The 138,071-nt window shown below is 56.2% G+C and overlaps 6 protein-coding genes and 1 long non-coding RNA gene across 11 annotated transcripts; 2 read left to right on the forward strand and 5 right to left on the reverse strand.

The window, feature by feature from the left end:
* Positions 1-322: 322 nt before the first annotated feature.
* LOC309445068 lies at positions 323-7,638 on the reverse strand. Its single transcript, XR_014185221.1, has 3 exons — positions 7,524-7,638; positions 5,620-5,938; positions 323-447 (listed from the first exon to the last, which is right to left on the reverse strand). It is a non-coding gene; the product is annotated as an uncharacterized lncRNA (long non-coding RNA).
* A 7,014-nt stretch (positions 7,639-14,652) lies between these two features.
* HDAC3 (histone deacetylase 3) lies at positions 14,653-31,570 on the reverse strand. The gene is made up of 15 exons (XM_082064058.1): positions 31,452-31,570; positions 31,152-31,234; positions 24,662-24,804; positions 23,562-23,643; positions 22,231-22,287; positions 22,085-22,140; positions 19,803-19,936; positions 19,454-19,534; positions 19,290-19,363; positions 18,231-18,295; positions 17,309-17,398; positions 17,134-17,192; positions 16,667-16,746; positions 16,130-16,287; positions 14,653-15,867 (listed from the first exon to the last, which is right to left on the reverse strand). Exons 1-15 carry the CDS (start codon positions 31,504-31,506, stop codon positions 15,798-15,800), a joined length of 1,287 nt encoding a protein of 428 aa, XP_081920184.1. The 5' UTR covers positions 31,507-31,570; the 3' UTR covers positions 14,653-15,797.
* Positions 31,571-33,665: 2,095 nt separating this feature from the next.
* Positions 33,666-47,486, forward strand: RELL2 (RELT like 2). Its single transcript, XM_082063686.1, has 8 exons — positions 33,666-34,051; positions 36,978-37,191; positions 38,867-38,932; positions 39,008-39,074; positions 39,397-39,585; positions 43,838-44,399; positions 46,409-46,451; positions 46,856-47,486. The coding sequence occupies exons 1-7, from the start codon at positions 33,779-33,781 to the stop codon at positions 46,448-46,450; spliced, it is 1,413 nt and encodes a 470-aa protein (XP_081919812.1). The 5' UTR covers positions 33,666-33,778; the 3' UTR covers position 46,451; positions 46,856-47,486.
* A 44-nt stretch (positions 47,487-47,530) lies between these two features.
* Positions 47,531-53,529, reverse strand: FCHSD1 (FCH and double SH3 domains 1). The gene is made up of 19 exons (XM_082063554.1): positions 53,404-53,529; positions 53,036-53,133; positions 52,548-52,593; positions 51,682-51,755; positions 51,284-51,428; positions 51,070-51,206; positions 50,934-50,997; positions 50,698-50,826; positions 50,377-50,499; positions 50,199-50,294; positions 50,009-50,116; positions 49,802-49,906; positions 49,338-49,568; positions 49,178-49,261; positions 48,702-48,858; positions 48,391-48,596; positions 48,189-48,285; positions 48,045-48,112; positions 47,531-47,893 (listed from the first exon to the last, which is right to left on the reverse strand). Exons 1-19 carry the CDS (start codon positions 53,422-53,424, stop codon positions 47,828-47,830), a joined length of 2,055 nt encoding a protein of 684 aa, XP_081919680.1. The 5' UTR covers positions 53,425-53,529; the 3' UTR covers positions 47,531-47,827.
* A 1,387-nt stretch (positions 53,530-54,916) lies between these two features.
* Positions 54,917-57,744, forward strand: LOC309445019 (proteinase-activated receptor 3-like). The gene is made up of 2 exons (XM_082063439.1): positions 54,917-55,073; positions 56,103-57,744. Exons 1-2 carry the CDS (start codon positions 54,980-54,982, stop codon positions 57,125-57,127), a joined length of 1,119 nt encoding a protein of 372 aa, XP_081919565.1. The 5' UTR covers positions 54,917-54,979; the 3' UTR covers positions 57,128-57,744.
* A 351-nt stretch (positions 57,745-58,095) lies between these two features.
* Positions 58,096-80,768, reverse strand: ARAP3 (ArfGAP with RhoGAP domain, ankyrin repeat and PH domain 3). 5 transcript variants are annotated; one of them, XM_082063435.1, is made up of 34 exons: positions 80,633-80,768; positions 77,756-78,880; positions 77,068-77,129; positions 76,716-76,789; positions 76,461-76,531; positions 71,321-71,590; positions 71,013-71,082; positions 70,084-70,204; positions 69,679-69,863; positions 68,757-68,863; positions 68,451-68,650; positions 68,213-68,298; positions 67,858-68,040; positions 67,493-67,655; positions 67,042-67,173; positions 66,815-66,968; positions 66,587-66,689; positions 66,151-66,349; positions 65,999-66,062; positions 65,033-65,196; positions 64,664-64,876; positions 64,396-64,501; positions 63,812-63,959; positions 63,571-63,639; positions 63,212-63,286; positions 62,987-63,101; positions 62,698-62,826; positions 62,385-62,518; positions 62,145-62,227; positions 61,446-61,481; positions 60,591-60,654; positions 60,351-60,488; positions 59,982-60,020; positions 58,096-59,257 (listed from the first exon to the last, which is right to left on the reverse strand). In XM_082063435.1, exons 2-34 carry the CDS (start codon positions 78,838-78,840, stop codon positions 58,691-58,693), a joined length of 5,409 nt encoding a protein of 1,802 aa, XP_081919561.1. In that variant the 5' UTR covers positions 78,841-78,880; positions 80,633-80,768; the 3' UTR covers positions 58,096-58,690. The 5 variants fall into 5 exon arrangements, with proteins under 5 accessions (XP_081919561.1, XP_081919562.1, XP_081919560.1 ...); XM_082063436.1 differs by lacking the exon at positions 80,633-80,768 and adding an exon at positions 79,029-79,264 and having other exon boundaries at positions 77,068-77,126; XM_082063434.1 differs by lacking the exon at positions 80,633-80,768 and adding an exon at positions 79,029-79,264.
* Positions 80,769-86,620: 5,852 nt separating this feature from the next.
* LOC309444949 (START domain-containing protein 10-like) lies at positions 86,621-91,575 on the reverse strand (the record flags this gene model as incomplete). The annotated part of the gene is made up of 6 exons (XM_082063293.1): positions 86,621-86,833; positions 87,181-87,233; positions 87,518-87,635; positions 87,752-87,855; positions 87,975-88,122; positions 91,411-91,575. 6 exons carry the CDS (start codon positions 91,573-91,575, stop codon positions 86,621-86,623), a joined length of 801 nt encoding a protein of 266 aa, XP_081919419.1.
* Between the last annotated feature and the right edge of the window lie 46,496 nt (positions 91,576-138,071).

Raw genomic sequence — 138,071 nt, forward strand, 5'->3', positions numbered from 1 at the left:
AACGCTGCTCCCCGAACCCTGTCACAGCACACAGGTGCTGTCACTGTGTCCCCAACACTGCTCTGGGAGAAACAAGGAGGTGAGAGAACGGAGAAGGTTAAGAGGTAACAGCCACCAGCTCCAACAAGGGACATTCTGACTTGACATAAGGAGAATCTTTTCACAAACACCGGAGAAGGGAGCCCAGTTATGTCTAGTGGGCTGGGGCAATTTCTGTCCTTAAAAATACTCAAATCTGGCTGCAAAAGGCCCTGAACAACCTCTAATTGGGGTCAGCCTTACCTGGAGCAGGACGGATGGACCTGAGGCCTCCAGAGGAACTTCTGAACCAAACTGTTCTGCGATGACATCTGGTGAACTCTTCCCATCTGTTCTGCTCAGCAAACAGTAGGATTTACCAGCTCGCAGATTTGGGGACAAACTTCTCCATTTTGTCCGAGAATATTCCTGAGCAAGAGAAAAGAAGAGACATTTCTGACCCTGTTCACTGCCGCTTCTCAGCCGACGTCGGCACAACGCTCATGGGTGCTCGAGGAAGAAAGAAGCTACAGGTGCAGAATCTTGAAGGCCTCTGTGTCACCAGAGAGGGGATGGAGCTGGGGACACCGGCATGGAAAAGGAACAAGGGAAGGAGGTGTTGGCTTGAGGAGACGCTTGTGCCAGGGATCCCTGCAGCACAGCTTCTGGGAGCGAAGGGAGCAAAGCCTCCCCACAGCCTGGAAACCTGAGGGCACAAGAAAGGAAGCTTTAAATACATTTGGGAGCACCTAAAGGGCCCAGAGAACCAGCAACAGACATTTTGCAAGCTCATCCACAGCACTGGGCAGCATTTTCTTTAAAGAAAAATAAAAAATGTAGTTTCATTCTCAACAAACTTTGGTTTGTGTCTGCACAAGGTATCCAGGGTCTGAACCTTAGGCAGGTGTATGAAGCCCCACTGTCTGCAATGGTATCTCACATTTCCATAGGTTAGGAGCTAAACACCTTCCTGCATGTGGCCTTGTGGAGCTCAGGAGCTGCTGATCTCTAGAAAAGCTCTGGATCTTATTAGATGGATAAGAAATCGGCTGCATGGCTGCATCAAAAGGGTTAGAGTCAATGGCTCAGCATGCAAGTGGAAACCAGTAATGAGTGGTATCACATATGGGTCTAGTTTAGGACCAATAATATTTAATATTGTACATGATGACATAGACAGTGGGATCGAGTGCGCCCTCAGCAAGTTTGTGGGTGACACCAAGCTGAGTGGTGCAGGTGACACACCTGAGGGACAGGATCCATCCAGAGGGACATGGACAAGCTGGAGAAGTGGGGCCACGTGAACCTCATCAGGTTCAACAAGGCCAAGTGCAAAGTCCTGCACCTGGGTCAGGGCAACCCCCAGTTTCACCACAGGAGAGATGGAGATCAGCCCTGAGGAGAAGGACTTGGGGTGCTGGTGGGTGAAAAACAGGACATGAATTGTGCACTGGCAGCCCTGAAAGGCAAGTGTGTCCTGGGCTGTGTCACCAGCAGTGTGGCCAGCCTGGAGAAGGCTCCAGGGAGACTTGACTGCAGCCTTTCTGAATTTAAAAGGGGCCTGTAAGAAAGATGGGGACAGACTTTATCAGGGCCTGTTGTGATAGGACAAGGGGTAATGGTTTTAAACTAAAGGAGGGAGATTCAGGCTGGACATGAGGAAGGAATTGTTGGCCCTGAGGGTGGTGAGAGCCTGGCCCAGGGTGCCCAGAGAGGTGGTGGATGAACCATCCCTGGAGACATCCCAGGCCAGGCTGGACGGGGCTCTGAGCAACCTGAGCTGGTGAAGATGTCCCTGCCATGGCAGGGGGGGCACTGGGGGAGCTGGGAAGGGCCCTTCAACCCAAACTATTCTGTGATTCTATGATTTGCGTGGAGGAAGGGGATGCTCCCCATCTGCTCTGCTTTTGTGAGTTCCCCTCAGGGCATGGCGTCCAGCTCTGGGCTCCCCAGCACAAGACAGAGCTGTGACAGAGGGGCCGGAGGAGCCACAGAAACGGTCTGAGGGCTGAAGGAGCTCTGCTCTGGAAACAGGCTGAGAGAGCTGGGGTTCTTTAGCCCAGAGAAGGCTCTAGGGAGACCTAATTGCACCTTTCAGTACATAAAGGGGCTTGTAAGAAAGATGGAGAAAGATGGAGAGAGGCTTTCTACCAGGGTCTGTCACGACAGGACAAGCGGCAAAGGTTTTAAATGGAAAGAAGGCAGATTTAGGCTAGTCATAAGGAATAAATGTTTTACAATCAGTGTGGTGCAACACTGGCACAGGCTGCCCAGAGCAGCTGTGGATGCCCAGTGCATGGAAGTATTCAGGGTCAGGAAGGACGGGGCTTTGAGCAACCTGATCTGGGTGAAGATGTCCCTGCCCATGGCAGAGGGGTGAAGTGGATGATCTGCAAAGGTCCCTCCAACCCAGACCCCTCACTATTACCAACTCCTGCCTCTCTAGATTACACCTACCAGAAAATAAAACAGATAAATACAGAAGGAACTTGATCCACAGGCTATGTAAGGTGGTAAACAACCCAATGCAGAAAATGACTGCATGCTCCTGAATGAAATATTTGGAGCAGCGCACCTGAGGCTGAAGCCCCGTGGTGTACCGTGTCACCAGGGACAGCATTGCCCCAGGGACAGCGTCGCTCCGTGGGGCTGGAGAGCACCGAGAATCACAGAAAACAAGACATAAAATAATTTTATGTGATTCTTTACAAGGAATTAAGAAAGAAAATTAATTACTCCCAAGGAGGGCATGTCTGGGTGTCGGGGCTGTTCTGTCGCTGGAGTCAGTGCGGAGAAAGGGCAGAGCCACCGTGGCCACAGCTCCAGTGACCCAGCTGCCACACGCGTGGTGGCAGAGTGTTTGCTGGGCACGTGTGACGCTGCCAAAAGAGGCACCAATGTGCAGCAGGAGCAAACTCTGCTCCGCTGCAGTCTGGGGACAGTGGGGCCACAAGCAGGCTCTGTGGGGGCTACACTGCAGCGGCACCCCCAGAACTCCCCGAGAGCACAGCCAGGAACATACTCCCCCGAAAACCCCACAGCCAGGGCTCTGCTACCCCAAAAACCTACAGCTAGGGCCCTGCACCCCCAAAACCCACACTCAGAACCCTGCTCCCCCAAAACCCCAAACCCTGGGCCTTGCACCCCCAAAAAACCTACAGCCAGGACCTGTTCCCCTAAAAACCCACAGCCAGGGCCCTGCGCCCCCAAAACACCCACAGCCACCAGGGTCTGCTCCCCCAAAAACCTACAGTCAAGACCCTGCTCCCCCAAACCCCACAGCCAGGGCCCTGCTCCCCCAAAAACCCCATAGCCAGGACCTGCTCTCCCCTAAAAGCCCACACCCAGGATCTGCTCCCGCAAAAACCCATACCCAGGGCCCTGCTACCCCAAAAGCCCCACAGTCAGGACCTGCTCCCTCAAACCCCACAGCCAGGACCCTGCTCCCCTAAAACACCATACCCAGGACCCTGCTCCCCCGAAAACCCACAGCGAGGGCCCTGCTCCCCCAAAACCCCAAACCCTGGAACCCTGGGCCTCACACCCTCAAAAACCCCACAGCCAGGGCCCTGCTCCCCAAAACACCCACAGCCAGGGCTGCGTTTCCCTCTGCCAGGCTCTGTAACAGCAGCTGCAGCAGAGCCACAAGACCTCCCTGCAAAACCAAGAGATCCATGTGCCACCTGGTGCCCAAAAGCAGAGCTGCACCGGGACCCGAATTGCCCAGAAACGAAGATTGAAACCTCTCTAAAATGTCAATAATATCAGAATTGGGACACACAGCACCCTGCTCTGCTGCAGAACCATCGAGTGCCACCTCCTGTCCTGAACACTGGCAGGTCAGAGCACAGCAACACAGACCTGCAGAAAACACCTGATGTTTTCCTTCACGCAGGTTAATTCTGTCCTGGTAGGAAACTGTTGGCCACGCTCCCAAGTCCTACAGACACCTCAAACTATGAAACGTGGTTAAAAGGAACAAAATGAAAAAACAGGGCATACAGAAAATAGCCATCAACTTGGAAATCAAAAGAAGAGGGGAAACAAAAAGCAGATGCTTCCATACCAGCAACTGCTGGGATACAGCTCAGCAGTAGAGCAAGGAGCTACTGACAAAGCAGCAGTGGAAAATGGCCTTAAAGCAAAATCTGGTTGTCCCCGCAGCTGGTGCCATCACTGAGGCAGGTCCTGGGCTGTGTCCTCCAGCAGCCAGAAGAGTCATGGCTGGCCCTGGGGCAAAGCACCAAACCACCTCCATACGCTTTGGGCAGAACAGATTCCTGCGATGAACACACTGTTTTCTTCTGCTGACCGAGAAGAAAAGCTCAAAGGGATGAGACTTTTCTCCCTTTCCACCTTTTTAAGGAACATAAGGTTGGGGACGTCTGTTTACATCACCTTCCAAACCTTCCTGTTCACATATCCCTTCTATGTCACAGTCACAGCTTGTCCTAAACTCTGGGACATAACACAGTCCCAAACCCTGTCCTCAGGACAGGGACAAGTCCCCTCCAAGGGGCTTGGCCTGGAGCAGTGGGCAGGAGTGCTCCCTCCCCCTCTCCCCAGGTGATGAACCCACGCAGTGCCCGGATCCTGATGCTCTCCTGCCTCTGTGCAAAGGTGGGGAAACAGCTCCAGAAATGTTTAACAGAGAGGGATGTTACAGAGAGTGCTCAGAGATGGGGGACAAGAGTCCCAACATCTATTTGGTAACGCAGGAGGAAGGAGAAGGGAGAAAACCAGTGAGACAAGTTGTAACTGGCTGTACGTGGTGCCAATCAGGTATCTCTGCCCAGCAGCTGCTCGTAACACAACTGTTGGGAATCACGCAAAAGAGAAGGCTCCGGGGAGACCTTATTGTGGCCTTTCTCTACTTAAAAGGGGCCAATAAGAAAGATGGGGACAGACTTTTTAGCAGGGCCTGTTGCCATAGGACAAGGGGTGATGGTTTTAAACCAAAGGAGGGAGATTCAGGCTGGACATGAGGAAGAAATTGTTGCCCCTGTGGGTGGTGAGAGCCTGGCCCAGGTACCCAGAGAGGTGGTGGATGAACCATCCCTGGAGACATCCCAGGCCAGGCTGGACGGGGCTCTGAGCAACCTGAGCTGGTGAAGATGTCCCTGCTCATGGCGGGGGTGGCACTGGGTGAATTTTGAATGTCCTTTCAACCCAAATCTTCTACGATTCTATGATCTAGAAGGGTCTCTGGGTCTTTACGAGATCTTACTAAGGATAGCCAGCTTATTAAGCCAGTTTACACAGAAGAGACACCTCAGGTCAAGTCAATGATGAAGACCTTCCAGTCCACCAGAGCCTCCAGAGGAAAGCACGTGCCAGCACGCTGCCAGCCGGGCCTCACAAACAGTGTCTGAAGGATCAAGCACTTCAGGTCCCTGCGTCCTCTGTCCTGCCCTCTTTGCACACAAAGGTGAGGATAAAATCACCTTCTACAGAACATCAGCTTTTCTATAGCCTAATAGAACCCAGGGCCATGAAACCCCTCAGCCAGGGGGACGTGAGGAGATGAGACACAAGGGAAGAGAGGAGCTTGCTGGGGTGAAAGCACAAGGTGTAAGGTGGCCTTTAAAATGTGGGTCCTACCTTAATCCAACGTGGTCTTCACAGTTGTACAGCTGGATGAGAATTTTCTTTGGAGACGAGGCCCACAGAACCAGTTGAGCTGCACAGACTCTCCTGAACCCAAGGGCAGGAGGGGGAATGTCCATTCCTGGTGGAGATGATGGGATGTCAGGACACCCTGGGAGCAGAGGAGCTGCTGGGAGGTCTCGTCGCTGGTAGTGGATGGTGGTGGTGGTGGATGTTCCCTGCAGTGTCTGGCAGTGAAGCTGCAGGCAGGGAACACGACCCTGAAGCCATTTCCTTCTCAGTGCCTTCGAGCTCCTCTTTCAGCCAACTCCATCTGAAGCAGAAACAAGAACATGCCGGTGCTCAGCCCATGTAAACCAGGTACCACCACGTCCCAAATGCTCAGGCCTATCTCAGATCCCCATCCTGCCCCTCACATGATGCTGCCAACTTCCCTTGTCAATGAAAAACGAGAAGGCAGCACCAAAACAGGTGACCTGGATGATCACTTGAAGACTTAAAGTCCTCCTCCCAAGAGAGCTCTGGCAAGAAAACTACAGCATGAAGCACCATAGCAAAGTGGAGTCTGCTCTCAACCCCAAGAGTCAGTGGTTCAACATCAAACAGGGTGCTAGAGACACACTGAGTAGCACAGAAACAAGCCCAGATCCTCTGTTTGTACTATTTGCTGCTCCTTGTGTCGGTGAGGGGGAGAAGGGAAGAAAATCTGGGGCTCTGCAGGGCTTGTGCTCTTGTGGTGGGGCATCCACACCACAGTCAGCCCAAAGCTCTCACTGTTGGACACCTCAGAGACCCCGACAGAGCTTTTCATGTGCTGTGCGACCCTTTTTCCCCATGTGCCCTCCTGTCCTCTCTTCTCTCAGCTTTAGACCAGACCCTGGCACCAGGCAGGTGGGACAAAACCTCTTGCCCACAGTATCCAGTGGTTTGGAAATTAAGTGTTCCCTGGTCAGGTCAGCCCTGCCTTGTGCTGGGGGAGAGGGACAGGGCTGGAGCTGCCACAACCCTCACCAGCAAAATAAATGCTGCACAATTTACTGCAGCAAAACTAAAGGAATGTTTCCCTCCCTCCAATCGGTGCTTTCTCATCCCGTCAAGGGTAACCAGCCAGAGAGAAGGCTCAAGAACTGAGATGTTTTTTCATCATCATCATCAGAGGATGTTGTCACCAAAAAGGTATTTCATAGAATTTTGATTTCAGGGCTATTTGTTTTGTATAAACAACTGCAAGAAGCTTTATCTTGCTCTCTATGATTTTTCTCAGGGGTAAATTCCTCAATACATTTCAAAAAAACCCAAACAACCCAACCAGTGTGCATTTTCTATTTATCAGACTTAGGAGCAGAAATGTGTCCACATTCAAATCCGAAAGTTTCCTTAACTGTTCAGTGTTGCTCTCCATAGTGCAAAGCCAAATACGCACAGACTGCTCGGGCTCCAGGCGGAGCAACAGGAACCTGCACGAACCGAGGACACCCACAAGCACTGGGCATCCTGAACACCATGGATGGCAACATTTCTGCTTTTTCCTGCCCCACGTTTCTGTTAATATAAGAAAAAGTAACTCTAAGAATATGTTTAGTAATTTCTAGGGGGAGTCTCTGTGTCCAGGGAAAAGCCAAGACACTCCAGGGTCAGTCCCACCTGAGCCAGGTCACTGCCGCACAGAGCTGGGTGACAGGCTCGTCACCTGTCTCCTGTCCCCATCTGTTGAAGCAGAGGGGGCTCAGAGCCTGCTGAGGGCACTCCCCAAATCTCTGCCCAACAGAGCCCCTCATCATTGCTTCTCTGCCCAATGTCACCTCTCCACAGAGAGGGACAAAGTACTCTGAGGAGGACAGTGTCTGATCTGCTGTACCCCAGCCCATGTCCCAGCCAGAGAACCTCAGTTTGCTCACCAGATCCTGCTTCTCCAGTCACCTGCTGCTTCTCCACCTCCAGCGTCTCCACCTGCATCCAGTAGTTTCTCCGCAAAGTCCCTTTTCATCTTCTTTGTTTCTATCTACAGCTCTTCTGTGCCGTCTGTTCTGAGTCCAGCTGCAGAGAAAACAGACACATGGGCTGAGCATGGATGTACATGGGGTATATGTACATATAGGGATGGGAGGATTCCTTGCTTCTCCTAAAAACCTCTCAGAACCACAGCCAGCCAGCCCTCCTGCAGTACTCCAGGGACACAACCACAGACAAAGGTTCATTCCTCTGCCTGACCCTAGGAAAGGGCTGTGGGGCATTGGAACAGGCTGCCCAGGGCAGTGCTGGAGTCACCATCCCTGGAGGGTTGGACAGATGGAGATGAGGTTCTCAGGACATGGGGCAGTGCCGGGGGTAGGTTATGGTTGGACTCAATGATCCTGAGGGTCTTTTCAAACAGAAGTGATTCTATGATTCTAACTGATATGTTGGCAGAGATCAAACTAAAGCCTGTTCTACCTAGTGCTGGGCTAGAAGTGCTGCCACTCATGCCTAATTAATTCTCCATGTACACATTGTGCTTGATCTTTTATAGAATCACAGAAGAGTTTGAGTTGAAGGGACATTCAAAATTCATCCAGTGCCCCCCCTGCCATGACAGGGACATCTTCACCAGCTCAGGTTGCTCAGAGCCCCGTCCAGCCTGGCCTGGGATGTCTCCAGGGATGGTTCATCCACCACCTCTCTGGCCAACCTGGGCCAGGCTCTCACCACCCTCAGGGCCAACAATTTCTTCCTCATGTCCAGCCTGAATCTCCCTCTTTTAGTTTAAAACCATCACCCCTTGTCCTATGGCAACAGGCCCTGCTAAAAAGTCTGTCCCCATCTTTCTTATTGGTCCCTTTTAAGTACAGAAAAGCTGCAATAAGGTCTCCCTGGAGCCTTCTCCAGACTTTCTGGCAGAGGAAGAGTGTGTGTTTACATCCAAATAAAAAAAAAAATAAAAAGTTACAGCTGTCACAATGAGGGAAAACAACATCTGAGCTGTGGGCACAGGGCTCTGCTGCTTCCTGAACTTGCAAGCAGTTTCTGTCTGGTAGGAAATAAGCGAAACTGATGGGGTGGGATTGCACAGTGCTGTTCACGTCACCGTGGTGTGAGCAGCTGCCTCCAGACTATGCCCGATGTGCAGTGAATCCTCCCCAGCAGGAAAGGTGTCACCACCCGTGTCTGTGCGAACATGTGCAGTGGGGAACTTGGGGCCATCACTGCTGGGCTGGAGATGGATATTAGAAGTTTTTTGCCACTTAGCATTGTAGAATCACAGAATCATTTTGGTTGGAAAAGACCCTCAAGATTGAGTCCAACCGTTTCCCCACCCCCAGCACTGCCTGATGTCCCTGAGAACCTCATCTCTGTCTGTCCAACCCTCCAGGGATGGTGACTCCAGCACTGCCCTGGGCAGCCTGTTCCAATGCCCCACAGCGCTTTGGGGAAGAAATTGTTCCCCACATCCAACCTCAGCCTCCCCTGGTGCAACTGAGGCCGTTTCCTCTGCTCCTGGCGCTTGTTCCTGGGGAGCAGAGCCCGACCCCCCTGGCTCCAAGCTCCTTTCAGGCAGTTCAGAGCTCAGAAGGTCTCCCCTCAGCTCCTGTTCTCCAGCTGAACCCCCCAGGTCCCTCAGCCGCTCCCATCACACTTGTGCTCCAGCCCCTCACCAGCTTTGTCGCCTCCTCTGCACTCTCTCTAGTATTTCAATGTCCTCCTTACTATGAGGGGCCCAAAACCGAACACAGTTACCCGACCACACGAACCAAAATCCTTTTTCTGAAGTTCTGCCGCTCTGGCTTTGATTTCTTCCATCTTGGTTTTATCAGTCGAGTTACCTAAAGAGAAAAGCAAATACAGTTAAGAAAAGCACCGCTGTAAACACACACCCCAAAAACCTCAGGTGTTCTGCCCTGGCCGGAGAAACCCTCTGTGCTCACTACCAGCTGCTGCAGAACCTCTGCCTGAACACTGAGCTGCTCTTCTCTTCGGGAGGACACCACGGGATAATGGTTTCTTCTGGAAGCTGCTGTCCATATAAACCACTGAAACCTGGCAGCGCTCCCTGCCCACACACAGCAGCGTTCTGGGTTTGATACAGGGAATCCCTGCGCCCAAGCAATGGGACAGCTGAACCTTTATTACAATTTAAGGCTGGCTTAATTACTGCGTGACCAACCGCTTCCCTGAAAGCTTCAGCAAGAAACCAAATAAACAACTGTGCTGTGAGATATTACAGCCAGTCAGCTTTGACACTTACTGTATAGGTACATACGTTTCTTTTTACTTATTTGAGGGATTATTATTTTAGGCCCTGTTTTAGCTTCAGAAGCTTCTGAAGTTCATCTAGAAAAGCCAGGTTGGAGATTTTGAGCTGCAGTCACTGCAGAAGTGGGGTGTCTCTTCCTGGTGACCTGTGGGCAGGGGCTACAGGGAGAGGCTGGAACACTCACAGCGCAGGGTGCAGGTAACAGCACATCATCTGCCCCAAATCCTCACGTCCCGCTCCCTCAGAGGCTGCAGCTCCTCCTCATTCAGCTTCAGCTCTGCCTGGGGAAGAAAACCACATGTTTTTTCAAACACCCACACTGGTGGAACGAGCAAGTTCAGCAAGCAGGGCACCATTTCCACCACGGGCTGTTACACAAGTGTGGTGCAAATACAACCATGATTCACCTTATCAAATACCCATTGCATTTCAGTCTCATTAGAAAGACAAAATCCACCCTGATAGAAACCAGAGATGTAGCTCTACCCAAAACTTGGTTTCAGCCTATTGAGGCAAGCTCATTTTTCTCTTTTCCCTAAACCCCATCCTAAGCAAATTGCTCTGCCAAAACTGTTCGTGAGGTGCCAAAGAAAGGAGCGTGCACTTCACGTGCCATTAAATAAAACATATATACACTCTGAGCTATGAACATAATATATTTACAAGACATTATAAACAGAACAGCAAACATTAATGGGAAAACCTTGGAGCTACCCAAACGCACCCATGTCCTCACGGCTGCAGGTTCTTGCTCTCCATAGGCAGGAACAAAGACATTTCTGGTTATTTATTCTTTAAAACTGGTAAAGCACAGCAGAGCATACCGTTTATGACCTGCTGGGAATTATCCCCCAGGCAGAGCAGGAACAAGGGTAGAGCTCGTATATTTAAGAGGCATTTGAGTTACACAACCGTTAAACATATATTAAATATTTCACTAGGCTGAAGGCTGACAATATTGTGGCAAGGACAGACTTTGCTGGACATCTGACTCCTGAGTAGATATCCTTGATAATTTCCTTTATTTTCATCTGTAAAATGCCACCTAATTTACTGACAGATATCCAAAGAACTACAAGAAGCTTTTAAAAGAGAGCGCAGGGGCTGTGTTTTAGCTGGGAGAGCTCACGCTTGTTTTCCACACCCTGAAAAATGAAATCAGTAGAAGGAAACCTGCCTTCCAGCCCACGTTAGGCTGCAGAGAGGAGAAACACAAATCCTCCCCAAGGTGGGTGTAGGGGCTCCTATCGCCCGAGGCAGAGGAGAAACAAGGCAGCGTCATTCACCTCTGTGTGCCGTTAGGAAAACTTACTCTAGAATGGTCAGTCTTTGTCTAACTCAACAGTATCGGGGACTGGGAGACAGATTTTTACAACCTCAGTCGCACATCAGGGAATCAATAAAGGCCACGGCGCTCCCAAAATCCCGCACACGCCATCTAAGGTCAGGAGTTGGGATCCTCAAGGAAGGATAATATTACTACTACTACTACCAATAATCATAGAATCATTTTGGTTGGAAAAGATCCTTAAGATCGAGACCAACCATAACCTAACTCTAGCACTAACCCATGTCCTTAAGAACCTCATCTATATGTCTTTTAAACCCCTCCTGGGATGGTGGCTCAAGCAGCAAATAGTACCACCAAATAATACTAGTAGCAAAGAGAACACTCCTGCAAGAGATAGAGATTTTCTCACTAATTAACGGGCCGGAAACCAAAGAAGCAGCTATGATGTTAACATTTCTTCCTGTGCTTAGAGGGGACAAAGGTTTCACAGCCAGTCTAGAAAAATGGCATCTTCAAAACAGGTTCACTAACTCCCAAAGCCCAACGGCTCCAGGGAACTGAGAAGCACAAAGAAACCACAGACCTGTAAGTAGGACCTTGCTCAGGCCCCACTAAGCTGGGCTTTGCATCTCACCACAGCAGAGCAGCTGCTGAAAGGCTCTGGATCCTGCATCAAGGCGCCCATCTGAAACCTGAAAATAAATAGTATTACTTGATTATTAAATGCACAAGCACAACTTCGTGTCCTACACGTGCTCTCAGCATAATTTGGAGGTTTTATGAACTCCTGGGGCAGATTTTCCCCCCATCCATCAGCTGGGAGCTGTAGCAGGTTCACAAACGTCTCCCGAGCCTTGGGACCCCGGGCTGAGGCATTCACCAAGAACCGAGGCCTAAACTCAATATTCTGGAGTCTCCTGAAAATGCAAAATTAAAGGGTAAGAATTAAAACACTGAATGGAAATACATTTCTTCTTTTTTTCTTTTTTTTTTTTTTTTCCCCAGAAAGAAGTGCTGCAGTTTGCCGAGCATCAGGGTCCGCATCAAACACCCAACTGAAATTAAACGAACCCTCAAATAGCGCAATAAGTGGGTTTATGGCGATTAGAGATAATAATAAAAGGAAACCTCAGGGCGCGCTCACCGCCTGGGGCCCGCCACGCCGGACATTAATATTCATAAGGCAGCACCTTCCGGCCCCGCCCCCCACGCGCCAGGCTCCGCCCACCCGCCCCAGGCCCCGCCCCCAGGGCCGGCAGCGCGTCCCCGGCGCTGCGCTGGGGACAAGTAAAAGAAAACAACGAAAGAAAACAACGAAAAACAACAGCAAGAAAGATTAAAAACACGCTCTAGCGGCCCAAATCGCGTTCAGCCTCTGCCGCCCACCCACCCCTGCGACTGGGTGCAGCCGCGGGCCTTAGAAACTGCTGCTGTACAGCGGTGCACAAGTGCCTGCTCTAATTTCTAGGGATAATTAAATCAGGCCTCATTTAGTCTGAGCTGTTATCAGCCCATTCTGTGCTTCAGGGAGCAGCCTGCCCATCAGCCGGAGTCACCAAGGCATGGTGGCGCAGCAGGCAGGAGCACAGGTTTGTCACCTCACCTGGGATACGGAGGGTGGTGGGGGGATCAGGATCACCCTGGACCAGGCGATGGGATAAATGTTGGTCTCACACAGCTCCAGTAGCCCTGCGAGATCAGATAGCAAGTGTAGTAATGCTTTCTTATTTTTGAGCAGGCCTGCTGCAGTGGGAAAATAAAATTATAAAGAAAAAAAGTATATATCTCTACAGATTGAAGTTCTTTCCCAGCCATTTGCCAAAATAACAAAACCAAATCCAGCTTTAGAATCCCAGGTAAGATGATATTCCAAACGTGCATCCCTGTTTCAAAGCACAGGACAGAGCAGCACTCTGAAAAGAGAACAGCAGACAGTGCTGGGGGAAAAGCTGGCTGGGGCTTTGCACGGTCAGCTCATCCCCATCCTCACAGGTAAGAGAGAATCACAAGGGGGAATTCCCTTTTTTCCCCCAAAAAATCAAACACTTTGTGCTGCCCACAATGGGAGCCTGGATTCCCCTGTACATCAGTTTTGCTGCAGGGGTGATGACAGCAGCAAAGGGAACAAGACAACCCTGACCCCAGGTGAGACAGCAAGGCAGAATACAACAAGTTTATTTTCTATTCAGACACAAGCTTTTCTTTTTCCCAGCCTGGCTGATCACTGGAGCTGCACTTTGCGTCTTCTGATTTGCAACAAGCATTGTCTCCATCACAAAAAACTAGAAACAAATTGAGCTGATTATACAGGTCAGAGTAAAGTCCACCCAGCCTGTGCTGCCGAATGACAAACGCAGGGACAGCACCGGCACAGGTGAGCACACAGCAACACCTCTCCAGAGCGCCCACCATCACCATCAATTTGCACCCAGAACTGTATTTCATAACCTTTATTTTATTCTCCCTGTCCCTTTTTGAACCCACACTCACAATACCTGGTGGCAAAAAACTTGAGCGGCTCAACCGGGTGTGCTCAAAGCAACCTCCTTATGCTTGATATTTTAACTTGATGCTCCTCTAATTGCTAAATATTTGGAGAAACCCTGACATTCATGGTTTTATAGACCTTACAAATCCTTTCCCAGCTTGGTTCTCTCTCCCCAGCTGAGGATCCTCATCAATGGGGTCACTCATCACACCTTCGAGCATCCTTCTCCACACCGAGGCTAAGCCTACCATAACTTCCTTCTAATGGGAGTAATGCTGACTTACTGCCTGCGTTACGCTGTAGTTACACAAGCTCAGCTCAGCTCTGGCCAAGCTTTACCCCTTTCCCACAAAGCTGGAGCCTTGGGCAGGCAGTTGCACAAACACCCAACCAGGAACAGGTATCGCCTGTGAACACATCACCAGACTGGTTGAGCTGGTGTCTCCTCCTGGCCCTCACCTCCCAAACCAGATACTTTTTCCTTCTCTACCTTGTTTTTCCACAGGTTTATCAGCAGAGACTAGACCCAAGAGGAACGGCATCCACACAGCCCAGCGTGAGCTTATTTGATAGAAGTTTAATGGACCTGGGGAAGTGGAGAGGGAAATCACGGTGGGTCTAAAAGCAAAGAAAAACAGTCACTTTAGGAAAGTGAGACTGCAAAGAGCAAACTCTTCTGGAAACTGCAGCTCAGAGAAACCATGATATTTAAAACAATTGTGGGAAAGGTTTCTTGAATCAGCTCTGCAGCTTCCTGCCAAGCTTTTACTGACACAGAGGCACAGGCAGGAGCGTCCACCAGCCCACATGTCCTCTTGTGAGGGAATCCAGGGCGCTCTCCTCATCATGCACTGATGGCAAAAACTCACCAGTGCACACTTTGAGGAGCTGAACACCCCCCGTTCATTCAAACAGCAGAGAACGCTGCCCCACCGGGCACAATCTGCATGTCTGCCACCCTTGGGAGGACAGGAGCCGAAAGGGTGTGAGCATTAAAGAGACAAACAACAGGTCAGGTAAGAAAAATACTGCCTCTTCATTTAATGTTTTAAGACCTCAGTAAACAACCAGAACAGTACAGAGAGTCCGAGGCTAAACCCTTCCCACCTCCCCAAACGCAAACTCCAAACCGCGACAGGTACCAGGCGACAACTCGGAAGAAGGAGCAGCAAAATTTGGGAATTGAGGGATGGCCAAGAGGAATCCCTGCTGTGTGAGGGCAAAAGGATGGGACATGGAGGACGCAGATTTCCTCACCCGCAGGCAGAGCTGGGGCTGGTCAGGAGGGAAGAGTTTCCACCCCAAGCAAGCAGCCCAAATCTCCTGCTCACACACAGAAGGGCCAGGTGTGAACTTGGAAAACACAGCTGGAAGCTACAGCAGAGGTGCAAGACACATGATGTGCTGACCTTGGTAGCCAAACCTCTGTCCCACAGGGATTTTAGCCTCTCAAAGGACAAAGAAAACCAGGGAAGTTAGGTCCAACTTGGCAAGTGTTGCAGCGCTCCCTTGTGAACACAAAACTGAGCACGGGGGGAGTGAACAAGACCGGGCCCTGCACACGTCCCTCCCTCCTGCTGCTGGGACACTCCCGACCCCATCCCACAACTGGCCTTGTCTTCTCAAGTGGTTTTCCTTGAGCTGCGGAGCATCAGATGGTTAAAGGCATGTCGGGAAGTGAACCCCAGCGCAGGTTTCTGAGGAATTGATGTGGTATGTGAGTGGAGGGCCGGGAGAGCAGGACGCATCAGGTGTTGCGGCTGGAGAGAGGCAGAGATGGCAGCACAACCGCTCCGCTCCCACCCCGCTGGCAGAACCCACACAGGGGTTATGGGGTGACGGAACCAGCGCGGGCCAGGTTGGGAAGGCAGTTGCATGGCTGCCGGACGGTCCATGGCACAGATTCAAGCGCTGCTTGAATTTCCATTCCCAGAGCAGCGATAGCTGGAACCGTGATGGGTGGTGGAACTTAAGGAACACGTTTCACTGCTCTCTGCCTCTCCAGCTAGCAGAAGCCTGCGGTGGTGCCACTTCTGCTGCCACCGCATGCAATCAGATCCAAAGGGAGGGTTAACTGGCGTCTACACAGCCCAGTTAACTGCACCAAGCACCAACGTCCCACACGGGGCCGCGCCATAGTCCAGAGCCCCACGGCAGAGCCCTCAGATCTCAACGTCGCTCTCTTTGTCGTTATCGTGGTCACCATCGTAAAACTCATTGGCAGCTTCAGGTCTGGGGAAAGAAAATCACCATCAGAGCCCTGATACCCTTGGGGTCAGAGAAGAATGCCCAGGTCATGCTGGCAAAGGTCAGAAGACACCCCGCACGCTCCATGAAATGTTGTGAGAGACCACACATTTCTAGAGAGGCTCCCTGGATAAAACCAAGGGCTCAGAAGTGACTTAGCAACCCTTCTAGGAAACACAATGGTCTCCAGTGTCCTAGCAGGGGTTGGAAAGAGAAGCCTGTCTGTCCGGAACGAGAGAGCTGGTACCTGCTGTAGTTTTCCTCGGAGCCTCTCTCCTCCGGATCAGGCTCATCTGTGCGATCGTAGCTGAGCAAGTCAGAAGGGACATCGTGGATCTGCACGCTGGGAGCATGGTTCAGCATTTTCAGGTTCTCAAATATCGTCTGCCTGATCTGATCCAAGTACTACATTAAAAAAAAGAGAGGGATCACAGCAAGATCTGAGGCACAACTGTCAGCACTGCTCCCTGCCTGAACCATCTCTCTGTGGCCATGAGAAAGACAATTGTGCAAAAAGCTCTTTATCAGAGCAGAGGAGGTGGAAGAGTTAAGTCAATCATTTGAGACTCAAGCTCGCAGAAAAAGAGAAACAACTCAGCAAGGTTCTCAAATGCTACAAGACTTTCTGACATCCCAGAGTGTCTTATTCTGCTTGTATTTCATCAGGTTTCTGCCACACAAAAAATTCCTTGCCGGGGCTCTACTTGGTTTCATAGGAGAGAGCATCAGCCACAGGGTTTTGGGAGCAAACAGCTGACACTGAAATCAGGCCGCAAGCACTCACCTGCCTGGAGTTCTGATTTTCAATCCTCGTACTGACGTCAGGGTGAAGGGTGAAGTCTGGAGCAAAGTATTCGAAGTACTCTGTGACGGAACAAGTGACAGTTACAGCCCGCACTACCCTACGGGGAGCAGTGTGCGCTGCCAGCATGGCAGGGGGACCAGATCTTGATAAATAAAGTGATGTACAGCTCTGTGCCCACAAGGAATTACAGCAAACAGAGCGAGCAAAAGTAACACTGAGGTTACTGAACAGGAACAATCCAAACTGAATGATACATGACACAGGAAGCATCTGTCTGCCCAGCAAAGCCCATGAGAGGTGGTAGGAGGCAACCAACGTAATGTCTAAGATCAGAAAGTGTTGTCACTTTGGCCCTGGTCATGCAGAATAGAAGTGTTAATTCTTCAGCTGATGTAGCAAATACTTTAGCTCAGCTAACAAGGAAAAAAAATGGAATTTCAACTTACCACTGTATGGGAGCTCTTCGCTAATTGCTTCCTCTACAAGCAATGATGTTTCATAAGTCCTGAAAAGATGGAAAAAGATGAGCGCAGTCCAGGGAAAGCTACATGCTGCATGCAGGGACAAAGCCCACAGAAAATGATTCATCAGTGGCCTTCAGCAAGCAGAGGAGAAACCCACCAGCATCGTGCCACATTGCGGACTGTGTAACCACCTCCTCCCAGGACCAGCAAGGGGATGTTGAAGCTCTTGACGTACTCCACGCACTCCCTAAAAAACCCATACAAAAAAAAAAAATGTCAGAGCTGTTAACCACAGCACACATTCACGGTTCAGAAATGCCACCGTGCACCCAACGCCACCACACTGATGTGATACACTCAGGGCTTTCACCCACAGAATCAATCCCAGCCTGGTTGGGGCTGAAAGGACCTCTGGAGATCCCCCAGTCCAACCCCTGCTCACGCAGGGTCACCAGAGCAGATCACACAAGTTGGTCCAGGCAGGTTTGAATGTCTCAGAGAAGGAGACTCCACACCCTCTCTGGGCAGCCTGGGCCAGGCTCTGGCACCTCCCAGCAAAGACATTTCTCCTCATGTTCAGATGGACCCTCCTGTGTTTCAGTCTGTGCCCACTGCCCCTCACCCTGGTGTTGGGCACCACTGAACAGAATCTGGTCCATCCTCTGACACCCACCCTGGAAATATTTATAAACATTGATAAGATCCCTCTTAGTTTCTCTTCTCCAGCTGAACCGCCCCAGCTCTCTCAGCCTTTCCTCATAAGAAAGATGTTCCAGACCTCTCAGCATCTTCATAACCCACCACTGGACTCCTTCCAGTAATTCCTTGTCTTAAACTGGGGAACCTGAACCATATTCTACTCCATGAACCACCACCCTGCAGTGCCTCGCACAAAGTCTCATTCCGAGACCCCTCCTGTCACACAGGAGTTAAAAAACACAATAAAACCAAAAAACTGCTGGTGTTGCTCAAAGGCAAAAGTCCAAGCTCCAGCCTCACAGCAGAGGACTCACTAGAGCCCTTCAGACCAAAGAATAGTCCTTCAACTACCTGCTCTGCCCCAGCCCCACTGTACTTACCCGTGTCCTCTTATACTGAGGTTAAAACAACCCAAACGGTCACAACCCAGAGAATCAGCACCGCACTGGGGAACAGAAAAAGAAAACAACAATTCAGTTTTTGCTAGGGAGGCTGTGTGGCAGTTACACATCCCCCTGAGACCTGGAGCCTTCAATGGGGCAGTTTTTAGCACGTTTTGTGACCCACTGTGCCTGTCCCCATGTACAACACCCAGGGTGGTACCAAGGTGCTGATAATCACATCCTCCCCTACCCCAGGTCAGGGTGACTTCACCTCTACAAGCTGGTGGGGCAGGAGGGGTGAGACCTTGAGTCAATTGGCAGGTTTGTGAGCAGAGGAGGTGCCCAGAGTAGCTGCAGAGCTTCTGGACCATGTTGTAATGCCCGCAGCCAGATCTGACCAGACTATAAAACGGGGTTCCTGCTTCAGCCCTCTCGGACTGGTCTTCTCGGAGCAGCGGGTCTGTGAACCTGAGCCCTCTCCTTAGACTGGGACACCATCTAAGGAGACTTCCTGGGATTGAGAGTGCCTCACCCCCTCATTTGGGTGAGTGGTAATTTACTGGATATATCTGTGAATGAGTCCTTGCCCAACCCAGGTGAGTGATTATTTCTTGTGGGTAGCCTGAAGTCAGAGGGCTCTGGTTTTGTTTCTTGTGTGTGCATGCACGCTGTGCATCCTCATTATTCTGATTTTGCTGTACCTCAATAATCTCCTCAACTGATATCCAAACCTGTATTTTATGTTGTCAGAGTGCTAACTAACTGTATAAACCCTGTTTCTAGTTGGTTTATTTGCTGCGCTTTTCTGGCCAGAATAAAGTCTGTTTTGGAACTTGTTGTCTGCCTAAAACTGACTTTGGGGTGTCTCTATGACAGAGGTGTTGCTTTCTAGACATACATCAGTATCCTCAAGCTCCAGTCACCCCCATTCACCAGAGGAGGGAGACACCCCAACCCCAAGCCCCTGGGAAGAGGAGGTAACACCTCAAAAGCAGCCCCCTCCATCCCCCAGCCTCCGAAAGGGACAGACACATATGCGCAGACTCGCTCTCTTACCTGCAGCACTATGCAGGTGGGCTGATAATAATCTACCACCTGGTTAATGACCGGCTGGAAGAGGTGTTTGTAACCTTGGGAGGGAAACACAGATCAGTCGTTGCTCTGGAGCAGAAGGACCAGCAAATGTACGGGGAATGGGACAGCAGGGAACAATAACTCACTTTGGTCATCGATGCCATCTCGGAGAGGCACGTTGAGACAGTAATAACGGCCGCTCTCTGCACCAACTTCATACATGTCACCTGGTCAGGGACAGACAGGACAGCCACATCACTGAGACTTCAGAGGCCAGACCTGGTCTGGGTTGAAATCTCTGTTAACCTAGCTAGGATCCATCTTTCTGAACAAATAACTATACTTTTGCTCATCTCTAATAGTTTTCCCATGCCTTTTCTTCCATCGTTTCTCCCTGCAGCTCTGATTTTGTAATTTTACACTTTCATACTCCAGCAGAGGCTTCAAAGGATTCTGAAACAAGGCCAGGTTCACACTGTAAGGGAAGACAGATACCTGTGCCAGGAAAGAAATAGTTCCCGTATTTATGAAATGACACTGTCATGACACGGTCCGTCAAGTAGAACGCCTCCTGCACACCGTCTCCGTGATGGATGTCGATATCAATGTACAGAACACGCGGGTGATACCTATGCAATAAAGGAGGAAAAGGGAAAAGCAGCGTCACTGTCCGCATGGCACCCAGCCCCACTGTTCCCTATGCGCCTCAGCGTCACCCAGAGCTCTACAAACCACCACCAACATACACCCCTTTGCCAAAAGAACTGGCCTGTCCCACCCCAGGCACATCAAATGGCTTTAGATACCTGACATCTGTACGCAGCCAAACACACCCCACCACTAAACATTTCCTTCTGATGCGCTTGGGAAGAGATATTAGAAAAACAGGTGTTCACATGGGGCCAGAAATACCTTGGAAAGCACATGACAGAGAACCTATTTTAACCGAGCAAGGGTTAGAAAGTCGTGGGGTTTTGTTTCTTTTACAAACAAGCTGCTGTTAGTTAATCTTCAGGAGCTCAAATGATTTTTAACCACCTGTGTAAATGAAAAGTAATCCAGCCAAGGAGGCTGCAGGAACATTTCCTTCCTCTGCATCCCAGATCAATGGCAGCTTTATGATTCATCACCCAGCACCAACAACACCAGGCTGGGCTAAATTTACTGGAGAAGCTGCTGCTGGGTCACAGAGACAGAGGGAGAAGAAGGGGAGACAATCACAAGCAAAAGCACTGGGGGAATGTCAAAGCCCATGTGCTACTGAGCACAGGAGACGCAGCCCTAAGCCATCCCTGTCTGCCTGCCCGGCTGGAGAGAACTTCTCCAACTCTTCCTAAGGAAATACAGCATCTGGTCAGTCCCCAAAGCACAGGGATCTGGCATCCACACCAAAATCCATGGGGACTGGGGAGAGACCTGAAAAAAATAACCACACAAGACAACATTGAAACACAGAGGAGGAGCCTGTGGTTTGTATCATCTGCATTGGAACCACACCTTATAGAATCATAGAATCATTTTGGCTGGAAGAGACCCGCAAGATCATCCAGTTAACCCAACTCTAGCACTGCCCCACGTCCCTGAGAACCTCATCTCCATCTGTCCAACCCCCCCAGGGATGGTGACTCCAGCACTGCCCTGGGCAGCCTGTTCCAATGCCCCACAGACCTTTGGGGAAGAAATTGTTCCCCACATCCAACCTCAACCTCCCTGACACAACTTGAGGCCATTTCCTCTGCTCCTGGCACTTGTTCCTGGGGAGCAGAGCCCGACCCCCCTGGCTCCAAGCTCCTTTCAGGCAGTTCAGAGATCAGAAGGTCTCCCCTCAGCTCCTGTTCTCCAGCTGAACCCCCCAGGTCCCTCAGCCGCTCCCATCACACTTGTGCTCCAGCCCCTCACCAGCTCCGTTCCCTTCTCTCAATTTGCTCCAGCACCTCAAGGGCTTTCTTGGCGTGAGGGGCCCAAAACTGACCCCAAGATTCGAGGTTTGGCTTCACCAGTGCCCAGGACAGTGTAAGTGAAGGTTCCAAACACCAAGTAGGGACGACTGGCAGAGAGGGAGGAGGAACAAGTAATCCCAGTACATCCCATAAATGTGACTTGGAGAGCGACTAAACTTGCCATCAATCCTGTAACCACTCTCTGTTCGACCCCAAACCTTCTTTAATTCTATAACATCTTGTCTCAGATTCAATGACAAGCAAAGCATTTGAGAGTACAAAGAAAAAATAAATCACAGATCAACCCATAAATAGAAGGTATTTCTGTAACTTTTCCCCCATTCTGAATTTACTTTTCATTAAAAAAATAAAAATCTCTCTCTGATGCTTTTCTACTCAAAGCAAGTGTCCTTTGATCATCCATGTGTTGCTCAAGTCCCGTTCTTAAGCCATTCAGGCAAATCAAGAAAAATTTGAGCCATTTAATTGTCTCCAGTGAGCCATAACTTGCATTTACCTACAAAAGCCTCACTGTGGCAAAAATTCTGAGACTCAGGAGACCCTGAAATGAGTATTTCACAGATGGATAAGGAGAAATGGAATTGAATAACTTTTCTGTATCACTTAAGCTGCATGCGAGAGAACTGGAGTCAGATATTCCAATTCTCAAGCCGCATTTCTTGCACCTAAAGAAGAGGACAGGCCAAAATTCAAGTTGTTGGCCTCCCTGGACTCTAAAAAAGCAAATTATGGGGGAACAGAGAGAGGGAAGAGTGAAGCAGCAGAGGGAAATCACGTGCCAGTCAGGCCAGCACTGCACTTGCCCCGTGTGCTTACTTGAGCAGCTCCAGGATGCCGATAACGATGTCGTTAACGTAACAAAACCCAGATGCCTGTGAGTTAGAGAAATGAAGTCGCATCAGAACAGGATCAATGCAGAGCCTGGGCCTCAAAAGGAGGAATATGCAGATCTGCCTCATTACCTCAAACTTTTTGGCATGATGCAGGCCCCCTGCCCAGTTTATCGCAATGTCGCAAATCTAAGAAAGGAAAGAGAAGTTAAATCAAGGTGACAACATGGTCACAACAACCTTGCACCCACTTCCACCTGCTCAGCCCCATGGCCCACAAACACTTTTCTGTCCTGTTCCTGTTCCTGTAGAGGCCTTTCCAAAGCTCCATCTCGGTCATCAGCCCAGTTTCGGTGACACCATGTCCATACTGGATTATTCCTATGATCTACAATCCCTGTCAGACCAGTAAAGACCATCTCCCACCTCCCCTCCCTCCTGCAGCAGGCAGAGCGCCTGGCACATGCAGCTGGTTCCCACACTTGCTCCTTATAGTCATTAGACCTTCCTCAGGTCTCTAAAAGACTCAAAACTCCGTAGGTTTTTATTTTTATATCCTCCCAACAGACCCTTTTCTTCAGACCTTTGGTGGGATCTCATTTAGTGCATTTCCACAGCAGAGACCTGCCAGCACTCTCGGGGTCTCCCAGCAGCCTATATCACTGAAAACCCCAAGTCTGTTCTGCCCCTTGTTTGTTCTGCAGCGCTGAGAGTACTTTGTGACTTCAGCTCTACTCTGCCCTGGTGAGGACACATCTGGAATACTGGGTCCAGTTCTGGGCTCCCCAGTTTAAGAAGGACAACGAATTACTGGAGAAAGTCTAGTGGTGGGTTACGAAGATGCTGAGGGGTCTGGAGCATCTTTCTAATGAGGAGAGACTGAGAGAGCTGGCTCTGTTCAGCTGGAGAAGCTGAGAGGGATGTGATCAATGGGATCAATATCTCAGGGTGGGTGTCAGAGGATGGACCAGGCTCTGTTCAGTGGTGCCCAACGCCAGGGTGAGGGGCAACGAGCAAAGACTGAAAGACAGGAGGGTCCATTTGAATATGAGGAGAAACGTCTTTGCTGGGAGGTGCCAGAGCCTGGCCCAGGCTGCCCAGAGCGGGTGTGGAGTCTCCTTCTCTGAGACATTCAAACCCGCCTGGACCCACCTGTGTGATCTGCTCTGTGACCCTGCGTAAGCAGGGCTGGGCTGGGGATCTGCAGAGGTCCCTTCAACCCCAAACGGTCTGCAATTCTGCAATCCTCTGACTCCCTCCAGATTGAACATCTACTAACCAGTCATCTCTGACAGTACAGGAATGGTCTCAAGCTTAACAGTCCTGCAGTACTCAGTATGTACATTGCAGCCCAGCAGTGCTTGCCAGGGTGTTTTACAAAACAAATCCGAATCTCCATAAGTTGAAACACGAGCGTTAGCCAACTGGTTTTCAAACAGATGAAAGCACATCAGCTCTGTTACCTTGTTGTTCAGCTGTGTTGCTCCTTGCAGGGAGGCCCCAGTATAGCGAGAGCAAAATTCAAAGAGGCCTGGGAACACCGGGCTGAAAAAGAAACCATGATTGAACCACAGATCATTTCACACCTTCCCATTTCTCCAGAGCAAAGCCAGGAATAAAACTGACCCAAGTAAAGGCAAAACACATTATCTGTGACAAGGGTTAATCTGGGATCACTCTGACTCTGCTGAGTACCAGCAGACGGCAATCGGGCTGCAAACACAATGATCGTTATCAAATTCACCGAGTTTGCCAAACCTTCTGAGCCAGGCCTGACAAGACATCTCGTCACAAACTACATTCACGGACAAGCAAGGGCTTAAAGGCTGCTAGTTTTCTTTCTCCCCCTCTCATTTCTGCTAAGAAAATGGTTTCTGACCATAAGAGCAGCAAGATGACAGAACAGTCTTCTTACTCTCAGCCTAAATATTAAAACCCAGACTATACCTGCTTGGGACAACACTGTTCTTTAGCTAACGTAACCCCTCCTGTGCTCATCCAGCTTTCCCCTCTACGGAACCCATAAGAACAGTCTTACTGACAGCCCTTGAAATCCTCAACCAGACAAGACACACTATCCTCTGTCACCCACAGAGCCTTTCCACACTTCTCTTTCAAATTTAATCCCTCGTGACCACTAAAGATTGGAAGTGAATATTACTAACGAGATCTCATGCAGTTTTGTACAGAAGCACGAGTATCTCCTTAGTCCGACCTGAAAAAAATCAGGCTCTCAAAGCTGTCTTGAGTTAACATGCACATATTAAGGTACCTAAAATGACAGGTGATTAGTTTAATAAAATAGCATGTTCAAGAAGAACTAGAGGCTCTGCAAGAACAGGCAGACACAGTCTCCAACCCAACACACAGCCTAAAGGTAGATCCAATAAAGGAGGAGTGCAAGATCTACAGAGAAGGAATCAAGGAGGTTCTAATAATGTGACACACACTGGAGGGACACACACCTTGCTCTGGTTAAAAACAAGTAAGAAATGGGTCACTGCACAAGAGCTCTCTGGACAGGAGCAGCCGTTCCCGCTGCGGGTTTGCACCAAGCACTCACCAGTCGTCACCCACGTTGAAGGCGTTGAGGCTCTTGGTGAAGCCCTGCATGTTGTTGGGGCTCACGCGCTGCAGGAAGTCGATGTAATCCTCTGAATGGAACCGGCACATATCGTGCTGGGACGCCTGGTACGGCTTGAAAACCTTGGAGAGAGAAAGGCAAGGCTTACTGCCCACCCAAACCCACGTTTGTTTTGGCTGTGAGAAGTCTCAAGCTAACGGACAAACAACCCAAACGAGGTACGTTAAAAAACCACATTCCAATATGTCAGCTTCCTGACATTCCTGTGCATTTAAATTCAACATGTTGCTCCATGAAATCCACCTTCCTACAATTCTAACACCTTGACACTGTGGTGGTTTCGGTCCCTCTGTCAGATCTGCCTGTATAGGCTGATGGGTTCAAAAGTTATTTGCAGAAAACTCCCAGACAGACAAACTGTTGCATAAGCTTTGTTTCTTTTGGAAAGCCGGTGAAAAACTCTCAGGGAGCTGGATGGATTCAAATTAAAGATCTTGTGACAACACACGCTTGCCAGTTTGGCACCTAATGCGCATACGGCGAACGGACGGGAAGTTAAAAATTAACATCACGTACCTGGCAAGAGGAAATTAAAGTTGCACTGAAATCATTAAGAAATCTTTGTTGTGTTTCCCAATTTCTCTTAATTACACGTGCTTCACAGAAAACGTGGTACATGAGAAAAATAGGAAGATGCACAAGCTTGTGCTCCGGAGGGAAAATTTTTCAGGGCAACAGCACCAATGTGCTCGTTCCCTGGGCTAAGCAGGAAATGTTAGTTTTCTGAGACAGAATATACCCTAATAAACACGTTCTCCTTTCCTGACTTGATCTGTATGGTGTTTTCCACAGGGACACGCAGGGTTTGGTGTTTCTCAGAGGCCACTGCCTCTGATGGCTCCAACAAGGAGGATGAGACTGAACCACGAGCCATTACACAGAATCCCAGAATGTCAGGGGTTGGAAGGGCCCTGGAAAGCTCATCCAGTGCAATCCCCCCATGGAGCAGGAACACCCAGATGAGGTTACACAGGAAGGTGTCCAGGCGGGTTGGAATGTCTGCAGAGAAGGAGACTCCACAACCCCCTGGGCAGCCTGGGCCAGGCTCTGCCACCCTCACCCCCAACAAGTTTCTTCTCATATTCAAGTGGAACCTCCTGTGTTCCAGTTTGTACCCATTGCCCCTTGTCCTGTCACTGGTTGTCACCAGAAGAGCCTGGCTCCATCCTCCTGACACTCCCCCTTTCCATATTGATCCCCATGAATGAGTCCCCCCTCAGTCTCCTGTTCTCCAGCTCCAGAGCCCCAGCTCCCTCAGCCTTTCCTCACACAGGAGATGCTCCACTCCCTTCAGCATCTTGGTGGCTGCGCTGGACTCTCTCCAGCAGTTCCCTGTCCTGCTGGAACTGAGGGACCACAACTGGACACAATATTCCAGGTGTGGTCTCCCCAGGGCAGAGCAGAGGGGCAGGAGAACCTCTCTGACCTACTGAACACCCCCCTTCTAACCCACCTCAGGTACCATTGGCTTCCTGGCCACAAGGGCCCAGTGCTGGCTCATGGTCACCCTGCTGTCCCCAGGACCCCCAGGTCCCTTTCCCCTACGCTGCTCTCTAATAGGTCATTCCCCAACTTATACTGGAACCTGGGGTTGTTCCTGCCCAGATTCAAGACTCTACACTTGCCCTTGTTATATTGCATTAAATTTTACCCCCCCAGCTTTCCAGCCTGTCCAGGTCTCTGGATGGCAGCACAGCTTCCAGTGTCAGCCACTCCTCCCAGCTTGGTGTCATCAGCAAACTTGCTGACAGTCACTCTATTCCCTCATCCAAGTCATTGATGAATATATTGACTAGTACTGTTGGCGCAGCTGCCAGGGGTGACAGCGAGACCTGTTCCCCATGGGAGCTCTGTGCAGGAATCCTGATTAAATCCAACAAGACCAGTGCTAGAGAGTCATCACAGAGCAGAAATAACTCGCATGATTTCCAGAGGCTCTCTTGGGCAACAAAAAGTATGAGATTCAAAACAGAAAGTGGAGAGGGAGAAAAAAAAGACCAAAAGCTTCAAAAGTGACTGTTGTGGTTTAACCTGAGCCAGCAATACAACCGCAATAGCCACTCGTTCACTACCCCCCACATAGGGGAGAGAATCAAAAGGGAAGGGAGAGACTTAGGTTGAGACAAACACAGTTTAATAAAAAACCAAAATACCAATACACTACTAGTAAATATATATAAAACAGAAATAGAGTAGAAAATAAAAGATACTCAATGCAATTCCTCACGATCTCCATCTGCACTGAGCAGCCCGTCCCAGGAAACAGCACCTGGTCCCAACAGTCGATCCCAGAGAGAGAGAATGGGGTAAAAAAACAAGGGAGAAAGGCCCAGAGGCCTCCGCAAAACAGCAGGATGGCAAAAGGCTGAACTAAAAGTCTCAAAGAGAATTCCCTGGGCTCTGACAAAAGGAACGAAAAAGGCGAGTGAGTCCAGAAGATCCCAACTCCCCTTAAATATGCAGCGGCCTTTAACGTGGAGGAGGCAGAGAGGGCGGGTAACAATGCACCCACAAAATTAACAGGAGCTTTTGTAGTCACAGCTGACTGTAATCCCTGTTTTCATTTGCTCAGGACTTCACCAGTCACCAGCTGTTCGGGGTGAAGCTTCCTCAGCCGTTTTCAGCTTCACAATGGGATCTTGTGGGAAAATGTGACTCTCAAAAAATGGGTTTCAAGCCTTAAAATACAGCAAAGCGTGCAGCTCTGCACAGAGCCTCATTCCAACATGGATTTGATATCTGGAAATGTAATGTCAGAATATTCTTTTTGCCGTTTCTCCAAGAAAAAAAATCCCAACTCTAGGGAAGTGATTTGTAGAAGTTCATCCATTTACAGTAAAAATCTGAAAGTCAATTCTGCACAGATTCCGTGTGCCCTGAGCGCACTCCAGCTGTACCCCCTGTGAGCGCAACGGCCAGTCACTGCGGCTGGGTGTGACTTTACTAGTGAATGGCATTAATTCCACAGGGAAGCTTCTCTGATGTTTAAACATACCACATTAATTTTATATATTGCCTTGAGGAACGGTTCCACTTTAGCACCTTCCTTCAAAAACCGACTGAAGGAAACTTTAGGGACAGGTTATTTTCTATTTGCTGTCACTCGATCCGCAAGTCTCTCCCCACAGCGGCAGATATGCTGGTTTGAACTTGAGCCCAAGCACCAGACACCTGCACAGTGCTGGAGATAATGACAAAGTTGTGCAGCACCAACAGGCAGGTAAAAAGCAGCCAAGATCGAACTTTTCCCTCTGCCCCACTGGTACTGATTTGGTTGTTCAGACTTTGCCCTGAAAAACCAAAAAAGATAAAAAACAGGAAAACCATCTTGCTGTCACACTTGCATGAAATTTGCACCTTGTCCTGGCTGTACAGTGAAGACACCGTGAAAGTGCCAGAATTAAAACTGCTGCTGTGATCCTGCTCTCCGGGGCTCACAACGATACAACTTGGATTTTAACATCTGAATCTCAAGTGCTTGAGAAGTAACTGGTAAGGACAGGCTTATTTCGGTATCACAACCACTAAACACTTGGTCAGGTCCCTGAGGGCGCAGTGGAAGTTGGTTCTGGTTTTGCTGAACATCTCACATTGGGATGAGGGGGCCCGGGGGGCAGTCACAGGCTCAAAAAGCACCTGGTCCAGCTGAAGAGGGGCTGGAATTCACACATTTCCGTCCAACAGCTCGGCACAATCGTGGCGTTTTCACAGCGATTCATGATTTATCACTAACACACTCTGCAGATGTGAAAACATCCCCGAGATGCACTGATCGAACCTTTTCTTCACAGCTTCAAAACAAGTCTGACTATTACCAGTTCCTTGCAAGCACCTATGACTGGGAGCAACAACCCACGAAAGAGTTCTACACTCATCTGGAGAGCACACAGCTTTGGGGTCACCCAGTTCAGGCTCATGAGGAAGAGGGGATGTGGCCAGTGTGCTGAGCATCACAGGAGCAGAGCCCGAGCGCAGAGGGTGAGGAACACACAGGATGACAAGCACAAAGAGGAAGGACACAGAAAGTCCCACCATCCCTCACAGAGCACAGCAATAACAGTTTTGTCCCCTTCTTATAGAAGAATTTTGGTTGGAGGAGACGCTCAAGATCATCGAGTCCAACCATAACCCACCCCTGGCACTGACACATGTCCTGAGAACCTCATGTCCGTCTGTCCAACCCTCCAGGGATGGTGACTCCACCACTGCCCTGGGCAGCCTGTTCCAATGCCCCACAGCCCTTTGGGGAAGAAATTATTCCCAAGATCCAACCTCAACCTCCCCGGTGCAACTTGAGGCCGTTTCCTCTGCTCCTGGCGCTTGTTCCTGGGGAGCAGAGCCCGACCCCCCTGGCTCCAAGCTCCTTTCAGGCAGTTCAGAGATCAGAAGGTCTCCCCTCAGCTCCTGTTCTCCAGCTGAACCCCCCAGGTCCCTCAGCCGCTCCCATCACACTTGTGCTCCAGCCCCTCACCAGCTCCGTTCCCTTCTCTCCACTCGCTCCAGCACCTCAAGGCCTTTCTTGGCATGAAGGGCCCTGTTTGCCAGCTGTGCACCGCGATGACTGACAGAAGTGCTTTCCACCTCTTTTAATGAGGTAACTCCTGGGAAAAAGACACTGTAAATGTCTCTGTGTATGCCTGTACATGTACATATATAAATACATACATATATAGATGTAAAACCAGAAGTGACTGGCACTGTAACCCACAACATTTAGAATAACACCCTTAGTACAAGCCCCTCCCCAGGGCACTTCAAACAGGTCATAGGCTGGGAGACAACAGGCAGCAGCTACACCAGCCGCTGGGTCAGATGGCACGGGCTGGAACGCTGCCAGCCAGCCCAGGAATTAAATCACTCAATGGTCTGAAACAACTCCAAAGCAATCCTGCCCCACCAAGAGCAAGAATAAGCCAAGAGGAGCAAAGCCAAGTCGCCCCAAAATGATCAGCAGCTGTAGGTGGCATGTGCTGGACGTCAAAATGGGCAAAAGTCACCTCAAAAGGGGCAGAACAGCAGAAAACTTTCACCATTCCTTCCTTGATCTTGTATTATGAGGCATTAAGCTACATGCCCTGTGCTCCCGAGAACTTTGTGTTCACTCTGTGCTGTGAGAACAGGTGAAAAGTGAACCAGGATTCTGCGGAAAGGAGCACAGCTCAGTCCTGCTTGCACCAAGTGAAAAAAATGCTTTAAAACGAGGGGTACACACATTCCTAGTGATATTCAATCACCCTTAAATGAGTTAATTTCTTGAAAGATGAAGATTTAAGCTTTGCTTTTGATTATTGCTACGTGCAGATTATGTTTTATCAGGCTGACACAGGCTGGATTTTGGGAAGAGAAAATCTTTCTAACAGGAAGAACTGAAGAGTGCTGGACTGGCTTGTCAGAGCTGGTTGGGCAACAAAGGCTTTGAAGAGCAGGTTGGACAATCACTGCTCAGGTGTGAGACGGGATTAGCAAACCTCATTAAGGCATCAAGGTGAATTAGCAAACGTCCTGAGGACTTTTTGTTTTTTCAGCTTTATGATTCCATGATCACACAGTTCACAGCAGTCACCAGGGCCTTCCTAGAAGGAGTTAAAGAGACAAATATAATGCCCGGTCCCCAGCAGCATCGCTGCAGCTCCAGGCACGGCCCTGCACACACAAGACTGAACAAGATGCCAACAACAAACAACAGAGCTTTTCAAATCGGCGCTGGGTGGTATGGTGGGGGTTCAGGCTCATGAATCACAGAATCATTTTGGAGGAAGAGACCCTCAGGTTCATTGAGTCCAACCCTACCCCAGCCCTGGCACTGACACATGACCCTGAGAACCTCATCTCTGTCTGTCCAACCCTCCAGGGATGGTGACTCCAGCACTGCCCTGGGCAGCCTGTTCCAATGCCCCACAGCCCTTTGGGGAACAAATTGTTCCCCACATCCAACCTCAACCTCCCCTGGCGCAACTTGAGGCCGTTTCCTCTGCTCCTGGCGCTTGTTCCTGGGGAGCAGAGCCCGACCCCCCCTGGCTCCAAGCTCCTTTCAGGCAGTTCAGAGATCAGAAGGTCTCCCCTCAGCTCCTGTTCTCCAGCTGAACCCCCCAGGTCCCTAAGCCGCTCCCATCACACTTGTGCTCCAGCTCCTCACCCAGAGAATGCCGCATCCAGCTTAAAGCCCGAGCTGCAACAACTCTGTCACCTGCTGTGCCAAAAGTGGAGCTGAAGGAGAAGCATCGACACAAGGAAGCTCTGGAGAACCTCCTAACACAGGCCAAGCCTTAGCATGGAAGCCAAGGCTGGGGTCAGCACACGGCTCTCCGGCACTTTCTGTGTGTGTCAAAACCTCAATCTCCCCTCCCTCCCACGGCTGCCCGAACCGCCCCCCGAGTCCCCGCCTTGTCCCAGGGGAAGCGTCACTTACGATCATCTTCTTGTAGAGCCCGTAGTGCAGCACCAGGCTGTGGGTGAGCGCCAGGCGGTGCGGCTTCATGGGGTGTCCCGCTCCTGCAAGCCAAACCACACGGGGAGTCACGGGGGGTGTCAAACCAGCCGGCCCAGCCCTGGGCCCGACGCGGGGCCGTGACTGGATCCGACCCCCCCCGGCCAGGCCCGCTCGGCCCCGGGACGCGCTGAGGGCACCGCCCCCCGGCCGCACCGCGTAGCCGGGCCCAGGCCACCGACGCGGTTCTTCCCCGGCCCCACCGGCCGCCCCCGCCCGCACCGTAGTGGAAATTCCCCACGTCCGGGTCGTAGAAATAGGCCACGGTCTTCGCCATGGCGGAGCGAACCGGACCCGCCGCCGCGCGCTCCTGCTCACGTCATCACCCTGCGACCGCGCCGCCAGACACCGCCTGCCCGAGCGGCGGGCAGCGCCGGGGGCGGGGGCGAGGGGCGGGGCTGGAGGCGGGGCGATCGTCGCTGCGGCGTCCCCGCGGTCCTACCGCCCGCCCGAGGCACCCCCGGCTGCCCCCAGCTACTCCCAGCGGATCCCAGTCGCTCACTGGATTCTCTTCTGTAGCCCTACAGCTGCCTGTAGTCAACCGACGCTGCTTCTCACATAGCCCCAGTCCACCCCAGCTGTCCCCAGTTACTCGCAGGTGATCCCAGTTACTCCCAGTTGATCCCAGTTGCCTCCTGGGTCCTCTTCCATAACCCTACCGCTGCCTCCCAGTCACCCCCAGCTGGCCCCAGTCACCCCTCGATGCCCCTGCTATGTGCCCAGACATGTCCCCTGGCTGCACCCAGTTACCCTCAGGAGATGCCAGCTCTTCCCAGCTGACCCCAGTTGCCCACTGTGTTCTTTTTCACAGCCCTACAGCTGCCTCCCAGTGACGCCCAGCTGCTCACCAGTTACCCCCACTTGTCTCTCAATCAGCCCCAGCTGCCCTCAGTCACCCTCAGCTGTTCCCAGTTACTCCCAGCTGGTCCCAGTTACTCCCAGCTGCTCCCCATTGCCCACTGGCTTCTCTCCTGTAACTCTGCAGCTGCCCCCCAGTCACCTCCAGCTGCTCATCAGTCACTCCCACTTGACACCCAGTCACCTCCAGCCTCCCCCAGCCACTCCCTAGTTGTCGCATCCCAACCACTAAGGGTACAGGGACAGGCCAGCGGGGTCTCGGTGGGGCACCCACACCTTGATGGGACTCGTCCCCTTCCCAGGAACACCCCCAAGCTGTGAGGAACGGGGACCATCGCCACCGGCTGTTACCTGGTCAAGCACCCGTCCCAGGTCCCACCCCTCCAGGGCGCGGGTCCTCCCGACTGTGGCAGCCTTGGAAAATAACCCAACTGGGGCTGGCAGGGAGCAGAGACAAGGAGGCACCGCTGGGCAGGTGGAAAACAAAAGTCAGGTGGAAAATTGTCGTGTGCGAATGGGAGAAAAAGCCCGAACCTCGCCCGGAGCCAGTGCGGGATGGGGCCGCGCCACGGGTGACGCCAGCAACAAAGAGCTTTTCCCTGTGGAGTGGAGAGAAGAAAGGATGAAAAGAGCTGCTAGTCTTGCTCAAAGGCTCGGAAAACAAATTAGCCAAAATCGGCACTTGGCAAGGTCCTGGTTCTGCCGCTCTCCTGCCTGACCGTGTCCCACAGGCAGGAGGTGGAGGGGGAAGGATGCTGCGTGAGAGCCAGGCTGCCCAAACCTGCCAGAAAACGGGGTCCCAAAGAGGAGCAGGCAAAGTGCAAGGACTGCTGAGGGACACACCAAGAGCTGGCTGAGGGTGGACACCACAGCAGATCAGCACCGGCTTCTCAGCGACGGGATTTTCATGTTGGGTAACAAATGTGTGGGAGGGAAACCCCTCGGTGTGCAGTAATGGGAGCTTTGTGCCTGCATGGCCCAGGGTGCGTGGGATGGGGCTGGTGGCGTGGCGTGGGGTTTTGGGTGCTGTGCTGGTGAGAGAACCAGTGTCAAGGTGCAATTAAATCGTGGGATTATGAAATGATGCTTCTGGCTGACTCTGCCACTCACTGCAGGGATGCTGCTCCCTCCGCGCTGCTCCTCGTGCATGTTTCCCCTTAGGATGCAGCTCCCCAGCACAGAGCAAGGGTGCTGCGGGGAACGCTGGGACCCTCTGGCTCTGACCACACAGGTCAGGGACACTCAGATGCCCAGCCCAATGGGCACTGAACCCCCCACCCACCATCTTAAATAAATAAGTTTTAAACGTGCTGAACAACAAGGGTGTAGCAGCAAACGCGTGGTGTGCGCTGACGTCTCGGCGGGGGCTGCGTGCTCGCATGACGATCACCTGGTTGTTGCTCCGCAAGGTGCTGCCACCAGATAACGTCCGTCCGGGGCCACCCGAGCGTCGCAGCTGAGCTGCATGGCTGGGGAAAAGGGGCGAGGAGGAGACAACACGTCCCTGCCTCCAGCGGGGATCGCTTTGCCGGCTCAGCTCGCCCTCTGGAAGCCAGTTGCTGCTCTGGACATCTTCATGAGCCTTGGAGCTGTGCAGAGAAAGTGTCAACCAGGGATATTTTTAGATGCTCTTTGTACTCAGAGAGCAAAAACCTGCTGTGGTTTAAAGGCCATTAGCTTACTGGGGATGGATGAAAAACTTCAGTAAGGGCTTCAGACTCAGGGAGATGTTTGAAATAACAGGATGTAGCATTTTTGCAGAGATGATGGCAGTTTTCGGGCCGAGCATCGTAGCAGAGACCCCCGGGAGCAGCCTGCGCATGGGATTGCCACAGCTGGGCAATCTGGCCTGTTTAGCTGCCACGTGGACACCCAGTGGGGCCGGGGCGGCCAGTCCCGCAGGTGGGCACGGTTGCATTGTCCGTGAGGCTGCGGAGGAGGCGCAGGAAGAGAGCGGACGAGAGGTAATGTGGCGATACGCTGGGACCAGAGCTGGCCGCGGGACGAGGCGATGGGGGACGGTGCTGTCCCTCTACCCTCTGCTCAGTCACTCCATTCCCTCTCCCTCCAGCCACCTCTTGACCTGATGACTTAAGATTTAAGGGCTTCAGGCAATGTCATGAGAGGGACTGTAGCATCAAAGGTCCCTCCAGGATTCACGCCTGTACCTGTCACAGAGCCCGGAGCGGGTGACCTGGCTGGTCGCAGGACAGAGAGGAGCCATGGTGTCTTCTTTGAGTCACCCACGAGGTGTTGCGTGGGACAAGGCTCATGGTCTGGCCATCAAAGTGTTTAGGGGGTCCCACAGCCGAATGAGGATCGAGCAGCCCTGAGGGATGCTGAGGCTGGGGTGCTGGAAGCAGGATGGAGACCAGGGCTGTGTGATGCCCAGGAGGAGCACTGGGAGGAGAAATGTGATCAGCTGGGACAACTCAGCTGTGGAGCAGGGTGGGAGCAGCATGACCGTAGCTGAGCCTCCTCCTTGTCTCTGTACACCCCACACAGGACCAGAATTTGTCCCCAGGTGGGTGGCTGCACCATCCTCCCTCTCCCTGTCCTGCAGCCCCTGGGGCTGTGGAAACGCCTCAACACCGGGGGCTGTGGGAAAATGGGAATTTTCCCTCGGAGCCGGGAGGGCCAAGAGACCCAGGCTCATTTCGCCTGGCGCAGGGATAGAGCGCAGCAATGCATCGGGTGGGTGGAAATGCCTGGGGGGAGAAAGAGCGATTTATTGTGCAGGGCAGTGTGCGTGGGCACGAGGAAAATGGAAATGAGCTCACCATGACTGCATCCCCCAGGGGCTCTGAAACCGAGACCCGCAAGGTCCCCTGTTTCAAAGAAACAGGGCAAGGAATAAACTACCTTTAAAGTCTTGATCAACAGAGACTTGCATGATGTCGCAGCTTGTTAGTCCAGCACCAGGAGACCTCTCCCCTCCTGCAGCCTTAGCAAAGCACGGCAGGAGAAGTCAGTCTTGCTGCCCGTGGGCTTTTCTTGCCATAGTTGGTCCACCTTAGGGCCTGTCTCCCAGCCAGGACAATAGACAGATGGGTGGCACCTATGATGTGGTGACATCCCAATGTCATGGTGATGGAGGAGGCTTCTGGGTTCCTGAAGGTTGACTCTTGGTCAGTTGTGGGGAGGGACAGGAGCTCTCCTCATCACATAGTTGAAAGCCTGGAGGAGTCTCAGGTTGCCACATGGCAACATGGAGCGTGGTGGGATAATTACCACAAATGAATGTGTATTTAGATAGACACTTAGTTCAGGAGAGGTGGGGTGGGAGAGATTTCAAGGGTTGTCTGTGCTTCTCAGGGTCTGGATGGAGAACTGATGGCCAAAGGATGGAGAGGAACAAACCTAATTTGCAGTAGCTAAGGGGAGTTGGGTGAAGCCTCCCAGAGTGAGGATAATGTGGTGGAGATGGAAAAGGACATCATGGGACCACCGCAGCTGGAGACTTCAAATGGCTCAGCCAGCCCTTTTTTAGGAAGGAGGGAGAGACAGTTGGCTTGGGGAAGGGTGTTGTGTAGTGGGGTCCCTCGAGGCTCCTTTTCCACCATCTTCTTGGTGCTGTGATCATGGCATGGGTGTCTGCACCCCTCTCCCCCCACACATGCCGGTGTGGGACCAGTCTGGTCTTGCTGAGCCCCACTTCCACCCTTCTGTCTGCCCATCACAACTCAGTGCTCTAAAAACTGCTCAGTGTTTTGGAAAGGGGGGTGCGGGGGGAAATCGGGGCTGGCTCGCGTGTGGGAGAGGTTATTCGCCCCGGGGCGGGCAGCAGCTCGGCAGGACCGGCTTCCCTGAGCGGCACTCCCGTCTGCTCCCCGCTGCGGCTGCCGCCGTGTCCCTCGGCTTCTCTCCGCACCTTCATCCGCCAAAACCGCTTCGGAGAGATATTTTCCGGGGTCGGGACAGGCGGGTGCTCTCTCTCGCTGGCAGACGGCGGCAGGCTGCCGCGGCAGCCGCAACCAGCTTGGCTCCTTCCAGAGGAAGGAAGGCAGGAGGGAGCCGGCGGGCCGGAGGATGCTCGCCGCGGTCCCCAGCCGCAGGGATGCGGGGTTGCTAGGAGGCAGGTGAAGGTGAAGAGAAGAGCGCTGCGGAGCACCGCAGGCCCAGGTACCGCCGCAGCAGCGGGGACAGGGGACAGCCGGGGGCGGACGCTGCCTGTGCCAGGAAGCGGAGCCGGCAAGCGGCAGCTGAGCTCCGAGCCCCCGGGAGGGGAGACCGGGAAAGCCCAGGGGAGCCGGGGCGGAGGGAGTGAGCTCGGTTCTGCGGGCGGACGATGCGGGAGCTGCCGGCCGGCTCGGCCCTCTGCCAGCCGGGCTGCCGCGGCTCCCTGCCTGCCCTGCCTGCGCTTTTGCCTTCTCTGCCTTTGCCGGCGGAGGCCCTCGGCTGTGAGTAGCGAGGGATGCGAGGGGGAGCGGGTCTGCGTGGAGCGGAGAGGAAGGATGCTCATCCTCCCGCAAGGGCAAGAGGGGTGATGCCGCCAGCCGCAGAGCCCGGGGAAGGCCGGGGGACCAGTGCCCTTGGGAAGCCACCTGCAAGGGACATGGGAGCAGCTCAGCCCAGGGCTGGGCAGGCCTGAGGGGATGCTGCTGCTGCCACTGCTGCCCTTGGGATGCCTTTTGCCGGGTGCGTGCGGGGCAGCAGTGTCCTTGGGAGACTGCGCTGAGCCACCTCCAGTCTGCCCTCTCCTCCATGGGAAACCCCCCACGTTGGACCTTGTGGGGCAAGAGATGAACCCTTGGCAGCCCACCCTGAGCTGGGGGCTGGTTCTTGCTCAAGGAGGGCAGGAGGAAGAGGAGGATAAGGAAGATGGGCATGGGGAGCCTGGTCGGGGGGGTGACCACTGAGGTCCCTGAGCCACCTTCCCCCTTCTCCTAGATCCGCATGTCAGACCAGAACAGCACGGACGATGGGGACTCAGACCCCCAGCACAGCCTGTCTATGGTCTTCCTCCTCGTCCTCGTCTTCTTCATCATGGGGCTGGTGGGTTTCCTGATCTGCCATGTCCTGAAGAAGAAGGGTTACCGGTGCCGGACCTTCCGGGACGAGCTCGACCCAGATAACAAAGACGTGTTGGCGGAGCTCCAGGCCAGTGAGTGCTGGGGCGACGGGGGCTCAGCGGGGGCTTGGGCGCTGCCTTTCGCCCGGGGTGGATGGATGCTCTTTACATGCTCTTCTGGCCTGGGGCTGGCAGGGTTTACCTGTCATGTGCTGCTGGGTTAGGAAAAGGGGATGGGGTGGTGAGAGCAGCGTGATGTTCCATGGGGATGTGTGGCCTGGAGAGGCCTCTGATCTGCTGGCTCTGCAGGCTGGCCAAGGCTGGTGGTGCCAGGGAGGTGGTAATCAGCCTCTGGCCCTTCCCAAAGTGGCATTGTCACCAAAAGGAAATTCCAAAGGCCAGGACTGGCCAAATTCCCAGTGCCTGAATTACAACCCACTTCCCCTGCAAGGAAAGCATCCGCAGCCAGGACTCAGGTTTTCCCTCTGCCCCTTTGGCATTAGGAGGTCCAGCATGGGGCCAGCATGGTGTTTGCTATCGGTCATGTCTTCTTCTAGTCCCTGTTGTATTCATGCAGGCCAGAGGAAAAGGGGTGTTTCCTTAGGACCAGTGCTCCATGCTAGAAGGTGACTTTTAGGGTTTTTTCCATCACTTCAGGCCACCCTAAGTCGCTCTTGGGTAGTTGGGTTGGGAAGTCACGGCAACATCAAGCATCGGTGCAAGTTAGAGCCTGGTCCAAGCAAGCTCTGTTGTTTCATGGTTTCATGCGTCTCTGCTGAAATGGAGAGGATGTGTTCCTCCATCTGCCTCCTTAACTGAAAATGGCCAAATGGTGCTGCATAACTCCTCTGGGTCCCCTGTGCCATTGGCAGTGCTCGGGAGGAGCAGCAGCAGCTTCTGTGGCCACTTCTCGTGCATGGGAGGGAAACATGACTCCTCCAGCTCACCCATGGACGCAGCAGGAGCTTCCAGGTGTCCTTAGATGTGCTCCTCTGGCTTTAGTGACTTGGCTGCACGTGCCATGGAGACAGAATCTGAACTTTCCAGGATTGGCCTTGTCTGCTGGAGATGCCTCAGCCCAGGGAAGCACCTCCATGGACTTTCAGGACCATGGTGGCAGCCCTTGACCATGGTCTTTGAGGCAGCTGCCTGCCAGTCCACAGCTCTGACCTGCTCACAGGAAGGTGGAACACTGCAGATTGGGCTGAAGGTCCAGCCAGCCAAGCTTCCTGCCTTCAACAGTGGCCAGAGCAGGTTGTGGTGGATGCTGGGGATGAACAACACAACGGAGCAGTCACCGAGCCAAGTTTCCGCAGCATACTCTTTGAAGCTTCTAACAGCATGTAGCTCAAGGGCTTTCTCCATCAGAGGTGGTTTCTCCATGTTTAGCAGGCTCCAGCAGGTTTCTTTCCTGTGAACTTGTCCCATTTACCCTTGGAGACTTTTAGCACCTGCAGCATCCTGCAGCCAGGAGCTCCAGGGCTGGACTGTCCCCACGAGGAGCCTCCTCTTTCGACTTGTTTTGAACCTGCTTCTGACTCATTTTTGGTGATGCTCCTCAGTTCTGAAGGAGCTACACGACCCCCGCCTCCCTCCACACATGGCTGCTGGTTTAGCCATTTCCAGGGTGAGGGACCTGGTGTTCCCCAGGGGCTTCCCAGTGTGATGTGGGACATGAGGCTTCTCCAGCCTCTGTTGACGTGGCTGCTCCTGGGAAGGAATTGAGACTCTGAATCTCAGCCCTCAGAGCCACATTTTCTCTTTTCAGATGAAGAGGAGGAGCTGAACGAGGACACTGTGGAGAAGATTGTGAGATGTATCATCCAAAACGAAGGTGAGCATTTCCTATGGCTGACCTGGAGACGTGCTGACTTTTGGCTGACACATTCCCTTTTTCCTCGCTCTTCAGCAAATGCGGAGGCCCTCAAGGAGATGCTGGGGGACAATGAAGGGGACATCCCACTGCCAGTGCCCAGGTAAGGGAAACTTATCCCAGCTTGTGGCTTCTGCAGAGTAAGGGAGAAGCCACCTTTGGTTATCACCTTGGTCTAGAGATGTTGCATCCAGCCCCTTTTCAGCTTGCTACAAAGCATCTTTCCAACAAGAAATCCTGCTCCTCCCAGGGGTTATGATGAGTGTTTCATGGCACTGTCATGGGGAATGAAAGAGATCTTCCTTATTTCTGTCCTCACAGGAGGTCCCCTCCAGAGCTGTTGCTTCTCAGGGCTTGCTGCAGTGAGGCTGCACCAAGGCTGGGAAGTCTCCAGGTAACACAGTCATGTCCTTCTTCTATTGCAGCCTTTGTCCTCACCGGAACAGCCAGGACGGGGGCCCACCCCATCACCATACGGTGCATCTGGGCTCCACACAGGCCCCCTGCATCCACTGCAGCAAGAGGAAGAGGCACCCACTGCATAGGCAAGGACGGTCCAAGGAAGGCAAAGGCAGGATGCATCCTGGAGAGACCACCGTCTTCTCAGTGGGCAGGTACTTCACTGAGCCTTGCCAGACACTGCTCTTCTGCTCTGATGGAGCATCATGGAGAGTCTTCTCACCTCCCCTCCTCCTTTCCCCTTCCCCACTTGCCTCACGCCAGGCACACTCTTGCATTTCCCCATTTAGATGCCCCAGCAGTAGCTCTGCACCTGGAAGTCCCAAGGACCCAAGTGCTTCTTGCACCTGGAAATACCTGTGGTACATGGCAGGCCATGGTGGCTTCCCTCCTTCTCTGAGAAGGTGACTCAAGCCCAGGTTGTCCTGCCGACTCAGTGCCGGGCAGAGCCCCAAATCCACGTCCTCTCACAAGCTGCTGTTCCAGATGTGTGCAAGCTCTTGGTGCCCGACAGCGCCAGTGACCCCAGGTTTTAGGGATTTCATTAGGAGGGGTAGGAGGTGACAGTGAGTCCCAGGAGCAAGTTACCAGCCACCACCATCAGAATATAAGAGTGGCTGTGCTCCTCCAGGTCACCGCCTCCAGTGATGACTGTAATTAGATGACACAGCAGGAATATAAGGGAGTGTACCTGATACTTCCCACAAATACTACTCCAGACCCACCTTGGTCTCACCTCAAGGGACTTCCCGAGCTGCCTGTGGTCTCTGTGTGGTCAGTAACCTTCGGTACAATCTGCAGTCTTGCCCAGGTTGTCTCGATCCTCAGCAGAAAGGTTTAGGAAGGTCTTCCAGGGCTCAGCTCCCTACTGCAGAGGTGACCAGGGCAGAGTGAGGAGGAACTGCTGCTCCCTGGATGGCCATCCTGCTGAGACACAAAGCTCTGCTGTGCCTTGATCCTGCAGCGGGTCTTCATTCAGGGCCTAAGATCTGATGAAGCTGCAGGTTGTCACCCAGAGAGACAGTCCTTTCAAGGTGATGTTGAGCCAGAGCAGGCACCAGGGTGTGGGGTTTTTCCTCTGTCACAGTGAGAATTCTCTGTACGGAGGTGAACTGGAGGCTTTATGGGGAGCTGGTGAAGGGGACAGACACACCAGGCCTCCCCATGCTGAACTCCAGCTAAGAGCACACCTTCTGGAGACTGACAGCTTGCCCATTGCCATCAGCTGTCCTTGGTTAAAATGGTGGTATTTAGTAAGCCAGATCTCTTCACTGTTGTGGAGTTGCAACTAATCTCATTTCCTGGCTGGTGCCCAGCTCCATCCGCTCCTCTGTGTCCTTCATCCATGCTCTTCTCAGTCTCCTCTCATGTCTGGGTTTTGGAGAAGGTGTTCTTCTTTCTTAGAGGCACCTTCCTTCAAATCTTCTTTTTCTCTCTTTATCTTTGTTGATATCCCGTATCACATTGGCCTTCTCCATGGGACAGTAATTGCATTTCTCCAAGGTTGTATTTTAAAACTTTCCACTTCCTGAATCTCCTTGGTATAAGGTCCAACCGCTGAGGGTTCTATGTGCCCTGGAGGTACAAAACTACCTCCAAATTCTGATTCTCATTTCCAAGCTAGCCCCTTTGCTCTTTCAGATCCTGGATGACTTTTCTGGGACTGCCCTTGCACTGTTTTATTTACTATGAAGATCCTGATTGCACAAAGTACCTTGATCCATGACTGATTCACCTCTTGAGTTGCAATCTTCAGGTCTTGTTCCTCTCCTTTTTTTGCTATTGCTTTTGTCTTGGATGTGTGTCGAGGGTTTAGATTGCGGGGTGACAATAAAACCCTGGCAGATGTATTGTTAACCTTCTCTCCCCCACCACTTCCCCCTTTTGCCCCTCCCTCTCCCCCCTTCCCACTCAGGACAGATGATCGGGAGGAAAAGAAGGACAGAGAGAAGAGAGATGGAAAAATTAAAAATGTTTTACTAATGCTACTAATAAGAATAGAGAAAATAATACAAAATATTCAAAACCAATCTTGAAAGTCTCAGCAACTGCAGAGCCGGCACCCAAAGTCCTGGACTGGACTCTGCAGCCAACTGGAGCTGGATTCAGTCTCTCACTAGGCCTCAGTTTGCAGGGATGACTCGCAAGGTCCTCTCCTAATGTCAGCCATAAGCAGAAGGGAAAAAGCAAAGGCAAAAGGGAAAAGGGACGAGATCCTCATGATCTCCCACTTTTATATGAAGTATTCACGTGAATGGGATGTTATACACAGTTGGTCAGTTTCTTGGTCACCAGTTTCTCGTCGCCCCTCTCGTGAGATGTCCATCCATGCTTATCAATAAGTTTGCATTCCATTGCTATGTTTACCAAAACATGTATCTGGTTCTCCAGGAAAATGCAGCTAATATGAAGCTTTAGCTGACAGGCAAATTCACTAAAAGAGAAACTTAGTTTTTAACAAAACCAGGACAGTGTGGTAGTTGAGACTCTAGCTGCCTTCCCTGTTACCTGCAGCTCATTGACTGGGTCTGATCTGCAGCTGGTGGGCACAGGCTCAACGCTAAAGGACTGAGATTAGTGTAGATCTGTACTTTTATATTATTGAATGACTTACCAATTATCATAGAGTTTACCTAAACTGGTTGTTGTCAGTGGCAGAGTTCGTCCACCAAATCTTCTGTGTCTGATCCTCCAACCTTTGCCCGATCAGCCACAGCATGACACATCCTACTGAACCAAACGCCCCAGCGATGCTGCCTCGGCAGACAGCCAATGTTCTCCTGCCTTTCCCCCCACCATCCAGAGGTTGGTTACGTCACCTCTTGTGCCCCTGTCAGTCTGAACCCTGTTTGCTCCTTTGAATTTATTCCCAGCTCTTCCAGGCTGACATTGCTCAACCGAGAAATGGTCCTGCCACTCATGCCTTCTCCCTGTCCCTCTTGGGACTGGAACATTCTTTGGCCTTCCCAAATTGTAGAACTGGTGCCTTGTCTCCAAATATCTGGATAAATCTGAAGGGTCACATTTGCTGCGGCTTGGCCTGACCCGAGCAGTCCTGTGGGTACCTTGTCTGGAGGATTTCTCTTCTTGATCCTTACAATCATGAGCATCACTTCCAGCTGCAATGCTGAGGGGCCTGTACTGTTCACAGGCAGTGGTCCTCAGTCTGGTGGTGGTCTCCTTCATCTCTGGCATCTCATCTGGCATCTGTTCTTATCTCTTGGACCATGCTCCTCAGCATCTTCCTTCAGAATGGCTGCACTGCCACAGCCTTGTTCTTCTCTCATCCCCAGCTTGAACTTTGCTGCTTAAATTATATTTTGCCCTGATGCTGACTGGCAGCTGAGCACCAGCAGAGCCAGGGCTGTCTGCGGCTTCTCTGTGTGTGATTCAAGCACAGTGAGAGCAGCTGCTGGGTGAGTCATGGGCTGCATGAGGTCTCTGTGGTGGGATCAGCGTTCTTTGACTGGTGGACACCAGCTCACCATGGAAGAGATTTCCCATCTGCTGATCCAGCAGTGGCTTGCATTGCTGATGAAGAGGAACCACAGTGTTAGTCACAACCAGCTCACTTGCAAGTCAGACTTGTAGGTTTGCCTATGCATTACCCCTCACCAATCAACAAAAAGTTATGGTAGATCCCTAACTTCTCTTGACTCCCCAGTTGCAATATTGTGTCACCTCTGATTGTAATGCATCCTTGAGGGTGTCAGACCAACTTCTGCATCTGTTCTCCTCCCTACCCTGGAGCTCTGAACTGTTACCTGGTACATGGTGGAACCTTGGTGGACAACCTTGGTACCATCCACTACTCCAGGGGGTGGCGCACAGTGTGCTCTGGCAGATTTTAGCCAAACAGCTCCTCCTGCCTTTTGATCCCTATACCCAAATAAAGCTCGTCCTGCTGAAACCCCGTCCCTGCTTTCACTCAGAGTGTACTGCTTGCCATAAATGCTGGCTCTCCTTGTCCTGATGGTGGTTGGTCACTGGATGCAACATCCATGTGACTCTGCATGGACGTCCCTTCCTCCTCAGGCCCTGCCAGTTTGCTTTTGCTTGAATTGACACCTGAGTTCCTATACAAGCTCATCCAAGTTGTATCTCAGAGTATTTTCAAGAGTTGCAACATATCTTGCTGTAGAGAGGCCAGGCTGGCAGGGTCTGTACTGGCCAACATATGGATTTACCTTTTCTACCTTCTCTATTTTTTTTTGCCAAAAAATGAAGGGGAAAATGGGTCCAGGTCAGAGTGGGACAAGGCTAGAGTGGGGGTTCAGTGGTGCTGAATGGGTCTGAAAGGCTGGAGATCATCACAGTGTAGATCCAAAGCTGGAGGTGCAGGTGAGATGAAAATACAGCTGGGAGAGAGGAGGGAAGGGATTTTGATCTGTTTTGTCCCCATTGCAGGTTTCGTGTCACACATATCGGGAAGAAACCCACTTTCCACGAGCAGCAGGATGGTCCCCTGCCTGACGGCAGCCGGGAGCCCAGCACGGAGGAGCTGGAGCCCAGCAGTGACCGGCTCCAGCGGGAGCGGGCTCGCAACGGGACTGTCCCCATGGGTGGCCTGCAGAACGGAGCCGTCCAGAAAGGTGCCCAGAGCAGCAAGGGTGGGGAACAGAGTCGCTCCACCACCCCGGCCCCAAACACACCAGCCAGCTCCAGCACTCGCAACAGCCAACGGGCGGGCAAGGGCTCCGGCACGGCGGGGTCGCTGCAGGATGCTCCCGGGAGCACCAGCCGCCAGAGGAAGCTCCTGAGCCATCGAGTGCTGGGAGGGTCAAGTCCCAGCATCCCAGGAGAGCTGGTGCAGGAAGGAGCCAGCATCTACCTGGAGGAGATGGGACTGGGGTCGGCAGATGAAGTGTCGGATATTCACGGGAGCCTGAGTCTGCACGAAAAGGCTGATGAGTTGGGGAGGGATGATGGCAGCAGGAAACAGCCCGGAACAGAGGACATGGGGCAGCAGGTAGGTTCCTCATCTTCCTTGTCCCCATGTGGTTCCCTGGGCTGGAGGGCTTGTGGCACAGCACCCCACGTCCTGCTGCCAGTGAGATTAACTAGCCCAGGCGTGGTGGCATTTGCTGTGCCGTGGGGACAGGAGCACCAAACTTGTGTCAGGCTGACTGAGATTGGGACCTGTCCTGTCTTGACCACCCTGTTTCTGCTTACCTTTTTTTGGTTGCATTCACCCATCCATCTCCATGTCTGGAGCATGCAAAGTCACCATGACAGCTCCCACCCTGCTGGTACCTGCACTGTGGGGAAAAGGCAGGTCACTGACTTGCATGGGAGATGCTGCAGACCCGCTGCCAGCTGCCCCTTGGGCAAGGGATGAGTTTTCCTTTGCGATTGGGCTCTTTGGGGACATCCATTGGGATCACCTTTTCTTGACCTGGGGGAGGTCTGCCACTGCACAGGACTTGGTCTCCCCAAACTATAGCTTCACTGCAGTGCTGGGGCTCGCTATGTCCAACAATACACAAGCAGGGACAGATGTCTCCAGGAGCCTTTCTCGAAGTCCAGGAAATGGTGACGCCAACTGGTTGTTTCTTGGTTGTTCTTCCTTGCCCTGGAGGGGCTGGTGCTGTCTGTGCTCAGGGGGTAGAAAGGCCCAACCTGGCCAGAGCTGGGGGGCTCCCAACCCCCCGGTATCTCCCAACCTTCCCACCTGACCACTTTGCTGGAGGTGTCAGTGAGCTCCAGGGCAGCAGTGGAGAGGACACCACCTGCTTGGTTGTCAATGGCCCCCAGTTTGGGGGATTTGCCCCCTGACACTGCCTTCAGACAGCTAATGAGGCCATTGGTGGTGGGAGCAGATACCCAACATGTTCACTCACCTGCTCACACGCGGTTCTACAGGTGAGGAAAGATGATTTTCATGGCAGGGGGCTGGGGGAAGGCACCAAGAGCCCTGTCACCCCCCCTGGGGACATGTATATTGAGCAGCCCCAGGGCTGGCCTGGGCTCACCCCACAAAGCCAGCACCAGGGCACACGTGGCAAAGCCCTTGGAAGAAGAAGGAAGGAAACAGTCTGGGTAAAAATCCAGGTGTGTTCTAGAGCCAGAGGTGTGCCCTGGGGCTGCTCTGCTGGAGCTCCACCAGTTTCCCTCTTCTTGCTTTCTGGTGGCTGGGCTGGAATGTTTGAGCTGTTTGTGAAGGGCAGCTCAAGGCAGCCCCACAGGACAGAGTTGATGGGCTACAAGACCTTCTCCAGAGACCTGAAGAGGTGCCTACAGGTCCTCCTTCCTCACATGGCTGTGGTCCCTCTGATCACTGGGGCAACAGTTACAGGCAGGGCAAGCCCAGGGACATGGTGACTTCTTTCCTCTTTATCCTTCTCCTCTGTGCCACCAGGCTCTGTGCCACCAGGCTCTGTGCCACCAGGCCTCTGTGCCTCGGACCCTGCACCAGGTTTTGGGGTGTTGCTTTGGTGTGCTCCAGGACACGGGGTCCCTGGAGAACAACAGTGGGACATTTATCACCAAGCCATGGCACCACTGGACCACTCCCTCATCTCCCAGGTCCCAGCTGGGGCCACCACAAAGGTTGTTAGGTGCTGCCTAATATGTCCTACAGGTGATGGGGAAGGGCAGAGAAGATGGTGTTTGGGCTGTACTCAGCTCCTGGAGCCTCAGGGGGTTCTGTCCCCTGGCCCATGGGTCACTGCTGTGGCCAACAGAGACCTGGCCCCCTCCCCAGTATCCCAGTCCTATGGGAGCACTGACATCCACATCCCTCCTCCATAGTTTCTTCCTGAAGAAGGAATTTTTTGAAATAAGGGTGGTGAGAGCCTGGCCCAGGTCGGCCAGAGAGGTGGTGGATGAACCATCCCTCGAGACATCCCGGGCCAGGCTGGACGGGGCTCTGAGCAACCTGAGCTGGTGAAGATGTCCCTGCTCATGGCAGGGGGGGCACTAGGGGAGCTGGGAAGGTCCCTTCAACACAAACTATTCTGTGATTCTATAATTCCACAGGAGCCCAGCGCTGTGATGCAGGACCGAGGAGCAACCGTGTGATGTGAGTGTTTGTTCCCAGCCCCTGGGGCAATGGCCAAGGTGTTGGGGGGAACACACTGGCAGTGCCCCTGTCCTGGTGGGTCACAGCCTGGTGATGGAGAGAGGGTGAACCCTTTCTCCAGGAGGGTCAGTTCCCAATGCATCAGGTTCTGCAGGGGCAGGTGCTCTCGCCCATATGCCCAGACACAGGCAGCGATGCCCATGGGCAGCTGGGCCCACTCTGGGCAGACACAGGGCCAGGACAGCCTGGCCATGGCCATGGGAACAACTCCCATTCTTGCCTGGAATGCCATGGGGATAAGCCAAATCCTGGCTGGGGATGCCAGGGCCATGGGGACAAGCCAAATCCTGGCTGGGGATGCCAGGGCCATGGGGACAAGCCCCATCTTCTCCCTCTCCCCCCAGCTCCTCTCCACTCCCGGCTGAAGCGTGGACATGTGGCCCCCAGCCCCCACACCGGGCTGGGGGCTCTGCCGTGGGGGGACCACGGGGCAGCCGGCCCCGGCCCTGGTGGGCAGCTACGCGCTTGGCATGGCCGGAGCGACGCGCCGACATTATGGACAACCGCACTCGGCGCCAGACCTCATCCCATTGGCAATAGGTACCCGACTCCTACCCACCGCACCCCGGACAGCCCCCCGGGGGGACCCTTGGGCCTGCCAGGAGCAATACACCACCCAGTCCCCGCTGCCCACCCGGTCCGTGCAGCCCCCAGCGCTGGGGGAAGGATGTGCCAGAGGAGGCTGCAGCCAGCGGCAGTGACAGAAGCAGCAGCTCAAGACCCCCCTGGGGCAGGGGGCAGCACCCCCACACACACTGGCACGTTCACCGCAGAGTGCAGCCCCCCTGGGCACCCCCACCACGTAGAGCAGGCACAAATCCTGCACCGGCATGGAACCCCACGGGTCCCTGGAGATGCTGGCAGAAAGAGGAGCCCCCAGCCCCACCCGAGGGCCAGAGCCTGACCTGGGGGGCAGAATTGCACCCTGGCCCAGCCAGCAGGCAGCCCCAGGGCCCCCGGTGAGCTTTGGGGTGTAACCGCATTGTACATAGACCAGCTCAAACCATTAAAGCTGCTGAACCCCTCAGCAGAGGCAACTGGCTTTATTGGGGCACAGCCCCCCTGCCTGCGGGGAGATGCCCCAGGGACAGGCAGGGCCTGGAGCTGAGCCCCCCAGGGCTGTGCGGGCAGTGCCAGGTGTGGGGGGCAGAGGCAAGATCTGGGGGAGACGGGGCACAGCCATGGCACTGAACACCCCCATACTGGGGCTGCCAGGAGGCCCCGGGCTGTGCGGTGGTGCTGGGTGGGATGTGACCCCCGCAGAGACCAGCTCGGTGTCGGGGCAGCGCCAGCCCCTGGATAGGGCACCCACAGCATCAGCTGAAGTGCAGCTCGGGGTCGGGCTCGGGGGCTCTGCCAGGGGGTGGAGGGGGTGCGCGGAGCTGTGGAGAGAGGAGAGATGATGTGCCAAGTTATTGAGGCTGCCCACCCTACTCCAGACCCCCCCCAAAAGCACAGGAGTGCCACTGGCCCCCGTTACGGGAGGCCTGGGGCAGGTTTAGCGGAACACAGTGTCACTGTGATGGTGCTTACCGGCCGGAGGCGGGTGGCTGCCAGGTCTGGTGAGCTCTGCCCGCTGCCCGCGCCGTCCTGCCTGCAACCTAGAAGGGGCTGGCTGCTCAGCCCCACTCTCCACACACCCCCCAGCCCCTTTCCCTGCACCCCCCATGCACTCACTTCCCAGCGGCGTTTCGGGAGAGGGGCTGGGGGCCAGGCTGGCCCCGGGCACCAGGCCGGGAGGGGAGAAGGGCGGTGGGGAAGGCGATGGCAACTCCTGGGAAGACACAGCAAAGAGAGATGGGAACAGTGGGAAGGGTGAAGTCTTCCCACCCGCAGCCATGGCACAAGATGGGTACACAGTGATCCTCCCGCCACTGACCTGCCCAGCTGTCCCCTGGCCCCCAGTGAGCTCCTCCACCACCAGCGAGGGGAAGACGCCGACGCGGCCATCAAAGTCGCCCGTCCAGAAGCCATCGTCCACCTCGCCGGGGGCACGGGGCAGCACGCGGATGATCGCCCCCTCAGGGAAGCTCAGCTCCTCGGGGCTCTGCCCCTCGTAGTCGTACAGGGCTCGCACCAGCCAGGCTGTGGAGAGGATGGGGTGGGGGCTCAGCACCCCCCATGCTGCCGCAGCAGGGGCTCAGCAGCCCCTGGGCACCAGCCCTACACATCTGACATCCTGGCACCCACCTCCAGGCTCCAGCACCAGCTCTGCAGCCATGATGCTGGAGAGCTGGCGGTGCAGGGCAGAGGGTCCTGGGGGGCCAGCCCCAGCCCCCGTCTCACCACCCAGAGACAGCAGGTACTTTTCGGGGACATAGCCAACCTGGCCTGCCTTGTTCCGAGCCTGGAGGGGCAGAAAACATGTGACTTGAGGAAGAAATCATTGCTCCTGAAGGTGGTGAGAGCCTGGCCCAGGCTGGCCGAAGAGGTGGTGGATGAACCATCCCTGGAGACATCCCAGGCCAGGCCGGACGGGGCTCTGAGCAACCTGAGCTGGTGAAGATGTCCCTGTCATGGCAGGGGTGGCACTGGATAAACTGAAAGTCCCTTCAACCCAAGCTATTCTGTGATTCCATGACTGTCCCAGACCTCAGGGCAGGGACAACCCTGGTGAACTTTGAAATGTGTCTCCCCATGCTTGTGACAGCTCAGCCCACTCTCACCTTCACCCACTCCTCTGCATCACCATCCTCGATGATCTCCAGCTCCTCGCCCTGGGTGATGGACAGCTCGTCCACCTGGCAGCCCTGCAGGGACAGGGGATGAAGTGGCAGGGGGGCTGGGGGTGCCGGCAGGGTGGGGGGTAGGCAGCCATGGCCATACCTGGTACCCAAAAATCACCCGGCAGGTGTAGGGGTAGGTGCGGGCAGCAGGGCCAGGCTCGTCGTCCTCGTCTGCCTCGTCACTGTCCTCGTAGTCATCGAACTCAGCTGGATCCAGCCCCGTGGGCGCTTCCTCGCCTGCCCCCACTATGGCCCCCGCCAGCCACGTGTCCACATCCAGCCCTGCTGCCCGCAGCAGCGCCAGCCGCGCCTCGGCCTTCACCCGGCTGACCTGGGGACACACACGCATTGTCATGGGCTAAGGGGACACCTGTGGGGTGGGGGGGACAGCACAGCAAGCCCTGTCACTGCTGGTCCCCAGAGTGGTGGCCAGGGTGGCAAAGCATCTTCAGCGCCCCATCCCCAATGCTGCATCCCCAGTGCCGCCTCTCCCCATCCCTGTGTCCCACACCCTGGGGGTGATAGACCCTGAGGCCACCCTGAGCCCCTGCCCAGGGGACCCACTTCTGCTTTCCGGATGTTTTCCCTTGTTTCCTCCATCCGCCGCTCCACTGCGGCCGCCTCCGCCTCGGGGACCTGCTGCCGCCTGGTCTCCAGCCGCTGCAGCGCCTGCGGGGCACCCACGGGTCAGGGGGTGGCAGGAGCTGGTGGGGCGCAGAGACAACTCCTCCTTGAGCATCCCCGTGCTCCGTGGGGAAGGACAGCACCCACCTCCTCGCTGTTCGCCTTGTTTTTGCGGTCCCGGGCCACCCGCGTGGCCCAGCGTCGGGCCTCCTTCTCCAGGCTGGCCCCGTCATCCCCTGGCAGCAGCAGGGACACCTGGGTGAGGACAGCGGGGCTGAGAAGGGCTTGGCTGTATGTATCCCCCCAACCCCGCCATAATGTCCCCCTCCACACTTACCTCTTCCACCCCAGCGAGCTGGAAGGGCTGCTGGGGTGCCAGGGTGAAAGCGGGATGCTCCTGCAGGAAGAGCAGCAGGTCCTGTTCCCGGCATACCTGCAGCACGGGAGCAGCGTGGGGCCGGGGTGGTCACCTGTCCCCTCCTGTCCCCTCCTGCTCCGGGGATGGGTGCTGTTACCTGCACGGACGCCTCCGCGATGCCCTGGAACCAGTCCCGGGTGGCCCGGCAGGTCTCCACCTCCGTCCGGCTGGCCACCGTCAAGTGCTCCCGCAGCCGCTCATAAAGGTCACCATCCAACGCCTGGGGAAAAGCGGGTGGAGACAACACCCCCTGGCACTGCCCATAGCCCCCTGGGGGCATCCCTGACCCCGCAGTGCCACCAGCCCTGTCCCTGCACCGGCAGGACCCTCCTTGCTGCTCCCCCTCACAGCAGCACCTGGGAGATGCTTCTTGTGGGACCTCGTGCGGGGGACACAAGGGGGTCCACGCAGGTCCTACCTGCATGGCAGCGGGCAGCTCCACCCGCCGGTAATGCTCCAGGTGAGCGGTGGCGGCTGCCAGAGCGAAGCCGTACTCGTTCTGCACCCCCACCAGCTGCCTCGAGTGTTCGGCCAGCCGTGCTGAGAACTGTGGGGACGAGGAGAGCGGGACTTGGTGATGGGGTGGGGGCCACCACCCCGTGTCCTCCTGAATCTCTGTGCTTGGGGACACTGCTGGCCCCCCACACTGCTGACCTTGGCGCTGAGTTTTTGCAGGCTGGCCTTGGTGTGAAATATCCTCCGGTCGCTCTTTCGGAGCCTGGGGAGGTTGGGGGTGACATGAGACCACCCCGCGGCCATGGCACCCCCCGCCACAGTCCCCTCTGCTCACCGAGCCTCCACATCGGCTGCCTTGTCCTTGGCCACCTCGCTGCTCCGCTGGAGGTGGGTGAACTGCTTCTTCGCCTTGTCCAGCTCCTTCACTGTCTCCAGCAGCTCGCTCTGTGCCTTCTGCAGCCGCTCGATGCCCTGCGGGGAGTGTCAGCTGGCAGGGGACAGGCGTCCCCACCACCCAGCCATGGGGGAACACGTCCTCTCTCCAGTACCTTCTTGAGCATTCTCTCCTTGGAGAGACGGGCGGTGCGGGCGGCCTCAGCGGCGAGGGAGCGGTAGGTCTCCGAGGCAGTGACACGGACCTGCCCGGCGTGTGCGGTCCCCTCGATGACGCCCTTCCAGACAGCGACCGCGCTCCTGCGGATGCAGTGGTGAGAACAGGGCAGGGTGATCTCCTGCTCCCCCGCCAGCTTTTGGGGATGCCAGCAGGACAGCATCACCCCCAGCTCCTGTGGTCCCCCCCCAGTTGGGTACCACACCCCTGGGGACATCTCACCCAGGGCTGCATCCTCAGGACATCCAAATCCTGGTTGGTACTGGGTCAGCTGGGAGGGACACAGACAAGCACAGCCACCCCAGCCCCTTGTCCCCATCCTTGTCACCAGCCCACCTTGTGTCGCCGGCCTCCCCGCGGCCCCGCTGCCAGTCTCTCTTCACAAACTGGCTCGCCAGCCTCTGCAGCGCCTGCAGACAGACCCACCACCACCATCACCCAACGCGCTGGGCACCTCAGCACCCCACTGTCCCGCTCCAGGGTCGAAACTGGGCACCCCCACACCAGCCACCCACCTCATGGGTGTCCCCAGAGCAGAGGGGACACACTCCAACCCCACCTCCAGTCCATGCGGGAACACCTTTCTGGGGAGCAGCCACCATGATGACAGGCCCCCCCCCTGCAGTTTTTGGGACCCAGGGGGTGCCAGCAAGGGACATTGGCTGCAGGTGCAGAAGAGAGGAGCCCCCAGGAAAGCCAAGCACAGCAGGATCCCAACCCTGGGGGATGGTGACCCCAGCCTGAGGGGGGAAGGCAGGAACAGGGATGCACGTGCCAGGCTGCTGCAGAGTGTCCCCAAAGGACACTTCAGGGACATCTCACAGAGCAAAGCCAGGCTCTGACATTTAAAAGCAGAGCTCTGCGATGACCCAGCAGACAGCAGAGCCAGGCGGTTTCCTCCCCCCGCACAGTTTGCCCTCTGGGGCCCCAAAACATGCAAGGTTTGGGTCATGCTGTGCTCAGCAAAGCAGCCCAATGGCTGCCCTAATGTGGCCAGTGGCAGGGAAAATGCTGAGTCCATCTGCCAGTAGCCTCTGCGGCTGGTACCGAGCAGCCAAGCTTTGCTCAGATGATCCCTGCCACTGCCCATTGCCTGCGTGGGACCGGGCCCTGCTCCGAAACACCCCATGGAGGAAAGACAAGGCTCAGTGCTTGTGCCCTCTGGGGACATTGGTCCCCAGAAAATGGTAGCACCTCCTTACCTGCCCGTATTCTCTGTCGATGGTGGCCCTCTGCTTGCTGTAGGACCTGTGGGGAGAGCAGGTGGTGCAGGGACAGGCCACCCCTGCCATCACCCCCCTGCCACCACCCCACACTGTGATGTCCCCAACTAGGTAGGTTCAGATTGGATCCAGGGAACAATTTCTTCCCCAAAGGGCTGTGGGGCATTGGAACAGGCTGCCCAGGGCAGTGCTGGAGTCACCATCCCTGGAGGGCTGGACAGACGGACATGAGGTTCTCAGGTCATGGGGCAGTGCCAGGGGTGGGTTATGGTTGGACTCCTTGAGCTTGAGGGGCTTTTCCAACCAAAATGATTCTGTGATTCCATGATTCTATCTGGCCACCCCAGAGGGTGCTGGAGCCCATGACCTCGACACGTCGGGCTCAAGGTGAGCCGTGCCCGCCCCACGCGTGGGATGAGCTGCCCGGCCTCAGCTCAGGGTGGGGGGGACACGCGTGGGGACCCTACCTGATGTCCTCCAGCAGCTCGGCGTCCCGCTGCTGCTTGCCCTGCAGGCCCGAGAGCTGCTCCAGGAGCTGGACCCGCAGCTCCTGGGTGAGCTTCACCTGCGGGACGGCACCGCTCAGCGCCCGGGACCGCCGCTCCCGCCGGCCCCGGTACCCACCGCTCCCGCTGTCACTGCAGGTGCCGGTGGCCACCGCCCAGCTGCCCCAACCCCGGTGAGGGCCCGCCGGAGGCGACTCCCGACCCTCGCCACAGGACCCTGCCGCGGTCCGCCGGCGCCGATGGAGGACCCGGTCGCCCTCCCCCCTGTCCCTTTCGCCCGTCCCGGTGCCGGGACTCACCCCAGTGCCGCCCCTCGGCCCCGCACTCACCTTGCGCGGCGGCGGCTGCATCGCTGTACTGCCCCCGGTCCCAGGGTCCCGGTCCCGGTTCCCGTCACCGCCCCGCGTGTGCGGAGCCCGGAACTACCGGGCCCGGCCCGGCCCCGCCCTCCGCTCGGCCCCGCCCCCTCCTGGCGGCCCCGCCCCATCCCGCGGCAAGCACCGCCCCTCGGCACGCGCGCTCTCCCAGGCAAGCCCCGCCCACCGAGCCAGGCAAGCCCCGCCCCGCGTCAGACAAGCCCCGCCCACCCGTATCCGCCTTGCCACCTAGTGGTTGGTGTCGCACATCTCGTGTGAGCTCTGGGACACGAGCATGGGGAAGTGGAGACGTGGGGACACGGGGAGATGGGGAAACGAGATCACGGGGACACGGACACAGGCATATGGAGACGTGGGGACAAGAGGAGACAGGGACATCGGGATATGAGGACATAGGGACACAAGGACACAGGGGGACTGGGGCATGGCGATATAGGGACACGAGGAGATGAGGAGATGGGGACAAGGCAACAGAGAGACATGGGGAGATAGGGACACAGACAGTCAGGGAGATGGTGACATGGAGAGGCAGGGAAATGGAGACACAGGGAAATGGGGAGATTCAAACATGAGGAGGGACACAGGAAGGCAGGGCTGTGGGGATATGGGGACATGTGGAGATGGGGACGTGGGGAGCACTAAGATTCGTGTCCCCAGCCATCTGTCCCTTTATCCTTCTGCCTCCCTCCCATCCCCTTCAGCTCTCACTTCTCCTTCTGTCCTGTTTTTTGTTTCTCTGTGGTTCCTGCAGAGCTTGTGGCTCTCCGTGCTGTCCCTTTTGTTCCCTTCTCCGTGACGTTTTTGGGGTCGGTTGCACTTCCTGGTTCCCCCGATGCGTGTTGATGTACAAGGCTGAGCTGTTCTGGGTCACTGGGTCTGTTATTTTCCCCCAAGGCCCCTCTGCTGAAGGAGGGACCAGGAAAAAGGCCTGGGGGCCACCCAGCACCCACTTGGGTGGCAGGAAGAGGACAGTAGGCTGGGACAATGCAGGATGACCAGATCTACAGGATGACATTGGCTTGTCAGCCCAGCCAAGGTGCTCAATTCCTGGGGATGTCTGGTCCTGGCAAGGTTGGGCAGGCAGTGTGCCCTGTGCCCCTGGGGTGCTGCAGGTACACGTGTCACCGGGCTGGGACCCACCTGTCCCCTTCCTGCCCCATGTCTGGGGCTCATACAGCTCCACTGCTGCCATTCACAACTGTATTTTGATGGCTGCTTTACATCTGCTTCCTCCTCCTCACAGCCATGACATTGCATGCCAGCAACTGGAAATCACCTTGACCTCCGTGATGTCCCTGGGTGCTTAGCAATGGTGGCACCTCCTGGTCATCTTGTGATCCCCACCTCCTGTCTGGCCATGCTGACCACAGGAACGTGGGCAGTCCCCGAGCGTGACGAGGAAGAGAAAGAGGAAGGCTGCTGGCAGGGAGGGGGCGGGAGCTTGTCCTGCCGTGGTGACACGTGACAGAGCCAGCTCTGTGTGTGACATTTGTGTGGACCCAGCTTGGGCAGAGGCTGCTTCACAGAGATGTCCCGGTCGGTGTCTTCACTTCGCTCTGCTGCTGCCAGCGTCACCCTCCTGCTCAGCTGTGCCTGTCTTGGCTCGGCAGTGTTGTCCCCAAGTAAGTGCCTTGGTGGGTCTGGGGGGTGACGGGGCAGGGCAGGGAGGCCTTGCTGGGACACCCCGACATCGTGTCCCATGACACTAAGAGGGGGTAGCTGGGTGTCACAGTGAAAGTCTGGGACACTGCTCTACCGCTTTCCCTTAGTGTCCACATTGAAAACCTATGTGAACCTACATGAAAACCTTGATATCTGATACCCCTTCACCTTCTGGCAGCAAAAATCAGGTTACTGCTGTCTTAAACTGAATATCCCCTGCCCCTGATGTGGAGATGTGGCAGAGGTTGAGGGAAACATGTTGGATGTCACTGAGGCTCCTCGGGGCTGGGTGTCCTGGGGACCACTTGGATGGAGCTTTTGGAGAACAGGGGTGATGCACAGAGGAGCAAATCCCAAGTGCGTTTTATGAGCAAGCCAGAAAAGGGATTTGATCAGGGGTTGTTTGTCTGCTGTCTCGGGCCCTTCCTGTTCTTCACTTTGGTTTTGAGCACGCAATGAAAACCCTCTGACTGCAGGAGGATGGGGAGGTATGCACAGCCCTGGCTGTGACGTGAGGCTGTGACGTTGGCCTGGAGGAAGGGGAAGGAACCCTGGCAGGAGAACGTCTCCCATCCTGCTTGTTACCACATCCCGACGCTGTCCTGGCACGGGTTTCTTGTCTGACTTTCTGATTACACTGGATTGTGGGGACCTGTTGTGCTGGGCTTGGTAGGAAAAGGGATGTCAGCAGAGCCATGCATGAGAGCAGAGCCTGCCCGGCTGCGGGCAGGACACACAGCTGGGCTGGCACCGCTGTGATGACACCGCTGGGTGAGCGGCACAGACAGTGCAGGATGCGGCACACCTCCATGCGACAAGGCGGCAGGATGTTGTGCCTCAAGCTGTCCCCTGCCATGGGGCAGGGAGACGCCAGCTCCTGCGTGTGCTGGCAGCTCTACAGGGGGATGGCAACTCCTGCATGGTCCTGAGTGGGAAGGGACAGCGGGAGGGGATTCTTGGCCAAGACTGATGCCTTGTGTCCTCTGCAGTGCGTATCAAAGGGCGAGTCTTGATCCCTCTCAACCCCAAAGAAGAAGCCATGTGCCCCAGTGCCTCCGTGGAAGCTTTTCTCAACAGCACCCTCACCACCCGCCTCCTCCCTGCCATCTACTCCGTGGTGCTGGTTGTGGGGCTGCCAGCCAATGCTCTGGCCTGCTGGGTCCTGGTGACCAACTTCAGGAGACGTTCCAGCATCCTCTTCCTGCTCAATCTGGCCAGTGCTGACCTGTTCTTTGTGCTTCTGCTGCCTTTCAAGATCTCCTACCACCTCTTGGGCAATGACTGGCTCTTTGGGGACTACCTGTGTCGTACCTTGGTGGCCTTCTTCTACGGGAACATGTACAGCTCCATCTTCTTCCTCACCTGCATCAGTCTGGAGCGCTACATCTGTGTGGTGCACCCATTCTCGTGTAAGGGCTTCAGCTGGACATGGGTCAAAGTGGGTGTCTGTGTGGTAGTCTGGCTGGTGGTGGGCCTAGGCATGAGCCCTCTGCTTTTGCGTCCTCAGACAAGTCACATCTTGAGCCTGAATATCACCACATGCCATGATGTCCTGGGAAAGCATGAGCACGTGTTGCTCAGCTACTATTTCCTCTCCCTGGTGGGGCTGGGCTTTGGCTTGCCCTTCATCCTCATGACTGTCTCCTACAGCTGCATCCTGGTGCAGCTACTACCCCAGAGGAGACGCTATGGGCAGGTGCTGAGTGTCCTGGCCCTGGTCCTCCTGGTCTTCATCCTCTGCTTCACCCCAAGCAACATCCTGCTCTTCATCCACTACATGCTGGAGCCCACGGGGTGCCACAACCCCACCTACATCAGGTATGCCCTGGCTCTGGCCATCGGCGCCTTCAACAACTGCTTCGATCCCTTCATCTACTTCTACGTCTCCCAGGATTTTCGGGCCTGGGTCCAGGATGCATGTGGCTGCTGCCTGGGGGGGCTCAGGACCTTGTCAGGGAGGCACTCAAAGAAGGCAGCCTTGCCCCTGAGGTCCAGTGAGGAGAGCCAGCTATAGGCAGGGCTGGGGAGTGCTGGTTTGACTGAAAATGGGTTAATTTTCTTCATGCGCTTAGAAAACTTTATTTTTCATAGCTAGCATGCTCATTATTTGGACTTAGTTTGAGAACAAGAGATAACACCCCAGCACAGAGCTAATGTTTTTAATTGCTCTGGTCTGAGAGCAAAAGATGTTCTGAGCACTCCACCCACACGTGTGAGGCAGCGAGGAAGGGAGGCATGGATGGGGTGGAGCTTGACTGACATCCAGACTGATCAATTAGAGTATTCCATCCCATTGGTGTCATGCTCCATATTTAAGGAGTCGGGACCTTCTGGGTGGCTCTGCTCACTCTTTTGGGCATTCTCGCTCTTGCTTGCTCTGGGCTGCAGCCAGGGGAGTTCTGTGTGGGACATTTAGTTTGGCCTTTTGCCATTCTGCAGAGGCCTCTGAGCCTTTCTGCCTTTTCCCTCTTTCTTATCTCTTTGGGATCAGCTGTTGGGACCAGGTTGTTTCCTGGGACTGGCTGCTCAGCATGTTCATGAGGAATTGCTTTGACTATTTTTAATTTCTATTTTATATATACAAGTAGTGTATTAGTATTTTGTTATTTTATTAAACTGTGTTTATCTCAATCCAAGTTTCTCCCTTCCCTTTTGATTCTCTCCCCCATTGGGGGTTAGCGGATGGGGGTGAGTGAGCAGCTATTGTGGTTTTTATTGCTGGCTCAGGTTAAATCACGACACCCCTTTCCTGGGGAGGGGGATTCTGCAGCTTGGTGCCCTGCACAAAGGGCCGCGTTGTTCCAGACTGGCAGCAGATTTGGGCAGAAAATCCCACCCTGGACATGAGGTTTGCTGGGACTCTGCTCCAGTTCTGCAGTTCCCATGGGTCCCCTGGCTGGATACCTGGCCCTGGCACCCGTGTCACCCCGCCTGCCAGACCCCAGCATCCCTCACCGCTCCTCCTGAAGTGACCAAACCCTCCAGAGTACAAACAAACCTTTATTTCTTCCTGCTGGTGGAAGGAACAGGTATAAATACCCCAGCTGAGCAGGACCGTCCTCCATCGCCAGGACTACGCACATGGCACACACGGCCAACCCTGCTCCTGTTGCCCCCCTCCCAAATATACCATGGTAGATGCAAGAAGGGAAGTGGGGGATGGCTTGGGTGTCCTCACCCTGCCCCACAGGCTCAGCACTGGGGAGGGGACATCGTGCTGCCTTCCCCCTGCCAGGCACTGTGCCATGCTTCCAAAATGTGCAGGCACGAGGTTCCTGCTTTTATTTTCCCCTTTAGTTGCTTCCCTCAGTGCTGGGCCTGATGGCAGACATGCCACCCGTGAGCAAGAGTATGTGTGGCAGCACCCCTAACCCTCCCAAGAGGGGGTACTGCAGCTCAGCATCCTTGTCCCCACTAGTCCCCTGGTTCCCACCGGTCCCCGCTCCAATCCTGGCTCTGGGTTCAGGAGGAGGAGGAGGGTGTGGGCTCCGTGGTGTGGGAACACGGGGTACCCATCGTTGCTGCTGCTGAGAATGACTTCACCCCCACATCGGTGGCTGTCCCTTCGGCACCCAGGTCACGTCACCGGCTGGTCCTGCTCCGGTGGCTGGCTCTCGTTCTTCCTGAGGATGACACTGCTGAGCTCCTGGATAAGTTTGTTGTTGATGGGTGAGGAAGGCTGCATGTTCCTCTTCTTGGGGATCTCCAGGGAGGTCTCTGTGGTGGGACTGCTCCCCGGTGCAGCCCCCTGGTCCCAGTCCCTGGCCAGCACCAGGGAAGGCTCCATGTTTCTCTCCAGAGAAGCCGTTTTGGTGGGTTTGAGCCCCTGAGCTGGAGCTTTGTCACTCTCCAGGTTCAAGCCCCTTTCGAGGGACACGGCCTTGGTGACAGAGGGACCTGCTACCCTCTGGGCTGGGCTGGCAGGCAGCGAGGAGCGCAGCGCGGTGGCCGGGGGCTGCTCGGGGAATGTGGCCGGCTTCTTGGACCTGTCCACAGGGGGCACAGCCGACAGATCTGCCAGCAACCCCTGCCCAAGCTCCAGCGCGGCCAGCTCGGGGAAGTTGCCAACCTCCTCATAAACAGGATCAGCGTCCACCTCCTTCTCCTGCTGCTCCTCCAGGGAGTCCTGGTGCATCTTCATGGGCTGGGAGAGAGCAGGGGGATAGAGTGAGGGGTATTGCCCACTCTGCTCAACCATAGCCCTCCTGTCCCTCCTTACCTTGCCCTCCCTGCACCTGGGTGCTGCCCAGGCAACTTTGACCTTGGGTCTGAATCTCACGGGGACCCACCTTCTGCTAGGTCTGTTGGCTCAGGCACTGTTGCCTTTTTCTTCCCCCATCGCCAATGGAGGGTGAGTGTTTTGGACCCTGCTGAGGCACAGTCTGTGCCACCAGGCTGTGGCATCAGATCAGCATCCCTTGGCAGAGGTGTTCTGGGGTGGGGAGGGCAGATGGGCACCCATGCAGAGCCCAAAGCCAGGCGAGGTGAGGTCCAGCCAGGTGGCCACCACAGAAATAACGTGATAGCAAATAGTATTCAAACCTATTTCCTTGCGCTTCTTATGTTGATCTCTCTGGACAAAGTGTGCCCAACAGGAGAGGTGCTGGGCACTGGGCTGGACTGTTGTGGTCTTGCTTGCACACAATGGGATCATGCAGGAACCATGCAAGGACCCCCCATCCCTGGGTATGGGATACACAGAGCAATGTGCGCCCCCTCCTCTGCCATGCAGTGTGGGCAGAATGGTCTGGGCATGTCTCCAAGTGCAGGTGGGATGGGTGGGATACTGCAGCAAGCCCTTGCTTCCATAACCAGAGGGCGCAGTGCAAAGCTAGCAATGGACATGCTTCACGTGTGTAGGTACTTACGAAGAACATGGACAAAGTCCTTCGTGTGTGCAGTCGGCGCTAGAAACAGAGGAGATGGGCAGAGGTAAGCACATGGTAGCGCAGAGCAGGGTCACGGATGCCTGGGCAGGCAGAGGATGGGCAGTGGGGTGCAGCACCCCACGTGCCTGCACAGGGCCCTGCACGCATGGAGAGCTGCCACAGACATGAGCGCAGCATGGAGCACGCACACACCGTGAGCACGGGGACACACACCCAAAGCATCCATTGGTGTCAGGCAGCGAGCACCTGCACCGGGGCCCTGGGGCAAGCACAAGGTCTCAAGATGGGTGCGTGGACCTGGCTGGGTGCAGGAGCACCCATGAGTGGGGGTATCTGCGGGGGCTTTACCAGGGTCTGGTTGGCAGAGAGCATGGTGGCATCGGTGCTGTCCCCGTGCAGGGGCACCAGTGGCATGGTGCCGAACTTCTGCTTGGCAAGGTCAGAGGAGGAGCGCCGGCGCATGATCACGGGGCGCAGGTCATCGTGCTGTGCGAAGGACAGGGCAGGGAGGTGGGGGTCATGCCAGGCTGCCCTGCCAGACCCCTCCCAGCCCAGCCCAGCCGGAAGGCACAGCCAGCCTGCACCCACCTGAGCCTTGAGGATGCTGGTAGTCCAGTCCCACAGCTCAGCCTGCCCTGAGCACACCAGGTACCTGCGGATGAGTCATCTGAGAAGCTGCTGGGGAGCAGGGCCAGCAGTACCCAGGTCCCCTTGTCACCTTGCCTGTGAGCCTGAGACTGCCAGGTACAACTACAGCTGGTAGCTGTAGTCACCTCTGAAATCCCGCATGCCCACATCACTGCATCAGGGCAAGGCAACAGCTTGTCAGGCACCCGTAAGCCACCACAGTTCAGCTCTCCTTGCTGCCCTTAGAAGAACATCACAGCCACTTCCTTGTTGGGAGCAGGCAAAGTGCTCAGCTGCTGCCCCAGCATTGGCAGCATCATGGATATGGGGACGGGATCAGCGGGGTGCAGGGGTGTGCCCAGGCACAGCGGTGTTGGGGAGGATGGGGCATGGAGCCCAGCTCAGGGTGAGGTGCAGGGTGCAGGAGCACCTGGTGTTGGGTGCAAGGGGACAGAGAGCAGTGTTGCATGAAGGCTGGCAGGCAGCACAGCCATGCAGGTGACACGCACACCTGGGCAGGGTGGGCAGGTCCCTCTGGAGCCTGCTGCTGGCTGCTTGGAAGATCCATCTCCAAGGGGTTCTGGTGTAGATGGGGAGGTGGGAAGGGTGGCATTGAGGTGGATTGACCTTGACCCCACCTTGTGCCAGGCAGCATGTTGCCCCACCACTGTGTCCCTTGTGTGCCCCAGCCAGGCACCAGTTCTGCCTTGACCCCCAGGGACCCGTAGCACTGCCCCTGGCTGTCCCAGCCCCACAAAAACTGGGGACAGGTCTCAACATCTCCCCAGCTCCAGGATGGCAGGGGCAGATACTCACAGTTGCTGCTTGTCCAGGGTCAGCGTGAAACCCCACCTGGGGAAAGGAAGAGACAGGCTGTGGGGCAGCACCACCGAGCTCAGACACAGCCCAGGGGCTGTGAGCAGTGGGTGGGGGTTGAGCTCGCGGCGCCAGCCAAGGCTTGTCATGGCTTTGGGTTGTGGTGGGGCTTGATGAAGGACTACAAAGTTGGTGAAGGCTTTGGAGAGGAAGCCATATAAAGAGTGGCTAAAGCCACTTGGTTTGTTCAGCTTGGAGAGGAGACTGAGAGGAGACCTCATCATGGTCTACAGCTTCCTCACAAGGGGAGGAGGAGGGGTAGGCACTGAACTCTTCTCTTTAGCGACCAATGACAGAACCCAAGAAAATAGCAGGAAGATGTGCCAGGGGAGGGTCTGGTTGGACATTAGGAAAAGGTTCTTCCCCCCGAGGTGCTGGACACTGAACAGGCTCCCCAGGGAGGTGTCACGGCCCCAACCTGACTGTTCAAGGGGGACTGGACAACGTCCTCAGACACATGGTGTGAACTGTGGGATGTCCTGTGCTGGGGCAGGAGTTGGACTTGATGATCCTTGTCAAACCCTCCCAAGTGAGGAAATTCTGACATGATCTCAGCAGCTAGGTTCATGTGCCAGGCACTTCAAGCAGGGACTGGGGGATGCACGGCCCAGGGCCATGGTCAGGGAAGGTCCTACTTACTGGGCTGGTGGCTTCAGCTTCTTCCTAATGCCCATGTAAACCTTGGCTGCATCCAGGGGCCACTCGCGTTCAGGCTTGGCGCTCTGGGGAAGGAAGTCCTTTGGGTCAGCCCAGATCAGTGCCAGCCCCCCTGCCAGGAGGACAGCCACCACTGTGTCACTGCTGTCCCCAGGCTCCCTATCCGTGCCTCTCCTCCCTCCCTTGGGACACAGGTCCATCCCTGCAGCATCCCCTGGCTACCCGCTTCTCCTTCAGCAGCAGCAGCCTCCGGTCCCGAATGACGAAGTAGCGCTCCTGAAACTTGTTTCCCAGCAGCTTGGGGGTCTCCTCACGACATTTCAGCAGCCCACACTTGGGGGTCTCACGCTTGACACCTGCCCAGCATGGGGAGATGGGGGTCAGGGTGGCTGGGAATGTATGAGGGTGTCTGGGGCGTTGCAGGGGGATGCCACCAGGGGTCTCAGGGCGGTGGCCAGGGCAAGGGAAAGCTCAAGCAGAGCTGTCCCCCTCTGGAGACATCCCTTGGGGCTGGGACCCTTTGTGATTGCCTTACCTGTGAAGAGACAGCTGCCCTCGCCAATGGGGACCTTCCTCACCAGCAGGTATGCGGCACTGGGCTCTGGGAGCTTGCACCACTGCAAAGCTTGCTCCAGCACCTTCTCCTTGGGGTGCAGGGGCCGCTCTGGGGAGGCAGGAACACTCTCACTGCTGTGTCCCCTTCTTTGTGCCAGATCCTGTCCCCACTGCCACTGGCAGCAAGCCACCCACCTGTACCAAACACCTCCTCCTCACCAGCCCAGCCATGCTGAGAGCATCCTCCCATGCCATCTGCCCATGCTCACCCAGCTCCCCATTCTCGAGGGCCTCAAAGGTCAGCCAGATGTCCAGGCTGGCCGCCACATTGCGCATCTCCAGCACCTGGTTGGTGAGCTCCTCTGCTGTCATCGTGGGGGACACCTGGAGCCGGACACACAGGGAGCTGTGGTGGGTGGTGGCAGGATGTGTCCCAGGGACAGGCAGCACCAGGACCCTGCATCCCTCCCACATGGCCCTCCTTTAGGACTCACCTTCAGGGTGACACAGCAGTCGGGCAACTTCTGCTCCAGGTAAACCTCGATGATGAGGTCCCCTGCCTGTGAGAGCTGGGGAAAGAGTGGGTGGCATTGGTGCTGTGCTGTCATGGATGCTGTGCACATCCCCTCTCCTCAGGGACTGGTGGTGGTGTCCCAGGGAGCTGGGGCTGCTCGTTCCCTGGGCAGGAGCCTCGCAGTGATGAGTGAAGGGGAGACAAGTGTGGATAGGTCCTTCACCAAATATCTGGTGTGGGACACTGGGGACCCAGAGTGGGCAGCTGGCAGTGTCCCCATCCTCCAGGCAGTCCCACCAGCCCTGGTGTGATGGAGGCCAGCAAGCACATCCCTAGTACCTGGGTGTCCTTCCAGGTGGTGATCAGACTGTTCTCCAGATCCATCTGGGATACCTGGTCCTCATCAATCTGCCGGAGGAAGGGTGCACAGGGTCAATGTGGAGTGGGATGTGGCTTGAGGACACATGGCCAGTATTGAGGGATGCAGGGGGAGGTGAAGGTGGACAGCATGGGGAGATACAATGGGGGAGGGACAGAGGCAAAGTGGGGAGTGCTGGCAAGGCCCCTGCAGGGATCTTACGTTGAAGATGCTGACGTAGTTGTCAATGAGGTCTTCCATCACCTTGACCTCGTGCTCCCCTTTGCCATCGGTCTGGAAAAGGCTGGGTGCAAAGAGCAGTGATAGGTTCTTGGTGCTCATCTGGTTGAGGTCTGCACATTTCTGCACCCTGGGACAGGGAGGACAGAGGTGAGGGGCTGGTCCCGCTCTGGGTGAAGTTTCAGCCCCAGCCACCCTCCTCTGCCTCATACAAACTCTCCTGAAACAGTCCCACCTCATATTCTGAGTCAGTATTTTTCCCTCTTTTTTGACCACCGGGTGAAGTTTACATCCTACACGGGGTTGTGCCCTACTCTCAAACCTCCTCTCACTCCCCCTTGCTGCAAGATGACTTTGGGAACATTTGAGGTGTCCCACAGTAGCCTGCTCCATCACATCCCAGCACCAGCTAGGGGGCTGATGGGGAAGGACACAGGCACTGAGCTCATGCTGTCTTGCAGGAATGGGAGTTAGCATTCCCAGGCAGCAGGGAGACCCCATACTGCTTGCCAGCCTTGGGGACCCTGGCTGGAACAGCGTTCCCAGTGGAGACGTGGCCCACGGACCGGTAGAGGTGCCCGATCAGTGCAGCCAGGGTCTTGCGGTTGAGGCGAGGCAGGCGATGAATGAGCTCCTTGTACCGCTCCAGGCGCTGGGGCTTCGAGGAGATTTCTGGAGGGAAGAAAACGCGTTGTGGACCATTTCTGAGTCTGGTGGACACAGACTAGACATGGGACCAGGGCTGGTACTGGGATCCCGTCCTGAAGGCTACCAGCCCCGGTACTCCCCAGCAGGCAGCCCAGTGTGGGGGCAAGGGTTGGGTGAAAGAGGTACCTGCAGCCTCCTTCCACTGTGGGTGCAGCTCCAGGGTGAAGACGGGGTCCTCGAGCTCACGGAAGAACCTCTTCAGCACGTCAGTGACATCCTCGATGAAGTTGTCATTGATGCGCAGCTTGACATTACGGGCATCCCGCCGAAACTCCTCCATCAGTACCTTGATTCGGGATTTTGCCCCGTTCTTGCGGTAAATTCCCTCATGCCGCAACCCTGGGGCAGGGACATGGGGTCATTAGGGCCCAATCCTGCCCAGAGACTCCCCAGTGGGGCTGGTGCCCTGAGATCAGTGTCTCCTGCCCGGACCCCTCAGCTGCCATGTGTGTGCTGAGGGATGCTCTGGCCGTGACACCACCATGCTGGACTCACCGTACTGGGTGATGAAAGCGATGCAGCTGTCCACGATGATGGGGATGTCCCCCCGGCTCAGCTGCTGGTCCCGCAGCGCGTTACCCCGGCCCCCTGCTGACGCCTGGATGTCGGCGTACCATGCCGCCGAGTCCGCCCGTGACAAGCCCTGCAGGTAAAATGTCCTGAGAACGACAAGGGCAGAGAAAAGGGAATGAAGGTTGCCCAGGATGGATGGATTACCCCTCCTGCCCATGTGCACAGCCTGTCTCTGGGACAAGCAGCAAAGCAAAGTCAGGCTGAACCGAAAGACACCCTGCCCTGGCTTCTTGAACTGGAGTCCCCAGTTTAACAATGACAAGAAATTACTGGAGTCCAGTGGAGAGCTACAAAGATGATTCGGGGACTGAAGCATCTTTCTTATGAGGAAAGGCTGAGAGACCTGGGACTGTTCAGCCTGGAGAAGAGAAGCTGAGAGGGATCTTATTTATGCTGGTAAATATCTCAAGGGTGGGTGTCAAGAGGATGGATCAGAGTTTTCAGTGGTGCTCAATGGCAGGATGAAGGCAACGGGCACAGACTGAAACACAAGAAGTTCCATCTGAACATGAGGAGAAATTTCTTTGCTGTGAGGTGCCAGAGCCTGGACCAGGCTGCCCAGAGCAGGTGTGAAGTCTTCTTCTCTGGAGACATTCAAAACCTGCCTGGATGTGACACTGTGTGATCTGCTCTGAGGGAACCTGCTTTAGCAGTTGGGTTGGACTAGATGATCATCAAAAGTCCCTTCCAATCATAACCACTCTGATTCTGTGAGAGACCCCAGGCTGGGGTGACCTCTCTAAGCCCCTTGGCCACAGCCCTGCTGTCCCAGTAGCATCCTCACCGCTCATTTGGGATCTGCACTGACCCATGCATCAGTGCCTTTGCTCAGGCATCCTGCTGAGCTTGCTTGGTACATTCCCCATCTTTCACACAGCCAGCACTCACCTTCCCATCTCCACCAGGATCAGCAGCTCTTTCTTCTCTGGGGTGTCTGTGGGGGGGACCAGGCCTGCATTGGGGTGAGAAGTAGAGAGGTCAGAGCCAGGCACAGCCACTCGCTACATGGTGCCTGTCTCATGCTGCAGTGTGGCACTCACTGAGCTCCTGCAGCCGCCGGAGGTTGATGCTGTCCTCAGCCCCGTCATCCTCGGCGGGGCAGATGAAGAGGTGGGCTTTCTGCAGGATGAAGAAGGCCTGCTGCCACCGCTCAGGGTTGAGCATGCACTTGTATCGCAGCTGGCCCACACGCTGGAACTCGTAGCCCAGCAGGCAGTGACAGCTCACGGGTGTGAACCACTGCAGGACGGAGCAAGAGATGAGCCCGGTAAAGACAAGGTTCAGCCCCTGAGTGCAGACCCCCACAAGGATGGGGACAGGTCACTGGGGATGATGGGAGCTCCTGCGAAGGGAAGGAGGGTACCTGCCACAGAGGATGAAGAGCATGGGGAGGTGGGAGGAATCACAACAGGGAAGTGGGGATGGAGCCCAGGAACCCACCAGTGTCATGGGGTGCCATGGCTCGGGCTGGTTTACCTTGCCAATGGCGCTGGCCCAGGCTTGCAGGGTCTCGGGCCCATCGGTTCCCAGCTGTTGCACCTTTTCCCCAGTGAGGAAGAGCTCAAGGGTGAAGCGAAACCTGCAGAGGATGAACCAGCTCGAACCTGCACCCAGAGCCAGACCAGCCCATTGCACCAAGCAGGGCACAGTGCTCTACATGCCTATGGTTTCTCTGGGCAAGCAGGGGGGCAAGGCTAGGGGTACCTTTCCGTGGGGCCAGGGCTGGCGAGCCCCTGGGCTCTGCCCACACCCAGGGAGATGAGGTCCCCGCTCTCGATGTGGCCCAAGGGCTCAGTGCATTTCTCTGTCTCGAAGAACAGCAGGGCTCTCTCCAGGGAGCACCAGGTGCGCTGGAAGTCTGCAAGACTGGGGGGTCAGCGGCACTGGGGTGGGTGTCCTGCTGGCTGCCCCCTTGAGCTCCTCACACTCACCCTCTTTGCTCTTCTTGACACCAGGGAGTTTGTGGGGGGCCATGGCCCGGTACAGGTACCCACTGTGCATCACTGGCTGTGTGATCTCATTGTAGACACCCTCTGGACCTGCTTCCTGTATGTGCGGGCTCCCTGCAGGGAACAGAGCTGAGAGTGGGGCAGGAGCAGGCACCCACCAAAATGTGGGTACTTGGGTGGGCAGGGAGTCCCCACTCTTTCAGGTGTAGGCCAGGGGGTATGCCAGGCATGGGGTTCCCTGAAAAGGGGCTTCAGAGGAAACCACCACCTTACTCCATCCCGAAAGAAGGGTGTAGTGGGGCAGGTCAGTCCCCCAGAGAACCACAGTGCCTGCTGCCCTGTCTGTCCCCAGCCTTGGGACACACTGTGGATGACAGAGGCAAGGAGGAAGACCCCCCGTCACAGCTAGATGAGGCTTGGGGGTCCTCATTACCTGAGTGGTTCCTGGGCCTTTTGCTCTCTGGTCCCCACCAAAGGTCGGCCCCAGGAGCCACCTCGCGAGGGGTAGGGTCAGCTGCCAGCCCAGCCTCTGTGGATGAGAAGAACTGCAGGACGGTCTTCAGCAGGGCTGGTCCTGCCACTGCAGTGCACAGTGCCTGGGATGAGACAGGTGGCTGTAGGGACCGTGTCCTGGCTCACAGAGGCCCCCAGCCCATTGTCAGGGGTGCTCAAAGGTAGAACGAACAGGGCACAACCTCCCACCAGGACTGCCAGGCGTGGGGCTGTGGGTGCACACAGACAAGCAGGAGGTGTTAGCATGTCATAGCCAGAGCTCTGGGGTGGGTAGGTGGTCCCTACCTGGAGCACATCCTCCTGAGTGGCGTAGTGGGGATGGGGCAGGCGGTACCGTCCCTCTCGGTACTTGCGAGAGATGAAGTCCCGTCTCTGCTCGGCACTGGCATCCGGGTAGAGGGCCTCAGCAGCAGGGAGGTGAGCTGCCCAAAACCGATTTGCTCGGTCATTTCCGAGCATGATGAAGAGCTGCAGGAGAGTCCCATGGTCATGGTGAGCACCAGGGCCAGCCTGGAGGAGCAGGATGCCCAGCACCCCTGTGTCCCAGGGGAGACTGTGGGGGTACTGCCCTGCCTGGGGAAGCAGCCTGGCCCACAAAAATGCTGTGCCCACCCCAACGCCCTGCTCTGAGTGCCTCTACCTGCACAATTTCGTTGGACCAGACACTGGTGTCGAGCTTCAGACTTTGCACCTTGGAAATGTTGGAGCCCAGGCTGCGGTGCTGCCCTGTGGAGAGCAGACAAGTGAGCAGCCCTTGATCCTGCTGGGGAACCAGCACCCAAATCATACATGTACCCCAGCCAGCACCCTGTCTGCCTGGGCAGACCCAGCCCACACCCACTGGGAGCCACCTGTGCCCATTGGGGAGGTGTACTGGCCTGCACATTGCTTGCAGATGACCACGCACAAGTTGATGGATGCCCAGTCAGGACTCTGAGCCCAGCAGTCTGCACAGAATTTGTTGGCTTTGTTGGACCAGATCTTCTCTGCCACCTCATAGTCATAGAGCATCTCAGCTATGGCCTCCTGTAGGGCCTCCATCCACTCCCGCTTCTCCCGCTCTGATTCCGCCACAAAGCTACGAGCACCAGCACAGCCAAAACTCAGGGACCTGGAGCTCCCAACACTCAGGTCCAGCACCCGATTGCATCCCCCACCTTGTCTCACCCAGACACCCAGGGTACCTGAATATCTTGAAGGGGGTGATGAGCTCGAAGCTGCGGTTCTTGGCTTCACGGATGGTGGAGCCACGCATCTCGATCACACAGATGCCAATGCCCATTTTAAAGAACTGCAATTCAGAGTGACACTGGTGTTGGCTCTGCAGCATTGTGGCCATGGTGGACACACCGTACTGGATATGGCTGTGATTCTGGGGCTGGAGCCAGGAAGCTGCACCCCACTTCCATCACTGCTCTGCTTGGACCAGTCAGACCTGCCTGCCACACCTCAGCCGTCCCACGTGGGCTGACATAAAGCATTCAACAAGCATGTTATGCCTTAAAACGAAAGGCAAGTTCTGCCTACAGCCCATGAAACTGGGACATTCAAATCTTTCTATTTTGGGGATTTAAGTCTGTGTTGAGTCAGGCACATTCATAAAGTAACATGAGCAAAAACCCCAGAGGCTTGATGCTGCTTTGTGCATGCCAGGCAAACTGGAAACCAGGTGACTGGAAAAATACCCCTGCAGGCAGGAGGTGGGACTTCCATGGGCAGCGGGCAGGGTGTGATGGGCCGGCAGAGACCTGCTGCCTCCCACAGGTCAAACCCACATGGCAGCCGTCGTGTTTGTTGGTGGTAATCTGGTCACTGATCCACCTGTCCTGTGATGGATTGGGACAATTTGATGCGTCTAAGACTTAAGTGGCAGGCAGAGATGAAGACAATTTGGTAACAGGGAGGATATTGGGGTGATGTCCTCTCCTGGCAGTCCCAGCATCTCCAAGCCCAGGCTCCCACTATGGCTGCCCCATGCAGGATCTCCACCATTCCCTTTCTCCTGCCCATCCTTTCCCTTTCTGCTCTCCCTTTGGCTAAGCTCCCACTATCACTCTCACCCCCATCCACCATTGGCACAGTGGGGTGCCTGGTCTGGCCACCAACCTGCTCGCTCTTGTACAGCCACATCTCAGGCAGGCTCAGAGCTGCGAACACCTTGGACTTCTGGCCCTTCAGCTCCAGGGTGCCTGACTTCTGGCAATGAGAGGTGTTGGCAGGCCGAGGCCGGGAGCTCCCCCGGTGCTGGTCCATCACCTTCTGCAGCGTGGAGCACCACTCATTCCTCTGGGCTGGGGACCAGGCATGAGGGAGCAGGTCTTAGCCCTTCCCAACAGCCCTAGCATGGAGCAGAGCACCCAGCAGACATAGCAGGGGAGAGGTCCCCTGGCTGATTGTGGCCAAGTGTTTTGGGGAGGGAGTGAGAGGTGCCCATGGGATGCTCTGGCTGGAGGAGGGATGCAGGAATGGTTCCTTGGGGACTGGTGGGCCCTGGCCTGGGTCTTTGCTTACCCTCATTCTCAGCACGGAAGACAAAGATACGGTGGCTGGTGCAGACCTGGAACTTGTTGTCCTTGGTGGAGCGAACCTTCTCAATCACAGAGAGCGGGATCACCCCCTTGGGGTAGGGCTCCTGGAACAAGCCCCAGGCAGGGTCACCCCCCTTTGCCCTTCCTGTGGGGCACCTCCATAACCCAGCCACCCCAGCACCTGTCTTGCTGTGCACACTGGCACCATAACCATAGGGTTAGAGGGACATGACAGGGAAGCCTGCAGGCTCCTGCAATAGTGGTTGCTCCTGGGCCATGCATGGTACCCATTTCTGCATGGGTGCCACTGATGTGGAGCCAGCCCATCTGTCTGTGCCGTGGCACTGGGGCAGCCACCAGTACCCTGCCACAGGCCTAAGGGGGCCATGCGGCGCCCCATGGAAGGATGAGAGGCCGTGGGACAGGAAACGATTGTTGACTCATCCCACGCACATAACCCGCAGTGCCAGTGCCTGCAGTGAGAAAAGCCGCTCTGTGCAACACAACCCCACGTCCCCGGGGTGCTCGATTGCCTGCTGCCTCATGCACCACCCAGGGAGCACCCGCAACTGAGCAGGAACTGAGCATTGCGGTAGGGATGGGTGCATGGCTGGGACCCAGAGATCCCTCATTTACAGCCAGTCCCAGGGCCCGTGAGCTGGCAGGGCACCCCTCGCCTGCGCCCTGTTGGCAGAGGGTCCCTTACTGCTCTGGGCTTCTTATTGTATAGGGCTGTGCTCAGAGGCCCCCAGGCACAGGGGCACGGTCACTCTGCCCTGGCAATGGTAAAGCAATGCTGGCTCCTTACAGGAGGAGGACAAGCGGAGGAAAAAGGGATATGGCAGCTCACATGGTGACAAGTCACCATGCTTATGTGGCATGGCATAGCCTCCCTGCTCTGCCTCTTCATACCTTGTCACTGCTGAAGTACATCAGGTTCTTCCCATCAAAGCGGACGTAGCGCCTCTGGAAGACATAGTTCCTGTTGGGATGGCAGAGAAACGAGGCTGTTGGGAAGGGGATGGTCCCCCTGAAAACCCCACATCCTCTCATAGACACCTCTTCCCGCAAGGGTGGCCGCATGGAGACCCTTGCAGCACAGCTGAGGCATCCAAGAGGCTCCTGGTTGCCCCAGTAGCCTGCTGACCAGCATGCCCACCTCACTGGCCTTGCCCGAGGGGGCTTTACCTATGGGGAGCATGCCAGAGGTGGACACGTACCCTTGTGGGGAGAGCTTGTCCAGCCAGCCGCTGAGCATGGTGGGTCGGGGCTCAGAGAGAGATGTGAAGCTGGCATAAGGGGAGATGGTGAGGTCATCCAGGACCTCGTCTGGGTAGAGATGGGCTGCCAAGCTGAAAGAGGCACCCTCGGCCTGCGGTGCCTCCACAGTGGAGTAGCCTTCTGTGTCATTCTGGACTATGCGGTTGATGAGCCGGGACCGGGTCTCCTCATCCTCGCTCCTTCCTTCGCTGCTGCACTCACTGCTTATCCTGCAAGAAATGAGGCTGTGGGAGTGCAGTTGTGGCAGCATGGCTGCTTGCCATATGGGGTCTAAGTCAACACCATCCATCTGGGAATGTCTCACACTGCTCCTGGACTCATCCTGAGCTCCCAGTGACATGGGTGTTTGCATCTCCATGAGCAGGATAGGACAAGGGCTTGGTGCTGATGAGCTCTGTGGCCACCAGAAGCCTGAGGCTCAGCCAGTCCTATGCAATGGCAAGGCTGGGGCTAGCTGGCAAAATGGACTTCTTCATCTTGGGTAATACCGCATGGGCCACCACACATCTCCAAACCCTTTGCATCACCTCCCTCTCCTCTTGACACCTCAGGCAGCAAACCGAAGCCAGGCAGCTCCCCAGCCCACATCCACCTCACTGCTCTGCACCCACCCTGGGTCCATCCCCACTGGGGGTCTCAGCCTGTCCTCTCCCTCCACCCCTCCAGTGTTCATGGCACTTGGAAGGTCCTTCTGCCACAGCAGCCTCCCTCCACCTCTTGTATCCAGCTGAAATGTTTTGCAAAGGGATTGGGCTGGTAGAGCTCCTGCATCCATCTCCTTTTCTTGGGAAGTCACATTGAAACCCCCAGCCAGGCCTGGTGTGACTGTCCAGCCATAACAATAAAAGGAAATTGTAAAAATAAACTGCTAAGCCTGCCCCTTCCCCTCAGCCCTCTCAGTCAGATGTTTGTATTTCCCTGAAAAGGAAACGTGCTGGAAAATTTCTGACCGTCCCAGGAGCTCACAGAGGAGCTGCCCAGGTGCAGTGGTGATGGGCAGGAACGGAGCCACAGCAGTGTCTGCTGTTGGCAGTGGGACACCCCAGCACCAGGAGGAGAGCACCCGTGCCACTGGGTCACTTGTGGAATCCAGCACCTGAACGAAGAAAAGGCTCCCAAGAAAGGCAGCAAGGATGGTCCATGCCCCATCAGCTTCTGTCTGAGAAGGGTGAATGATGTGGGGAGGCTTCTGAACTGGTGAGCAGCATGAGAAGGTCAGAGAGGCATCTCCTGGCCACCACCACTTCAGTCACAGGAGCTGAAGACCATCAGACAGGGGACTCAGCTGGAGCAGGGTGCAGAACCACATGGGGAAGTGGCTGATCTGTGGGACTTCTCACCATGGGCAATTGTAGATGGGGAAATTCGTGGAGGAGAAACCCACTGGCAGCTACTGAATATGAGAAAACATCTCCAGATTACAAGTCCATGTGATAGAAATGCTTTTGGACGAGGGGAATGATCCAAAACACCTCCCCTCATCAAAAACTCTCCAAGCACCTGGTTTGAGCGATGCCTGATCATGGGAGCCAAGGCATTGCACAGATCTGTGCTTTGACCCTGGACGGGCACCTTATGAGGCCATCAGATGTCCCTGAGCCATGTGGGACAGAAGCAAGACCTGAAGTCTGCCTGGGAGGATGTTGGGCTAGAGCCACCCAGGCCAGGGGTCAGCTCTGGAGAAGTGGGTTGGTGTATAGGGCTGAGGAGGCAGGTGGAGAGGGAAAATGGTCTATTTGGCTCCAGTGTCTGCAAGAAAGATAAGAAGTGGCCATGGGTGGCTGGAAGGCTCAGAACAGCATGAAAATTGCTATTTAATTAGAATAACAGAGTCTTGGCAGGGTGGCTTGTCTGGCTGGAGTCCAACCCCGGTGTCCAGCTTCTTCAGGATGGACTGGCCAGGGAACAGGGTAGCTGGAGGACTCTGTATGTCACAGGTGGACATCAACCTTGGGTGACAGAGCCAGGTGGGAGACAGACTCACTGAATGGGTCAGGGCAAAAGAAAAAGGGAAAAATCCATGAGATCCTCTTCCTGAGTCATGATTTACAGCCACTGAAACCACGAGGACCCGGAGGACAAGCAGTATCTGGCAGGCACAAGCAAAGCCCATGGCCTGGCTGAAGTGAGGTGTCTCAGCATCCCAGGAGGGCACCAGGATCTAAGCCATGTCCCAGCTCTGCCCTTGAGGACAGGGTCAGTGGAGGAAGCCTCCAAGCAACAAGCCTGCAAAAGCCAAGTCATTTCCCTTTTCAGCTGGTGTCAGGCAGTGAAGACATCTAACCTTAGGGCCAAAGGAGACCCCAAGGCAAGGAGAGGCTATTTCCAGGTCAGCTGAGCCTGAAGGATGATGCCTGAGGTACACCAAGTTGGGGCAGTCTCAGTCCATCAGTCCTCATGTGAAAGAGCTGGTGGAGGACGGAGGATGGGAAATGGAAGAAAAGGATGTGCTGGTGGTGAGGGAACCAAGGAGCTCCTGTTGGATCTGGTTACTTCAACTGGGGGTCATGGGCCAGACAAACAACCTGCTGGTGGGCACCTGGCAGTGGGTAGGGAGATAGGAACAAGCTACCAAGGACACGCCATCCCCAATATTTCTTTTTCTGCAGGGGAGATGTTTTGGGGTGTGAGGAGAAGCAGTCCAGGTAGCTGAGGATCATCTCATCATGGATCTCGATGCAAACCAGGGCAGGGCCCACCGTCCTCACCATGATGCCTGACAAGTTGCTGTCTGACCCAGTCGCCCAAGCTCCGTGGGGTGACACAGACACTGCTGTGACACTGTTTTTCTCCTGCTGAGACTGATCATAGAATCATAGAATGCTAGGGATTGGAAGAGAACTCGAAAGCTCATCCAGTGCAATCACCCCATGGAGCAGGAACACCCAGATGAGGTTACACAGGAAGGTGTCCAGGCAGGTTTGAATGTCTGCAGAGAAGGAGACTCCACAACCTCCCTGGGCAGCCTGGTCCAGTGTTCTGTCACCCTTACTGAGAAGAAGTTTCTTCTCAAGTTTAAGTGGAACCTCTTATGTTCCAGCTTAAACTCATTACCCCTTGTCCTACCATAGTTTGTCCCTGAGAAGAGCCTGGCTCCATCCTCGTGACACTCTCCCCTCAGTCCCCTCTTCTCCAAACTAAGGAGCCCCAGCTCCCTCAGCCTTTCCTCACATGGGAGATGCTCCACTCCCTTAGTCATCTTGGTTGCCCTGTGCTAGAATCTCTCCAGCAGTTCCCTGTCCTTCTGGAACTGAGGAGCCCAGAACTGGACACAATATTCCAGGTGTGGTCTCAAAGCAGGTGTGTCTGAAGCAGGGCAGTTGCACCAGCACTGCAGGGGGCTGAGCATTGCCAGCTCGGATGAAGGTGCTCAGCATCAGGGAGAGCAAATCCCACCCTATGCTCCAGGCTCTGCTGGACCCTCAGAGACCTAGATCCCAGTTTTAAGGGGAAATTCGCATTCCTCTTCCTGTTTGCTGAGGATATCTTGTGCTGGCGGTCGGTTCTGTCCATGTCTAACGCTGACACTGGCTGCTTAGATCCCATACCAGAGAGCAGAGTGGTCCAGACAAAACTACCCCAGAACAGGGTGAGAGTAGGTATCTCAGGTAAGAGGAAGATATTGTGCCAAAGGGGTGGGAGGGCCTCTCTGAAGTTTGGAGTGGGAAGTATTTCCCAGAATGAGGGTGCTGATGGGCTGCAGGAGATGCTCATAACATCCCCAGTGGCCAGGTGCCAGCCAGCAGGATGAGTAACTGGCGGAACTGGAGAAACACCAGTGCTGAAGGGAAGGATCGGGAGGTCCCACAGAGGACCAGGGCTGGCTGGCAGATGCTCAGCAGCTAAGCAGGAGCCCATAGCTCTGCTCCAGGGGATCATGGTCAGACTGGTGGCGCTGCTCTGGGGACGAAAGTGTTGGAACAGCTGGCCAATGGTGTCCATGAGCACAACACAAAATGTCTTCAAAGGCTTTTCTGCCTCTTGTTTAATCACCCACATTCCCCATCAGGTTAGTTCTCAGGATGGGAGAAAAAAACCTGTGAAGACCTGCTGGTGGGCCTATCCTGCAAAGTCCATTCTGGGTCCAGGGCTGTGAGTGCCTGGCTGATGCACTTGGGATGCTCTGGATCCCAGCTCCCTGGAAGCTGCTGAATGGGGACTGTGACCTATGGGCCAGCACTCAGCCCTGCTCCGAATGGCTGGTTCAGAGGCTCCATGGCAGATTTCAATATTTCTGGCTACAGAAATCCTGTTCCCAGGTATTTGCAGCTCCTACCCATGGCCCATCCTGGCTCTCATCTGGTTGCAACGTGTGGCTCTCTGTGGCACTTGATCAGGCCACGTTGCAGTGACTTGCACCCAGGGCAGGAGAAGGGCTGGACCAACCAACGCTGAGGCCAGAAGTGCAGGGGGATGGGGATGCACTGGCCGGTGAGGCCACGGTCAGAGCTGAAGGACACTGAGCTGCAGCTCGCCTCCTTTCTAAGCAACACAGGAAAAGGAACCCTCCCCGTATGAAATGGGAAGCACAGCTTTCCTTCCTCTTTCTGAGATGCTATCAGGAGCTATGGAAAGAACATTTCAAAAGCATTTTAAAGGTGCCTCTCACAACCCCACTGTCCCTCGCTGTGTGGCAAATCAGCAAGTGCTGATCTGATGATGCTGGGGCCTTTGGAGGTTGCACATCCCTTCATCTAGAGCTTGGATTCATCCTATTTCTGAGCAGGTCCCATCCCCTGTAGTGTTTCCGTGCTCCCAGTGGCCAAATCCCAGCTCTGCCCAGTGTGCAGGTGCCCAGTGCCACTGGCACTGCCCCAGCTGGGCACCTACAGCATCTCTTCGCCAGCACTGTCCCCCTGAGAGCCACTCACCAGCACAGCTCCTTCTCATCTCTGAGCTCATCCGCTCTTCTGGAGGCTGCTGACCTGATCCCAGATGCTCCTGATTGGCTCTAGGGTGGGGGAAAAGCCCCCACCACCTCTCAGGCTGTCCCCAGCTGTGTCCCCTGTCCCCCTGGTATGCAAAACCCAGCCTCTGAGCTCAGCCCAGCCCCTGCAGCCCAGAGGAGGCGGTGCCTACCTGCGTGGTTCTTGCTCCAGGTCCAGCTCAGACACTGCCTCGTAGCTCTGATCAGAGGAGATGCCAACACCCTAGCAGGAAAGATTGGTTACATTTCCTCTCCCCACAGCCTGTGACCCCCACTCCAGCAGCGATGCTCAGCCAGGCACTGCCGGGCACCACGGTCTCACCAGCTGCAGCTCCCTACTTTGCAGCAGCTGGTGGGACACGGAGTGACAACAGAGGACAGCCACCATCCCTAGTGTCTCCTCTCACCTTCTGCTTCTGGGCTGGCGCTACCTGCCCAAAGATAGTCTCACTGTAGGGGCTGATGAGCGGCTCACTGACCTCTGTGGGCAGAGACATGAGAGGGAAAGGCAGTCAGCAGTGCCAGGACTGCCAACCGTGGAGGGGTCCCCCCCACCGAGCCCACCACAATACACCCCAACATCCAGGGCAATCAGCACAACAGATGCGCCAGCCTGGAGACCATCCCAGCCCCTGAGTGGGGCAGAAGTACGGGGTAGGACCTGAGGGGAAGGGAAGGTGTGTGGATGTCCTCCTCACTCCCCTTCCTTGGGGACAGTGGGATGTCCCCGCTGCACATTGGTGGCCTGGGGGCTCTCACCTGGCTTGCCGGGGGGTCTCTGTGGGATGGGGGGCAGGTCCCCACCAGGCCAGCTGGGACTGCTGAAAAACAGGAAAGGAGTTACTGCAGATGGGGCAGGTTGAGAGCCTGGGAGATTCTTCCACCTTGTTTTCCCATCTGGTTTACACAGGCTGGAGGCTGAGCCTGACCAGGGCTGAGCCCAGATTTATCCCCCCTGGGATGTGCAGCATCCCCTCTGTGCTCCCAGTGCCCTCCTTGCTTCCTTCTCCTCCCCACGCTGGGACCTGTTGGGCTGTGTCTCCTGGGGCTGCCAGGCATTTCCTATCCCAACTAGAACCCCTCTAACATCTCCCGCATTGTTCCCAGCACCAACCACCCCCAGAGCCCTCAGCCACCCCCTCACCATGCTGAGGACCCCCAGCCCTGCTGGCTGGGTGGGGAGGAGAGGCAGCTGATTCTCTCCCCAACCTGAACGAGCAATCTGGCACCCATAGCCACCGTTTTGGCTCAGAGGGACCCCAGCTGCCCTGTGGGACTGCTCCACGCAGAGCCTGGGGAGGACATGGGGCGGGGGTGGTGAAAGGGGCTTTGTCAGCACCTGGAGGCAAGCAGGGCCAGGCTGAGGATGGGGCCCCGGGGGTGGGGGTTCTCTCGTTGTTCTGCACCCCCCTCTGCTCCCCCAGGGTGAGGAAAAACATCTGCTTACTTGTGCTTGTCATCCGGCTGGGTCAGCTCCTGCAGTGCCAGAACCAGGGGCTGAGCGAGAGCCCGACCCTGGGGAACATCCTCCCCTCCTGAGTCTTCAGCGGGGGCTGACGGGGGCTTGAGTCCTTCATAGATGACATTGGACACCATCTCCAGCCTGCTTTGCCCTGAGCCTGGCTGTGAGGCTGACCTGGGGCATGGCGAGGGTTCTCTTTTGGCCGGGGCAGCTGGGGCAGGCAGGGGAGGGCTGGATGCGGGGTGACCCTCCATCGCGCTCCCAGGGCTGGGATCGGCTGCAGGGACCCTGTGGCTGAGCCGCGGTGGGACAGACGGGGCAGACGGGGGGGATTGCTCCGGTGCCTCCAGGGCTTGTCCACGGTCCGGAGCTGGTGGGGGGGCTGTCTCCTTCCGAGCATTTTCTCGCGCTCTCCGCCGGGATGTTCCCATGCCCATGGCCACAGTCTCTCCTGCACCACTCGGCAGCACTGGCCTGGGCTCTGGGCTCTCCAAATCTGTGGAGCTCTCCCCTGGCACAAACCCTTCCAGTACCACAAAGGCTGCAGGTGTCCTGTCAGTGTCCAGGCTGTGTGCTGGCACCGTGGTGCGTGCCAGCGGCGTGGGCACCAAGCCTTGCTCCGGCTTCAAGCGAGGGAAAACCGTCCTTGGCTTGGGAACCGGCTTCACGATGGGAGGAGCAGGGTCCTTCTCTAGAGGTGATGGCTGGGCAGGCGCAGCAACGCGCTGCTGTGTCCCAAAGGCATCAGTAGCACCTTCTGGCTCTGCTTTCATGGCATCCTTGCCTGTCTGAGGGGCATCCAGGACCTCGGAGGCTTGGAGATGGGTGTCTCCTGCTTCGGGTCCCCTCTGGGATGGAGTGAGCATCCGTGTCTGCTGCACCAAGTTCAGGATCCTTTTGCGGTGACCGGTGGCGGTGATGCCGATCCGCTGCAGGTGGTCCCCATCCAGCGAGGTGGCATCTCTGGCAATGTGGTACCCATGCTGCTTGAAGACATCCTGGTACCTCTCCAAATGGATGGTGGCCAGCCAGTCTGCAATATCAGAGTCAGGGCCACACGGGGAGCTCATGGCCCTGGGGTGCCTCTGCCACGGATGCTTAGCCCATCATCTGTGGAAGGAGGAAAGAAAGGAGTGAGAAGCGAGCAGAAAGGGACAGGGGGGTTTCAGCTGCCATGAAGGCCACAGACCCTGTGGGTGGGAGGGCAGGATGCACCCGAAAGTCCCTCCATGCAGCAGTTCTCCCTGGAGTCGCTCACCTCCTAGCTCAAGAAGCCAGCATCCTGTTGTTCCTCAGCCTGAAGCCTCTCTGCCCCTCCCCGGAGCTGCCGGATCCTGGCCCTGCTTTGTCGGCGAGGCTGTGACCCGAGCGCAGCCAGGAACCGAGCGGCTGGGGGCTCACGGGGGAGTGGGTGGGCGAGCAGACACCGGGTGCTGGGGCACCTCGGGCTCTGCCGTGCGTGGGACAGAGCAGGAGAACGAGAGCCAGGGGGTGTCCCAGCAGAGGGGCTGACTGAGGCAGATAACGGGGAGCAGCTGGGCCCCTCCCAGGGGATGAGCTCCTGTGCCGGCCAGCATGGGGAGGGCTTTGCGGCCGGAAGGGCCAGACCATAATCTCTCTCTCTCTGCTACTGGTGAGGGCATGGGAGAGGTCAGCATGACTCACGGCAGGCAGAGGGGGGACAGCCTCCCACCCCCCAGCCAGAACTGGGCTCCTGTGCGCCTCCGCTGCCAGCACCCATGGCCTGAGATGGAGTGGCACAGCCTCGGGCTCACACTCAGCATGGTGCTCACCCACTGGGTCCCACATCCCCAAATTATTTGCCAGCCCAGCCTCGGGGCAGAGCTACGGGCTCTCTGCTCGGTGCCGAGGGCCTTTTTCCCATGAATCATGCTCCTCCGCACTAAACCATCTGTGCTGACTGTGCTGCCACTGAGTCTTTTTCCAGTTCCTCCATTTCCCTCTATTGTTCGGAGCAGGCTTCCTTCCTGCTGCCTGCACGCTCCCACGCATCCCCTGCCCCCTCCCGCGGGACAGCCGGGCCAGGATCCATCCTACATGAGCCCGGGGCCCCGGCGCAGGCATCTGCCTCCTCCCCGCCGCTGCCTGCACAGGCAGGGGTTGCATGAGCGGCATGGGGAAGCATGGGCAGGCTGGCGTGGTGGTGGAGGAGATGGTGCCCCTGGGAGCACGTGGCAGGGGATGCTGTCAGTGAGATGTGTGGGTGTGGGGTCTGCGTGGTGGGTGTTTGCTGGGGACTCCTCATGGCTGCTGAGCAGCGTGCGTTGAGGAGGGACGGCCATGGCAGCAGCTGGCTGAGAAGCTGGGGGAGCAGGGCAGGGGGACATGGCAGCTGGAAGGCCGCCTGTTGATGTAAGATATACGCAAAGGGCTGGGCAGGGGGGTGTGGGGGGTGATGTCCTGTACCAGTGTAGGCTGGGTGTCTCCGGCACAGACTTCAAAGGCTGTATCTACTTCTGCTCAGCAGCCTGGTGTTGAAATGGGACAATTTCCCCCTTTCTTGTGCCTATATCACCTGAGGGATATGTGGCCAGCATTGCCCGCTGCCTGCCCTGCCTGGGGCTCCAGCAGGCAGTCCCCTGTGGGGACCTGGCCCCTGAGACCTCCCCATGCCACGGCAGTGGGCCTGTGCTGTGCACCGGGCTGTGGTGGGGCACTTTGGGGCAGTCTGGCTGTGCCCGTGGGCGGTGGCGCTTCACAGGGAGATGGACACTGTCCCTGTCCCTCCAAACTCATGTGGAGCAGCCAGTGCAGTGGGCTGGAAGTAGGTAGTCCTGGACCTTCCCCCCATCCCTCTGTCTGTCCCATCTGTCCCCTGCCACCCTCGGGGTTCTCCCTCACCTCTCGTGGTCCACGGTTCCGGTGGAGCAGCATGGTGGCAGTGCCGCTGTAGCCTCCTTGGCCGTCCTGCTCCAGGGTGATGCCAAGATGTCCCCGGTGGGCACAGGGCTCAGCCTGCAGGCAGGGGCAGGCAGCCCTGCAGGAACCGCTGCGGGTGCAGCCAGCCTTCGCAGCACCCAGCCCACGCCTCCCACTGCCGGTCCCTCCTCTGGGCCAACCCTCTGGCCCCCATCCCTGTCCCACCCTCCTGTCCTGCCCCTTCCTGAGCATGCTCCTGCCCCATGCTTGGCCCTCAGCCAGGCTCTGCCGTCCTTTGGGGGCTGCCCCCCCGCCTCCCCGCTCCTTCTTTCACCTTCCCAGCAAGGGTCCGGCATCCCATCATGAGCCCTTGGACAGGCATTGCCATGGGGCAACCAGGCTTCCCTGAGACCCCTCACCCTGAGAGGGGTCTTTGAAGTGCTTGGGTGCATTAGGCTCTATCTGCTGTTTCTACCTCTGCCTGCAGGGAAGAGGAAATACTTGCTATATCCACCATGGCCTGGGACTGGGCAGGGTGCAGGTGCAGGAAAGAATGTGCTGCCAAAAATGAGAAAACAGGCTAAAATGTTCATGCTGGTGAGAGGATGTAGGAGGGCTGGCACTGGGGCTCATTGGGTGAAATGTTGGGAACATGAATTGCTCCCCGTGCTGCAGGGATGCAGGGATGCAGGAACCCATCCCACTGCTGGTGCCCCATGACCAGGGGGATGTGGAGTGAACTGAGGGACAGGATGGCAGTGGGGTCTGGCGTGGCAGGGGACATTGGGAGAGTTTTTCTTCTGTAAAGAGCCTGTACTTTCACCACTGGCCAACCCAGCTGCCTCTAACATAATGCTTTTCGCAAGACCCCCGTGGGGCTGGCAGTTAGTCTGGCTCAGCTGTTACCCAACCTCTCACATGGAGGATGTCAGAGGCTGATATCTCACAACACCCTTATCTGCTCTTGATCGCAAAGCTGATAACGACTCCCCCAGCCCTGAGGGTCCAGCTCCCTGGAGACCCCCTTTGCTCCAACCCAGGCTGGTCCCTGCCTGCCCCAACAACATCCCCAAAAGCCTTTGTGGGGGTGGGAGTGGCAGGAGCCACCCTGCACAAGTCTCTGTGCATGCAGCTAGGTGTGGAACGGCAGCTTCTCCTTATCGTAGCCTTGCTCCTACAAAGCAGAAGCAGAACTCAGCAACAGTCCAGTGCGGCTTTTGCCTTCCTCCCTCTCCCTCATCAGCTGCTCCGGTGGGGGGTGACACATCCCCAGGGCTGAGGATGGCACAGGTGGCCTCAAGGACCACCCTGAGGGTGGGGTGCGGAGACAGGGTGCACGGGGACCCTCAGGGTGTGCAGGGACCCTCTGGTGTTGCCATGTGCCATCCCACTGGGCTCCCACCTCTGCCCCTTAGAGGAAGCTGTTTGGGTAAATATAAGCACCCACTGCTCACGTGAAAGGTGCTGAGGTCTGCAGTGGGAGCAGCTGGAGGGGCAGAGTAAAGGGTGTCAGTAGCGCTGGTGGCAGCCAGTGTACCATCAGTTCCACCCCACCATGCTGGAGCCATCAGCACCAGTGAAGCAGACTCCTGCATGGGGCCAGATCCTGGTCAGTGCTGTCTGGCCCCCTCCAGCACCTTTACAAACCCCTCATAACTGTAACCTGCTACTGGGAGTGGTGCTCCTCCTGCCTGCCAGGAGGGCAGAGGTGGGCTGCTGGGGAAGAAAACATTGTCTCAGGGTAGAAGGGACACCCTAGGACATTTCCAGAATGACAAATCACAGTCCCATCTGGTGGCCAGGCATGGCCAAGACCAGGGCCCAGTTGCCACAAGCCTCATCCTGATGGCTGCTGACAGGCCAGTTTGGTGCAGAAAACACTCTACCCTGCTCCCTTCTCTCTCCGCAGTCACCTAAGTGCCAGGATTGTGGTTCAGTTCCCCTGGCAGGGGGGAAACCCCTGTTCAGGCAGCTCTGCTGAGCGCCAGCACCCAGTTCCCAACGGTGACTGCTCCTTCCCATTGCCCAGCTGGGAGGACACCCCAAGCTGGGACACCCCCAGCCATGGGAGCACTGAGGGGTGAGACAGCTGACATGGGGCCATGCTGGAGGGGACCAGAGCACTGCAGAGTGACAGGCACAGTGTGGCACCAGCATCCATGACGTGTGTGCTGGAGCTTGGGTTGTTTCCTGAGGACTTCCTGTCGGCCCACTTTCTGCAGTGCAGGTTTCAAAGGCTCCGTTTGATCTCTTTGGTGTCTGCCAACCCGCTGATGCAATCTATATTTAGACATTTGCCTCCTTGGGCTGAGGCAGAGAGCCCTGCTGTGACTAGCGGTTCACAGAGCAGGAGGGGTTTGCCTCCTCCCTGGAGGAGGATCAGAAAAGACCTCTTGATCTGGAGGATTTGGCTTCGTGAAGATGCCGGCAAGGGCTGAAGGAAGGAAAGATCAAAGTGAAGGTTGGATCCTTCCAGCACGTTGGCCTGTGTGGTCCTTTGCCTTTCAGGGCAGCACCCATGATGACACTGGCCCTCAAGGTCAACATGTCCAGATGCCCGCCCATCCATCCATCCATCCATCCGTCCATCCATCCATGCACACACCCATTTTTCTCTCCCTCCTTCCCTTCCTCCCTCCCTCCCCCCTCCCTCCCTCTATCCATCCATCCTTATCCATCAACCTTTGCTGCACCCCGGGGCAGCCTTTGTTTTAACCTTCAGCTCTACCCATGCTGGATCATGCTGGAGGATGTGTATGGTGATGCAGGAGCATCTCTTGGGAGCAGAACAGGCTGAGGGACACTCAGGGCTCTTATGTAGAGGGAAAATACCACGTAGGATAGCTGGAACTGTGGGGTTGGAACTGAGCCCAGAGCATTTGCTGGGACATGGTAGAGAGCTGAGTCCCTGGGAGGGCTTGGTGGAGGAGTGGGGAGGGGGAAGGGGGAGGCTCTTGGGCTTGGAAATCTGCTGGACCTCTCCAGGCAAAATCCCTGCTGTTTGTAAGATAAGATGGGCTGTTGGAGGGGTTCCTGCTTGGGTCAGGGTCCCAGTGTGGGTGGTGGGGGTGAGTGAGAGTTGCCCAAGACCTCTCCATGAGCTCAGGAGATGCAAAGTATGAGATCCCAGGGATGGGGCCACATCCTCCTCCAGCTGGGGCATGTTTGACACTGGCAGCACTGGAGTGGGCTGTGGAGCTGTGTGCAGGAGGGACAGGGGGCCCACGCCATGCTTCCCCTGTCCCCCATCCATCAGGCTGCCGGCTGACATCACTGACTCTGGGCTAATCTCTTGTCCAGCAGCAGCTTCCCGTTTCCTTTCCAATCTCTGCACTGAGGGGCGTCTCCTCTCTGCTAGGGGCCAGGCAGGAAAATCCATCCAGCTGGGCTCTCGTGTGGGGCTGCAGCCCTGCGTGTCTGACCCTCACCCTGCTGGGCTGCGGGCCACCCACTCCCTCAGTATCCTGGAGAGGGCATCCGGGGGGGCTCTGGTCCCCTGGCACCCTGCCTGTCCCCTCCCTCCCTCAGGTGCTTGGGGGATGCTGGCGCATATCCCCCTTCCTGTGAAACCCAACAGTGGCACATAGGTCAATAACAAATCACCATGTTGGGGATCTCAGCACCCCATGGGGTCTGGGCCAGCCCCCTCCCCAACCCCACAGGTTTCACCCTGCTCTCTGGCCAAGGCGATGCCAGCTGCTCTTGTTCTCCCCATGCACTCGACACCAGTGCCATCAGGTCATTTTGGGCAGCATCCTGGGCACCCACCCTAGCACAGCCTTCCCTGGGGCTGGCTGGGGAATGGGAGCTCCTCTCCAGCCCCTCACTGCTCAGGGGCAGCTCCTCACACCCTGCAGGAGACTTGCAGCCTGGCTGCTAAAGAGAAACAGCCAGGGAATGGGAAGGGGTGAGGCTGCTTCCCGCAGCACGAAACTCATCCAGGTGGTCTTCACCCTAGCACCCTGCAGGCTCAGAGTGCCAGTGGGCTCTGCCCCATCAGGACAGCACCCAGGGGTGTTTGTCCACCTTGCTCTGACCACAGTTCCCTGCCCAGGTCTGTCACAATTATTGCAAGGTGTTTTGTGGGCAATTTGGGGCTGGGGTGTGGCTAAAATCCTCTGTGCTGCAGGTGCCCTCTGTCTGCTGGCATGGTGGGAGCAGCACAGGACAGGGTGGGACTGGTCACCTCACTGTGACCCCCGTGTGGGAACCTGCACATCTCCTGTCCTTGGGTTTTCCTCATTTTCCCTGCAGAGCTGGCTTCTTGCCCCTGCTCTGTTTGAGCCTCCAGCCCAGCTGCAAATCGTGGGAGTTGGCTGCCTCAATGGCCAGGATCTCCTCTCCCCTACCCAGCACGCTCTGCAGCGAGACGTGCATGTGATGTCCCTCTGGAGCAATGTGGGGGACATACTTGACCTACCGGGCCAGCTAAAGGGGGACGTGAGCATCTGTGCCTGGAATGCTTGGGTGGGTGTCCAGATGAACTGGCGAGGAGAAGCTCAGGGTGTAGGGAAAGCAAACACAGGGTAGCAGCACCCACAGCCTGGGGCAAGGATGCAGCGGGCTCTGGTTGACCAGGGAGTGTGAGGCTGAAGGGGTCAGAAAGGCCCTGAAGTCTGCAGTGGCAAGTGGCTCTGGGCAGGCTGAAAGCCCTAGATACTTCCAGGGGCTTGTCCCACCACTGCCTGGGCAGAGCTCTGTCTGGGGTGGGGGGGCACCACATCCTGGCCATGTCCTTCAGTCTTTACCTTGCCGGGACACGTCTGGAGCTGAGCATCCCAGCACTGTCAGCAGCAACGGGCCCATTCACATTGGCCTTGCACAGATCAGGTTTAACCCCACCTGGGGCAGGAGCACAGCAGCCCCGGGCGGCCTCGGAACGTGGGGGTGAATGGGTGGGTGGAAAATCCAGCATTTGTCAGCATATTCCCCCAGCGGTGTCTGTCTAGACTGACTTCCCGTTGTCCAGCGGAAGCTGTCTCATGCCCACGCACACTCATCCACATGTGTGTGGGCGTGCGGACCTCAGCATCTGCCCCTCCTGCCCTACCAATGGCCACCTCGCTCCCTGTTGAGGGGCACCCCTGGGTGCTGGGACTGCTCAGCTGGACTGGCCCCCTGCTCTGACCCAGGACCTGGTGTGTGGACAGTCTTAGTGTGGGATTGATGCCAGTGTCCTCGTTGTCCCGTGCCAACCTGAAGCTCTCTTGCACACACACCAACCCCTTTATTGTTGTGTTGGAAACTACAGCAGTGGGAAACACTGAGAGTGGGGACAGAGACTGCCCAAGACCCCACTGCCAGGACAAGTCCCCCCAAACACCACATGGGGAAGGGGTCTCCAGAACTAGCTGGGCTAGAGCCGGCGTGCAGAGGTGAGTCTGGTGCCCAGGAGAGGACTTGGGATGGGGCTTCCTGAGATGGCAGGGGTCACACAAAGCCTGGGAGGTCTTGGTGGGCTGGAGTGGGTCCAGCCTGATCGTGGGGCTGGCAGAGCAGGACCTTGGGCCAGAGAGGGTCGTTCAAAGCCCTATGCTGCTGCAAAGCCTGGGCAGGACCCCCATAGACCCCCCTTTCTGGATTTTGGAGAAGGTCTTACAGTGGTAAAGGGATATCCTGGTGCCAAGAAAGCTCCTATCCACCCCATGAAGGGTTCCCTCTCTCTTGCCATGCTCAGCCTCTCCTTGGGGCACCCACTCCTCTGACAGTTCGACCTCCTGCTTGGGGACATCTCCATGGGCCACTATAGGTGCAGGGGAAACCAGGTTTCCCATCCTCTTTCTTTCCAGCCCCCATGCTGCAGGTTCCCATAGAAGAGTCCCCTGCTGCCCACGTAGGGGTGTGTATGATGAAGGAGTTGGAGAGCAGACATGACTATTGGGGTGCAGGGGGACAAATTCCCATCCATATCCCCTGGCTTCCAAGCTTTGGTCACAAGGGGGTCCCACATGAGAGGGCTGTGGCAGGGGCTCAGGCCTCATGGTCACTGGTACTCAGGTGGTCCTCGGGCAGTCCTGTCTCATCGATGTTCTCTAGTGAGTCGGCGTGCTGCACCGAGAGCTCCGTCAGGCTGACACTGGGCAGCGTGTTCTGCTCTGGGTACACCCAGGGCTTGTATCCAGGGTCATGCTTGCGTTTCCACTCTGGGTACTTCAGCCCAGCCTTGTAGATCTTCTTCATTGCCTGTGGGCAGAGTGGGTTCAGCCCGTCACAATGCTCAAGTGCCCAGTGGGGATGGAGCCACCCCAGTCTGTGGGTACAGCTCACAGCTCCCCCATTGCTTGCTTTTTGGGGTGCTGGGAGGGGCTGGAGGCCTGGCTTGGACCACACAGCCCCAGCAGCATGCCCAGTGCATGTCCTGTGAGCCCTGGGTCACCCAGCACCAGTCTTGTGAGTCTTTGGTCACTCAGCACGCATCCTGTAAGCTCTGGGTCACCCAGCACCCATCCTGCCCCTACCTATGGGGTTACTTCAGGGCAGCTCATCCCTGATGCCTGTGCATTCCACCACTGGCCATGCACCCTGCTTACCTTCGGTGCCACAAACTGGGAGACGCGGTTCACAACCCACTTTGGCAGCGACCCTGCAAGAGCCCAAAGCCTCATCACTTAGCCAGCCCAGGCCAGCCCCTGAGGAGGCACCATCAGCCTGCAGTGTCCTGTGCCAGGCTGGGCACCCCCAGGGCTGATGGCACCTGTCCCATGCAGTGCCCTGGGAGGGGACCCCCTTCTTCCCCAGGTTGTCCCCACTTCCCAGTGCCCTTTGGACCTCTGGGTGATGGAGAGCCATGGTGTGTGAGCTTTGGGGATAGAATGAGACCTACCTCCGAGGAGGCATGCTGCACCCTCCCCTCCCGCTGGCACTCACCGCGAGGGTCCACCTGGGTGAGATAATAGAGGACACAGGCGCCGGCACCATTCGCCTTGATCAGGTAACCTGTCTGCAGGGACACAGCCCTCACAAAATCCTTCCTGGGTGGGTATTTCTGCAGAGAGAGGTCATTCTACTCAGAGCCTGCCCGAGCTGCCACGCCGCCCTGCCTGGGCATGCCAGCCCATGGGACCAGCACTCTGCCAGAGCTGGGGCTGGTTGGGTGCTCACCGGGTGCTTCACGCTGTAGTTGATGATCATGTAGTCATTGCCCAGGGGCAGCCAGGAGCGCAGGGTGACAAAATCCCGGTTCTTCAGGGGGCTCGGGCACTTCCCTGCAGACAGACCCTGTTACATCCCAACCTCTTGCCCCCGTGGCCCCACTCTCACACACAGGCCTGGAGGGTTGGGAAGGAGGGGCACTGGGGGTCCCGAGGGGCTGGGGGATGCTCACAGGAGTAGTATCCCACATCAGCATTTACGGTCAGACGCCCAATGTCGTAGGTCTCGATCATGTTCGAGTCCCATTTCTTGCGGTAGTGGGTGTCATGCAGCACGTCGTAGAGGGTCTCAGCAGGGACGTCCTTGCAGGAGATGCGAGTCTGCAGAGAGACGGGGCAGTCAGGCCACTGGGACACCATCGGGGGGAAACACCCACCCCCAGGGCATGGAGCTGTGCCCTTCTGGGGACAAGGACTTTGGGTTGTTCCTGTGTACAGTCACGTGTCTCTGTGTTGCTATAGGGTCACACACATGTGCCATGGAGGATTCTCCGCACATGCCATGCAGGGTATATCCCTGTGGTCTGTTTCACGATGGTCCAGGCAAAGCCACCAGCTCCACTGCTGGCATGCAGCGCATGCATCCCTCCAGCAAAGGCAGGAGGGTGGTGGGGGTAGAAGGACCCTCTGCCCTCAAATGGGGCTGCCTGGTGGTCCAGGTCCTGTCCCCTCACCCCGTGTTCCTGCAGAGCAAGAAAAGGGATGGTCCTGCTCTGGCATGATGCTCTCGGTTGTGGGGTCTGGTCCAGGGAGGTTGGTGGGGCCCTGGCTGTAACCTGAGCCGTGGAACTGCCTGACCGCGCAGGCGAGTGCATTATTGATGAAGCCGGCTGGCCCACTCCTCTCAATGCCCAGAGGAAGGAGATGTCATCTGTTCCTCGTTAGAGACCTTGCATCTTTGATGAGGTGTTCAGCAGTGCTGTGTAATTGGAGATGGCCCTCTGAACGCGCAGGTCCCATCAATCTCAGGCAAGCTTTCCCTGATGGCCTGGGTGATGGTTGCTGCCCGACATGCTGGACTCGTGCCCAGGGCAGGCTGGGAGATGTGCTGTGCTCCCTGAGGCACCATGGAGGAGAGTGTGGGAGTGCCCAGCCCCCTCCTCCTGCTCCCCCTCCCCAGGCACCCTCTCCCAGCTGCTGCGGGGTGGAGGGTGCCTCAGGCTGGAGGTAGAGCTCATGGACCTTCTGGGCTCCTGGAAGCTCCAGTTATCACAGGGGGGCTATCACAGCCTCGCACCCCCAAAATCCCCCCCTAATGCCTGTCCTCCACTCATCTCCAGCCATAGATGAACAGAAGCTGTGCAAGAGCCACACCATGAGCAGCAGTCAGTCAGCTGGGACGGGGAAAGCACAGAAGTGCAAATCAGGCCATCCACAGTGAATTCAGGTGGAAAAAACCCAAAACTCCAACTGCTCAGCGACTCTCCAGGTTACGCCTGCATTAATGGAAAGACTAGGGCTCTTCTGATCCCCAAGGCGCAGCCTGTGCAGCTCAGCTCTCCTGCCCAGACTGAGTGACATCCTCCAACCCGCATTTTGGGAAGGGTCCCTGGGCAGTGCTGACACCTGCACCATGCCCAGGGCCTGTCCAGAGCAGAAAAGCCACATCAAGGAGGTGTTACTTGCCATGATCCAGGCTGGGCAATGTGCTCAGACTCCCCGGAACCTGCCTGGCGTCCCCTTTCTATAGGGCTCAGCGGTGGCCAAAGGGGATATAACTGCATCCCCTCTGCTGGGCTGTGGTTGTTGGAACTTGGCTGGATTTCATGAGGTTCCTTGCAGCCCTTCTCTCCACCCTGTACAGGTCACGCCGAGCAGCAGCCTTGTCTCCAGTGCTTCAAATGCTCTCCTAACTTCAGTGCTGCCTGCAGACTCACTGGGAGAGCACCCAGTCCCACCATCGCAGTAACAGGGTATGATCCAGCAACTGGACACCATCTGGACCCCACACTGCTGATCACCATGCCATCAGCCTGGTGGTAAGCTGGTTTTCCACCCACCTCATCTTCTCCAGTCCATACCTCACCAATCTGGTGACAAGGAGACTATGGAAAACCCTGTCAAAGGCTTTACTGAAGTCAAGGTATGTGGCTTTTACTGTTCTCTCCATCCTCACACAGTCCTCTCATTGCAGGAGGCAACCAGGCTGATCAAGCATGATTTCCTCTTGGTAGGTCCCTGCTGTTGTTCCTACTGCCCTTGTCCTTCAGGACATAGCTTCCAAGAGGATGCTTTCCATTACCTTTCCAGGGATGAAGGTGACACAGCAGCCCATACTGCCCTGGAGCATCCTTCTTGCGTGACATTTGACTCTTCTCCTGCAGTCTCTAGGACTTTTCAAAGAGATGTTGGCAAACCCCTTCAAGCGCTTCTTGGTGTGTCCTGCCTGGTGCTGTGGACCTGTGCATGCCCAACTGGCTTAAATGCTGCCTGATCCTAGCCCAGAAGTCCTTCCCCATCTCACTGCGGCAAGGTGGCGTGTATTGCAGCTGCACCTCTGCAGAGAGCGCTGCTCTTCCTCCTCCGCCTCCTCACCTTGGCCCTGCTGGGCCTCCATCCATGGCAGCACTGCAATCATTGTGTGCCCAGCTCCTCCTGGTGTCTTCCCAGCTGAATGCACTGGTGTGCAGACACCCGAGATGGGCTGCCAGTTACTGTGTTTGGCAGAGCTGTGCAAGAGCCTTCTCCAGTGTACTGCACCAGGTGCCTCCTCACCACCTCCCCACACCTCTCCTGCTCTTCAGGTCATAGTAACCCTTCCCTGATACTCCTAGTTGAAAGCTCTCCTTACCAGCTTGGCCAGTCTGTTGGTAAGATGCTCTGGCTCAGCTTGCTCAGGTGGATCCCATCATTGCATCCTGGTCCTTGGAGGCCAGAGAAGCCAAAGCCCTGCCTGTGACACCAGCCATGAAGCCAAGTGCTGCCCCACAAAATACTCCCATGTGAGGCTTACCCTGTGATGGGGCTCCAATGCCTCTCACCCCCAGCACCCCATAACCATGGCAGTGCCATGTGGATGCGCAACAAGGTGTAACTGCCTGGGGGATGCTTGAGCCGTGCTAATCCCTCTGCAGCATCCCAGATCTGGCCCTGACAAACAACAAACGTTCTGAGACAGCACATTGAGGCTCTTAAATTCTCTGGGATGCTTGTACAGTGCAGGATGAGAGATGATGTGTCCCAGGATGGTATGGTCATGGGACAGGCACCAGGGAGCCAACCCTCCAGCCTGTCTCCTGCCCGGGGGCTCCCAACAAAGCCATCTCCATAATGTAATCGATCCCAGGGCCTTCCCGCTTGTGTCCGGATCAAGGGCAGCTGCAACATGAGCACACACGCGTGCGTGCATGGCAGGAGGCTGCAGCAGGCAACCCAGCAGGTCGAGAGGCTAAAGCCTGTGGCAGGCAGGGAGAACCTGCAGAGTAGGTACCTCTGGGGGTGAACCCTATCAGCCCCTGCATTTGGGGCAGAAACACCCACAGGCAGGCTGGACCAGGGTGCTGTGCACCCCCAGGACAGGCCAGCACCTTGGGGACCCACAGAGGCAGCTGGGCAGGCAGCTGGGGCAGGGGAGGGCTGGTAGTCCCGCAGCTGCCGGCATCTGCTTACCTTGATTTTCTGCACCGTGCAGCTTTCCTCCTGGCCCTGACTCCACACAGTCACGCCAGCCTTGTTATACCGACAATGCCAGCCCTCCAGGCTCTCGCACTGATCTCTGAAGGAGCTGAAGTCGGAGTCATCGGGGATATAAACCATCTCCCCTCCTCTGGACATGGGGTTGAGCTGCTGGACCCAGGGTGCAGGCACCGGCTGCAGGAAGGCTCCTTCTGCCTCACCTCACTGGAAACCTGGCTCTGCCCTTGAGCTCTGCCTTGCTAGACTCCTGCTGCAGCTCACATCATCCTCGGAGCCCCAGGCCCGTGCTCCCAGAGTGGGCACCGGCCACCCCGGTGCACCAGAATGGGCAGAGACCTCCAGCCACCCCGACCAGGCTGTGCTGCACGGAGCAGCGGGGAGGAAGGCTCGTTCCTTGCAGTCACTATCGCAGTTGCTGGGAGCTCAGATGTCTTCCCCGGCTGGCTAACCAGGATCACATTTCTCTCCAGCTGGCTGTCAGCTCCTCTATTATTCAGCAGGTAGCAGCATGCAGGTGGCTCAGCTTTCAGGGCAGAGCTGCCCCCGGCTCCTCGAGCCCTCTGTCCCTCTCAGCCCGCTGTCCCCTCACCGGCACACTGGCAATCTCTGTGCCTGACTTTGCAGCACCAGTCGCTGGCGGGATCAGCTGATCACCTGCTGGGAGCAGCAGCCAGGACTCCCAGCAGCGTGGCGGAAGTGATGGGCTTCAGCATCAGCAGGATGCGGGCCAGTGTGAGTCCTGGCCTGCCTGGAATGGGGCTGTGGTCCAGTGCACATGACCTTGGCTGTCAAGGTGTCCTGGGTCTGTGGTGTGGGCTCCTGGCATGGGGAAGGGAAAGAATTTGCAGGTGGGGAGGCTTCCCCTCTCTGAGCTTGCAGGATTCTGGTGGTGCTGGTGGGAAGGGAGCCCTGGGGGTCTCCAGCCCACCCTTCTGCTTGGAGCAGAAACACCACCAGCACAGGGTAAGGTCATCCATGGCTTTTTCCGGCTATATCTTGAAGGATGGACTTGACCCAGCTCCCATGTCCCACAGCTATACCACCTCTCCAGAAAAATAAATAATAATTCCTACAGTTCAATCTGAAGCTGCAATTAATGTGTGCTCTCCTTTGTTACATCTCATGCCCTACTGAGACAGCGTGGCCCTGTTGCATTTGCATCTGCTCACCAGGTAGCTGCATGATGCTGGTGGATCCCAACCCACCCCTCTTGTAGCCCCAGGGCACAGCCCTGCCAGTAGCAGCTGCTGGTTCCTCTCTTGCTCCTCCACTTCTCCCCTAACTGGTGGGCCAGTCTGGGCTGTGGGCTCTCTGGTGCGGGAGGGACAACACCTTCTCTCAGGCTGCTGGACACACTCCTCCTCACATCATGCAGGGATGCAGCTTGCCCCATTTGTTCAGCCTCTTGTCCAGGACCTTGTCTGGGGCCTTTTCCCAGGTGCTTTTCATTGAGACCCTGCTTAGCCCCTCGGTCCCCAGCCTGGGTGAAACCTGGGGTTATCTATCTGGTCTGTCCCATTGATGTCCAAGAGGTTTCTGTTGACCCAAATGTTGAGTTTCTCAGGGTCGATCTAGGCTGAGGCTTTGCCTTTCACTGCACACCCATTCCCCCTAGTTTAGCCTCACCTGCATGGCAAAGGTGTAGTAGTCTCCTCATCCATCCCTCTGATGAGGATGGGGAACATGGCTCCAGTACTGACTCTGGGGTGCCCCATCTGGGACCAGCTGCCAATCGGGCATCAAGGCATGGGCAAAACTAATGGAAGGGAGGGCAGGGAGAAAGTGGGAGAGCTGCAGCCGCTCACAAAGCCTCGCCTGAGGTGGAAGGCTGCCTGCAGCTGCCCACATCTGCCCACGCTGTAGCATGATGTGTGAGCAACAGCCCCTCCATGTGGCCTGGCTCGGCGTGGAGCTGGTGCTGTCACAGCTTGAGCTGCTCCAGGTGCTGTGGCCATTTGCTGGTAAGCTGGTGCAGTATCTGGTTGGTTGGTTAAGTATCTGCTGCAGTAGGCACAAGTGGCAGATCCTGAGTTGGGGAAGATGCAGAGGGATGACCTTGGGGTGGCCTTGGGGCTGTGAAGCAGGAAGCAAGCGAGGCTGGATGGATTTATGGTCTAGAGCTGTCTAATGCCATTGCTGTAGTGTCCCATGGGGTGCACGGGAGTGTCTGTGAGCATCGGCACACCCGTGTGCAAGTGTGTGCAGTCACTACAGCCCCTGCAAGAGCCAGACCCAGCCTGGACAGCCCACGCGTGTCTGTGTGGGCGAAGGCGGGACCCAAGCCCGGGGGTTTTGTGGCTCCAAAACATGTCCAGGGGTGTGGAGGAAGGGAGGACACTGCAGTCCTGGGGACAGAGGAGTTCAGACCAGCTGTGCAGAAAGGAGCAGAGTGCTTACCCAGCATCACTGAAGCAGGAACCAGCCCTACCTGGCCACATTTCTCTGCACTTGAAGGATGGGAGCATTTCTCTGCCTGGTGGCTCAGGCTGGAAACCTGAGCAGGAAGTGCTCTCTTCTCTTCTGAAGCAGCCCCTGGGGTCAGTGTTCAAGCTGCACAACAGTGCAGCCACCCAAAAGCTCGCTGGTCATCATCACAGGTTCCCTGCCAGTTACCTGCTGAGCTCAGATGGGTTCCTGTGACCCATTTGCCCTTGCAACCCCATTCACCACTGCACTTGGCTCTTTTGGACCCAAGGTCTAGATCCGGCTGATGCCGCTGGGAGCTGGCACACCCCAAAGGAGAGAGAGGAAGGTGACAGTAGCACATGTAGAGCAACACATTAATGTAACCTTGCTTCTGTCATGTCTTGTTTATTTTCTCTTTATGAGCATTGAAAATCAAATGTCCTGTGGCTGAAGCCACCTTAAGTTCCCAACCAGGCAGTAGCTACCTCAGGAGCAATGTGACACCATTTTGTGGGGTGTCCCCAAGGTGTGACCGCCCCATCTCTCTCATCCTCTGTGGAGGAAGCAGCAGGAGAGAAGCAGCAGAGAGGGAGGAAAGAAATTATGCTTTTCTGGAGGCATCAGAGCTGCCACCCAAGCAACACCTGAGCCCAAGGAAGATAGAGTTTATGGGCTCAGTTTGCAGGAGTATCTGTTAGCGGGCACCTGTCTGGGCTCTGGGTGTGTCCCCATCACATGGTACCTTCCAGGCCCTGCGGCCAGGGCTGGCTGAACCTGCATCCTGCGGCTGGGGGTGTAACCCCCGTGTCCTGCAGCTTCCAGCAGCTAATGGTGGCTCATCACACCTGGTTTAGTTGGATGCTGGCTTTCATCAGCCATGGGACTCCAGTAGCTTGTGGTGTCCCCATGTCTGGCACGGAGTTACATTCCTTGGGCTGACAACAGAGCTGTGCTCCATGTCTGTCTTCACAAGGAAGAAATACATCATCAGGAGACAGGCTCACCCTTCACGAGGTTGTCCCATCTCTGGGGTGGGTCTATCTGCTACAAACACACAGGGTCCTGCTCTTGTTGGAATGCTCCATCCATGCTTTGTCACTGCATGGCAGTGGAGGATGGCATGGGGGACCAGCAGCCCCCAGGATACCGCTTCATGCCCCGTGGTCACCAGGTCTATGAGCAGGGACCTTTCCAGAGCCTGGAGAGCCCTGGTGGCCTGGTGGGTTCAGGGCATACAAAGTGTGAGGGTTAGGTTATGGTGAGGAGGACCCTGCTCCCATCCTGGCTGTATCTAAACAAGGACTTTCTAGCCCTTTCCTCTTTCTCCTTTAATTCTCCAGGTCAAATTTCTAAATTCTCCAAGCGTCTTTAAAGACTCTAGAGATGGGATGTGGGATTTATACACTGCGAAGTGGGGTTGCAGGGCTTTGCATGCTGTTCAAGGCTCTGTTAACCAGCTCAGATGCCTTAGCAGGACCAGCTTGCAGCCTCTCCAGAGCTGGAGAAGAGCATCCAATCCCCTCTGCAGCCACCTCTCCTGCTCCTCTGAGAAGTGACTTTGAAAGCCTTTGCAAATTGAAATGAGAAATGTTTTTCCTATAGTAAATGATTGTGCTTTGGCTTTATGTGAACTGCAGTGCTGGTTCCCCTCAGAAACTCGTTCCACCAGGGTTTATCTCCTGGGGAATGAAAAAGAAGAGTCAGGAGGAAAAGCTGAGAGTTTCCTGGCCTGGAGAAACCCAACTGGAGCAGTTAGGAAGGGTTACAGCTACCACACAGCATTAGGAGATGGTGGCTAGGAGGTGAAGATCCTCCCAGGATGGGGGGAGGAAGGTGTTGGAACTCCTGAGAGACATCAGGTCATGCTAGCTCTGGCCAGGCTGCCTCCCCTGTGAGGAACACAGCAAAAAGCAGGAAAACCAAGGAAAAGTGAGATCCAACCCAGGAGTGGTGCAGGACATGAAACATCCTGGGACTGCAGGGATGTCTGGGGAGACCTACAGGGACCCCTGGGTGCCAAGCATGGCCCCAGAATCCCAGGGCTGTAGAGACCATTCCAGAGTTTGGGGGCTGTAGGGACCCATAGGGAAGCGAATGACACCCCAGAGCCCTGGGACTGCAGGGACCCCGAGGCCCCCATGAGACCCCCAAAGCCCCAGAGCTGCAGGGAGCCCCCAGGATTTTGGTGAGACCCCAGAGCCCCAGGAGTGTGGGGACCCCCCAGCCATGTGTCCATCCAACCTGACCAAGTCAAAACCCAGCTGCAGCTCCTTTAGGTAGTGCCACGCCATCCCCCTCAGAAGGACAATGCCCCCCACATGAGTGGCATCCCCGGGTCAGGGACACCGTGCCCGAGGACCCGTCTTTGGACTGTGCTGCTCACCCTGCATATGCAGTCTGGTGCTTGCCCACAGGGTGTCATGCGTGCTCCACGGACGATAGCGACAGGGCCACGGCCAGCACCAGGGAGAGGCCAGGGAAAGGGACAAGCCGAGGGACAGAGAGAGGAACAGGACCATGTCCGTGGAGGAGACAGCCACAGCTGGAGGCTGCAGAGGTGACATGCCCCGTGCTCCATGCTGATGTCACCAGCTTGTCCATGGAGATAGAGGTGATGGCTGGGGCTGCTTTTGACTTGGGTCCCCATCCTGGTGCCAGATGGGTGCTGTCTGCTTCCCCACGTGCCCTCCCAGGGTGGCATTTGTGGTGGCTTTGTCCCCCACAAGCTCAGTGTCTCCTGCTGCTCTGAGCTGTTTTGTGGCACCCCGGGAACAGCCCAGTCTGGCCAGTGCAAAGCAATTGAGGGTGATTTGCACCTTGGTTTTAGGCTCTCGGGACACTTTATATTACTGGACTAAGTTGAAAGTCCCCAGGACAGCAGGCATGCTAGGGACACACCACTCTCAGTGACAGGAAGCCCAGAGAGGGGACCCCTTCTTAAACTTCACCATTAAGCAGAGGATGAGATGAAACCCCAGAAACTTTCCTTTTCCTCCTTGCTCCTACCACATCCTTCTTTCTCCTGGCAGGATCCAAAAAGCTGAGCCCAACAACAGAGTCCTCCTTGGTTACACGGTCCCCGTCCCAGAGAGGGGGACAGCTCAGGGACAGCATTAGCACCTGTAGCTGGGGACCACCATCTCCTGCATGCTTAGTGTGGAGCTTTTCCTGCCACTTTGGGAGCTTCTGGTGTCAGGGATAAGCTGGTGGAGGAGGCTTGCTCCTCCTCGTGCCCCTTGAAGGCTGGGACCCAGCACAGCCGGGGTATCCAGCCCTCTGAGTCCCTTCCCTGTCCCCAGCGCAGGGACACGGTCTCATCTCTGGCAGCATTTCCCAGAGGGAAGCACCATCTCCCCCAGGCAGAGGCAGGGCTGGGGGTTCAGGGTGTCCCCGCTGGCACAGTCTGGTGGCACCGATGGCAAAGCACGAGTGGGTTTGGGGGAGTCTGGCAGGCACATTTCCAGGGACTGGCACAATTAACAGGGGCATGCAGAGGTGGGGGTTCCCTGCCCACCCATGCCATGAGTTTTGGCCACAGCTCTGCCCCTAAGAAAAATGGTGGAGGGCAAAGCATGGGGTGTGCTCCCTGGGTGCAGGGACAAGGGAGGCAGGTCCCACAGCAGGTCTGCCCCATTGGAGATGGGCCAGAATGTCTCTTGGGTGATGTGACTCAGCATATCCCCTGAGTACCTGTGTACCTCTTTGCCACTCCCCAGTGTCCTCCTACAACTGGGGTCGTGCCAGGGCAGGGTCCTCCAGGATGCTCCTCCAGCTACCTGCATCCCACATATCCTTGTAATACACCTACAGGGGGCACTGCACAGTGACACACATCTGCGGGACACAGCACAGAAGTGGCAGTACGCTGCATGTGTGACACAGAGTCATGTGGGGCAAGCACATGTATGAAAGTGGCTGTGGAACAGCAACGTGCCCACAGGATCCTGCTACACCCATGGACATCCAGTAGGTACCTGTGACTCCTCCACCCAACTGGTGGCACAGAAACCATCACTGACACAGAGCCCACACAGCAATTACCTGTCTGGACACGTGTGTCAGCCACCCACACATGCTGAGCTGATCAGCACACACATGACAGCACATGTGGCTGGTGAGACACGTACCCCACAGCTCAGCAGTGCAGCCCACAGGTGTTGAGCACCCACACACCCACGCACACAGGTGTGCACACACACACAGAGTGTTGCAATCGTGCTCTACAGGTGTGCAGACATGTGTGCATGCTGCAGCTGCTTTGGCGTGTGTGTTGATGCTCCTCAAAGGCCTCTCCTCAAACCCCTTACTCCCATGTCCTAAGCTTCCTTACTGCATCCTGCTCCCCACTTGTCTCCTGCCACTGTCCCTGTACTCCAGCTCCATGTTCCCCCTTTCCTGGCTCTCCCACCACCCTGCACTGCTTGTTTTAGGTTAACCTTTCTGCTCATGGCTGATCAGGTGGCCACCAGCCTTGTGTCACCTTGTTTGCTCTGGAGCATCCTTCCCTCACTGCACTGCCAACTGCCAGCCCAGGACCCCGTGCCAGTCCCCGGCTGCCCAAACCCCAGCTCTGGTCCATCGTCCTTTTCCCAGCCTGGCAGCCAGGGCTGTGGCACTTGTAGCCAGGGCTTGTTTGCACAGTGCCCCAGACGGACATCAGGATGATTTAAAAGGACTGTGAAAAATGTAGTTATTTTTCCCCCTTTCAGCTGCAAGTCAATACTTGGGGAAGGATGTTTAATTATCTTTGTCACCCTCTGAAATCTCTTTATGAGAGGGTTTGGCTGCAAATCTCCACATCATTTCATAGTTATTGGATAGTGCGGTGCATAGCGGCACAGTAAATTAGCCAGTCGGAGCAGACGTGGGTCCCCCACTTGCGCACAGCCAGTCCCCCCCAACCTGGGGCTGTGCCAGGGCGGGTGGCAGCAGGGATGCCCCCTGCCAGCTCAGGGGTGCTGTCCCCTCCAGTTGTGGGCACCGCCTGGTCCTCATGCCCTGGTACATGCCCCATTCCTGTAGCCCAGCTACAGTGGATGATGCCCCAGGCTGGCAGCTCCTCTGGGATGCAGGACCAGGCAGAATCCATGGAATGCTGTGCTAAAGCACAGGGGAAATAAGGAGGTGACTGGTGAATGCCAACATGGCTTCACTCAGGATAAATCGTGCCTGACAAATTCAGTGGCTTTCTATGATGGAGTAACAGCATTGGATAGGTGAAGAGCAACTGATGTCATCTGCCTGGGCTTGTACAAAGAACTTGACACTGTGCCATGTGACATCCTTGTATTTAAATTGGAGAGACATGGATGCAACGAATGGACAACTCAGTGGATAAAGAATTGGCTGGATGGTCACACTCAAATAGTTGCAGTCAAAGGCTCGATGTCCTGGTGGAGGCCAGTGACAAGTGGCACTGCTCAGGGGTCAGTATTGGGACCGGCATTATGTAACATCTTTAACATGTTTAACATCTTCATAGGTAACACGGATAGTGGGATTGAGGGCACCCTCAGTATGTTTACCGATGACACCAAACTGAGTGGTCGTGGTTGATCCATCTACAGGGACCTGGATAGGCTGGAGAGGTGGGCCCGTGCCAACCTCATGAAATTCAACAAGGCTAGGTCCTGCACATGAGTTAGGGCAATCACAAATACAGGCTGGGCAGCGAATGGCTCTTGTAAAAGCCTTCCAGTACCTAAAGGGGATCTACAAGAGAGCTGGAGAGTGACTTTTTACAAAGGCATGTAGTGACAGGACAAGGGGTGATAGCTTTAAACTGAGAGGATATTTAGATTAGATATAAGGAAGAAATTTTCACCATGAGGGTGGTGAGACACTGGAACAGGCTGCTCAGAGAATCTATGGATGTCCCATCCTTGGAAGTGTTCATGGCCAGGTTGGATGGGGCTTTGAGCAACCTCATCTACTGGAAGATGCCCTGCCCATGGCAGGTGGGTTGAAACTACGTGATCCTTCATGTCTTTTCCAACTCAAACCATTCAATGATTCAATGATTCCATGATTCCACGACATGAACAGCCAGGACCGCCCCAGGGTGACCTCCTGCACTCTGAGGTCCATCCTCCTCTCTGTGGCACAGTACCCCCGGCACAGCCTTGCTGCACTCCCTTTCAGATGCTCTCCCCAGCCCTGGGGACACCCTCCGTGGAGCCAGAGCTGTAGTTACCAGGTGCCTGGTACTCCCGTGGCTGGCAGGATCCCCCCGGGGTGACCCACTCTCAGCCCTGGCTGACCGATGGACAAGGATGGGACCAAGGCATCGACACACCAAAGATGCTGGGTCCACCCAGCTTGCCTGAGACCCCCAAACTCCTCAGCTCTCCACCTCGCACCTCCTGGAAGGCAGATGGGGGAGCAGGCAGGTGTGCTGACATTCAGCATGGTCAGTGCCAGCTGCTGTTGCCATTGCAGGAGATCTCCAGCCCGTGAAGGTGCAGGATGGCGAGCGGACACAGCCATGCTCCCCAACCCCTCCTCTGCTGGGGCGCACAGAGAGCAGGGCGCAGCCCCCCACCCAGCAGCATCCCTGGCAGGCAGCACCCAGCACCCACCATGCCCTAAGTCTCCTGTTGTCATGCAAAGCCGGCAGAGCTGGGGCTGGGCTGGGGGCCTGAGATACGCCAGAACATAATGCCACCTTCCCGATAATGCCTTTTATTGGACTAGGTGACACGCAGGCTTTAGGGGATAGCAGGAGAATCCTCCTGGCTCATCCGCAGAAAGGATTTCCACAGCTCTCCCGGCGGCTTGTCAGCACTCGGCTGCGAGTCCCTGAAGAGTTATTACCTCCCGACGCACGGCTCTGTCTGCTGGGAGCTGAGTGGCGTCCCTGCCCCCTGTTTGCTGCTTAGAAAGATTACGCCGCGTTTGAATAAGCTCCGTGGAGCGCGGCTGCCGACGCATCAGACAGGGGCTAATCAGAAAATTAGCAGGGAAAGAAAACTTTGTGGCAGGAACTTATCTCCAGCGCGGGTGCATGTTGCTCCCACGCTCAGCCCAGCTCCTCACCAAGGTTTAAGGAAAACTTCCCTGTGATTGCAACGATGAAACCTGCTACAAATGCATGGTGTGCACACACATAGAGATGTGTGTGCTTGAGCGTGTAGATGCTGTGTGCACATGCATGCACAAGCAAACGCTTGCGGTCTTATACACACATACATCCCTCTGTGCATTCCTGACAAGCACATTTCTGTACGTGAGCACATGTTTATACGCATGCAAACACAAAGGCATGCCTGCACTCATGCACATGCACACACACGTGCAGACGTAAAAAAATATATATGCACATGTATGCAATATGTGCACATGTATCTCTGGATACACAGACCCATGATTACACGCTTGTATGTGCACTCACAAACCTGCACTTACAAGCATGGACCTGCACATGCATATTCCTACACACGTGAACACACGTGCATACATGCACATACGGCCACATCTGGGTGCCTCGGGACTTCCCCCAGCGCTGGCTGAGCAGTGAACGGGGCATGGATGCTGCACCAAGCTTGCACTGTGCCACCAATGCCATGTCCACTAAAGACAGAGTGTCCTGAGTCCCACTGGAACAAGAGTCCCACTTCTGCACTGGCACGACCTCAGTCCCCATGCTGCAGTGCCATCATGGGGACAGCCCCCAGGAGCAGTGCCAGACACCCTTGGGTGGCCCATCCTGTCCTGCACTCCCGGGAAGGGTGCGGGATGGGGCTTGTGGTGGGCAGAGGGGCAGTGAGCCATGCTGAGAGCAGGGTGATTAAAATGCGCTGTTTGTTTTATTTAAGCACCATCGTCAGGGAAAGTTACAGGGCACTGAGCTAGAAAATAGCATTTACAGAAACTGACTCCTGGCACCCAGAGCCCTGACCTTTGCAAACTTCATTAGCACCACGTAGATGTGCACTTCCAGCCCGGTGGGCACACGGAGTGGGAGAGCAGGGACCCCTCCTCATCCCACCCAGCCCCCAGCCTGCTGCTGGCATAGTCCTTCTGTGGGACCCCAAATGCAGCCACGTCCCAATGCAGGGGCTTTACATGGGATGCCTGAACCCCACGCGACTCTGCACTGTGTCACAGTGGTGTTGGTGGCACCAAGGACAGGGGAACATGGACTATGCTGGGACCTCCATGTCCCTTGTGCTGCTGCCTACGGGGCTGTGGCTGGTGCTGGGCAATGCTGCTGGCCCTGCTTGGCCACTGTCATGTTTCAGGGGTGGCTGGTCCAGCCATAGCAACAGTTGCCATGATTCCCTTTCCCCATTCCCTTTTCCCCACTCCATCGACTTCCCATGGTGGCTCTGGTGCTGCTGGCAATATGTTTACAGGCAATTAAAGCTCATTAATTGTGCAGACGCAACAGAGGCCCCATGACAATGTGTGGTGTGAGTCTCACAGGGGAAAGAGCCAGATCTGACTGTGTCACATCCAGGATTGTATGGGGGGCAAGTGGGGGTCTGCACCCACCCTGGGCCATGTGGAGCCAAGCCTGGCCCAGAGGGATCCCAGAGCTTGCAGCAAGGCCTGGGGGATGGGGGATGTGTGTGGGTGTTGCGATGGGTCTCTGGCACCCATTCAGCAGCCCCACGTGATGGCCACCCAGGAACCGAGCACTGCAGACGCCAACCTCCAGGCATCGGAAAGGGGTTGAGCCCCTGGCTGCTGCCTCCCTCAGGGGGTTCCATCCTCCCCGCTATAGCCCAGCGCTTTGCTGTGAGGATGAAATCAGCTCTGCTCTTGGCAGGCAGGAGCTGAGTGGGGGCTCTTACCCACACATGTCTGAGCAGAACTGGTGCGGGCAGTTGCTGTGCCACTGCTCCCGAGCTGCTGCGTCTCAGAAAAACAATAGCATTTGGTAGCAGGGGGAGAAAAACCTTCACAGTGTCACAGAATAATTCTCCCGAATGGATTGAAATGATGCTTTGATTGGGAACAGATGCAAGAGATAAGGGGGGAGGCAGGTACCAGGCACAGGGCCAGCCACCAGCCTGCTCATGGTTCCTTGCTGTATGGAAGGAAGAGTCCCCGGAGGCAGCTGGTGCTCAGCTTCCCGCTGCCCTGCCTGCTCCAGGGCTGCCGGGATGCAGGCAGACCTGCCCGGGCAGGCAGCGGGGCCAGTGCTGGGCATGGGATGGGGTGGACAATGCACCCGGCTGCTGGATGCAGGATGCTGGGTGCTGCCCTGGGGGGAGGGGATGCTCCCGTGGCACGGTTGGGCAGGGGACCCTGCATTGCTCCTGGGGTGATGTGCTTTCCCCTGGCTGGCTCTCCCTCCATCCTCTCCAGCTTTCACACTCGACATGGGGCCATGGCCTGCTGGACTCCCTCCCTGGATGCAGAGGCTGCCACAGGGAGCAGGAGGGCACAGAGGGGGTGTGGAGCTGCCCACTGCTGGGTCTAGGCTCGAGTGGGCAAGGATGTCCTTCCAGACAAGAAAAGAGTACCCACCTGTCCCGTGGAGATCCTCAGGTTCCCCTGGCAAGACCTGTAGAGCAGGGGTATCAAACTCATTTTCACTGGGGGCCACATCAGTTTCACAGTTGCCTTCAAAGGACCAAGCGTCATTTTAGGATTGTGTAAATGTAGGAGCAGTTACATTTATACAGTCCTAAAATTACATTCGGTCCTTTGAAGGCAACTGTGAGGTTGATGTGGCCCCCAGTGAAAATGCGTTGGACACCCCTGCTGTAGAGGGTCATCACCTGCCTCTGAGGTACGAGCCTTTTCTCCCCTAAAAGCCAGCTCCCAAGACCGGGAGGCGGCTGTGCCTCCATCCGCAGGGGAGGAGTGCAGCACAGTGGGAAGGGATGCAGAGCTCACCCAGATTCCCTGTGAAGCTGCAGACACCCACTCAGCCTCAAATCGTTGCACTGCCCCAGGACTGGGCAGACAGGGCTGATGACCCCCAGAACCCAGACTGGGATGTCCCGAGGGAGTAGCCAGGAAATACTTACATGAGCCAGAGAACTGGGGTGCCCAGCACTCCAGGGAGTCGAGAAGGGGTCCGTCCTGCCTCTGGCCCCGACTGGGCTCATGCCTGGGTGGCAGGCAGCACCAGTGACGGTGGAAGATGCTTGGCCCATTTTAACCCTTTCTGTGTCATTGCTGCCTCTGCCACATGATTGCCACTGGGCTGGGTCCCCGCGCCCCCCGCCATCTGCAGCAGATCCAGCGGGAGGCAATCGGCAGGCGCACGCTGCGGAGCGGCGCTTTTCTTCTCTAATCTTCTTATTTCATTTTAGCATTTACAATACACCCAGCCGGTAATCCTGACATCAAACACGCCACGCACACTTTCAAGCTGCACCAGCGTCAGGCTGTGCGAGCGCTGGCAGGAGCTGGCAGCTCCGACGTCTCGAGATAACATGTAGAAGAAAGACAAGGAAAGCTGCTCTGCCAGCACGACGAGCAGTCACTGGGTCCCATGTTCCCAGAGCCCTTCCCCAGGGGACACCCACAAGGTGCCCCCTTGCTGCTGCTGGCTCTCTCTGTTGGGGTGCCCTGGGTGCACCTGGGTGCAGGTGGGCTGAGGTGGGTGCTCAGGCTGTTCAGGGCAGGTTTTGTCCCCAGTGAGAAGCTGGAGTCAAACCATACAAGCTGGTGGCCTGGTGGGGGCAGGGGCAGAGCTGGGTGACCCCACTGGTGCCCATTCGGCCACCTTACCCCCCAGCCCAGAGGTGCACACACCTCTGGGGCAATTGCAATGCCAGAATATGCTGGAGGCTCTGCCCAGCCTTCACCTCACCAGAGCACACTTTGGTGACCAGGAATGGCAGCTGGACCTTGGCTGGGGTGCCTGGGGGTAGGGATGTGCCCCTCTCCCAGCGTGAGGATAGGGTGGGGACAGCTGCAAGTTTCGGGTCAGGAGGACAGTGTCTGGCACCCACTGTCTGCAGGCACCAGCAGCGATGGGGCTGTGTGGTGCCGTGGCTTCATGTCCCACGTGGGGCTGCACCAGGGCTGGGCAGCTGGGGACGTTCATGAGTCCCCTTCTCTGCTCCCCCGGCGCCGGCTCTTTTCTGTAGGACACCAGCTGCCAGGACAGAAATTTAGGTGGCAAACGCTGCCAGGGAAACATTTCCCTGCTCCCCCCAGGTGCAGTGAACACCCATCTCATTGCTGTGAGACAGACCTGCCAGCATTTTCTGAGTGCCCTGAGGTGTTTTTTTTTGCCCAGCTTGGTGTCCAGTACCAAGTTTCCAGCTGCTTGGAAATTTTTGGAGGTTTCTGGGAGCTGAAAAGTCTCAGCAGGCTGGATCAGGGAGAGAGGCATGAAGAGCTGAGAAAGGCAGAAAAGCCTGAGAAATCATTCAATCCATCCTCAGGCCCTGGTGAAGATGGAAGCCCTACTGGACTCCCTCTCTTGGCTTGTTTCAGGGTTCACCACGGCAGAGCATCTTAACGCCCTGTGCAGCTCTACCAGCCTCTTTCACAGCCCATGCAGGAGGAACAAGCCCGGCTAACAAGTGCTCTGCCCGGTGCCGGCAGTGCCAGGGGACATGAGGAATGACAGTCCATTGAGCATGGCCGTGGCTTGTGTTCCCGTGCAAGCCCTGGTCCTGCCAGCTCCTCCCTTGTTCTGCCTGCACGCTGCCAAGCGGGTCCTTGCTGCGAGCAGCCCCAGCCCTGCTCTACATGGTGGGGGGTACCCCCCCGAGGAATAGTCTTAGGTCTAATCCTCATCTCGATATTTGGGATTTAATCAGCACTGAAGTAAGTAGCTTTTTTTTTTTTTCATCTGAGGCAGAGAAGAACTCTGACTCAATAGGAATTAATTTGCCTAATTAGCACCTTTGGGAAGTTCTCCCTCCTGCGCATGCCCCAGGCGGGGATTTCAGGGCTGGGGGACCCTCTGAGAAGGCTGTGCCTGCTGGGTGCTGCCCAGCACGCTGTCCACACCCCCACCTGCCTGGCCTGGGCAGCGCTGTCCCTGTTGCCCCTGCAGGATCCGTCCCGGGATGCAGCCATAGAGCATCACCCGGATGCCCATCACCACAGCAGCACCCACCAGCCCCACATGGGCACAAGCGGCATGGGGTGGGGGGCAGCTGGGGGGTGCGGGAGCCGGCGACTGACAGGGAAGATGAATGGTTTTAATCACACCGCTTACAGGGCACCATCTGAAGTTTCATGTAAGTTATGATAGCGACAGTTTGCACGAAAATTGTATTTCCAGGCTTCATTGACTGGCTTAATGAGAATCTTTACGTGTCAGATATTAAATTAAGAAATTAAAGAGCTGTTTCGGTGTGTATAGACTCCTTCCCTCGCACTGAGCTGCTTCTTCCAGATCAATCAGGAACGCGCCTCTAGAAAAGATGGGAGAAGCCTTTGATTTTCTGTCACTAGGGAAGTGAATCTAATATGTGTTGGCACCTAATTCATGTTTTATTAAAAGGCATGAGGTGGATGCTGCCAGCCCCCACCTCTGCCTGCTGCCCTCTCTCCACCTGTGCCACTCTGGGACGAGGGACCATCCTCGGCTCCACCATTCTCAGGTCTCTGTACCACCCGGTTGTCACACTGTGTCCCCAGCACCAGCATCCTGGGACTCTGATGATCCTGATCACTGAGAGGGCGCAGGGCACTGCATGTCCGAGCCGGTGGGTTTTGCTCTGCTAGTCAGAGATTAAAGTCAATTTGGAAAATTCCATGTTGGAATGACTAAAGTGAAAAATATTGCTGCTGTCCTCTGTTACATCCCTGCTTTCATTTCTGCACTGGCTGAGTTTGACCTGAATTCACTGATTGTTCTGGTCTTCCCCCAGATTTTACTGGAATTGTGTACTTGGCCAGCAACTCACCAGCAGGTGGGGAGAGGGGAAGGTGTCGCGGCTGTGGGGAGGGACTCAGGTGGCTGGGGGATGTGGACCTCTTGGGCATGGTGAGCAGTAGTCATGAACCAGAGCAAGATGGGAACAGTGAATCACCTGATGGCATGGACACTGGACCTGGCATGGGGATGCTGAAGAGCAACACTGGGGGCAGGGACACCAGGGATAAATGTCCCATGGCAGGACCATCCAGGGATACCAGGGATAAATGTCACCATTCAGAGTCACCCAGGGACACTGGACGTAACCCCTGGGGCAGGGACATGCTGGGACAGTGCAGATAAGCTGGGCACACCAGTCAGCTCAGCATTGTCAGAGAGGGAGTCCAACTGGGATGTGACCCTGTTTCCTGATTCACCTGGTGCCTGCAACATGTCACAGAGGAGTCTGGGACCACCTCATCCCCAGTCACCATCTGAGGTGTTCCTGGGAGGGGGACAGGGGCACGGGGCTCTCTGTCTGGGAGGATGCTCAGGTGAGCCCCAAGCCCCAGCAGTCAGTGTGCCTGGATGGGGTCCCACTGAGTCCCCTCATCACACGTCCACCTTCCAAAGCCAAAGGCAAAGAGGAGAAGGCCATCATTGTTGCAAACTGTCTGTCACAGCAAGAAAAATCACACCTTCAGGCCCCTGAGCATGCCATCCATCTTTGGCTCCCCGTGCTGGCCCCGGCTTCTCCTTGTGCGGGGAAAGTTTGAGTAAACAGCTTAATTTGGCACTAATACAAGTGGAGACATCGTTCGCGATGTCAACTATTGATTTGCGTCCTTACGGCCCCATCAGTCATTTGGGCTTTTTCTTTTTTTTTTTTTTCTTTTCTTTTTTTTGATATTACAATCAGAAGGCATAAACCTCCCAGCAACCCTGGGCTGGGCTTGCAGTGCCCATCCCCAGGCTTGGTGGCTGGGGACCCTGTGTCCTCATGGGAAGCTGGTCATGGTGCCATTAGCCCTCTCCCTGCTGCCACTTGCAGCTTTGCTCCCACAGGACATATGTGGGTGCAAAGGGGGAGCTGAAGGAGCTGGAACCATGGTGACCCCTGTAACCAGGACTTGCTACGAGGTTGTCTGCAGGGCTGGTGGCCTGAGGACCCTTGCCTGGCAGGACAGGGATGGGGTCAAGGCTGGGAGCCATTGGTGAATTTGTCCCCAGGTGATGGCCAAGGTTCTGTCACCGCCTGCACCAGCCCACCCCGGCAGTCAGGCACCCCGCTGGCCCTGCCTAAATGTCTCATTAAAGGGATTTGCGGGGCTGCTGAGCTGAGCTGTAATCTGGCACTTACCGTTCATTTGTTACAGCATCTCAGGCAGCCGGCAAAGGTCGTTGGATCTTTAATTATGGCGAGGCAGGCGGCGGGCACAGCGGGGAGGAGAAGCGCTGTGGGCATCGGGCAGGCAGCCTGAGCGGCCAGCACATCCCGGCTAACGAGGGAAACGCTCTCTGCCCTCGGGGGCCCCAACAGATGCAATGAGCTGTCCCTGTACGGCATTGTCACTGCCAGCCCACCCATCTCATGGCTGCCCAGTGACCGCAACCTCCGCTGGCGTTGCCTCCTTCCTCCTCCTCCTTGGCAGTGCATCCCCTGCCCTGCAGCCCCATCCCAACCCCACTCACCTTCTGTCTGCTCCTCCTGTGCTGTGGGACGTGGTGGGAGCCCAGTCCTGGGAGCATGGAGGTGGTTGGGCACGCACCTGGGCACACTTATGCAGGCTCAGTGCACACAGTGTGCACGCTTGGGGTACACCCTAAATTCCCCAGGCAGGTTTTGGGGTCACAATTGTGCCTGTGCCAGCCTGAGCAGGGTGGCTGGAGCTCAGACAAGACAAACCAGAGTCCCTGACTGGCAAAGCCACTGGGACGTGCTTGTGCCTTGTGTGCCCAGGCAAGGGCATGTGTGTGCTCCGTGTCTGCAAATGCACGGATGATGTAGGTGTGGGTGTATTTCTGTACCTCGGTGCTGCATGTGTCATGCGTGCCTGTATATACTTCTCCCAGAGTTTTATATGCATGGGTGTGTGTTCACGTGTGTGTACATGCTGAACAGGCGTGTGTTCCAGCACGTGGCTGTTTTTCCTAATGCTGAATGTCCCCAGAAAAAAAGCTTGTGTGCATGTATATGTTGTACATGTGTTTGCAGCGCCATGCATGCAGCATATAAACCACATTTGCACATGTATGTGCATGTACATCACTGCTGTGTGCACACAGGCTAAGGGCATTTGTGCACATGGTGTGTGCATACATGCTTGTGAGCTGCCATGTGTGAGAGCTCAGTGCTTGCAGGATACAGTGTGTGTGCGCATCAAGCCGTGTGGTGCTTGTTTGTGCGGCAGGAGGGGGCTGGAGGATGCCACATGGTTGACAGGGCTCCAAAGAGCAAGTGACAGCAGGATGGGAAGTAAAGAAAGTCAAACAATTATCCCTCCCCTGTGCGCAGAGCCATCCTGCTCCACCATGGTCATTAATGGGCTGTCATATCCCGCACTGACAGGTGGGGATCAGCGCTGACACAGACTGGCAGGGAACAAGGCTCTCGGGGCTGTGGTCTTGGGGTGTAAAGCAGGGACGGCAGTGGGTGCTGCTCCCTCCTCCTGCCCACACACTCTGCCTGTCTGCAGGCTCCCTGGCCCCCCACAATCTACAGGGTGACACCATGCTTGGTGGCCGTCTGCAGCCCTCCCCACTGTCCCCACATGCTGCAAAGTGTGCTGGAGGGACACAAAGCCTCTATCACCTGTCCCATGCTAGCGGGAGACCCTCCAGCTACAGGAGTGCCCCGAGGGCTGGCTACAGCCTGAGTGACAGCCTGTCACACTAATGAGCCCCGGTACCAGGCAGGATGGCTGACATCCGCGGCTGCCCCCAGGGGACATCCCTGGGGGCACCACAAGGGGATGTTTGGGGCAAGCAGCGGCTGACGCTGATGCCATCGTCTCCCCTGAACATCAGTGAAAATCTCCATGGGTCTGCCTGATCCTAGCAGTTTTGGGGTGCTGATTATCCTATAAAATGAAGGCTCCGGGAGATGCAGTCTCATTGCCCATGCTGCCCAGTGTGCATGGTCATGCCACCTGCCCAGACCCATGGTCCTTGATGACTGGTGGCACCCAGGAGCTTCCCCTGGCTGTCCCCGGCCATTGTGGGCAGAAGGGGATGGCAAAAGATGAACCTGGCCAGGGCTGCAGACCATGGTGCACACTGGGCTCTCGGCACTGCTAATGGAGCATCCTTGCTGTGTATCATCCTCCTGCTACGGTGCTTTAGTCCACCACTTCTAGAGCATCCTCCCTCCCCAGCACCAATATTTCTGGAGCATCCTCTGTCTCGGCATCACCGTTTCTGGAGCATCCCCCACACGGTGCCTCCGCATTGCTGCAGTTGTGTCCCCGGCGCCAGCTCCAGCTCCTGGCTCCAGACTTTGCAAGAGCAAGGGGCCCTTATTCCACATTCACATATCTCCTATCTCTCTTCCTTCCTCCCACGTCTCACTCGCTCACTCTCTTGAAGACACACACGTCTAATCTGCTTGTTAGCCTATCCCTTCATCTAAAACCAATATGCAGCTGAATGCCGGAGATAATTAATTGATCAATTAGATAGAGAACTGCCTCTGCTCGTGGCATTGCACACACGTGGAGGGGGAGGCTGTGCCGGCGCACCTGCCAGCACCATTCCCCAGCATCCATCCCGGGCCTGAGCGAGCGGGTGCTACGATTCACACTCAGTCGTGCTCAGTGTGCACACCCAGCTGTGCACACCCAGCTGCACTATAAGCCTCCTTATGTATGTGCCAAGCACTGGCGCTGAGCTCGGGGTGGCACACACCACTCCTGCATGCCCCCCCATCTCCTGCAACCCACTTCTTGCCCCAATTTTCTCACCAGCTGCAGGGACACATCTGCAGGAGTCCCACTGGTTGGGACAGGCCACCAGCCAAGGCGATCACAGGACAGAGATATAGTGAGTTAGCGAGTGCTGCAATGCAAGGGGGAGCCTGGGCTGCAGACCCACTGACCCCCCAGGGCCCAGCTGGCATGCGGGAGAAGGATGGGCTACCTTGTCAATATGCCATGTGCTGCAGAGCTGTGTGACACCACAAAGATGGGGGTACCCACTCTGCTCTCTGGCTGAACAGGACACCCTGTCTGCTCGGCACAGCATGGGTACCCCTCAGCCCCCACACTCCTCCTGGGTGCTGCTGTACCTGGGTGCCCCCAACCACCCCAGAGCATGGACGGGGAGGTTGAGCACCTGGAGGGGTTCCCAGCTGTCAGGGTGCGTCCCCCAGCACCCATGGGGGAACAAGCAAGGCTGCCAGGGAGGCAGAGCGCTGCGGGGAAGTAAATAATGCAGCAAACCCGTGTCTACCAGCCCCCTCCTCCACAGGCTTTGAAAAGCAACACATTACCCTGATCTCCAGACATGAGTTTTTGTCACCAAACAGGGTGATGAGGAGACTTTGAAGCAAATACAAACACCGGGAAAGGGAATACATAAGAAGAGAGTCGCGTGTTCTCTTCAGAAAACAATTGCAGTGTCAACTACATGGAGCAGCTCCGCGGAGGGGGAGCTGCTAACCAGGAACCTGACAGCCCCAAACACCGGGAAATTATCATCAAAATAAAGAAATCCTCCCTCCACTGACAGAGCTCCGGCACCTTCTCTGCTCCTGGCTGCAGGGAGCCTGGGATGCCCGATCCCCTCCTCCCTTCATACCCTGCGTTGCCCCAAGTGTTGCTTGTGCCCCCACCCTGCACCCCAATGGGTGCCCTGCGGTGGCATTGCTGTTCCAGCTGGAGACACAGCACCCCCGAGCCCCTCTGCACCTACTTGTGCTTTGCACGCACGCTTGTCACCTGCAAAAACACATCTTGAATTCACACTCCTGCCTTGCATGAGCATGCTTGTGCCCTACATGCAGAGCTTGCACCCCTCGCATGGGTGCTCACACCCTGCACACACATCCTGCTTTATGCATCAGCTCACAGCCTGCACAGGCACTCACACCTTTCACATTCACACCTTGCACACACACTCACACTTTGCACAGTCACACCTTGCATGCTCACACCCCGCACACACTTACACATGCACTCGTGCCCCCTGCATGTGCTCACACCTTGCATGCCTCCCACGCTTCACCCCCCCAGTCCTACGCATGCCCTACCTGTGTGTTCCCCTTCTCCCTGACATCCTCCTTGAAGCAGCATAAATAAGTATATATCCGTATATGTATGTAAAGGCAGTGCTATATATAGCATGGCAGATATTATCATTTTGTGGCAGGTCCCTCTCTGCAGCTGCCAGCTCCTCACAGATTTTGCTTGGGCATTTAAGGGGCCTTGGTAATTTGGGCAGGATTTAGGGGGGAGTCCCTTTGAGATGGGCCCTGCTGGTGTGGCCTGTGTGGGACGGGCCACCAGCTGTGTGTCCTCATGAAGCTCAGGGCACTCCTGGGAGTCTGGCATAGACTGTTGACCCTGCACCTCCCTGGGGAGCTGGGGAAGGGCTGTCCCCAAGGGCAGGGGCTGGCACTGGGGGTGCCGTGATGTGGGGGTTCTCCCAGAAGAACCCCTGGGAGCTTGGGCAAAAGTGGGGAGCGTACCTTTATGTAGCACAGTCACCCTTTTGCTTTCAGCTCTGTGTGTGCACTAGCACTCCGTATGTGCACTCCTGCCCTGTGCACACTTGCAGCACAGACATGCTCACCCCTACATGAGCACTCCCACCCTGCTCCCACACCCTGCGCACTCTGGCCCTGCATGCTGCGCACACTTTCATCTTGCATGCACACTCACCTCTCTGGAGTGCAGTCGCAGCCTGCATGTGCTCTTACACCCACCTTGCACCTCCACACCTTGCATGTGTGCTCACACCCTGCATGTGTGCTCACACCCTGCCCACACACTCTCCCGCTCGTGGCTTGCACACACACATCCTGGTGCACACTCAGGGCTGCCTCCCAGGCACAACCACACACCTCTTCCCACCCCTGTAACTCCAGGCACTCCTCACACTGTCCTGCACCCCATCTGCACCCCAAACCTTGCTCGCCCTGCACGCTGCAGACCCAGGCATGCCGGTGCACCTTCCACGTCCCTGCAGACACCTCTCCCTGTTCCCTCCCTCCTGCTCCACTCATCCCGCATCATCCATCCATCCGTCCACCCCCTCATCCATCCATCCATCCGTCCATCTGCCTGACACCTTCCCGCAATCCGTGCTGGGCATCCTTCTCCTCCCTCTTTATCTCCGGCTCCCAGCTGCTTCTCAACCCTCCCCGGCGCTCCCTCCATCCCTCCTTCTCCCCATCCCTTGCTCCCACTGCCTCCCGCTGCGGTTATTACTCCCTTGCACACATCCCTCCTCCCTCCCTCCCTTCTTCTGCTCATCCTTTCGTCCATCTCACATGCTCCCCTTCTTCCACTTCATCCCCATCACTTATCCCCCTCCATCCCCAAATTCCTCCCTGTTCCATCCCTCCCTCTTTCTACCACCCTGCAGTCCAGCCTCAGTGCAGCCACCCCACCCGGCCGCGCGTGTCCCCCATGTCCCCTTTGCTCACGTGCCCCCTTGTCCCCTCCATGTCCCCATGACGCCTCGTTTTACCCCACTGCTGCAGCCTTTAAAGTTTCAATCACGGAGAGGTGGGGAAGGCTGTGCCTCCCGCTCCCAGCCCTGCGACGCTGCGCTGCCACTCTGAGCGCTCCCGCCTTATAAATTTTACATTATTACCCTCTTTAAAGTATATAAAATAACTATTCATAAATTATTGAGGGGAAATTTAAAATACTACAAATGTTTATAAATGTTTATCAAGAGGTCTTCTGAAGTGAGCGAGCGGAGCCTGAGTGACTTCCCACGGCTGGCAGGAGCACGGCAGCCACCCTGCCCCTGCCCAGGGGGGACTTTCCAGAGGGCCCCAGCAGGAGATCAGCGCAGGCTCCCCCAGCCTCTTCAATTCACGTCCCCGTGGATGGTGAGGAACAAATTCCCATCAGGGTGCTGTCTCCTTCTGCCAGCGGTGCTCTGTCTCCGGGCAGCCCTGGACCTTCCTATCACCTCATGCTGTGTGACCCCACTCTGGGGCTGCCCCTGGGACAGGGGCAGATAGTCTGTCCTGCTGGGGACACATCCTGCCGTGCTGGGGACACAACCTGGCACACTGGGGACATGTTCTGTCCTGCTGGGGACATATCCTGCCCCACCAGGGACATATCTTGCCCTGCTGGGCTCACCTCCTGTCCTGCTGGAGACATGTCCTTCCCCAGGGGGGACATGTTCTGCCCCAGTAGGAACACATCCTGCTCTGCTGGGGACAGGTCCTGCTCAGCTCAGGAAGATGTTCTGTCCCACTAGAGATGTGTGCCATCCCCCAGCCCAATGCCCACTATGTGTCCAGGTCACAGTTGGCTCAAGGTCCCCAGTGAGGGACCAAGAGGTGCCTGCACAGAGACATCTCTGTGCACACACACATGGGTATGTGCATGGATGTGCAGTCACATGTAGCACCAGCTGTTCAGCCGTGGCACAACTGCTGGCACTGCCTGGCCAGCGCCGGTACCTCCAGGGTTGCTGGGGCCCTGCAGTGCTGTGGAATCAGCGGTGTGCTGGCACTGAGTCGTGCCAGGATGTTGGTGGCAGACAGGCAGAAGTGTGTTGGATGCTGCAAGCAGGACATGGCCAGGGTTGCCTGAGTTGTGCAGCAGACAGGCTACAGCTCAGACACTGGCTTTATCACCCTCCTGGACAGGGTCTGGCATTGATACACACACATGTGGTACTTCCCTGGTGTGCACAGCTCCTCCGAGACTGGGCAGCTGACACGGCACAGCACAGCCCAGCCCTGAAGGTATGGCACTGTCAAGCCTGAGCAGCCTGCTTGGCACAGCATGGCAGAGTGTGGCAGAGCGCAGTGCTTCAGGGATGGTGCTGCTGAACATGAGCAGTCTGCGTGGCATGGCACAGCACGGCATGGCACAGCACGGCATGGCACAGCGCTGCAGGGTGGTGCTGCTGAGCCTGGGCAGGCTTCACAGCACGGCACACAGAATTGTAGAATTGTGGAATTATTTTGGTTGGAAGACATCCTCAGGATCATTAACTCAAACCACAATCTAGCTCTAGCACTAACCCATGTCCCTAAGAACCTTGTCTATAAGCCTTTTAAACCCCTCCAGGGATGTGACTCCACCACTGCCCTGGGCATCCTGTTCCAATGCCTGACAGCCCTGTCCAGGAAGAATTTTTTCCAATATCCAAACTGAACCTCCCCTGGTGCAACTTGAGGCCATTTCCTCTTGTTCATTTCCACTTGTTACTTGGGAGAAGAGACCGACACCCTCCATGCTACAACCTCCTTTCAGGTAGTTGTAGACAGTGATAAGGTTTCCCCTCAGTCTCCTTTTCTCGAGGGTAAACAGCCCCAGTTACCTCATAAGACTTGTGCTCCAGCCCCTTCACCAGCTTCGTCATCTCCTCTCCAGAACCTCAAGGTCTTTCCTATAGCGAGAGGCCCAAAACTGAACACAGGATTCAAGGTGGGGTTTCACCAGCACCGAGCACAGTGGAACGATCACTTCCCTAGTCCAGCTGGCCACAGTGTTCTTGATACATTGCACAACAGTGTAGTGATGGCATCACCGAGCCTAGGCAGACTGCTTGGCATGGCACAGCATGGTGCAGCACATCCCGGCAGGGCTGCCACTGCTGAGCCCAGGCAGCCAGCGTGGCACAGCCCTGGCACAGCCCTGGCACAGCCCTGGCACAGCCTTGGCACAGCCTTATCTCACCGGCTGGAGTGGCACAGCCCTGGCGCAGCGATCCTGCGCACCCTCTGCTCCTCTTCTGGAGGAGCTCCTGGAGCCAGACTTTGCCCACAGGAGGGTGTCACTGCTGGATGGGTGCAGCACAGGAGGGTGCAGCACAGGTGCCCAGAGCTGAGATCTGTCAAACTGCCTGCCCAGGGAAACACCAGTACCGGGACAGCTGTGTCCTCATGCAAGACACAAGCTCGTGTGACACACGTGCTACAGGACACGGACACGACAATGGTTGCTGGAAAGAGGCAAAACTCTGGCTATTTCCTTTGGTCTGGCCACTGCAGGAAGCCCAGCTCAGCACAGAGACCGTGCCCACCACGCCAGGAGCTGTGCCCACCGCAGAGTGGCAAAGGAGCTCTGCAGCAGCCCTGGCCAGTGGGTCTGCCAAGTGTGCACAGCTCGGGCGGGGATGCTCGGTGATCCTAGAGCTTCCAACAGGAGCTGCCTGCAGGGATTGTGTTTAAAGCGCTGGCTGATTGGGGTAATCATGGGAGCACAGAGTGCATTAGCCGTGGAGGTTTATAAAGGGAAATTAAAATAAAATTGGATGTGACAGAAAAGTACATGGAAAATTAGTATAAGAATATGAATATTTATGGCTGCAGGAGCATGCACTGGGAAAGTGCTCCTTTATGCTCCCTGCTGCCATCCCCACCGTGGGTCTGGGGCCTCCCAGTTGCGTGTTCCTGTGCCCTTCACACCCCAGGGAGTGTCTGCAAGCCTGGCGTGTCCAAGTGTAGGTGGTGGCACTGGTGCAGGGGCACACAGGTGCTCCCACTGCTGTGATGGCGCAGGGACAGGGACAGGAATGCTCAGCAGCATTACTGGTGGCACAGAGCAGGGGGTTGGCATCATGCTGTGCTGGCACATGCCGAGACTGCTCATGCAGGAATTAGGGCACTAGGACAGTGCTCAGCCTGCCAGGATGGCCAGGCACCACTCTCCTCCTGCTCGCTGGGGCTGTGCCCACCCGGCTGAGCTCCACAGGGCTTGCACCAGCAGCTCCCCAGCAGTGACAGAGATGCCACCACCCTACTGGGGACAACACGCTTCGCCCCACCCCACACAGAACAGGGGGCTGCCTTGCAGCATCCTCGCCTGCCCTCCCTGCCACAGCCCTGTGCTGGACCTGGGGGCAGCTATCCCCCCTGTCCCCTCCCGCTGTCACACTTAGAAGCCATTAAAATAATTGAATGCTTTAAATATTCAGTGCTTGTCTTAAATATTCATCAGCAAAGTTATTCTGATTGCTAAACTGCATCAGCACAGGCTGGGAAATGATTTCTCTCAACAGAGCCTCCCCCCAACCAACCCACACGTGGGCATATATGGGCATGGATGCACATCCATATGTGCATGCGTATGCATGCGTGTATATATGTGTGCACCTCTGCACAGACATGCATATGCATGCATACATGCAGAATCATAGAGCTAGAGAATCGTTTTGCTTGGATGAGACCCTTAAGATCATGGAGTCCAACCACTACCTAAATCTGGCACTGAATCATGTCCCTGAGAGCCCTGTCTACACATCTGTTCAACCCCTCCAGGGATGGTGGCTCCACCATTGCCCTGGGCAGCTTGTTCCAATGCTTCACAACCCTTCCCATGGAGAAATGTTTCCTAATGTCCAATCTGAACCTTCTCTGGTGCAACCTGAGACCACACACATACACACTCCAAGAAGAGGGTGGGTGTGGCACTGGGGGGCACTGGCAGCACATTTCGGTGGCTGGTTTATGCCCCCTGTCCCAGCTGTGCTCCCCTGGCAAAACTGCAGGGAGGATCCCTGCCCAGAACCCCCTGCACCATCCCCATACCTGCCCACCCTGGCACCAGCAGCTTAAACCCCACTCCAGGACGACTCCAGGGTTGTCTCCAGCACCCCCATATCTGTGTCACTCAGGCTCATGGCAGGGTTCAGGCTACCACAGAACTCACTGCTACCAAATACATGTGAAATCGCTGTGATGTGTTCCCTGAGTGACGTTGCTGGGCAGGCTCTGCTCAAGGGTGCAGGGCTTGGCAGCTCAGTATACCTGAGCTGGTGCTCACATTATCTGTGTTTTTACAAGGGGGAAGGACAGATTAAGGATTGATTAATTAAAAAATAGTAGTGAGAGTGACCGAAGTTGAGCTCATTGCCTGGGAAGGCATCGCTTTGAACCCCACTTGTCCACCCCAGCTGGTCCCCACCAGGACTGGTACCCCAGTCCTCGTGGTGCTGCCAAGCCATTGCGTGCTGGGGGCAGGCAGCGGAAAGGGGTCTTTGAACACAAAAGGAGGGTTTGCTGTAATCTCTGCTGGGCTGATCGCCCCAGCTGGGCCCAGCATAGCCACATCTTTATTCTTCCTAAGTGCCTGCTTCATAGTTTTGTCCTGGCGGGATGCTCTCTGCCAGCTCTGCAGATGTGGCACCACGTGTCGCTTGCCAGTCTCAGCCACACCATCCTGCTCTGTGCTCTGACAAATATGTCACTTTACCCACTGCTGTGTATTTTCTTGGCCTCCAAATGCTGAGCAGGATGGACTGAACTGGGGAGTGAAGGAGAAGAGCACCAGTGGAGCATCCCTTGAAAAGCTGGGGGACAAAGCAGGACCCGCCAGGAGCCCTGAGAGGGGTAAGAGGTCTGCACCACACCAGGGCTCTTGAGCTTCTCGTCTTCTGCTGAGCTTGACAGCACTGTGGTATAACCTTCCATTAGGAGACAAAATATTGTTGCTCAACTGCTTTATTCCTGGAACAGAACAACTCAGCTAAGACAAATGTAAGAAAAGGAGAATCAAGAGCTCAACTAACCCATGGCTGGGAGCAAAGGGTGTCCTGAAAGGAGGAAAACAACTTGCCAGCAGCAGCAAAACCTCTGTCACCCTCTGAAGGCAGGTGAAACCAGGGCCAACACTCACTTTTAAAAGGATTTTCCTTCTTCACTGAGATGCACTGATGTGCGGGAGCTTGTGGGGAGCCTGAGCGTCCCTGACCAGGTGGACACACCAGTGTTTTCTCCACCTTCTCATCTGGACTCATGCAAGAGGAAGGATCTGAAGTTCAACACCTGCAGTAATGGAGGAACCAGATCATCGTGTGACCCTCAGAGCCTCAAAGCCTCCAGCCAAGGTCTGCAGCTGCCCAGCACCTTGCTGTACAAAATCTGCCAGTGGTCCCACACCCGCAGCCCTCACCACTGGTGTCACCAGTCGATAAAGAGCTTTTGCCTCTCTCACAGGATGTGTTTTCTTGCCATCAGCTGGCTGGCAGGGAGGGCATTACCCCTGGGTGCTGGTGCACAAGTGCATTCCCATGTGCACACGGGTGCTGGTGTGTGCAGGTGCACAGAGAGGTGGAAACGGCCCCGACAAAGCTCTGCAAACAGCACCGATAAAATTGTTCCTCAAATACCTAAAGCAGGCTTAGGTTTAAGCAATCTTGCTCCAAAGACGGCTCCTGCATACATTTTGCAGGCTAGAGCTGCATCTTTAATCCCGAGGAATCATGTACTTTGCATCTGCATTTGCCATTCAGATTTGCACAGCAGACGGCTGTACCATCCTGCGCATCAATGGGGCTCGGGGGCTTGGTGCTCCCCACTGTGCCGGGGCTGTCAGGGTGCTGCCAGGCCTGGGGGGCCCAAGGGATTGGACCCTGCCTGTGCCATGGCTCAGCTGGACCCAACGGCAGAGCGAGCAGGCTGCCTGCCTTGCCGCGCGGCTGCTGAGCACCGGGAAGGAGTCGTCGCTTTATCTGATACGATTTAATCAGCCCTATAATTAGATTAATTTGTTGATTTGATAGCAACCCATTTCTCGCCGTTAGATTTGTTTATGTGTGTTTTATGCTTCAGTTCGGTAATAAAATAGGAACTGAGGAGGTGGGAAAGTCCCTCTGTGTGCCTGTTCTCTGTCCCTGCAGAGTTCCAGGGCTGGAGATGGGCATTCCAGGGCACTGCTGGCTCCTGGTGGGGGCAGGCATGGGCAGGACAGGCAGATGCAGGGCTGCTGCCTCCAGGGATGCTGGGATTCTGCTATGGGACAGCGCACCCCTGAGGGGCAGCTGGGAGGGATGGAGGTAACCTTTGCAGGAGGCACCCCAGGCTGGGCTCGGGGGGAGCTGCCGCAGGAACCGAGGGGCTGCAGCACCCTGCTTGCTCCCCGCTGCCTGGGGTCTTTCACAGAGACAGGTTCTTCTTGCTGAAGCCAGCTGCATTTTGCTTTGATGAACATGCACACAGCTGACCTGAACCTGCTGCATTGTTTTGGCAGAGGAACTGTGGCCAGTCCCACCCCAGCCACCTCCCTGCATCCTAAAGCAACATCCCCTTGCAGGAAAAAACCAACCACCCCAAACTTGCTTGTTTGAGTGGGGAGTAAAGGGGCTGCAGAATGTGTTGCAAACCAGAGGATGCTTGTGCTAACTTGGTGAGGAGGGAGAAGAAAGGGCTTTGGCACCTGAGCGTGCCTGCTCCCAGCTGTGGGACAGCTGCTGGGCCACTGTAACCCCGCCACCAGCTCAGGGCCACCTCTGTGGCTGGTCATGCCTTCACCTCACCAGCAGCAAATGGGAGATCACTGTTTGCTGGGCTGGCAGCCACCCCAGCAGCCTTTCCTGGCCGCCTCGCAAAGGGAACGAGCTGAATAATTAAAATTAAAAATAATGATTTCAGGGAGGGGTGTGGAAGGCTGGGGGAAGGCAGGCAGGAGGAAGGAAGGCAGGAGAGACGAAGGTTTCTTGGAGAAGCCAGTGTGAGGAGTTCTTTGATGGGCAGCTCCTTTGATCAGAGATCTGAATATAGCCCTCACGTTTCCCCCGTGTGAGCCCGCTGCCTAATTACCAAACGGCAGGGCCGCTTTGAGTCCTCGGCACGTTGCTGTAATAGATTTCACCGCGTCCAGCCTGGAGAAGGACATCGATTCTCCCTGCAGCCGCAGACTCATGCTAAACATTGCGTCCTATTGATTTTTTTCACCCCCCCCTCTTTTTACTTTTTCTTTCTTTTTTTTTTTTTTTTTTTTTTTTTTTTAGAATTTTCTTTATTTTCATTAAATCATTAATCAGGGAGAAATCTACATTTTTATCATTTCTATGGCTGGAGAGGAAGAGAGGAAAGTTATATTGCCATAGAAACTGTTCCCTACCATTCTCAGCCTCGGAGCAGTCCCTCTTGTGCTGTCTCTTGTCAAAAGGCGTAATTGTTGCTCCTGATCTTCACTGCTCAATTAGCAGTGATGTCTCCCTTCAAGTTAATTGCTGGAGATGGGAGGAAGTAGGACAAATGTAACCTTTTAGATGAAAAGATCTCTCCCCCCCTCTTCCCCGCCTTTCCTTGCCTGCCTGCACTCAGGGCCCCTCTGCAGCAGCTGGCGGGGGGGGACACGCCACCCTGAGCAGAAGCTGCACAGCACCAGGCTGGGGACCCCTCCCTATCTTCCTCACCCCTTTCTCCATTGCAGGACCCCTCAGTTCTCTCTGCCTCTTCCAGCAGCATCACTGCCAGCTCAGCCTCTCTGGTGTCACTGGTGTCACCCAACCCAGCATCTCCTGGGCCAGGGCAAACATCGTGGATTCTCCGGGGTTTCTGGTCCAGCTCTCCTGGCTCGGTCCCACACTGCGGCAGAGTGAAGCTGGCCCCTCCACACCAGCAACAGAGCTTGGTGAGCTCCTGGTGACGGGGTGGCCATAGTCCAAGAGCAGGGGAACCCTGCACATGCCCCAGGACTGAAAACTGGTGGCAAAACAGGGCTGAGCGTAGAGCGTATAGATGGGAAAACAAGTGTGAGGCTTTCTTCCTGCAGAAATAAAGCTGAGAAAACCAGAGCAGCTCACAAACGTGTTTGATGGGAGCACTGACCCCGGGCAGGAGGAGAGCTCAGGGATGCTGCCTGGGCAGAGGGTGTTTTCAGCCTCAAGGGAAGACAGACAAGCCAGACAATACATTAAGGAGTGGAGAAGTGTGGCAGCTGCCTGTACTCTGGTAGTCTAAAGAAAAGCCCTTAAACAATGACCAGAGTGCTTGTCAGACACAAATCACCCCAAGCAGGCACGGAGTGGAGGGCACAGACCCACACAATGCTGCCGCAGCAGCCTGGGTGTGCAGCAGCTGTGGGGACAGGCAGGGACACAACCACAGGGGTCACCCAAAGCAGGGACAAGACAACCTGGCCAAACCTGGAGCACAGGACTGCCTCCCCAGGTACCAGTTCATGAACCAAATGAGCTCTTGAAGCTGAGGAGGGTGATGAAGGCAAAGTGGACGGCTGGTAAACAGCAGTAGACGGAGGGTGCGAGGGCATCCAAAGAGTTGTCCAGCAGGCAGGAATGGGACACAAGGAAAGAGGATGTCACCACCCATGGGGGGCACTGGGGCACTTTGTCAACCTTGGAAGACCACTGAGAAGGTCCAGGGCAGATCTGTCTAGCAGAGGCTGGCAGCAGGGAGATCTGATATCACCTTATGACGGGTGATATCAGACGACGGTCCTTTGCTCCAGACCTGCTGTCCCCAGCTCCATGTTAGGACTTGGGGGTTCCCCTATAGTCAGTCTCCCCACAGGGAACCTGGATGATTGTTTTGGGTAAAAATCCCTTGTGATGTCCCTAGCCACACTGAAGCACCCTGACTCTGGGGTTTTCTTGGTGGTGGTGGGACTGCTACAGCTACCTGCACTTTTGAGGGTTGGCCCCTTCTTCAGCGGTGACAGGGAAGAGGTGTCACCAATGGCCTCAGGCACCTCTTTGCCTCTCTGTGACATGTCCCCTGCAAGGATCCCACTAATCCAAATCAACCCGGAGCTGGAGGAACCCTCACATTCCACTCTGCCTCCACCTGAGTTGCATGGCAGGAGTTCTCAGCTAACAGAGGACCACAGCTGCACAGCCAGGACAGAGGGGACTCGGTGGTAGGGGCGTCTTGTCTAACTTCTTTTTTAGAGCAGCTCTGTCCCAAGTGCTAGATTCAGGCAGAACCATGGCTGGAAACTCCTTAGGGATGCTCTAAGAAGGAGCCTGTGTCACTCCCGGGTCTTCAGCCTACTGGAGAGACTCACCTTCTTTGGCAAGCCCAGGGCAGCAGGAGACCAAGCAAAACCCCACTCAGCAAAACCAGGCCTCATTAAAAGAAAGACCTTGCTGTTGCTCAGTAAATCACTTGCAAGAGGACCCCGCTGAGAGGCAGATGAGTGCACTCTTCATCCCTGCTCCTGCTCTTGTGGTTATCCCCAGCTCCAGGCTGGTTACTATTTGGGTAGAGCCATTGGACAGCAGAAAGGTTGGGAGTGAGGTGTGATGGTGGTCAGGCCAGCAGAAATCATGAAGCAAGGAGAGTCAGCACCTTGAGATGATGGCAAGGGACACAGGCACCACTGCACACACCTTGAGCAGGGACAAGGGATGCTCACTAGCCCACAAAGCGATGGTCCCTACTGCTAGTGGGTTTGGCCCTTCCAGGTGATCTTCTTTGCTGTTCTGCAGAGTCAGACAGCAATTACTGACTTTCATCGCATGAAGTGGGGATCAGGGGAACCTATCTCATAAAGCCAGAACTAGGTTACTCTCCCAGCTCCTGTCACTTGCAAGATGTATTGCTGAGCAGATCCACCCTCGCCCCAGCTCTGTGGCAATCCCTACCTTACTGGCCCAAGGCCACCACATCTCTGCCTGGATGCTGTTGGCCTGAGCTCCTCCTGCTCCAGAACTGTGTGCCCTGGCTCTTCCTGGGTTTGGTTTGCAAGTCTGAGACAAGGACCGATCCCACCACCATGCATCAACCCTGAGGCCACCTTGCAAACACTTCCCTGGCCATGTACACACCTTTTCTAATGCTTAGGATGCTCCTGTAATGCTTGGGATGCTCTGGAAAGTCTTTGAGACAGAAAAATAAAAGCTACATGAGGCTGGAGAGAGGCATTTTGGGGGCTGAGTGCAAGGAGGAATCACTCGAGGATGCTTCCCTGCGTGGATGAGCACTTTCCCGGCCCCTTGGCTCCGGAAGGCACGGAGGAGCAATCGTCAGGCTGGCGTTCAGCTCCCGCTTCCCTTCCACTGGTTGCAAACAAGCCCTTAACATTTAAGCAAGTGCCTCTGCTTGCGGAGACACGCGGGGTGCCGAGTGCTCACTTCAGCACGCCTCGTGACTCTCATCCTCCGCGAGAAGGTCGGAGAGGATGGTGCGGAGAAGAGCACCCAAAGGCACTGGGCGGGTCCCTTCCCGGCAGTGGGAGGCAAAGGCACCCATCACCCTCGTGCCCTGGCCCCGCCGCTGTCCCCTGGCTCTGTTGCTCCTGCCAGGGCTGCAATTAATGCTCACCCTGAACATTGCATTAATGTCAGGTTTGCATCTGATTTCCCCTGCGCCAGGTAAGGAGGGGCCGGCAGGCTTAGAGAAGGATCACACGTGGCAGCTTTTAATAGCAACCCGCCCGCCTGTCACTGGTTTCTCATCATTCCTCTTGAAACGTTTGCTAATTACCAACAAGCTGGTGTTTGTGTTTCGGGTGTGACGTTCCTCTCTGCAGCCCATCTCCCCCTCCTCCTGGTCCACACCCAAGCCGGTGGCAGCACCTGGAGGGCTTCGAGGAAGGTAGGATGTACAGGGTGGGTTCCAGAAAGGCTATAAGGACCTCGTTCCTTCTGGAGATGGACCTGGGAGGGGGTGGAAAATGGCTCCCTCCAGTTGCTCTCTCCTCCCAGGCAAATCCTTCCTCATTTTCAGGGAAGGACTCTTCCTCTGGAAGTGTCTGGGGAGTTAAATCCGATGAGTTAGGGCTTTGGGATCACACCAGCCACCTCCTCCTACCCTGGTGATGCTCTGCTGGACCAGGACACCACTGCCACTAGCTCTGCCCTGGCAAGACATGTACCCATATGCCAGGGTCAGCCTGCACCCCTGCATTGCCCCTTCAGAGCCTTATCATGGGTCATGCCCAAGCTCCTGGGGCGCTGGGACTTGAGCGGTGGCATGTGTCTGCCAACTGCTTTCCCAAGGATGTGCCACTTTTTCTGTTGTTGCTTGGGGATGGTGAGCATGGTGAGGCAGGCATGGGATGGGGATCTGCTGCCAGTGACGCTCTGCAACAACTGAGGGAGCTGGTCCTCAGGACTTCTGACCACATGAGACATCTCCTTTGCCTCTCACCCTGTGTTTGGGGTCCCTCCTGGGGCACCATGAGCCAAGGAGGCATTGGACAGGGGAAGCTGAGCTAGGCAGGAGCCTGCAGACTTGTTTCCAAGGGAGTCCCAGGGAGGTGCAATGCTGAGCATCCTCCTGCCCCTCTGTTATCCCAGGAACTGCGTCTCTGCCCCATGCCAAGCCCTCCTCCTTGTGCCTACTTTGGCATGGCAGTGAGTGCTCAAGCATCACCACATCATGCACAGAGCCCAGAGAGGGGTTGGAGAGGTGGGATATTTGCTGAGCTTAGTTCCAATCATTTCTAGTATGAGGATGTCACTTGCAACCCCCCTGAGGTGGGACATCCCTGCAAGGGCTCCTCCTGCTCTATGCCAGCCCTGCAGCTCCCTGCTCCCCTGCGTGTCCCAGCTGCATGCAGAGCCCTGTATTTCTGCAGTGGCTTGCTGTATCTGTGGTCTCTGGTGGCTCAGAAATGCTCCTTTTATCCCTGTGCAGTCTGCTTCCTTCCTCTCATCGGCACCAGGGATGGTGACAGGGTTGGAGAAGTGGGGAAGCTGCATGGGACACCCCCAAATTTACCCACCCACCTCCTGAATGTCGAGGTTCCTGTGCTTTCAGTGGTTGGAAAGGGGCCAAGGCAGGTGTCTCTCTGGCTGGGGAGCCCATGCAGCTTGAGGACAGGCACTCTGAGCCACCCCAAGGCACCCAGCTCCCCGGGGGCTGGCCGGCTCCTGCTGCCACCCGGGTGAGTGACAGATCCCAGCCCCCCAGCCCACCTCCCCCCTTGTCAATCCACAGGGGAATTATTTATCCTGACAATAGCAATTGTCTGCACGAGCCCTTCCCCCTCCCCAGCACCTACCCCAACAAAGGAAATCATCCTGATATGAAAGGGAAAATTAAATTACCCCAATAAAGACTTAGTGCTGCTTTAATGACATCACCAGACTCAGGCGCTAATTAGCTGAGTACAAAGGAAGCTAAATGTGAAAACGTGAATTTTTGTTCCCTTTTCTCCTGTCGTAGAGTCTCGGGAGTGGGAGTCTTGGCAGGCATGGCAGGAGGAGATGCTCCCGCCTGGCAGGGCAGCTGTAGACGTGTGCCAGGCTCTGGCAGCCGGTGCTGCCACTGCTGAGAAGGACCAGGGCGAAGAGCTCCCAAAGGTGTTGGGAGATGATATGCAGCTCAAGTCCACTGGGATCCAGCCAAGGATCCCTGGGGTGCCAGTACCTGAATCCTGCTCTGTGCCATCCCTGGCCACTGCAGTCTGCCCTTTGGCACACAACTGCACCCTGTGCTCCTCTCACCATGTCCATGCACACACGCACCTCTCATGGTGCACTGCGCTGCACTGCTCAAACCTCCCACAGCGAGTGTGCACTGCATGCATGCACCTCCATGCACTGCACTGCACTGCACTACTTATGCCTCCTACGGTGAATGTGCACTGCATGCACGCACCTTGCTGCACTGCTCACACCTCCCCCCAGTGAGTGTGCACTGCATGCACACACCTTGCTCACACCTCCCACGGCATTTTGCATTGCAGACTGCAGTTCACAGACTCGTAGCTCACTACATGCACACCACACTGCAGGCGTGCACAACCTCCCGTCGCACACACAAACTGCACCTGCAGCTCACACTGCGCACCGCAGCACGGCCGCGTGTCTTGGTGCACCCATATCTCCCATGAACACTATCGCACACCTTCACTGCACATCTGCACTGCACGGACAGCTGACACTGCACAGACCATGTGCACACACCTCACACCATATCAGATGCATAGCCCCATGCCCCAGCTCCACATTCTCTTGTTCTGGGCGAGCATCTGCCAGGACATCATGTCCCTGTGCCCTGCCTGCATGACCCTGACACCCAGGATGGTGCCAGCATCTCCTGCTGAGCCGTGCCAAAACCAACTGCCCTTCTTTCTCCCCACACCCCATCAAGACATCATTTCTGCTTGCAGCTTGCAGGCTTGGTTGCCCCCCGTGCAGGCAGCGTGCACAGCCATGCCCCCGCATTGCTGCAGACCCCTGCCCTGGGCACCCTGGCCTGCAGTGTTTGCAGCCGCCTTGGCACCCGACATCCTCCCGGGCATCCACTTACCGGTGCAGCAATGCCGTTTTCCTTCCAGTCCTCTCTGAATGGTGACAGCACTGAGCACAGCGACAGCCTCGGGGAGAGCTGGCAGCATCACGGAGCTGCTCAACTCGGGGTGCAGGCGCTGCATGTGACCCTGCAAAGGGCCAGGGGATGGCTGGCCAAGGGCGGCTACAGCAAACACCCAGCAAACAGCAAGTCCTGGCCCTAGGGCTGCCTGGTTAGACTAGATCACACCTGGACACCCTCAGGGGCAGGGGAGAGGGGAAGGGGAGGGAAATCTTTGTATCCCTTTTTTTTTGCCTCTGTATTTGTGGTTTTTTTTCCTGTTTCCCCCTCCAATGAGCAGCCGGTGGGGCCATGGCAATGTGGAGGGGACTCCAGCAAGAGGCACTGGCGCTGCCCACGGGCGCCAAGAGGCCGAGCAGCAGCGTTCCCGCTCCTGCTGGTTTCAGGGAAGTGGGGGCTGCTAATACTTAAAGCCTCATTTTAATTAAAGCTTAAATTATCCAGAAAGCCAAGGTATTACTGCCTTCACCCTGAACCTCACCCCAGCTCCTGGGTTGACACTCGCAGTGCTGCCGCAGCACAGGGGGCCATCCCAGGAAAATTTGGGAGGGGGCATGTGTTGAGCTCTGCTCCTTGCAGGTTGCTCTCTATCACATGCTCAGGCTGGGGTGGCAGCAGTGTCCCAGTGCCCCCCATTGCTCCTAGCTGTCTCCAAGGGAGGCTGGCCCTGGGGCACGCCCTGGGCAGGCAGCCCTGCCTGCAGCCTCACTGGGGGCTCCTGCATGGGGTGGCACTGTTGAGACCAGCCAGCCCACTGAGGCTTTAAGGGGATGGGTGTCACCCCCACCCTGCTGCCCTCACCTCCCACTGCAGGGGTTCATCCAAGAGGGATAGGTGTGAATGCCTCCATGCCTCCTTAAAATGACATAGCTGGTCTCCATGGCAACTCTGCTCTGCCTTTTGCCTCAGACCAAGAGCATCATCCGCTCCATCATCCCTGCAGGCCATGGACCGGCCTCCCTGGAAGGGAGCTGAAGAGGTGCTGAGGCTGCAGGACCCACCCCACCCCACGCTTTCTGCCCTGTGCAGCTCCCCAGCATCTGGTCCATGGCTGGATGGAGGGGACCAGCATCCCTGTCCCCAGCTGCCTCCATCCTTCTCCAGCAACGGCCTCCACCCCTTCCCACTGTGGTCTATGCTGTGGGGTGCCTGGCATGGCCACGGCATAGACTGCCAGGGCTACAGGAGCAGTGGGTCTGTGTCTGGATGGAGTTTGGACCACTGGGGATGCCGTGTGCACCCTGCACCCCCTGAAAGCTTGTAAATTCACAGCAAAGCCCCTTACTCTATGTCCATCTCCTCCTGTGAACAAGCAGGCACATGCCAGGTGGGCTGGGAGGCAAGTGAGCATTGCTGGCAGAGCAGAAGGGGGCTGTGCTGGTGATACCAACCTGCCCATCAACCACTCAGACCCCGCTGCGAAAATAACAGAACAGAGCAGAGAACAAGGGAAATTGCCCGGCACTCCAGCAAATCCCACCACCCCCTGCCTGGCACAGTGGGGCTGGCCTTGGCCTCTGACCTGGCATGTCCCCGCCTTTCCCTTAAATCTCTCTAAGCCACGTCGTGACGGCAGCCTGCCGGGAGAAGCCGGGCTGGCAGAGCTGCGGTGGCATGGATGCGGCTATCCTTCCCCAGCCCAGGGCAGGCAGGGCCCTGGGGACGCTGAGTCTCAGCCCCAGGTGCTCTGAGGGTGATTTTTGGTGGGGATGTACATGGGGAGAAGGGAGGTGTGCACACAGAGGTGCACAAGAGCTAAGACGTGCATGCAAGGAGGGATGGAGGCACGCATGTGTAGGACACAAGAGAAGGTGTGTGTGCATGGGGGGGACACATCGGGATGAAGGGGTGTGCGCACACTGGTGTGAACACAGGGTTAAAGGGGAGTTTGCACGTGGGGATGGAGGTGTGTGTGTGTGCACTCACACGGGGGGATGTACATGCACACATGTGTGTGTGTGCAGTGGGGATGTGGGACGAGCATGGCCCCTAATGGCACATTTTCCCCTCCAGACTGCACAGCCTTTGTGTTACCCCAGACACCCCCTGCCTGGGGATTCCAGACCCCCACCCCAGCCCTGCCTGTGTCCTGCAGAGCAGGCAGCCTGCCCGGGTGAGCTCCTGGGGAGGTGCCTTCCTCTCCATTGCTCCTCTGCCAGGCAATGTTTCCTAATTCCCACACGGCATTACCCCATGCTTGGTCTTGTCTCATTACTTCCTGTTGCCCCCTGGGAGCCTCGAGCAATTGCCTCCCGCCCCCCCCCCAGCATCCCAGCATGTTGCTGTAGTGTGTGGGTGTGTGTATTCATAGGGCTGCTGCAGAGCCGGGGTCCTGTGTGTGGGCTCACCGCCCCCAGCCCGGCTGGGCTCCCGTCCCTGCTTCCCAGGCTGGGCACACACCTCCCGCCATGCCCCGGTGCCCGCTGGTATCAAACCTGCTTGCAGAGGGAATTTATAAGCAGGGCTGGGCTCGCTCCAGTACTGTCTTCCAGATCTCTCCTGCATCTTCTTTCCAGCTTGCTTGGCCCTGCTGCAGCCTCCAGGTTTGTCCAAGGTCCTGCTGGTTGAATGTCCCTCTCTGGAGGTACACTTGTCCTGATGTCTTCTCCTGCAGCCCCTCCTCAAGCCTCACCGACGTTTTTGGAGCACACCTGGTTCTCCCAACTTGTCCTGGCCACCCTGCTCCTCCTGCTCCTGCTCCACCAAGGGTTCTTGCCTGTGCCCAGGGGCATGGGGCACAGGGATATGCTGCTGCAGACCACTGCCTGCTTGACCCAGGAAACTGGTCTGTTTGCTTGTAGATTACAGGGAGATGTGGAAGCCCCACATGGGGATCCTGAGGTGAGTGTGTTGCACACACCTGCCCTGGCAGCACACAGACTTCAAAGCACCCAAGCAAGTGCTTTTGAGTCCTGCCGTGCAGCTGGGTCAGTGCTTCCAGGCTGAGGGCATGGAGGTGCCAATCTGCATGCCATGGGATGTCTCGTGGGGTGCTGGCAGTGGTTGACCTGATGAGGGGATAACTGGAGGCTCAGTCTATGTGGGCAGATCCGCCCGGCATCAAGCTCCCTCTCTGCAATGAGCTGGGCTATGGGGGAGGTGGCATGGCAGGACCTTGCTTTGGAGGCACCCCAGCGTGATGGAGGTCACAAAGGACTTTGTGAAGGAGCAAGGGGATGGGTCAGGGGATGCCAGGATGTTGCAGATGGGCTGGTACATGGTGGCCTGTGGGGCAGAGGGTGGTCGGGGGGCATAGTGGGGCCAGACAAACCCTGCCCTGATGCCAGGGCTCCCCAGTACAGGGTGCTGAACTGCTGTATCCCCCTCCTTATGCCCTAGTAAGAGTGGTCACCAGATCTATGAGGGCACTGGGCCAGAACCAGCACACGGGACAGGGTCCGGATGCCACAGTCCAGCCCTGCACTGGCTGGCCTCTCATTTGTTCTCATTAAAGGCTGGCAGGGTGTCTAATTAGGCAGTGTGAGTGCCAGCGCCCTGCTGACAGACACCTGTGCAGACAGACCTTCTCCTCAGCCTGCCTCATAATTAGCTTGCAGGATGCAGCCGCGCCACCAGGCAGGACCTGCTCCAGCACTGGGAAACAAAGATTTTCCTTGCTGGGACATGGCATGGGGCCAGACCCCACCAGCTGCTGCTGGGGCCGATGGCATGGCTGGCACTGCAGCCCCACGGCATGCAAACCCTATGGCCATAGCATCCTCAGCAGGCTTCCCCCTGCATGCATCTCCTGTGGGTATCACCAGCACCCCAGCCATGTGCCAGCACCTCTGGCTGCCCGATGCATGGAGTAGAGTTACCCCACCATGGGCACCCAGCTTTTGTGACCCCTTCTTCACCTCAGGGCAGTGCCCTGGGCACCTTGTATCCATGGACAGAACAGGACGTGGGCTCTCTGCACCTACCCATATGCACCTATCAGAGCAGCTCATGGGCAGGGACACAGAGAGGATGGGGTGCCTTTGTAGCCTTGTGAACTGTGCAGGGATAACGAGCCAACGGCCACTTTAATTAGATTAATTGGCTCCCATTCGACTCCAGAAGAGCTGTCAGGCTGCAAGTGCGTTCCTGCTGTACCTGGCTAATTACGGCACCGCGGCCGCCACTCTGCAGCACTTACGGCCACAGAGAGCCGACACCGGGCAAAACCGTGCCAGGGAAATGACGCCGGGCAAGGGGCACTTGGCAAGGTAGAGCTACTAAAATAAGTTGGAGAACAAGTGGAGGAGGAAGATTCTGAGGATGCTCCAGGTCCTGGGGACGGGGCAGAATTGCAGGAGAGCAGAGGCTGGACCTTGCAAGGAGCTGGAGCACAGAGATGGGGTTTGGGGAGCCCAGGAGCAGAGGATGGGGATCACGGCTGGAGAAGGTGTTGGGGCAGAAGCCATAAGGATGCAGAGGCAGCAGCTGCAGGATGGGGTACCCCGGGCTGGGGGACGGTGTTTGGAGCACCCAGGTGAGCACAGGCAGTGGGGGAAGCTGTGCACAAGCTCTGGGGACTGTCAGGGAGGGGTGGGTGGTGGGATCAGGGCTCTGACCCTGCTGTCCATGCCCAGAGGAAGAGGAGAGAGGCTGATGGCAGTATGCAGGCAGGGCTGGGCAGCCGCCGGGCAGGTGAGGCAGGGTCTTGCCCAGCTCTGCCAGGCACATTATGCTCCTGCCTGGCACTGGAGCTGCTCAGAGGTACCAGCTATTTATAAAAGCCACCCACGAGAGAAGCAGGGAGGTGACAGCCTAAAAATAACCACCTGGGCTGGGGTGACGGGAAGCCACTTCCCCACAGACTGGAGAGTGGGAGGCAGTAACGGGGGCTATTTTTATCCCTCTTGTCCTCAGGCTGTTATTAAAGTGCTGGCCGGCAATGCCCACTGCAGCTGGAGCCGCAGCCTTTGCCCACGCAGATGGCCTGTGCTCCAGGGTGTTGTGTTTTCCTGGAGATGCAACCCACCAATGGCCAATGCTGGGAGAGCCAAAAGGCTGATGAGCAGGAGCTTAGCAGCTCCAACAGGTAAACAATGTGTCAGACCCTGCTACACATCCCCAACAGATACCCCACAACCCCTTCGGGGTCCAAGACTCCTGCAGGCAGCTGGTACCCTAAGGATTTGCCCAGCTGTGGAATACCAGCAGCTCCCCAGGGTGTCTCCCAAGAGAGACTCGTGCGCACACGAGTTTGGGAAGACACACCTGCACACACGCATGTGTTGAGCATCCAGCTGATCCTACACACTGGCTTGCAATACAACATCAGTGCACAGCATGGGGATGGGCTGGACCCTGCAGACACTGGGGACACTGGGAGGGGAAGGGTTTGCAGGTACAGATGGGTGTCCCTGAGCACCTACAGTGCCTGGCACCCATGCCAGAGCTGTTCTGGCATCCCGGTGTGGAGGACACATATTGTCTGTATGCATGGGGGACTGTGGGGTGGGGCTCAGCAATGAGCCCCCAGGCCCCATTGCAGCTCCCCAGGATACTCCAACACCTTTATGGACCCTGCAGCCCCCAGACTCCACATAGCTCTATAAGATACCAACCTGCAAGTCCCCTAACCTGTTTTTTGGTCACCACAGATCCCTGAGTGCCAGTGCTTGCCCAGGATCCTTGCACAGCCTCCGAGTCCCAGCACATGTCCCTGTCATGCCTGCATGTCCCCAAGTGATGCCCTTACTGACCCCCATGCCCCAGCACTGGTCCCCAGATGGGGTGGCTGGAGGAGGTGATGGCACTGGCAGGGAACGGGCAGAGGACAGCAGCTGGGAGAAGGGCAGGGAGGAGACGAAGGTGGCTGGCTCCATCCTCAGGTGTGCATAAGACACATACAGCTGGAAGCTTGTTAGCCAAGGCATCAGCAGCCCTTGCAAAGAGCTGACGCGGCTGCAGCACACGCATCCCCGGGGCTCCCAGGGGAGCCTACGCTTCGATTCGTGCTGCACATGAGGCCCCCAGAACAGACGCAGTTTGGATGGAGTTATTTTTTCACTGGTGAGTGTTAATCCTGGCTCAGCTAATGCCTCTGCAGCAGCTCGCCTGGGCCCCCCTCCAGGCAGGCGAGGGGGAATGAATGGAGCAGCCACATCCTGTGGCTCATTCTAGGATGCTGCTGTGCCCATGGCAAAGCACCATGGCTGGGATGGGGGTATATGGAGGACAATGGATGAGCTGCCCATGCCCAGCAGCCGAAGGGCTGGTGTGTCCCCAGGACCACTGTGAATGGGAAACACACTCAACATGGGGCCAAAGCGGTGTCCCCAGGGCTCCCCTGTACCTATGAGGATGGTGTGGTTGGGGTGGGGGTGGCTGGTACCCTTGGCTCTGACCTCGCAGAAGATGCAGAAAATAGTGGGGTGGTGGGAGTGGAGAAAGGGCTTCCCCAGCTGGCGAGGAGGATGTAATTGTATGGTACAGATTGAGCCTGTCAGGCATCCCTCCGACAGCGCATCCCGGGGCGCCTTTGACATAAATAATAAATAACAGCCCGGAGAGGAGGGGATTAACAAGGACAGGCGAGGCGGTTATTTCCTAATTGATGGTTTTGCGTTCCTGCAGAGGCTGGAACTGCAGCCACCCTGATGCCATCGCATGGAGCAGGCACCTCCTCTCCACGGCTTCACTGGGGAAATACAGGCAGGGGGAACACAGGCAGGGGAAACACAGGCAGGGGGAACACAGGCAGGGGAAACACAGGCAGGGGGAACACAGGCAGGGGAAACACAGGCAGGGGGAACACAGGCAGAGGAAATACAGGCAGGGAAGTGCAGGCAGCTCCAGGGCAGAGCAGGCAGCTGGGATACAGCACAGCCAGGCACAGGGGCAGCAGCAGCCCCATCCCATAGGACGCACCATCCCTGATGGGGGAAAGCCTTGGAGTCCAGCTGGGTTTTAATGCTTTTCCTCTCATCCTCTGTTTAACTTAATTTCTGCTAAACTTGTAGAGGAGTGACCAAAATCCCAGTGTCCTGTCCCATTCCCTGCTCAGAGAAGCCAGGATGCAGGTTGTTCCACCTCCTCCCTTGCCCAGGATTTGAGGCATCACAGCCGGGCAGGAGAGGGAAGTGGGATGGGGTCTCTGGGCAGCCCAGCTCTAATTTCTCTGTGAGGTTAGCTGAGCTAAAACCAGCTCTGGGAGGAGGCTGGGCCACTTTTGGAGGTGTCATTATGTGCAAAAAAAGCTGGCTTTGTCCCTGTGGGAGGGGCGGTGTCCAGCTCTGCTGCTCAGGACATGCTGGGACCGAATAGGACCATGTCAGCCTTTGGGGACTCCAGATCCTGGCCTGGCCATGATGGGGAGGGTCTTCTTTCCCCACCACTCAGGAACATGGAGCCAGACTGTAGGCAGGAGGATGCCCAACCACCGCTGTGCAAAAGGCTGGTGGCCCGCTCCTTGGTGTGGCCTGGTTCCTGCCCTGAATTACCCCCTCCCCACTGACAGGAGAGGGAAGAGTTTGCTGAGTGCCAGATGGTGCTATTTAATATTTCTTCTGGGTGAGGCTTGAATCTGCTTGTGCCTGTGAGCAGGACTTCAGGAGACTGACACAGACAGAGCCAGGCTGAGACCCCCCCTGCCTTTGGACTCGGCTATTTCTTATCCAGAAACAGGAGCTTTTCAGGGAGAACCATTCCCCAAAATATCTCCCGAGGCTTTTCCTCACTTAGCGAATGCCCCTTGCTTCATGGGCAGTGCAAGGGTGACAACCCCAACCCTTTTTGGAGTGATTATGCCCAGTGATTCAGGCTATCCCTCCTGCCTGCAACCCTGCCAGCTTACCTGCCTTCCACAAGAGCCAAGGGACCAGGTCAGCTTGAGGGACCCAAGGAGGAGAGGGTGAGGAAGGCAGGGAGATGTCCACCGAGGCAGTGCGTTGACCGGCGCTCGGGCAGCGGCGCAGGTGCTGCCTGCCAGATTGCTGCCTGTGGCCCCCGCTCAGCTCGCAATTATCTGGGGTAATGGCAGGGGAGGGTGACCCAGATAGTGCGGGGAGGAGGATAATAAGGAAGATGTAAGTGAGGCTTTGGGAACGGGAAATAGTGAGGGGGGGAATGAGAGAGAGGAGGGGAGCTCTGGGATGAACCGTGAGCTGGGAGGCTGACCCGATCCAGCGCAGAGCGTCATCGTGGCATATGTCATCCCTAATCCAGGCAATATACCCCTTGCTAACCTAAAATATCTCCTGGATTTGTGGTCCTGTGTGGTTTGGCGTAGAAGAGGGGGTAGGAAGAAGTCAGATCAGCACTAGTGTGGCCAGAAGGACCAGGTTAGTGACCGTCTCCTTGGAATGGGCACTGGTGAAGCCAAACCTTGAAATCCTGGAGTCAGTTTTGGGCCCCTCACGAAAAGAAAGTCCTTGAGGTGCTGGAGTGAGTTGAGAGAAGGGAATGGAGCTGGTGAGGGGCTGGAGCACAAGTGTGATGGGAGCGGCTGAGGGACCTGGGGGGTTCAGCTGGAGAACAGGAGCTGAGGGGAGACCTTCTGATCTCTGAACTGCCTGAAAGGAGCTTGGAGCCAGGGGGGTCGGGCTCTGCTCCCCAGGAACAAGCAACAGAATGAGAGGAAATGGCCTCGAGATGCACCAGTGGAGACTGAGGTTGGATCTTGGGAACAATTTCTTCCCCAAAGGGCTGTGGGGCATTGGAACAGGCTGCCCAGGGCAGTGCTGGAGTCACCATCCCTGGAGGGTTGGACAGATGCGGAGATGAAGTTCTCAGGGACATGAGTTGGTGCCAGGGATGTGGTAACAGTTGGACTTCATGATCTGGAGGGTCTTTTCCAACCAAAGTGATTCTATGAGTCTATGACTGGCAGCAGTGTCTCCCAAACAAAATCTTCTTTTCTCAGTGAGTGCTCCCGGCTGGGATGAGCTGAGTGGCTCAGAGAAAGCGATGCTGGAGGGGCTGGGCATTGCCATGCTGCCATAGCTAACTCTGCCCGGCTTGCAGAAGGGATACAGCTCTTGGCATGGGGCCATCTGCTGTCCCCAGGGCCAGATATCATACAACTACAGGGTCCTTGCTGGGGGGCACCTTGCAGGAGAGCACCTGCAGGTCAGCGAAGGGAAGAATGAGGCTCCTGACCTTGCTGAGCACCTTTCCTCCTTGCAAAGGGTCCACACAGCAGTTCTGGGACCCAGTCGACACACACCGAGTGATATTTCATTATAAATCTCTCAGCCCTCTCCCATCATCCCTTTTCCGCAAAGAGCTGAGGAAGCAGAGGTCTGAGCCAGCGCTCGTCCATCACAGTGGAGAGGTGTCTCCACGCTGCTGCCACCTGCTCCGGCCACCTTGGCAATCTGCTGAAGCCACTTCCCTGGGGGATGTGCTGCCTGTTTGCTGCAGCTCCTCTCCGTGACTCAGTTTCCCCTCTGGCCCAGCCTGGGCTGGGGGAGAGCTCAGTTCTCCCCTCTTTGGTTGGGCTTTGAGGCTGATTTTCCAAGTCCAGCAATGAGGAAGATCAAAAGTGGGGACCTCCCATCTGAGCATGGTGCTGATTGCTTAGTAGCCGTGCAGGGCTCTGCATTTAACAGAAACTGGGAATGATGTGGCACCAGGCCATTATTTCCAGATCCCACAGAGCTGTGCCCAGTCAGGGGGTGCCTGTCCCCAGCCTGGCAGCCAGCCATGCTTGAGATGAAAGTCAAGGATCTTTCTCCTGGCCTGGTGCCTGGCTGTGAGTGGCAGACCCCAGTGGGGCATGGGGTCTCATTTGAGGCTTTTTTAGGGGAGCAGAGTCTGCCCTGTTCCTGCAGCAGGGGCAAGAGGAGCAGTCCTAGGTCCCTGCAGAAAAAGGATCTTCTGTCCCATCAGTGGGTTTGGAGGGTGTCCCTGGGGGTCACCCCACATGAACATTTTGGCCAGCAGGGTGTTTGCTGGCTGGATGTGGGTGCTGCATCACTTCGGGCACCAGCAGGGACCTGAGAACAGGAACCAGTGGAGCAGCATCAGCGTTTCCAAGCAATCTGGGCTCATCATCGCACAGTATTTTAAGTGGCAGAAAAGAAAACAGAACAGAAAATGGAGGGTGAGAGGATGTGCTGGAGGGAGGGGAGGAGCTGCCCCCTTTCCTTCCCATGCAGCCCCATGGTTTTGGGGTCCGGGTGGGCTGTGCTGATGCCAGCAGAGGGCTGGGGTGCAGAGATTTTTGCAGACTGGGTTTCAAAGGGGAGGCTCGCTGGTGACGGGAGCATGACATCCTCTGCGACAGCCTTGAACATGACTCAACGTCACCTACTTTCCACCACGATGACTTCTGCCGCTTTAAGTTCTCAGTGCGAATCTGGGGCTTGGAGTGCTCAAAACGTGGCTGGGGAGGGGGGCCAAGGGGAGGAGGCCATGATGGGGAGGAGGGTACCTTTCTTCCTCCTTTGCTCCTCTCCTGATGTGGCCCTGAGGGCGCCTCCACCCCGGGGAAGGGAGCGCGGAGAGCCCTGCAAAGCCACTCTTTCATTAATTGAATATTCAATTTTCAAAATAACCTTGAGGAACTAAATGAAGAGGCTGGGAAGAGATAGCTAATTGTCAGCTGCACCTGCTCGGCACACAACCACAAAAATGCTGCTTCTAGCTTCCTTTCAGCCCACTCACACAATTTTTTTATTTTTTATTTTTTTTCCCCTGAGCCATTACGTCAATGCAGAGGGCACAGCAGCCTTGCAGGGCACGAGGAGCCTGCTGGGCCCTGGCGTGTGCGGTGGAACAGGGTGACCAGGGTTTTAAAAGCTGTTGAGTGGCTGCCTGGCCCTGGGCGTTGTTTTTTTGCGGCGCTGGGAGAGCAGGGAGGAATGTGCGTGGGGGTACAGCCCCATGAGGGGTGCAAGGGTGCACGTGGGTGCTGCATCTCAGAGGGGTCCATGGTGCTGGTGACTACCAGGTTCGGGTGCCCCTGGACCATGCAGCCTCCATGGGGTGGCACAGGGGGATGCAGCGGACTGGCAGGGACTGTCGCATCCTGCACCCATGTGTGAGGGCTGTGTGTGTCCCTGTGCCACAGCCCAGGCTCTGTAGCCAGTGTCACTGGGCCAGCCCTGGGCTCTGCACCTTCACCACAGGACTGCCCATAGTGCTGATGCCGGCTTCATCCTCTTTCCTTTGGGCAAACCCCTGTCCCTATATTGCAGAATGCCGTGCGCCTGCCCTCACCCTGGAAGAGCCCCGGTACCCTCTGTGCTGGTTGCCACATCCAGAGGTTATATTACTCAGCAGGATCAGAACAATTTGTTCTTTCTGAGG

This window comes from Streptopelia decaocto, assembly GCF_964273445.1.
Source record: "Streptopelia decaocto genome assembly, chromosome: 12".
Lineage (NCBI taxonomy): Eukaryota > Metazoa > Chordata > Aves > Columbiformes > Columbidae > Streptopelia > Streptopelia decaocto.

Excerpts from the sequence above, each read along its gene's own strand:
- HDAC3 (XM_082064058.1), bottom strand. The coding sequence starts at position 31,506 with ATGGCGAAGACCGTGGCCTATTTCTACGACCCGGACGTGGGGAATTTC. Across the intron at positions 17,193-17,308 it reads CGCAATGTGGCACGATGCTG|GACTTATGAAACATCATTGC; the intron begins GTGGGTTTCTCC and ends CCATCTTTTCAG. Across the intron at positions 16,747-17,133 it reads CGAAGAGCTCCCATACAGTG|AGTACTTCGAATACTTTGCT; the intron begins GTAAGTTGAAAT and ends GTTCCGTCACAG.
- RELL2 (XM_082063686.1), top strand. The coding sequence starts at position 33,779 with ATGAAAAACTTCAGTAAGGGCTTCAGACTCAGGGAGATGTTTGAAATA. Across the intron at positions 34,052-36,977 it reads AGGAAGAGAGCGGACGAGAG|ATCCGCATGTCAGACCAGAA; the intron begins GTAATGTGGCGA and ends CCCTTCTCCTAG. Across the intron at positions 44,400-46,408 it reads CAGAGGACATGGGGCAGCAG|GAGCCCAGCGCTGTGATGCA; the intron begins GTAGGTTCCTCA and ends ATAATTCCACAG.
- FCHSD1 (XM_082063554.1), bottom strand. The coding sequence starts at position 53,424 with ATGCAGCCGCCGCCGCGCAAG. Across the intron at positions 53,134-53,403 it reads TGCAGCCGCCGCCGCGCAAG|GTGAAGCTCACCCAGGAGCT; the intron begins GTGAGTGCGGGG and ends GCCGTCCCGCAG. Across the intron at positions 48,859-49,177 it reads ATGCAGAGGAGTGGGTGAAG|GCTCGGAACAAGGCAGGCCA; the intron begins GTGAGAGTGGGC and ends CTGCCCCTCCAG.
- LOC309445019 (XM_082063439.1), top strand. The coding sequence starts at position 54,980 with ATGTCCCGGTCGGTGTCTTCACTTCGCTCTGCTGCTGCCAGCGTCACC. Across the intron at positions 55,074-56,102 it reads CTCGGCAGTGTTGTCCCCAA|TGCGTATCAAAGGGCGAGTC; the intron begins GTAAGTGCCTTG and ends TGTCCTCTGCAG.
- ARAP3 (XM_082063435.1), bottom strand. The coding sequence starts at position 78,840 with ATGAGCTCCCCGTGTGGCCCTGACTCTGATATTGCAGACTGGCTGGCC. Across the intron at positions 62,519-62,697 it reads GGGCAGCTGTCTCTTCACAG|GTGTCAAGCGTGAGACCCCC; the intron begins GTAAGGCAATCA and ends CATGCTGGGCAG. Across the intron at positions 59,258-59,981 it reads GGACTTTGTCCATGTTCTTC|CCCATGAAGATGCACCAGGA; the intron begins GTAAGTACCTAC and ends GCTCTCTCCCAG.